Below are 144,179 nucleotides of genomic sequence, written 5' to 3' on the forward strand. Positions count from 1 at the left end.
ATATAAACAAATTATTTTGATGCCTATAAAGAAGCTTGGTGAAAGTCTCTTTACTTTGGATAGCAGTATGATAGAGAATCAATTGGCCATTTTGGTGACTAAATCAAAATACTTACATTAATGGTGTGACTGGCAGAAGAATGGTGCTGGATTACTCATATATTCCTCCAAATGCTGTTGTAATGCAGTGTAAGTGCAGCCAATCAACAATGGATTCAGTTTGCAGTCACTTCAGGATGTGTACCATTTCATACCAAGGACTTCCAAAGAGTGATGACACAGCAGACCACATTAAAGTAAAAGCCTTGTAGTTGATTGGAGCAGTTAGTAATCACCTGACTACAGTTGTGTCATCAAACATAAGCAAGTTACATGTTGAAACAGCTAAATTATTTTGTGTTAATGTTGATGTAGATATGATCAATGGACTACACACTGCACCTAGATGCAATTTGTGGCTACTTACACGCTAGAAAGTTCACATTACTCTGTAATGTTGCAGCACTCCGTGTTATTGTTGCTGGTTGTCCATAGGAAAGGGGCTGAAATTTGGATTTGGACATCAATCTATACATAACTTCCTTCATACTGGCATATGCAGCTATTTGTTTAAAGTTGTGGCAGTTCTGTGTGTGAGTCTGAAATTACAATAGCAACTAGCAAATAGAAATTAAAGGCAGTGGCGAGTTTACCTGCCTACGTTAGAGGTGGAATATAAAATCACCTGCAGGTGTGAAATTACTTACTGTCTACTTACTCTGAAAAGTAAGACTTATTTATTTTGAGACTACTCCATTGCCAAATAAAGGAGGAAGGAACATCTCCACCCAAATTTCCGATGTTCAGGATTATGATGGGCGGCATCATGAATTGGTGGTGCAGCCCCATGACCTCATTCCTTTCATTATTCTGCCTGTTTTTCACACAGCCAGCAATCAAACAGAATTTTAGTGGGCAAGGTGGCACATTCTATTTGAAGTGAAAATAGGACAACAAACAAAAATAACCCTCGGAAAATGACACAAAATTAGAAGCTAAAATGAACAAGAAATAAATTACTTGCCAATCATGGCCCAAGGACATCCCAAGTGCTTCATAGGCAAGATAATAAAGTGTGAAGCTGGATGAACACAGCAGGCCAAGCAGCATCTCAGAAGCACAAAAGCTGACATTTCGGGCCTAGACCCTTCATCAGAGAGGGGGATGGGGTGAGGGTTTTGGAATAAATAGGGAGAGAGGGGAAGACGGATCAAAGATGGAGAGAAAAGAAGATAGGTGGAGAGGAGAGTATAGGTGGGGAGGTAGGGAGGGGATATGTCAGTCCAGGGAAGATGGACAGGTCAAGGAGGTGTGATGAGGTTAGTAGGTAGGAAATGGAGGAGCGGTTTGGGGTGGGAGGAAGGGATGGGTGGAAGCCCATATTCCAATCTACTTAGCCTGGTCACAAGGTGCTTTAGCTGTGGGGTGGACAATTTCCAAACATTTTCTTCCCAACATTGGTGGGGAGAGTTAGACATGGATGTGGGGGACTTGGCGAGGGCTGTGGGACTGAGCTTTCTGCCTCCCTATACTTGTCTGCTCAGTTGTTTGATCATGATTTTGTGGAATCTCTAACACAATGATTCGTACAAATTTTCCTCTTTGAATTGATATGTGTGATTTAAATAGATTTTAGTGTTCTCATTCAATTTTCAAGAAAACAACCTATTAAATTGTTTAGAGAATTAATTGAATGTCCTGTATTTGTAAGTTTACCACGATAACCATTAAAAGGCACTTTAGAATTGCACGCTAGTTTAGAGTTTCATAGAATTGTCAGTTCCTTAATTGGAATTATAATAAAACCGAATCACTAGTAAGGTTATCAGATTAGGTGAAAAACAAAGGCTTAACATGTAACTGAATCAATCAGAAAACATAGGTCATTTACTGGCTGTGGTTAATTGATGAAAAAAGTACCACGGGTGATGGAAAAATTAAACATTCAATTGTTCATAAGAGCACTTCTGAATATGTAAAAAAAGGAAAGAATAATTTGAAACAGTATTCCAGTCTCTCATGAAAGATCTATCATTAGATGATTTGTATATTGTTTTGTTTAATATATGAACATTGTTTCACTCAACATTCTTAATTTGAACATTATTGAAACCTATACTTCTGTTCAATTGAAGCAGCTATCTGAAACTCCCATTGTGTAACAAGTGAGTGTCAAAGCGTACTCATCACAATACATTGAACAGATATGACAAAAAGCACTGCTTACCTTAACATTTTTCAATGTTTAGACACCTAAGCAAAAGCAATGTTTGAGGAAGGATTTATCCATTTTCAACACTGCAAAGACACTGTAACATAAAATCTGCCTTCTCTAATAAAATATTTCAGCTTGTACAATTCTTATTGCATTGAATATTTCGTACACCCCACAGAGAACAAAATGATTTGAATGGCCAATTTCAGATCCAAGTGATTAAAGAAACTATCATGTTAGCTCCAGCATGGAGGTCAACAGGCTTACTAGTACTTGGAAATGAAAGTGAGTCATTCCATTGGGAGAAGCCACGTTTTGATGTTCAAAATGGCATCAGACTCAAAGCACAATTTTTTTTAATATCAATAGACACATTGTTTCCCTGGAACTTGTTGAAAGATATCAAAGCCTCGATATTCACTGGCTTTCAATACTAACATGCAAGCCAATTTACATTTTAGAGGAGGCATTAATCCAGTTAATCTAAATATATGAATACTTCCATTCATTTAGTGGATAGACAATTTAAATATTTGGCCACTGAAATGACAAACAATATTTTTAATGCTCATGACTATTCAGAATGAATTATTGAAAATTGGCTTTAATACTGTACAATTCTCCTTATGTCCTAAGTATAGATTTTCTGTTAGCTGCTACTTTAACCAAATTAGCTTCAGTGAGGATGCTGCAGTTTGATAACCTTCCTTCCCACTTTGCTTTGAGTATCCTATGGAGACACAAAAATGGAAATTCTCCAGTGCCTAATGGTGCCTTACCACGTGGCCCCAGTCTCACAGTTATATCGAAGTGTGATAGCAACAACAGCATTGTAGAATAAAGCCTTTGTCCTTTTAAGGAGATTTGTGCTGTCAAAGACCCATTTGCACAACTTTTGAAAACCATTTGGTACAGGCAATTCTGCTGGACCTCTGTTTTGATGGTGATCAAAATACTACTGGTAAAGCAAATCAGAAAAATAAGCGACTTCTGTATGTCCAGCAGGTGTGTCCACCATGTGGTCAGTAAACTTTAGATTAACATCACTCATGTAGCCTCCTTTTAAGAATTCGAGTTAAAGCAGACCAGCAATTACAATTTTAAGTTACTTAAAGGTTAATTTATTACAATTTGCTGTTAAATATTAGTTGTGGTTAAAAATAAGAAAGTTATTGACAAGGAATTATAACTGCCAGCATAGAAAGTAGTATTAATAAGACAGAAGAATGCTTATAGGAAGAAAGTTCCAATTATGTTTGAGCATATTGCCGGGGCTTGAAGATTGAGCCAATGATGAAAAATTGTCTGAGCTAGAGTTATTTTCCTCAAATAGAGAAGACTGAGAGTGCTGTAGAGAGATATTTAAACTAATTAGAGGGGGATGGTTTGGGACAGGGAAAATTCAGATATACAAAGCAAAAGGATATGGCAGCACTGCAAGGCAGCTATTTGATTAACTATACCCAGAATGGGACAGGAAGGGACAGATTCTACAAGCATAGAAAAATAGCAGTAAATAAGATATCAGAAAATATTAAAAAGGCAAAGTTGGTTGCTCTTTACTTGAAGGAGAGTAGTAATCGGAAAAATAAATAGATGAATTATCCGCACAAATACAGGTAAACAGATATGTTAAGCCATTGCATTATATAGTTACAAAGAGATGGAAGTAGGGAATTAAAAATTCAGGGGTATTTGACTTTTCAAGGGGTCAGGCAGCAAAGAAAGGGTGGTAGAGCAACATTTTTGGTGCTGAATGGACTAAGTATGACAGGAAGAAATGATTTTAAATTAGAAGATTTAAAATCCATGTGGGTGGAGGTAAGAAATCAAGTAATAGGAAAGAAGAACAAAAACAAAGTTGTTGGGAAAGCTTAGCACGGCTGGCAGCATCTGTAAAGGAGAAAACAGAATTAACGTTTTGGGTCCGGTGACCCTTCCTCAGAACACTATTCTGAGGAAGGGTCACCGGACCCTAAACGTAAACCCTGTTTTCTCCTTTACGGATGCTGCCAGACTTGCTGAGCTTTTCCAGCAACTTTGTTTTTGTTCCTGATTTACAGCATCTGCAGTTCTTTTGTTTTATTTTTAATAGGAAAGAAGACACTGGTAGGAGTAGTCTAAAGGCCTTCTAACTAGCTATACAATGGGAGATAGAATAAATCATAAGATAAAGAAGGCCATTAACAGAGGCAGTACGTTAATCACAAGTGACTTTAATCTTCACGTAAATCGGGATCGTCTGCTTGGCAGAGGAAGCCAAAGGAACAATTCATAGAACACATTTAGGATAGTTTCTGAGAACAATGTGTTGCAGATGCAATCATGGATCAGGCTATTTCGGATCTGGTGGTACCAAAAGGCAGGTTTAAAAATAAAGTCAGAGTAAAAGAACTCCAAGGAAGCAGTTATCATAACATGGTAGAATTTAGCATTCATTTTGAGTGGGAAGAACTTGGGTCAGAAACAACTGTGCTAAAATTAAATAAGGGCAATTACAAAGGAATGAAGGCAGAACTTCATTGAGTGGACTGTAAAATGAGTTTAGCTGCAAAGATAGTTGAAGAACAATGGCAGGTGCTTAAGAAAACAGTTTATGTCTTGCAAAAAGACTTGTTTCAGTGAGGAAAAAGTATTCTAGGAAGGCAAAAGCTAACCATGCTTAATTAGGGAAGTTAGGGATAGCATCAATTGAAAGAAAGTAAAGGCACATCATACGGCAAACTTTCATGGTAAAGAAGGGTATTGGAATTTTTTTTAAAAGAAAAGTCAAAACAAAGAGGTAGACAATAAACTTTGAGTGTGCATTTGCAAGCATTATTGAGCCAGACAGCAAGGGATTCGCTAAAAATACATAAAGAAAGAGACAAGCCTACATAAATTCAGGTCTATTAGATAATGAGATATGGAAACAATAATGGGGAACCAGTAAATGGCAGAAGGGTTAAATAAATACTTTGCATCAGTCTTCATAGTGGAAGGCATGAATAGCATTCCAAAATTGCTGAATATTCAAGGGGCTAACAGAGGATTTGAATCAATACAATAACTACCACTAGAGAAAATATGCTAGATAAATTAATGTGACGAAGGGCCAATGTGCCCTTTTGACCTGGTGCAATGTTTCTTGGATATTGTATAAAGTAAATGCAGAGTAATGGATGCATACATAGTAAGCTTCCAAGAATCCTTAGATTCTGGAAAATCCCAGAGGATTGCAAAATGTCAATGCAACATTTATTTAAAAAGGCAAGGAGACAAAAAGTACAGGTACCTACAGACCAATTAAATTTACTGTTTTTTTATCTGCTTATCTGTGAATGGGAAAATGTCAGAGTCCATTATAAAAGGTGTAACAGCATTTAGAAATGCATAATATTTTTAAGCAGATTCAGCATGCGTCATAGAACATAGAACATTACAGCACAGTACAGGCCCTTCGGCCCTCGATGTTGTGCCAACCTGTCATACCGATCTCAAGCCCATCTAACATACACTATTCCATGTGCGTCCATGAGGAGAAATATTGCCTGAGAAATTTACTACAAGTTATTGAGGAGTAAAGAAGCAGGAGAAATAAAGGGGAAGCAGTAAACGTAGTACATCTAGATTTTCAGAAGGTGTTTGAAAAAATATCACACATTCCTTAATAAGATAACAGCCATGGTATTTGTGGTAGAATATTATCATGGCTACAGGATTAGCTAACTAACAGATAACAGACAGTTGCAATAAAGGGGGTGGTTTTTTTTCGCAGGCAATCTATAACTAGTGGAATGTCACAGGAATCAATACTGGGGCTACACCTATTTACAGTATATATAATGACTTACATGAGTGAAATGAAAGCACCATCACCAAGTTTGTGAATGACACAAAAAGTGGTGGGAAGGCAAATTGTGAGGCTGACACAAAGAGGCTGCGGAGTGATATAAGCAAGTTAAGCATTGGGACAAGGCTGGGTAAATGGAATATAACGCAGGAAAATGTGAAGTTATGCAATTGGCAGGAAGAATGGAGGAGCTGAATAGGATTTAAGTGGTGATTGAATTTCCAATTTCAAAATAAGTACATTTATAACTGAGATAAGGAGGAATGTCTTCTCTCAGAGGGTAAAAAAATCTATGTATTTTTTGTGTAGAGGGCTGATGAGGCTGGTTTGCTAAATATACTCAAAGTTGATATTGACAGATTTTTAACACATTAAGGAAAGCAAGTTTTCTGGGGTAAAGGTGGGGAAGTGGAGTGGAGGATTTCTGATTAGCCATTATCTAATTTGAATGCCAGAGCCAAATCAATGGGCTGAATGAACTACTGCTGCTCCTGTCTTACTGTCTTATGGTTTTTGATGATTTAATTGAAATCTATAAAATTATGACTTACCTGCATTGAATAGACAAGAAAGACCTGTTTTGTCTCACGGTGAGTGCAATGACCTGGAGGCATGGGTTTACGATGATCGGGAGAAAGATTAGAGGGGACATGAGGAAAAATCTTTTTGCCCAGAGATTGATGGGTGTCTGTAATTCACTGCTCAATTTTGAGGCAGAGGTAAATACTCTTAGTTCATAGAAAATGGACCTAGATCTGCACCTGAAGAGCTGTAGCCTACAAGACTACAGATTAGGTGCTGAAAGGTGGGATTAACATAAAACGGCTAGATTTTGTCTCTCAGCAGGCGTCTACATGATGCATTGAACAGTCTGTTTCTGTGCCAAAACTTTTCCATGATTCTATTTATGTCTGTTTAATTTAACAGATGAATGATAATTTGAAAAAAAATTACATGAATGATATAAATTTATAATTTACAACATACCATTCATAGTAACTACCTACACAATATTACTGAGAACATGCATTTAAAGAAACAACAAATTGTGTTCGATTTGATGGTTATGCGTTGCTAAATGTTTTATGGTTAAGAAGCCCATTGTCTCACTTATAGCCTTGCTGCTTTCCAATTTTTAAAAAAGCCATATCTCACATTTAGTTTGTCAGCAGTTGTAAAGGAGCAAGCATTAATAAGCTAAAAATAGTTATTGAGAAGAAGTTACTCCCTGCAATATTGAGGCAAATGAAGATTGTCACTAAACAGACTTGCTGTGGAATTGGGCTTAAAGGTGGAGGAATACTTGTTTTTAGGAAAGAAATCCTTCTGCATCTGGCAGACCGTTATGAGTTGAATAGACATTAATTTAACAGCATCGGTGCACAAAGTATAAGAAGAGGTGGATTTCCGTAGACAGTGCTGGTTGGCCAACTTGATTTTGGACAAAGCTGATTCATATAAACACTTGCTGTGCATTGCCTAAAGAAGTCTTAGGCTTGAAGAGTCTCAAAATATTGTCGCTAAAACACTAAAGCTACTTTTCAACGTAAACCACGTACAACTGTGCTACTGACGAGAGGTGGTAGGTTAAGTATTATGCGTCTGAAACAAAGTATGCCATTTCAAACAGCAAACATTCCTATGTTGTGTATTGAGAACATGAATGCAGTACAATTGAAGATTTTCTTCCTGCATTGTTCTCAATTGCTTCCAAGTTTTTGGTGAGATTTGCACACTTACGCTCTTTGTTATGCAATAATTTGACATCCTGGTCATCAACCTGCATGCTTAAGTTATTTTCAGAATTAAGACATAGGACGAAAATACTATATTTGGATATGATCTTGAATACTGGGAATGTGCCATTAGACTAATAGAGTGCAATCTTCATACTCAAGATGCAAATTTGCATATTAAATATATATTTGCAAATAATTCCTGCCTGAAATTAGTAATATTTAAAAACCCTTACAGTTCCCACAGAATGCAAGGTGCTGTGGAGTGACCCAAATTATATCATGAATGCAGCTGATGGTCTTTTCTTTGCTGTGAGTGCCGCCATGTAACAACTGTGTGGAATATAATGATGCTGCTGTTGCTGCCCCATGCCAATAGCGATTGGTCCTACTGAATAATGCATCTGTGGTCTCCTTAATACATTTGTGGGCAGCAAACTGGCTGACATTCAGATGTCCCCGGTGGCTGCCCTGGAATGAACCAATGTATAAAAATTGAGAGTCACACTGACTTTGACAGACATCATTGATAGCACTGTATAGATGTTACATGATATTTGTAATCTCTATATTGGTGATGGCACAGCGAGCAATCAGGAAGGCAAATGATATGTTAATCTTTATTGCAAGTGGCTGGTGTGTGAGAGTAAGGAAATCTTGCTGCAATGAGGCAGAGCTTTGGTGAGAACACACCTGGAAAACTGAGCATAATTTTGTTCTCTTTACCTAGGATAGGATATATATGCCCCAAAACAAATGCAGTGAAGGCTCACTGGATTGATTCCTGGGATAAGAGGAATGTGTGATGGTAGAATTATTCTATATTTCCTGGAGTTTCAGAAAAATGAAGGGTGATCTTGTTGAAGTGTGCAGGGACCAGCTATTTAAATTGAGATAAGCTGACATTCCTTTACTTAGAAGGCTGTGAACATTTAGAAATGTCTGCTTAGATGGCTATGAATCACATATTGATAATTGCATCCAAAACTGAAATTGACAGATTTTGGGAAACTAAGGAAACAGAGGTTTATGGTGATAGGATGAGATAACAAAGTAAATGTAGTTGAGTCTTGATTACTTTCAATGGCATAGCAGGTTCCATTGCTGTCTCATACAACTTAGGCTTCTTTCTGTCTTATCGCATTGTTGTAGCACTATTTCTATTATATCTTAGCCGTGTTAATAAATAATTCTTAATTGCACTTAGAACCATAAACAAATCAAATATTCACTGCCTGTTCAAGAGTCATATTATAACATGATGGTAGTTTCTTAGGCACATTGATTACCTGTTGCATCAATGTGAGATGATATCCATGCAGATGCCCAAACTCTTTATAGAAGGATACATGGGAAAGCAAACAATTTTATTGACAGAAATAAAGCTTGCGTGACCAGCCCTCTTAAAGTTTCAGATTTTTTTATGTTTGGAGAAAGCCCATACAAAAACTGATATATCTTGGACCTTTCCATGACTCCTATGCGAACCCAGCATTTTTTTTAAAGTACGTTGCCCTGTTTTTCTCCAAAATATGATTTTTTTGCATATCTATGACGAGCTTTTGTCTCAACTTCCTCCCTCTCTTTATTTAGTTATGTTTTTTTTTAAATAGTTGTCCCAGTTCACTGTGCCACTCTATCCTTTTGGGCTGGGTTCGCTTAGATACAATAATGCCATCTAACTCCCCACCTTTCACATAGTTCTTCCTTCCACAGCATTTCACGTTCCCACTTTCTCTGTTTTTTGTTCAGGTCTACCTCAAACCCCATTCCCTATCCCCCAATTCAACTTTGCACTTGTTTCCCTATACAACACAGTTCAAATTGGTGCCCTTGTTTCATTCACTCCAGCTTAGACTTGTATTTGTTCTTGATAACCTGTATCCTGCTCCAATCTAAAATGTCGGGATTTTGTGAATCTATGGAAATATTCCTAACTTCTCCTGCACCTCTTTATGAGTTTTCCAACTACCCTTCATTTTCAATAAATTATGTTCACCCAACACAATTTGTTAAGAGCTCTTCCTGTTTCAACTTAATAAATAACGATTATTTCCGTTCTTCAGACATCTTGGTAATGCCCTCATTATGGACTATAGATGGGCCACAATTTCCAAACTATGGATTGGCATGCCTCCAATATCTAAATATATTAAACTACATGGATACGCTAGATCTTAATGGAATGGGATGTAGCCCTCTCCAATCCACTCTCTCAAAACAATTGCCTTGTAATTGTGTTGGTGTTGAGGATTATGTAATTTATGTGTTAAAGTAGAATTCTCAGAAATAGCAGAGAGCCAGTGGAATGATGCCTCAGGAAATAAAAGCATTCTTGCATTTATGGAGTACCTTTCATGACCTCAGGTTGTCCCAGTTGCATTGTATCAATGATAAGAGATAATGGGAACTGCAGATGCTGGAGAATCCAAGATAATAAAGTGTGAAGCTGGATGAACACAGCAGGCCAAGCAGCATCTCAGGAGCACAAAAGCTGACGTTTCGGGCCTAGACCCTTCATCAGAGAGGGGGATGGGGTGAGGGTTCTGGAATAAATAGGGAGAGAGGGGGAGGCGAACTGAAGATGGAAAGAAAAGAAGATAGGTGGAGAGGAGAGTATAGGTGGAGAGGTAGGGAGGGGATATGTCAGTCCAGGGAAGATGGACAGGTCAAGGAGGTGGGATGAGGTTAGTAGGTAGGAAATGGAGGTGCGGCTTGGGATGGGAGGAAGGGATGAGTGAGAGGAAGAACAGGTTAGGGAGGCAGAGACAGGCTGGGCTGGTTTTGGGATGCAGTGGGTGGAGGGGATGAGCTGGGCTGGTTGTGTGATGCAGTGGGGGGAGAGGACGAACTGGGCTGGTCTTGGGATGCGGTGGGGGAAGGGGAGATTTTGAAGCTGGTGAAGCCCACATTGATACCATTGGCCTGCAGGGTTCCCAAGCGGAATATGAGTTGTTGTTCCTGCAACCTTTGGGTGTAGTCAATGAAGTACTTTTAAAGCACAGCTGTATTTTCCCATGAGGCTCCATTGTTTCAAACTAAAGTTGGAACAGAACACAGGAATTCCAAAGAATCACATCCCTGGCACTCCCACCTCCCCACACCCCCATCTTTAACTTATTGTTTCACCATTTTGTCACAAATATTTCCTTCATTTTTTTTCTAGTCTGAGTTACATTCTATTCTTTAATTACTAGAAGGCTCTTTTACAAAGGTAATGTTATATATTTCAGTCTAATATTCTAAATTATACAAGCTACTTATTTCTGTAGGTATAAAGCATTTTATTCACAAATTCCTGAAGCCTTCTCAATTTTCTATCTATATATATATAAGAACGGTAAATTATATCTGTTTCACTACATAATCTTTCTCGCCAATCATTGGTGCTAGCATTTAATCAACATAATAGTAGTGACCATAAATCATGTAGCATCATATTTTTTTTCTATATTTCAACCTTGGGATTAACTTTATACTTACAATCTACAATTGACTATCGCCCGAATGATTGATATCAATGTGTGTAATTATTAGATTTTCCCTAGGCTCTTTTAGCATGCAGTCAATGCTCTGTGCAACATCATTCACATTATTGCAAAACTGAGTGATTCATTTTATTCCTTTAACACATGTCTCTGTCCACATACCTAATGATGAATCTCTTAACACAATAACTGCAATTTATTTGCCACCCTTGATATGCTTTTCCTCCCCTTATCATCATCCAATATCTTAAATCTATTCACTATTTACAGTTCTTTAAATGGTTCCTCGTTATTTTCTCCTCTATGTGCTGTTTTTCATATAACCCTTAGCAACCTTTCAAAATTAATCATCTTAAATGTTCATTCTTCACGAGCATAACATATATAGTTATCGATCTAATAATTTGCTATTCTTCTGCCCTTACTTTCCTAAAAATAGTCTGATACTAAGCGATTATCTTTTTTTATTAAATTTACATAAATGTTGTACTTTTCCATATTCTCCAAACACAAAAAAATTATACTTTTACCTAGACATAAATCCTATAATTCTTTTTATATCCCTAACTGATGATCCAATCATTCTGTTTGTATCTAGTAAATGAAGTCTGATTAATGTAAATACAATACTGCAGTTCAAACTACTTTGTATTTGTTAAATTTTGTCTTGTATCTGCTGGTTCTGCCAAATCTCATTTGTATTGAATTCCAGAGGTGACGTCAATTGGAATTTCCCCTGCTTAGACTTCATTGAATTGCCCATCTTTCAAGCTGAAAGGATGGCAGTTAACCTGTTCCCAGGGATCTGAGATGTTGCACTCTTTTTAACTGCCAAGAGGCATATTGGACTGATATGGACTGGCTTACTTTCTATATTTCCTTCTCACTCTGCAAATAAATGGTTGATTTCCACTTTACATCCTCCCGCTTGCTCACTCCACCCCACTTTGAGATCCTAGCTAAGATTTGAAATATATTCTGTGGAGAAATGCAGAACCAACTTTTCTGTGATGCACCACATTAGTATACCAATGAGCTGTGGTGTTGACCGATTGTTCAATTCTTCGGTTCTAAATAATTTGTCTACAATACGGTGACAAAATGTCAGTAGAAGACCCTCATAATAGTAGTTTTGCCTGATATGAAATACATGTTTTAATGAGAAGCATACGTGTATTTCTTATCATTTTTGTTTTCTGTATTAGTGAACCATAAACAAATGCATATTATATCAGAATGTCACAATGAAGGGCCATAGTATAATGAATACCTATACATGTACATGGCAGAAATCAATAATTCATTTACAATTTCTTGTGCCTGTTATCCAAACTGTCACCCTTAAATATTATAACAAATACCTATAGGATGTTGATACATCGAGGCATCATTCATTGATTGCCTGTCATGAATAACAAAGAAGACATAACAATTGGTTAAGATTCGTTTTCAAATTAATGATGATCGTCATTTACTGCCAACATTTGGATGACAGATGCAAGCACTATTTACAAAAAGTTATCCTTTTGACCTATTTAGGCTTCTGCAATAAGTCAAAACTGTCAATTTATACAAAAAGCTTTTAAAAAAAGTTTTACCTTTTCAGTTGGCTTTGAAAGGCAATTACATTGATAAAACTTTGAAAAAAATGCTCACAAAATTGGACAGGATGTGCAGATGGTACAGGGATACATTTGCATTCTCAGCTATTTTAACTGATCGTAGCACATCATTGAGTTGATGTGTGACTGAGTAGGGGTGCAAACATGTGACAGTTTAGTAACTTAAAACTAGCCTGTGCTACTTAAAGCTTTTCTGCATTTTTTCATGAGGGCGTTCACTGTGGCTGAAATAGATGTTTTTTTGGAACAAATACTGCCTTAGAAAAGCAGGAGAATGACAAAACATGCCATAACTTTCTGACCCTGCAACGGACGTTTTGGTGCAGGAACTGGTGAGGAAGAGAGATACCACCTATCCGAATAGGAGTAGGATGCTTTCTAGAAAAACTTTGCACAGAAGGTGTGACTAAATGCCATGGTGGTCAATACCAGTAGGTTAGTTCCAAAGACCTAATGCAATGTCTCAAAGTGTTAATTGAACTCGCATGATTGGGCGAGGTTGGCGAACGCAACTTCAACTCCTGGATCAAATTAACTGTGCCTTTACCCTTATGTCCTTCAAAATACAAATTGCACCCCTCGTCCAACAATCTCTTTTGCTAACAACATAAAGGTTACATCCACAGCTTCACCTCACTTTCACATACTTGGCACTGTTGCAAGATTCACACCTGCATCTCTTAACCTTGCCAGCTATTTAATCATGGTAGCTGCATCCTTAAAACAAATTCCATCACATGCAGACTGACATTACTTCATCACCTTTGCATAACAGCATTCTGCAGAACAGGAGGCAGCAGCTTTCAACAAGTTCATAAGATGTAGGAGCAAAAGTAGTTTATGCAGTCCATTGAGATTTCTCTGCCATTCAATGAGATCATGGAGGATCTGACAATCCTCAACATTATTTTTTCTGCTTTTTGCCTATTACCTTTGATTCTCTTACAGATTATAAGCCTCTCTACCTCAGCCTTGAATACACAATCTAGCCTCAGCAGATCTCTGCAGGAAAGAATTCCGTAGATTCACTATGCTCTGAGAGAAGAAATTCCCCCTTAACTAAGTCTTAAATTTTCTGCCCTATGTTCTGAGATTATGGTGTTTGGTCCTAGACTCTCACATTAGGGGATATAGCCTTTTTGCATAAAGTCCCCAAAGATTCTTGTAGATTTAATAAGGTCTGCTCTCATTCTTCTAAATTCCAATGAATATTCAACCACTCCCACAAGCTGGCCATACCAAGTATCAGCCCAGTGAACCTTCTCTGGACTGCCAATATATATTTCCTTGGATAAGTAGTCCAAAATTGTATACAGTGTTCTATCCCAACTTATATACTCTATTCCTTTTGTAACAAAGTTCAACATTCCATTGACATCCCCTCTGACCTGCTGAACGTGGATGCTAGGCTTTTGTGGTTCATGAATGAGTACTTCCAACATATGGGATAGTGGGACGGTTGGGTGAAGGTTGAAATGGGGAGAACATATACAGTTGCATGTCCAAATAGCAGTGGAGGAGGCAGTCCTTGCATTCATTGGAGTGATCACTTCTGAGGTAATAATAAGAGGTTGGACTGAAAACATCAAAGATGACAGAATACTATATCCAATCTTCCCCTCACATAAAATTATTCTCCACCCCATAATCTTTTTTACAATTTGCAGATCACAAAAATACCTTTGTATACTAAATAGTAGCTTTTGCTTGTCACACTTTCTCATTGTCACCACCTTGGCCTGATGTGTTCCCCTTTTAAGATATCTGGAAACTGAAACCTGGCCAAGTAGTAGTGAAAAAGCAACTGGTTGCAAATCAGGAAGCTGGTGATGAAGAAGAAACACCAATATTCATATTCATCCTCACAGACAGTAGCTCAGATGCTAACAGCATAGATACATAAAAGGATAGTTCCAAAGTACGATCTGAACACTGTGAAACAGAAGGTACATATAGTCTGCAGCCAAAGCAAGGGGCAAGAAAATCACAATTCTGCAGGAGAAATCCTATAGGTATGCCAATAAAATGCTGGCATCAACAAGCCTGGTAGTGAACCTAAGATCAAAGACAGAAAGTAGGGAAGAGTCCACAGCCAAGGTTTTGTGCAGAGCTTGGAGTCTGTCTTCAACGGCTTGAAAGTAACAATGTAGTCCATTAGCATACTTGTTGATCCAACCTTCATGCAGCATTTGGTCAGCCAACACTAAGCTCCTAACGCCACAAGCAAAAGCAACCCAACATTTGTGTCCTGCATTGGAAGTTTGGATTGAAGACATGCAAAGTGTGATTACTACCATGCAATCTCAGATTGTTGCCATCATAATCCAAAGTGTTTTGCAAAGAATCACAAAAATTCAACCATCTGCTGTTGAGTAGATTACTTGGGTTGCTGCAGCGCCTCAAAGAATGTTGGTGGTACAATGGAGGATAAAGCCACTAACCTCTCTTATGTTAACATCTTTTGTTCTCCCACCACCGCAACTTGTGGTTGCCTGTCAGCCAGCTAGCCCGGGCTGTTCCTGCCCAAACCAATATTTTGCATTTTAAAGCCCGGACTCTTGAGGTCAGTGCTATTTGGAAGCATATTACTGAATCTTAAAAAATGCAGAAGCTTTCAACCAATCATATTTTAGCATTTTTTTTCCTTTCCTCATTCACAGGATGAGGGTGTCGCTGGCTAGGCAGCATTTATTGTCCATCCCTAATTGCCCAGAAGGCAGTTAAGAGTCAACCACATTGCTGCAGGTTTGGAGTCACATGTAATGAACCAGATGGGTTTTTCCCAACAATCGGCAACAGTTTTACCAATACCATTAGCTTCTTATTTCTACATATTTATTGAATTCAAATTCTACCATCTACCATGGCAGGATTTGAACGTGAATCCTAGAACATTACCTGGGTCTCTGGGTTAACAGTCTAGCGATAATACCACTAGGCCGTCACCTAACAATTTGTCACAACATTACTGGGAACAGTGAATTGATAATTGTGCCATTCTGCTCCACAAGCTGTCCCAAATCTATGACAGCCAACCGGACCACCAAAGTGACCAATTTAAAAGCCAAAAGAACTATGGATGCTGTAAATCAGGAACAAAAACAGAAGGTGCTGGAAAATCTCAGCAAATCTGACAGCATCTGTGAAGAAAAAAATCAGAGTTAACTTTTGGGTCTGGTGCCCCTTCCTCAGCACTGGAAGTGCATGTGTTCTGAGGAAGGGTCAATGGACCTGAAATGCTAACTCTGATTTTTTCTTCACAGTTGCTGCCAGGCCTGCTGAGCTTTTCCAGCAACTTCCATTTTCGAAAGTGACCAGTTTGCTTGACTAACTGCTATTCAGGACAAAAGCAAGTCCTACCAGGTTTTGTTGTTTGGGATGTTTCAGGGTGTTCTTGCAGCATTTTCTTTGTACTATGAGCGATCACCTACCATGGCAGAGCTTGGAGTAGAGCACTTGCGTAAGGAGTTCTGTGTCATGCATGCAGATAAATGTGTCCCAAAGTGAATGACCCGGGCCTCAATACTAGGGATATTAGGCTGGGTGAGGCCATTCACATTGGTATACCTATCCTGCCATGAAATGCACAGTATTTCATGAAGATAACATTAGTGATGCCTCTCCAGCAATTTGAGATGGCTGCTGTATATGATCCATGTTTCTGCATGCAGGAGGGTGGTGATTGTGGCTTTTGTAGACCATGAGCTTGGTACTGAGTTTGAGATCTCAGATATTGAATTCACTGTTCCTCAGGCATATGAAGGCTACTCTGGCACACTGAATTTGATCGTGGATTTCATTGTCAATCTGCTTGCACCAAGTGGAGGTTCCCAAGGCACAGGAATGAGTCACATTTTCCAGGGCCTCACTGTGGATTTTGATGAGTGGGGTGCAGTGTTGTATGGTAGGATCAGAATCTGTGGTATTCATTGCTACAGAAGACTGTGAAAGCAAGTTATTGACAAGACAGATAAAGAGATTCTTGATATTTAAGGAGATCAAAGATTAGAGGAGAATGTAGTAGAGTGGGATTGAGATACCAATCAGGCATGATCAAATGGTGGATGGAACCTGAAAGATTGAAAAGCATAATTCAGCTCCTATGTATTATGACCCATTGGTTATATGGTGGAAAGCTTCATAATTTCCATTATATGGCGCACTAAAGCTCACTTTCAGCGGTTCACATTTTAAATGCAATAAAACCACTATCAAAGTAATGCATAAGGGAGAACTGTTGACATTTATATGCAACATGGCATGAATTGATTTAAAAATTTGTTTTGAAATTCTTATTTTGAGGTAGTTTCTATTTCTGCATCTTGGCCAAGCAAACATTGTGATGGCCAGTTAAGGAAGAATGGGAAGACTTGGGACTGTTGGCAAATTGAGAATTGGGATTGTAGTTCATGGTATAGTAGTCAATGTGTCAATATCATGGGCGTCTGGATGCCCTAAGCAGCGGTGATCATTTCCTAACATCTTCCAACTCCTTAGCTTCCTGCATCTCCTCCTCATTCTCCCACCTATGTTGCTCTTCCTCATCTGGTTGCAGTACAGTTTTTGGCAAGGGTTGTGACTTTAAGGTAGTGAGGTGCCACAGTCTGCACTGGCAAGGATCCTCCAAAGCAGTCCAGACAATGGAAGCCTTGTTTAAACACCTCAGTAGTCTGCTCACTCATCTTTTCTGTCACAGCACTATATTTATGCTGCTGACATGTGCATAGGTTGTGCACCAGACTCATTAGCCATCACATCAAAGGACTACCCTTATCACTCAGTTGCCATTGTCTAGATTTTCATGTCTGTCCAATAGTCCAACACAACATGAGGCATATGCCTGTTGCCAGGGCAGGATGCATTGAGCTGCATGACATAATGTATAAGAATACACACAACTGGACATTCAGTGGGTGGAATCCTTTTCAGCTGTGGGAGCTTTCATAGTTTCCATGCCTCAACAACATAGCAATGTGCATGTAGTCAATAGCATTTTGTACCTTGCTGATCTTGCCCTGTATTTAGATTGCAGTTGTGGTTGCAGCAGATGGCAAATTTCAGCAAGGATTGCATCCACTCAAGGATGAATGAGACACTACTTTCCTAAAGTTAGTTACAAAGGTACATTTTCTTCCTGAACACCCTAGGTGGATATGTCTGCCAGCTGAGAATCTTTTTCTCCTTCCTCTCTCAGTAGGTTGTCCAGCTTTGCATCATCTTTCTTTGCTCTCCATGTTGTGCTGTAGTCCGAGGGTAATATATACGACTGTACCCATGTCTTGAAGGAGCATATGCCACTCCACTCCCTATAGATTTCAGTAACTTTGAACAACTCTTGAAACCACTACATACTTCTACAATTGCAGCAAAAGTCAGTAAAAATCAATTAGAAGCTAAACTAGAAGTAGTTAATAATGCTTCTAAGTGTTGTCAATAGGGGTAGAAGTTCATCCTGCTGTTTAATTCATATAAAGTATGAGGTTAAGTGAGGGTGTTTGTTGATAATTTTAGCTCCAAAATGGTAGCAATAACATCAGATCACATCTAGACAATGATTAAAGTCACAATCTACTGACCCTGTATATTTCTGGTGGACACTCCTGTGTGCTTATATCTGGCCTGCCTGACAACATAGCCTAGCTAACATGTGTCATGGATGTCAATTTGAAGGCAAAATGCTACACATACGAAAGAAATACCTTTCCATTGAACAACTTTTACTTCATTGACAAATACACAACACACCTCACAGTAAACGTAGGCTTTAAGAAATTACTATTTAGACTTATTTTCAGTAATTTGTAAATCTAATCCAGATAGGGACACAAAGAGGATATTATCTGTTTGAGAAAATGATCTTTACTACATGAATGGGTGATACATTTTGTATTATTTCTCCAAGATAAAGTATTATTTTGAAATATATACTCACTCACTAAAGAGCTTCACTTTCAGAGTGAAGTTACAAAACTAGCTTTGTCGAATTCACTGCTTCTCTAAAATGTGAAGCAGCACTTGAGATAACAGCAGTCTTTCTTCATAATTGACAGAATACCAAGAATACCATTATTTTCCAAGTGTGTATTGTGAGTTCATTGTAAATGATATATTGAAATTAAGGGACATTATATCATACAATTGAAAGCGTAATTGCTGGGGGAGTGTTTTGCTTTAGCATTCATGAAAGACTCCTATTCTTTCTTGTCAAACATGTGATAAGCATTACAGAAAACTATTTAAATTTGATCCAAACACTTTTATTGTGAATCTATGCTGTTAAGATGAGGAATGATGATTCCAGGGAATAAAATTTTTCTTTACTTTGTACCCAGTGATACCAGCAAATATTTTTTCACTTCATATATTGTTTCATGTATTATGCCTGAACACACAGAACGTCTAGTGCCTATTATTTACAAGGTGCTTTTGCATTTTGGGATCTTGATCCTTGGCAATGGCATTTGAATTGTCCAAACACATTTTGTTTGGGACCCTTAACAGTGACAGAAAATTGCCATCTTAACTACTTAAATTGAAATTCCAACCACATCGGAAGTGTGGACAGGCAATTGTGCCAATATAATTAGCCTTGTTTATGAAGATCCAGATTAAAAGTATTGTCAAGTATAAAGTTAATACTTAGAAATACTATGCAAAAATCAATACAGATACTAAGGATATGTCCTTCAGACAGATTTGATGACCATTTTACAGAAAAGGCCAAAGCTAAATTACTTTGAATATTTTTACCTTTTATTTTGAAGCCCAAACTATTGCTGTAAGTCTATGTGTGTTATACACAATAATCCAAGCAACTACATGATGAGAGCTGTCAGACTATAACTAATACCCTCTTGTATTACACTTACAGTCTTGACGATATTTGGAAGAGCAGAAGTGAGGAATGCTGAGTAATTTTATTCACTCATGTGTTACAACAATGGGGATTAGCTGCAAGTTCTTAGGGCTGTGTGCATGGTGAGTTAATTGCGCATTCACACACACACACACACACACACACACACACACACACACACACACACACACACTTCAGTATCGCTGTTCCAATTTGCCTTGAACAGAAACAGCCAAAAGAGGAGCCAGACAGGACAGCTTATTCTATTGCATTAGAACAAGACAAAATTACTGTTTAAGAACCAGTTCATGACTTTCTCCCATGGTTTATCCTTTCCTTTCTGGAAGATAGCAACTCTCGCTACCATCTGATCCAGGCAAAGGAATAAGTGTTAGCTTCTTTTAATGTATAAGATAACGAAAATACAGCAAATTCTGTGGCAGTTGGGTAGGTTGACTTTTATCAATGACTGAAGAAACCAATCCATGTCAGCTATGAGGTGATCATCAGATATTGTAGTGGGTTGCTGCTTCAGTGTGGGTACTTATTATCAAGCTACTATTGTTACTGATTGTTACAGTGGCAGTACTAGCCCACAGGCAGTGTCACAATCTCCCCTATTGTTAGTTCAGGGACAAGAAACATTGTTTAGAGTCATTGTATAACATCCTTGAAGTGGAGCTTTGAGCCTCCAACTGGTCTTCTACCACTAGCTATTTCTCCATCCATAAAAAGCTTGGGATTGCTTCTGTGTTCCATCTTGTGAACAGACAAAAGCCGCTAAAGTCAGCCATGCTCAATGAGTGTGCGCATACCTGGGAGATATATCTTTAACTGTGGCATTTGTGATTTTGTTCTTTCACGAATCGTCAAGTAAGTGCCATACGTAGTGAGTGTAAGAGCTTCGTGTGTAGATAGCTGTAAGCCATTCTTGCTTTACAGTCATAAGACAAGGTGGTAAGATCACAGGTGTCAAAAATTGGTATTTTGCTCCTTACAGTTAGTTTGATACTTTTCCATTCACATTTTGTGAATTAGCCTCGCTTATCACCCCATTAACCTAATTAACCCCATGAATCCAACGCATCATTCTCCACCACTTCTGCCACCTGCAAGCTGACCCCACTATGAAGGATATATTTCCCTCCCCACCCTTATCTGCCTTCCGGAGGGACCGCTCTCTCCACGGCTCCCTCATCCATTCCACACCCCCTACTAGCCCCATCACCTTTCCTTGCAACCACAGGAGGTGCTACACTTGTCCCTATACTCCCCCATCACCTCCACCCCATGCCCCAAAAAAACTTTCCACATTAAACAGATATTCACCTGCACATCTGCTAATCTGGCCTATTGTATCTGCTGTTCCCAATGTGGCCTCCTCTACATCAGGGAGACCGCTTTGTGGAGCACCTACGCTTGGTTCACGACAAATGACAACACCTCCCAGTTGCGAACCCTGCAACTGCCCCTCCCACTCCTGGAATGACATGTCCATCCTGGGCCTCCTCCAGTGTCACAACCATGCCACCCAGAAACTGAAAGAACAGCACTTCATATTCCACCTTGGAATCCTACAACCCAATGGTCTCAATGTGGACTTTACTAGCTTCAAAATATCCCTAACCCCAAACTCATCCCAAGACAAGCCCCCCCGCCTCATTCCTGCCTCCTTGACCTGTCCGTCTTCCCTCCCACCTATTCACTCTTCCCACCTCACTGACCAATCCCCATCCCCACTTCCTACCTACACTCATCTTTAATAGATTCACCCCCGCCTCCATGTCCTGTCCATCTTCTCTCCCACCTATCTGCTCCACTATCTACCTGATATCACCCCCACCCCCCTCTCTATTTACTTCAGAGCATCCTTCCCCTCTCACATTTCTGAAGAATGGTCCCGACCCGAAACATCAGCTTTCCTGCTCCTCTCATGCTGCCTGGCCTGCTGTGTTCCTCCAGCTCCACACCTTGTTATCTCAGACTCCAGCATTGGCAGTTCCTACCATTACCTTGAGAATCAGCCTAATGCTTTCCTGTACTGTATGGAATTAGGCATCAAGAAACAGATTGACAGTAACTGAGAACCCGACATAACAGGACTGCCAGCCGTTTTCTCTTGTGTTGAAGGGCAGAGATAATGGTAGAGAGGGTGTTGTGCCAGGGCAAGGAGGTTGCAGATTGTGTTGGAATGTGATTCTGCTGCTGATGATGGTCAATGCCATTATCATCGATGTCTATTTTCAGTTCCTAGATCTAGTCAAAGTCTATCTTATTTAGCACATGATAGTGCCACAAAACACAATAGAAGGTTCTCAATGTGAGGATTGGGCTTTGTTTCTACAAGGATTGCACGGTTGTTATTCTTAGCAATAATGGACAGATGCATTTGCAACAGCCAGATCATTAAGGATGAGGTTAAGTTTGTTTTTCTCTCTTGTTTGTTCCCTCACCAGTTACTGATGAGTGAGTCTAGCAGATATGCCCATGGTCAGCCATGGTTTGGTGGAGCCACTCATGGTGGGCATTGAGGTCCCCCACCCAGTGTGCAATCTGCACCCTTGTTACATTCAGTACTAGTTCTGTGTGGTGGTCAACATGAGTCCTTAGCCAAGGGGGCAGTATATGGTCGTTAATAGGAGTTTTCTTTGCCTGTATTTAATCTGGTGCCGTGAGATTTCATGGGGACCAAAAGCAGTGCAATTGATGTCTAAGTTGCTCAATGATCTTGTCAATCTCTATCTTAACCTTTAAGAAAGAAAAAGGAAATGACATGGGAACAAAAAACTGAAAAAAGGTTTTCTTTTATTCCTCTCAGTTGTTAATTAAATATTTGGCCATGTTGTGAGAGAATTCATTTGGTTCTTCTTTGAATAATAGTACTTAATATTTTACATCGGCCTTAATGGACTTCCAAAATTTTGATTTACCTCCCATTCAAAAAACCAGCCCTCCAAATTGGCAGGACAAACTTAGGCTTGCAGAGGAGTACCAAAATAGATACTGTGCTCATTAGACTCAAATTTCTGTTTTTTTTAACACCTGTTCAAATATCCAAACAAATTAGCACTCAGAAAACATGTTACACCCTCACCTTTCAAATGTGAATATCTTCCATATACATTTCTTCATGGGGTCTCTCCATATTACAAAGAATGAGAAAACTATTTTTGTGGTATTTGAATTCCAAATTTTTCAGTGTTTTGAAGAATTTTTGCTTTCACCAAAACCTGTTCTGACTTCCTTTTAATAAATATTTGAGGTGACGCATTATTGACATCAGAAAATGAAAAGCTTCCTGATTGCTGTTCTTTAATATTCTGTGTAGGGATGATGGTTCAATGATTCGAAAGCCAAAATAAAAATTGCAATTGACTAACTACTCTGGCCAGCAGGGACTTCATCATTCAGTGTTCTCAGTGTAGCAGAAACCCAACCAGCAGCCAATCAGCTGCTTAATTGCTGGAAGGCCCAGTAGGATTTCTAACTTTACTCTGCAGTGAGTTTCTGTCCTGAAAAGGATCTTGCTTTCAGACATGTTCCAAAAATGGATGGATTCTGGTCATAGCTTAGGATTTCAATCACACAGAGGTCAGACTAGTGAGCGGTGTAAGAATGTTTTTCCTGAATAATAATGAAGCAGTTTCATTTTTATATAAAATCCATCAGCCTTCTTTCTAAAAGGTCCTAGCTCACAAATTATAAAATTTATTAAAGCAAATTTCACAATTTGTTGTTTCAGGATTTGAACTCACTGTGCTGAGGTTCTTTTTTCCTACTTCTTTGGGTACAGAGTGGGACTTGTGTTTACAGCTCTAATCCTACCATGAACCTAATCCTGATATGTATGGCAGGGGCCGTTAAACATTCATTGCAGGTTTGTGACCAGCAAATAGAAGCTTGCCCAAAGTTTACAAAAATCCAAGGCAGTATTACTTGTAATTGCTACTGCAGCATTAGAAGAGGCAATATTCATTTAAGGGAGACAGGAAAGCCCTGAATGTATTAACTGATGCCCTACTAAAGTGTCAGCCCTGGAACTTAAGTAGCTAAACTCTATGAATTGCCTCAAGTCCAGTTTTGTCATTCGGCAGCACTAGGAACTCCCGATTGTTAACTCAATGTCTATCACTTGCAATGGCCATCAGCATGGAACAGTGAGGTATTTGAGATTCATGCAGCAATGCATTATCCAGTTCCTTTGCATTTAACATCGAGAACACATCTCCAAGGACATCTGCTCCCATTATCTCTGGACTACCATCTGGAGGACTTTCTGCTCCCCTTCAGATGTGGGACACCTCTTCTTTGCACATTCTTCATTAAGATCTGTGGTGTGCACTTTTTGGAATGGTCAGACATTGCTGATTTTGCATAGAACAATTCCAAATGATATCAGCATTTCCAAAGAACGTAAAATATCTGCTTTCAAGATGTACAGGCTAGCTTTTAAAACTACAAACTATAAAGAATATTCACAAGTGACAGCATTACGTCCTCTATTGATCATTTTGGCCAATGAATAGTGCAGTCAGCATTGGCTACATACAGGAATCAGCATTCATAACATGTGTGGCATACAAATAGTTTTAGAAACCCTGTACCCATTATTGGGGCTGTCCTCTTTAGTGCTCAATTGTTCTGTCTGTTATATCACTAATATTAATTTAGCTTTAGCGATTGTTACTTTATATGTCATTTGTTGTGTAATCCTAAAATAACAGTGCATGTCACTCAAGATCATGTTAGATTTTATATAAATTGAGGACATACAGCATAGTAGTACAAAAAGATAAATTATTTGTCAATGCTACTTTTCTGCATTTTGTAGTCAGTGACAGGTTCTGATGATCAGCAATACAAACTTACACATCTTGAGCATGAACTGTCAGCAGCAAACACTCTAGTATCAAGTGTAGCACAAACAGATGCAAAATAAAGTTTCCTCTACTTTTACCAAACATTATAGTAGACACCTATTGTAAATGTTTCAGAGATAATGGGAACTGCAGATGCTCGAGAATCCGAGATAACAAAGTGTGGAGCTGGATGAACACAGCAGGCCAAGCAGCATCTTAGGAGCACAAAAGCTGACATTTTGAGCCTGAACCCTAAATGTTTGATGGTTTTCATATCAACCATTCAGTGGTGTCTGAGTGATACTGTTGATTGAGAACAATTGAACAGCACACATTATGAAACAGGTTAACGTTGCCTAAACCAATTCATCATTGGGCCCTTCTACCAATTTTGGGCTTGTTTCAATTCCAGGTCCCATAGGGGATGAGAACAAAATGCCAGGGGAATAGGAGGAGAAATTAAGGCCCACTTTGGTGACGAGGTCTACATTCTCTTTGTGGCAGTTTCACTGGAGAAGCCGATGAAATATGTTGCCGCATAGGGAGGTACTAATACAGGACAATATGTTTCTACTATTGCCCAAGTTTCAGTCAAAACCATAGGCCCAAATATTTATAAAGTGCGAGAAAAAATACAAGATAGCGGGTTATCAGTTGGAAAACTCTGGAAAGCTTATTTGATTGAATGCTTGATTGATGTCACGTACTGAGATACAGTGAAAAGTGTTGTTTTTGAGTGCTATAGAGGCTGATTGAACCATATAAAGTACATCGACAGAATATAATATTACAGTCACAGACAAGGTGCAGAAAGAGAGAGAGAAAGAGATTAGGATTAACTTTTGAGATGTCCTACCAAAAGTCTGAGAACAGTAGGGAAGAAGCAGTTCTTGAATCTGTTTGTACATGTATTCAAACTTTTATATCTTTTGCTTGACGGAAGAGGATGGAAGAGAGTATTGCCAAGATGGGAGGGGTCTTTGATTATGTTGGTTACTTTCCCAAAGTGCAGGAAGTACGGATGAAACCAATGGATAGAAGGCTGATTTGCTTGAACGAACTGGGCTTGGTTTATGGCTCTCTGCAATTTCTTGAGTAAAGCACTTGCCGAACCATGCTCTGATGCATCTTGGTAGGATGCTTTCGGTGGTGTATCCTTAAAAATTGTTAAGAGTCCTTGTGGCATGTTGAATTTCGTCAGCCTCCTGAGAAAGTAGAGATGTTGTTGTACTTTCTTGACTGTAGCATTGATGGAACCAGGCCAGATTGTTGGAGTTCATCACTTGTTGCTCTTGACCATCCCCACCTCAACACCATTGATGCAGGCAGGGGCGTGCCTCCACTTCCTGAAAGAAGCCTCTGCTTCCTGCTTGGCTGTTGGAGACCTGTTAATCTGAATGAATCTCATTAGAATATAATAAAAGCAGAAGTTGCTGGAAATGCTCAGCATCTATGAAGAGAAATCAGAGTTAATGTTTCAGGTCCAGTGACCCTTACTTAGAATTGCCAGACCTGCTGAGCTTTTCCAGCAGCTCCTGTTTTTTTTTCTGATTTACAGCAGCTACGGTTCTTTCGGTTCTTAGAAAATAGTTGGGTCTGAAGAGCAAAGAAGCAGGGTATTATTTAAATGAAAAAAAATCACAGAATGTTAATGTGCAAGGAGGTCTAGGTATCCTAGATCATAAGTCACAAGAGGTTAATACGTGGATGTAGCAATTGATAAGAAGACTCGTGGTATGTTCTCTATTATTAGGAGAGCAATTGAATACAAAAGTGAAGATTTTATGCTTCATTTATACAGGGCATTATGAGTTGACAGTTGAACACTGTGTGCAGTTTTGGTCTCCTTTCAAAGGAAGGATGCTAATGTGTTGGTGGTGATTCAGAAAAGACTTAAAACATAGTTACTTAGAATGAATGGGTTGTCTTATGAGAAAAGTTTGGACAGGCTGGGTTTGGTTCCATTCGAGTTTTAAAGAGTGAGAATGATTTAACTGAATTTATAAGATCCTGAATGGGGTTGAAGAGGTGGATGTGGGAAGGACGTCTTCTTATTTTTTCCCTTTTTTCCTGCAAGAGGGGAACAATTTAAAATTGGGGTGACCTTTCAGGATAGACAAGAGGGGAAATCGTTTCTCCAGATTGTTGTGCAGCTTTGGAAATCTGCCTCAGAATGTTTTTAAGGTAGAGGTAGATAGGTTCCTGTTAGGCCAGAGAAACAAATGTTATTGGCAGTGGAATTCAGAACACAGTAGTCAGCCTTAATTTCAGTAAATGGCGGAGCATGCCTGAAGGCCGGAAATCTACTCCTGCTCCTATGTTGTATGTTTATACGCATCTGCAGCATTCCACTTAGCAACAGATCCAATGGGCTGCCTGGAGGAAAAGTTGGAAACAGAAGGCTGCAGCCAGGGTTTCATGGAGCCAGTCCACAGGATTTGGAAAGCATCCTAAGCTCCAGGCTCATGATCAGTGTTGAGTGTTGGAGGGAAACTACAGAATGGTTAACACACTAGATTCATGGTCAACTGAGTGAATAGGAAAGCTCAAAATCAAAGGGGAGGAGTTAGACTTCAGACCTATGTTCGGCTATGGATAACTATCATCCATTCTACGGTGGTTGCCCAAATAAATGACTAGTTCCTGCTCACCCAGAGTGTTTCTATCTTGGGGTGAAAAGCCAAGTGAAAATCCGAGCTAATATCTTTCCACTAGAGCTCAGTTTCAAGGTAGGTCATGGAACCTGAACCTTCATGTCCTTTTACAGTATGTCTGAGCAAGCAGACAGCTAGAACGGTAAACTATCTAGGCAACACCGTAGAGTACCATGTTTCTCACATATTAACTTTTGGAAGTACCAACAAGGCTAACAAACGTCCCAGGATATTCAGGCAATTTGATTGAGGAATTGGTACAGGGTGTGTTAAAAATCCCAATTGAGAAATAGTTCCAGAGTAGGAACACCAACTTACAAGCATCTGTATTTTAGGAAAGGTATCAGTCCTCTGATTATGGTACTGGATGCTAACAGTCTCTTTCCAATTGTGGGTAGAGATTCTTACCAGCTCCATGCTGACCCCATGGACTCAGCGTTCCTTGATAACTGGCGGGCTCTGTAGCATAGTACTGGGTGATTGCAATCTAGCTGTGATTTCTGTCAATCACCCTGGCATGTCCACTTTCAAATTTTACCACTTCACCCATGAAACTTCCATGTGAGTGGTTTTAAACCTATCCGATCATTAATTATAACCTTATAATGATTGTCACATAGGATTAATGCCTGCTCTTTTATTTCCTGTTGCTCCCAGAGCTCCTCTGAAAATTTATATTTCAATCATCCCTTGCTACAGTTTTTCTTTTAGCCCTAATGAAAACTGTTAAATGCTTCAATTAAGGTCAACATTAGGGAATACTTTGCAAGGCTTTCAGCTTTCATTTAAATACACGTAATCTCTAAATGTTTAGGAAAGAACACAAAATAGAGGGCGTCTAAGGGAAAAGTAAAGACAACACAGTGGTGCAGAGTAAAATTGATGAACTTACATGAAAAGATGTCAAATCTTTAAAGAGCTTTACCACAGAGGGAGCTTTGCTTTTGCTTGCTCCCAATAGGTAGTCAGAATGTGCAAAACAAGTCTATCTAGGAAATTGCACTGTGCCTCACTGATCATAAGTTAGAAAGAGTTTTATTTAATTTGGGAAGAGATGTTAATTAAGAAACTATTCATATAAAACATTTATACTTCTTGCTTTTTGACTTTGAGCTCTTACCAATGGGATGCTGAGATTGAGACTTTGAAATAAAATCATCAAACCATACCAGTCCAGAAGGAGTCCATTCAGCCCATTACATCCATCCTGACTCTCCACAATTACTGAGCTAGTTCCATTCTTAGATAGCAGGAATTGCTGATGCTGGAATCTGAGATAGCAAGATGTGGAGCTGGAAGAACACAGCAGGCCAGGAAGCATCAGAGGGCAGGAAAGCTAACGTTTCGGGAATGGGCCCTTCAGAATGGAGCAGACCTGAAACATCAGCTTTCTTGCTCCTCTGATGCTGCCTGGCCCTGCTGTGTTCCTCCAGCTCCACACCTTGTTATCGCTTTATTTAGTTCTATTCTTGATCCTTTGTTCTTTGCCCTGCAAATTTTTTAACAGATGCTTATCTGATTCTCATTTGAAAATCATGATTGCATCTGCTCATCCCAAATGCTCACGTTGAAAATTCCAGGTAATAAACTCTCTCTGCATAAGCAAAAGTGATTTTTTTTCCCCTTGAGTGACTTTGTTTTTTTTCCACTCAACTTACTATCACTTCTTGATATTTCCACCATTAATAATATATTCACCTTGTCCACACAATCCAGACACTTCATGATTTTGAACAGCTCTATCAAATCTCCTTCTAACCTTCTTCTCCCTGAGGATAACAGCCCCAACTTTTCCAATGAATCCATGCAGTTTAAGTTCCACTGAAATCTTTCTTTTAAATCTTTGTGCACCTTGTTTAAAGCCTTCACATGTGAATGATGTGCATAGTCTTGGATATAATACTCTAGTTGAAGTCAAAGCATTGTTTTACAATGGTTCAACATGACAATTCTACTTTTGATTCTACACTGCAAATTCTAAGAAGTAAAATACTGTAGTATTAACATAATTTAAATGTTATTAGAAGAAATATGGTTGTAATAAAGTTTAAAAACTTGAAGAGACTTTAAAGAAAATATAGCATTAAAATACTGCAAGATTAAAAGCCAGCAATTTACAAATAACATTGAGTTACTACAGATTTTAAACATTTATGAGATAATAGAATTAAGGAGAAATGGCAGGATAATAATCTTGCCATCAATACCTAATGTCAATGATGGGCTAAACCCAGGATCAGACAGCTTGAGTAGCACAATGCTTAAGATATAGAATTGATTTAAAGTAAAATACTAAATCTCAGGCTGAACAAGCAAATACCGTACTCTATTCAGTAGGTCATACAGCTGATGATGTTATAAATCACTAAAATGTCATAGAATGCATAGGTACTTTTATTGAAGTTCTAATAGCTTTTTTGTTAATTAATTCAATCTAGAACAAATACAATTCTATTAAGGGTAAGATTTTTTTTAAAAAAAGTGCTCAGGATCCACAAGAATCCATAGAAAATTTAATTTATGTCCTGTACAGAGTAGTGGAAAGCTATCAACACAGATCTTTGGGAGCAGCCTTCATAAGAGCCTGTTGTTGGAATTATAGATGAATTATTGTCAGATTTGCTCAAAACCAAAGGAGATTCGATTTTGGTGAAAACAATTTAAATTGTGCTGGAAACAGAAATCCAGAAGACTCAAGCAAATCTTGAGAGGAAAAGGCAAACCTCACCACAGGAGCCACATAGAACCTACCCACTTTAATGTAAACACGATACAAACAGATGTAAGAAACTAAGACTAAGTGTAGGCCAAACAGCAAATAGTGCCAGCACCATCTAGCAAGAAAACTCACAAACACAACCAGAGCCAGCTATAACAAAATAAACTATCTAAATATGAAACTATTGGTCATTTCTAGAATATGCGCAGAAGTATTCATTTTCAGAGCAGCAAAATTCTATTGTTTACATATATAAAGCAATTAGCAATGTAGAACCTCCTCGTTTAGAAAGGATTTCCAAATTATATACTAGACTTCTATTAGAAAAGAAACCAAAAGCTTTCCTGGAGAATTCAGTTATCCAACCAATTTAAGTTTAACAAAATTTGTGTACATCAAAGGGTAACCTATTAATTTTAAGCTTGATACATTTGTAAGTGTCACTGTCCTATCAGATAAAATACTGTAGCTGAAGAAATAGAAGCCACAGCCTATAGAGATTAAATTATGTGGCCAGTGTAAAATAACTCCTGAGAGCAAACGTATGCTATAAGTAACACTGCAACAAATTTAGCACTAGCAGATTGGAACTGTTTCTATAATTTGCAATCAATATTTCCTAGTTTTGAGTCCAAGTTCATGCCTTAACCTCAGCATCCTAAAAATGGCAAAAAATTTAATCAGTTCCAAGATAACAATTGGTCCAGGAATAATCTACTATTAGCCAACTAGTCAACTTCCAGCATTACAAAATTTCATTTTTATTTTCCAGACTCAAAAAGAAGAAATAATTTGCTGAGATTACTTATTTTGATACAAGATCCCTGTTTCATGCTGTCAGCAGAAGTTAGTTACAGACTTTACAGGAGTTGAGGAAATGATTGGTACTCCTATTGTCATCAAAGAATCTTTAACTAACAAAAATCAGCAATATTCACCAGAAGAAGACAATACTGAAAACAGAATGAGCTGCCCAACGCACTTGAGGCCACTGAAAAATGTGTACCTGAAGTTTTTCAGACAGTAGAACAGACCATTCAACAAACTGATACAGCAGACTTGGCTTGCGAAAATTACAGGCCACCCGAATTTATGGGATAAAGTCTTAATGGAGATGGGATTGTGGTAAACATAATACTGTTTTGTACCTGAGCATATAAATATTAATTATGAAACATTTGTTGTGGCTGGGAAGGTGTGGAGTAGATGTTGTTTGAGGTAATAGTTTTGAAAGAGTACTTTGTTGAAGCCACATTAAGCTCAACCAATTGGATGATGCTAAACAATTTTTGGGTATAGACGCAGCAGTCTAACATAAGGTTCTGATGGACGTAGATGTGTCATTTCTGGTTGTTAGTAGTCTTAATTACAACATTTAACTAGTTAAGATAACTTGTATCCATTACATGTAATAAACTCCATCTGTGTTAGACAAGAGCCTGTTCTTGTTAATAACGAATGGCATTTCATCCTTTATGACTTCTAATTAGACAGGCCATGAGGTTATGATTAGAAACGAATATTTTGGCAGCACTCTGTTCCAAACAAAGCAACCTGCGGTAGGTGTGGCAAAACACAACATGCACCAAATCTAGATCAGCAGTACATTATAAATTAAAGCATTGTTCTTAGTAATGATCCCTGGGTGACATAATTTTGTCTCTTTCTCCAGTCTGAAAAAAATGAGCCTTCACAATGCTCATATCTATTCTGTCACTCAGTCAACGTCATAGCCATGCTGCCACTATCAATTTTATTTTGTGGGATTTAATACTGCCCACAAGCTTACTATGTGGCGACATCTATAACAAACTTGTTTTCAGAAAGGTTATGAAACGAGCAGTGCAGTGGACATTGTCTACATGGATTTATAAAGGCATTTGACAAGGCCCCACATAGCGCACAATGGAAACATTTGCTGGGTAATTGATCATATGGCACGTAGCAGTTGAATGCAGGATGATGTCAATGGTTTGGTTAAGTTGACTGAAAAGTGGTAAACTGAGTTCAATCCAGAAAGTGCAAGATTTTGCATTTGAAGAGGACAAAACTAGAGAAAACTAATTAACAGGAAGGTATTAAGAAAGTTAAAGGAAGTGAAAAACCTCAGAGAGGATGTCCACAGGGCTCTGAAGATGGCAGGATGGTGCCATAAGTTGGAAGCGAAGGCATATAGAATGCATTTCTTCATTGGATGTGGTATCGCATACAAGAGCAGAGATGTAGTGCTGATAATATACAGGACAGATCAGGCCAAAGCCAGAAGTGTGTGGGCTGTTTGTGTTATCACAAAGCAGGAAGGACATGATTGCCGGAGAGAGAATATAGAAGAGACTTGCAAGTTACTAGGACTTGAAAATTATGAAGTACAGAGGGCTCTGGGTGCAACTTAATTAAGGTGTACAAAATGTTGAGAAACTTGGATAACCTGGACAAGGAAGGTTGTTTCCACTGCTCTTGAGGATAATTACCAGGGACTACTGATTTAAGATGATTGGTGGAAGAGTTAAAGAGGTCATAAACCTATTCATCCAGAGCATGGAGGGTGTCTGAAATTTGTGGTTCATTTTGGTGATTGAAATAAAAATCGTTAATGCAATTGAAAGGAACCTGGATCTACTTCTGAAACACAGTGACTAGCAAAGCTACAGTTCTCTAAAATAAGATTAAAATGAATGCTAGTTTCTTTAGCCAAAGCAACCATGATGGCTGAATGGTTTCTTTCTGTCCTAGAACAGTTCTATGATTTTATTTATACATAGGTGTGAACATAAAAAAGAAATGTTTGTCTGGAATTATAAAAAGGAGAAATTAGTCAGAGAAAGAGAAAAAAGATAATAGTCAAGGCAAGCAGCACGAAATAAGGAATCTAGTGGATCAGTTGTAAATAAACATAATCAGCAGATAATCCATTCAATTTATTTCTATGGTTCCTGTTTGCTCCCCAGTGTGACAAGAACAGAACATAGGGCCTAACTAGCAAAGATAACTGTGTGTTGTAGCTAGCCTGCAGCTCTTTAAGAAAGTTCCTCTTAAATGAATGCTACATTGAATCAGAGGAGGTTGCTCTTAGATGTCATTGCTGCAAATGGAAAGAATTAAAATGCAATTTACAAATGTAGCACTGAAGATCTTTGTCATGGAGATGACAAGGATCACAGACATCACTTTTCTTCCACAGGGGGCCAGGGTGCAGAAAATCAGCTTATTCTGGTTCTTGTTCCTGTTGCCTTTTATTTCATAAAGAACCATTGAAAATATGACACACTATAATTAAAGTGTTTCTGAGTAATCTTCCCATAATTCATTTGGAATCACATAGCATTATGGTTTCAGTGAGTCTGCTGGTCCAATAATCATTGCAAAAAAGAAGCTTGCGCTAATTGTCCACTAAAACAAGGTCGAGGCTCTTCTATTTACTGATATACATTTAGAATTCCTTGGGAAGATTATGGTGTAGTCATTGTGCAGCTTGTGGTACCAAGCAGCACAGAAAGAAACAGAAAAATTCAAGGCATGTTTCAAAAAATACTTATATTTTAGAGATTAATTATGGTGATGGTACAGAAATCTGCAGGCATTTTTATTCTGACAGACAAGTCCCAGACATGGTTGTGTTAAAATGTGTTTTGAGCAAAAAAGCAATTTAATTCTCAATTGAATCCATTTCTGGGTGGCTAGAATGTTCAATGTTTATTGTTGTCCAATACATTTGCTATGCACTACATAGTGGTTAACCTGCTACAGAGATGAGTGTGGATGTCATTAGACAGTTATTTGTTATCATCGCTAATTAAGCAAGGAAAGATCAACCACGTTGTGGTTAGACAGAACTCAAATGCCAATCAGATAGTATTGATCAGAATATAAAAGAAAAATGGTGCAGCCACTGCAAATCTAGGTGTTAAAACAAAATATTACAGAAAGTTGACCATGGACCAGTGGTCTATTAAGTGTCCAACTACTGTCTTCAGAAATGGTAGGTAACAGACAATAAACAAGGCTACAGTTAAAGCACAGAAGGCAATACATCAAGATTTGTTTATTCTTCCCTGTCCTTAAGACTCTTAACATATCAATTCTGATAAAATAGAAACTGTTTTGAGGAAATATATTTTGTTTTAAATGCACTGGAGTACATTGTCAAAAACTGAACAGATAACAGATTGTCACCACTTCTGAGCATGTAAAGCAAGTTTACTTTGTGGAACAGTTGAATTACCAAACCCTTTTAAAACTTTTCTCTTGGCTCTGGCAGTGAGTCTATCAATCTTGACTGGGGATGACTTAAATCCTCAAACCTATTTTCAAAACTTTACAGACGTTTTCATTAGTATTGTTCAAACTGTCTATCATGTGATGAATATGGTAATCTGATTGCTACCAGTTTGTTGAGCATCAAAATCCTATTAGCTAGTACTGCTGTGGGTATGTCTGTATTTATCTGTAGGTGTATTAATTGTAGCCAGTATGTGATGTGGAAACAGAATCAGAACATGCTGGAAATAACTTGCATATCAAGGAATATTTGAAAAAAGAACAAATATGTGTTTTTTCAGATATAAATTCTTTATCATAATTGCAAGATATTAGAGCGAAAGATCATTCTTAAAAATGAATAAAGAAAAGGTAAAAGATAATAAATTCATCGAGGCCACACCACATGTAGAAAATAAATGGCATGTCCTTTAAATTGCTTAATGTTGGAAACTGGAAACAGTAAAATGGCAGAAGTGATATTTGCAGGAGTCAAAAGAAGATGAGATCAGAGAAAACAAAAAAAGGCTGATCCATATGAGAGACAGATTGTGTGAATAGTTACAGGGGAAATAAGCAGTGATAAAGGGATGCATGACAAACTAGTCAGGCTGAACAAGCATCTTTGATGATGACAACTAGTGGAAGAAAAAAGCAATTTGATAAAAGAAAACTCCTTTCAGCTAGGTTGGTGCTTGGTCATGTGTTTGCATGGTTGTATGGCTGTATTGCAATCCAGGCTAAACCAAACCACATGCAACAAACAAACTGTATACAACAAAGAAAAATATTACAGATATTATTGCTTCATCTTAACTCTGAATGACGCAGACCTGAATATATCTGATGGACAGATAGTTAGCTGTTCATCATCATACCTGCCAGGGCCACATGGAGGATTTTAAAAAATTCTCATTACGTTCCTAGGAATCAAAGAAATCCAATGCCTCCTGTCTTCTACCGCAAACCATTGTTTTAAAACCACTCCCCCCTGTCTCTATCAGCATGGAGTATTTTCAGATAATATCTCTGCTGGCATGATATCTGTTGTGATCTACTTGAGTACTGGATTCTTTGTAACCAATCCTTCTTACGGGTACTAGTCTAAGCTACTGATACCCTCTAGGGAAGGACAGCTGCACAATGCCTTCAGCAGAAGTGAGACATGGTCCTCCAAAAGAGAATATGCTTCTGAAACACTTCTTAAGGGCTAGTTACTTTATATAAGAGTTCCTTATATACATACATTACTATTAGCCACAAAGCTCAACACTTGAAGTCATGCCAGACTTGAAATTTTAACTTTGTTTTTCTCCCCACAGATGCTGCCAGACCTGTTGAGTTTCTCCAGCATTAGAATATCGAACATAGAACTGTACGGCACAGGAACGGACCCTTTGGCCCACGCTGTTGTGCCGAACATGAAGCCAAATGGAAATAATCCCTTCCACCTGCTATTGGTCCATATCCCTCCATTCCTTTCATATTCATGTGCTTATCTTAAAGTCCCTGAAATGCCTCTTCTGTATCTGCCTTCCCCACCACCACCCCGGCAGTGCGTTCCAGACTCCTACCACTCTCAGTGTAAAGCCTTCTCCTCATTTCTCCTTTGAACTATCTCCCTCTAACCTTAAATGCATGACCCCTACTTTTAGACATTTCAACTCTGGGAAAAATGTTCTCTATGTTAATTTCAGATTTCCAGCATCCATACTGTTTAGCTTTTATAGGCTTAGCATGTAAGTGGAATTGAGCTGGTACATACTAGTTAGCTGCTCCCAGGAACAGTTCTGAAATTCTGATGGACAAAGCTTATCTTGTGATGTCAATTAACACTTGCAAGGTCTTATATAACAATTTCCCCCAAGCTTTCAACTGGTTATTTAATTATTTATTCAATTGTTTGAAAGAAGTAAAGTAAGTTCATCAAGGTTCTAACTTAATATATTCTGTAGAGACAGTTTTGACCATCCTTCCTGATTAGACTGGAAGTATTGATTTATTGATCATTTGAGGTTAGCTGATTTGGATATTGGGGTCGTGTTAGAGTTGATTGTGGCTTATCAGATTCTTATTCATTAGGTTCATTCCCTTGAATTTGTAATTGGTTATGATTCTTTTGTGAGATAAGGTACCCACAATGTGGACACACTGCTCCTTCTGGTGTGTGATTCATGTGTGGCCATTGTTGATTTGATATGTGTTGTGTGACAGCACCATTCCTGTTGAGATCTGTGAAGTGTACTGGTTGATCTTGTTCCAGATTTGGCAAGGTTTTGATGTGAATGCATTCGGTGTAGTTATTTGCTTCTAACTGATAGAAGTTCTTTCTGACAAACATTTTTTTTTAAATCCATGGACATCATATGTGAAATTAATAGTTTCAGAAGGGTAGGGGGCTGAGATTTTAAGTTTTCTCCCCATTGGTGATTCTGACAGTGAGAAACCGCATTGAAGTTCAATCAAGCAGTAATGTAATAGTGCTGCAAAGAAGTTTATGTTCTTCTTGAAGTGGCCTTTAATTATTCGGACTCCTTGTTCAGCTTTTCTGTTTGACTGAAGGTATATTGATGAACTAATGACATGCTGAAATCTTTAAATGATTGCAAATTTCTCAAACATCTCATTGGCAAATTGTGGTCCACTATTGGATATAATTGTATTCGGCGTTCTACGAGTGACAAATATTTCATCTAGAACCTTGATGACTGCAAATGTGGTGTGGAGCACTATTTCTTTATTCTGATCTATTGGAGAAGTTGTAAACTATTACTCAAGAGAGTTTTGAAACACAAATAAGTCACACATTGTCATAGCCTGGTGTTCAGGGTCTGTGTCCATGCACTCCCCTTCACCTGAACTGTTGCATTCAACTTTGCTTTGTTTTTTGCTTTGTTTCTCATTTCTGTTTTTGTCCAAGTTCACCTTTTCTTTCTTGTGCAGCTAAGGTGGAGGAAGGCAATTGTGAGTGCCTGCTGAAGCAGCAGCAGCGTAGTGGAACTGGATTGTATTCCTCGTGGACATAGTGGCCGCGACTTCATCGATGGCTTCACTGTCGGTGGGTCTGGTCAATTCTCCCTGGTGGCAGTATGGCGGTTTCAGTGGTGGCTGTAGTGGTGGTGGCATGGTGGTTCCAGTTTGTTAATCATGGCTTTGCTGGCAATATGGCGGCTTCAGGCAGCGACTGAAGTGGTGATGACTTGAGTGATAGCTTCAGCGTCGGTAACTTTGTGGGTCCATTCTGTCCCTCCTTTGAATGGCGGCGATGCAGTGGCTTTGGTCTCAGCTTCAGCAGTGGCAGTGTGGTGGGTCCAGTTTGAAAATCCTCACTTTGGTGGCGTCGGGGATGGTTTTGGTGGGGGCCTCTAACCACACCATGAACCCAGATTGCTATCCAGGAAACAAAAGATGAACTATGTCCTAATTTTGAATCAATTATTTCTTTTTGTAATTTCGATAACTAAAATGGCACTGAATTGTGGTGACTTTTAGACATTCCATTGTCGGAGACACAAATGGCAATAAATTGCGATTGTATTCTATTCACGAACTTCTAACCATTTAGTGATTCCGGGCCATCATACCAAAGCCTTAGATTTATTTAGACCATACGACCATAAGACATAGGCACAGAAATTGGGCCATTCGGCCCATCAAGTCTGCTTCACCACATCAATCATTGCTTTTAAGTTTCTCGACTCTATTCTCCTGCTTTCACCTTGCAACATTTGATCGCCTTGACAATCAAGAACCTACCTAACTCTGGCCTCCATAGCCTTCTGTGACAATGAATTCCATAGATTCATCACTCTGTGGCTGATGATGTTTCTTCTCAAGTCTGTTCTAAAGGGTCTTCCCTTTACTCTAAAGCTGTGCCCTTGGCTCCTAGACTCTCCTGCTAATGGGAAATATCTTCCCAATGCCCACTCTGTCCAGGCCGTTTAACATTCTGTAAGTTTCAATTAGATCCCCTCTCATTCTTCTAAATTCCACCCAGTATAGTCCCAGAGTCCTCAAACATTCCTCATATGTCAAGCATATCATTTCTGCAATCATTCTTGTGAACCTTCTCTGGACCCACTCCAGGGCCAGTATGAGGTTTGGGGCCCAAAATTGCTCAAAATACTCTAAATATGTTCTGACTAGAGCCTTCTAAAGCCTCAGAAGCACATCCCTGCTTTTATGTTCCAATACTCTCATAATAAATGCCAGCATTGCATTTTCCTTCCTAACTGCTGACTCAAGCTGTAAACTTACCTTAAGAGAATCCTGGATTAGGACTCCCAAGTTCCTTTGCACTTCAGATTTCTGAATTTTTCCCCATTTAGAAAAGAGTCTATGCCTCTGTTCTTCATACCAAAATGCATGACCTCACACTTTCCCACATTGTATTCCATCTGCCATTTTTATGCCCACTCTCCTAACTGTCTGAAGCATTCAGCAGCTTCCTCACCTCCTCAACACTACCTGTCCTACTTATCTTTGTATCACCTGAAAACTTAACAGAATGCTCTCAGCTCCTTCATCTACAAGATATCCATCATTCAAAATACTTTGGACCAGTTCCTATTCATATCAAGTCTCAGATTTCCACATTTTCACTCATCCGCAAATTCCATTGGCTTACATGTGCCATTTTCAAATTCAAAGTTCTTGCCCTCATCTTCAAATTTCTCCATCATCTCACACTTCCTGCTTTAGTAGATTTTTCTCCCTCTGCCTTGTAGTTCTGTGCTCAGCTGTGACTCGTCTAAATGTAAGATTTCTCATCACCCCTCATCATGTCACCACTGCCCTTTGGAATTCAACATCCTGTTTTATCTATCTGTCTACCTCCCTCCTTATTTTTCAAATGCTTTGTAAACAGGATTGCAGTGAACAGAAGGCGATGCCTACAACACTTGTGGCCTGTGTCTAAGGAGTGTTTGGAAGTAAGCATAAATTCTTTGTCCATTGGTTTGGCTCCTCACCACAACCTTTCCATTTGCTTAACCTTTTGCTATCTTTAGTCTCAACTATACTATTTATCTTGTTACTGAAAAATTCTCTGCGGCATCTTTTGGATTCTGAGGAGCATTGTTTAATGCAAGTTGTGGCTCTTACGCTCTTTGTCATTTTTTGCCCTTATTTTGAACTGAAGTTAAGATGGCAGAATTTTAACAATAAGCAGCATTGCAAATGCTCATTTAAATTCAATTCTTGTGCAGAAAGCAGAGAGCTCAAAGTAGGTGTAGGCAGCGTAGAATCATCACAGCCCCTGACAACACATATTAATGGAAGTAAGTCAACTACTACAGCATTAACTATCTTTAGTTGACTAGAGAGCTTCATAGTCAATGCCAGTGATTAGCTAAGGAGATGGTTATTGAACTGTACAAACTTAAAGGGATAATTCATTATGAAAACACTTTTCTGTGGCTCTTTAAAACTCTGATTTTTTTAAATGTTTCTGAATTATTCTTGAGTTGATGTACAACAATGTATCTAGTTTCACTGATCTATGCAAATATATGCACTTCTGTTAGGCTAAGGCTTGCACTGCGGTCCAAAGGAGATGATATGAGGGAATCAAGGCACCTTTTAGATAGGCAAATAACCAAGTTTGCATAGCGTTATTAATTGTATACATGCATATTTGAATGTCCTGCAATAATATAAAAGTAAGACATTAGTGTAACGATGCGTAGCTAATGGCCCTGATATTCTGATTTCCATTAGAATAGACCATATTAGTGATTTTTTTCTCTAGCTAATATAATGAGTCTGGCCTATCCCAAATGTGTCTTTTGGCTATCAACCAGGAGACGTCCACTCAGAGCTTGAATAGTTATGCAGACCAAATATAACACTTCTTGCCGCATTTTGGGATTTAAAGGTCTCAAAGGCATTTTGAGATGACTGAGGACAGATAAGTGCACAAATTTAGGGAGTAGGGTGCCAAATGTATGAGTAAGGGGTTAGTATTGTCAGGTAGGTAGAGTGCCAATGGGTGTATGAGGTTGATTGGGGAGGGTGAGATAGATGCTGGGTTAGGTCAGGTTGCATTGGGTGGGGTGGAGGTGGCATGGTTGGGGTGTTGGGTAGTGCACCACCTGTCAGTTCAGACTTGCTCAGGTGAGTGAGTGGCTTTCAAGTGCCAGCAGTGGTGAGTTAGGGTGGGTATCGGCTCCAACTAGACCAGGGATAATGGCTGCAGTCACCGTGAGCAGCACCAGGCCTGAATGGGTGCAGTCTCCAGCAGGTAAGGATGAAATTGAATTGTCAGTTCAAGCAGAGACAGGCCAGAAGGGAGGTGGCAGTCATCTCCAGTGGGGCTGGGTTGCTGGGGTGTCAGGCCAGGCTGTGGGTGAAGGTATTGGTATTAGCCAGGGATCAAATTAGGTGATCTAGAATGTCACCTTTTGTTGGTATCTAACACTGGGGAGGTGTTTGTGGGTGTGGGGGGCTGGTGTGGGGTTTGGGGCAGTAATGAATTGACAGTCAGTTTAATAGTTTAGCGGCTTTTTAATCCTCTAACGTTTTCTGGATAACTGTTATGTCTGAGTGAGTCAGAAACCTCTGAGTTCCATGGCCTTAAAGGATTATTTTAGAAGTGTCCAGACTCAGGGATATTCCCTGTTGCCAAGTTAAAAGTCCCAGATATTTCCTACAGATTCTGGTGTGTTATGGATTCCTCATGTTCCAACATATAACTCCAGTTTATGCTGCTCCACTGATGTGCTGATCATAGATAGGCCTGGACCAAAAAACATTGTCAACCTGAGCATTCACTATCTGAAGTTATGTCCAAAATAGTGACACTGTACCATATTACATATAATGCCATAAACAATAGTGGCATTAATGCGCAGTTAAAAACAGGAACCTTCAGGTGTGGCTTTGTGGAAGAGGCACTTTTGACATGCATTCAGAGCACAATTGCTTCATATTTCTGTCGCCATTGAAATATTGAATGGGCAATGATGTTTTTGATTCTTTGCTTCTCCTTTGCAGTACTTCTAGTTCTCCTCAGTCCATAAAATGGCATGACTTCCTCACTTAAACTGAGGATCTGCAAACTGCGTCCGAGCAAATGTACAGCATTCCTGTAATCCAGCTCTGATCTTAGTTTCAACATTGTTATGTGCATGAAGCCCATCATCCCGGTGATCAAAAAGTCACTACATAGCAATCTATCTGAGCTCAAAAAAAAGCAGTGTCCCATTGAGTATTGAGATGGCAAAAAACTGTAGAATTATTATAATGTGAAGGTCAGTGCCACATAACTCTGTAAAAATATGGAGGGAGACAAAATCTCCACTAGGGCCTTAAGAAAATGTGTGTTTTAAATATGGTGCAAATAATAAGTTTTAAGGAAGGCCTCAAAAAACATATTTGGGAGACTAAAACTAGTAATATTTCTACATGCACAATAAAGCATGATGACAGATTTAAATGGAGCACCAAGGCAATTAAAACTAACACTTGAGTCAGAGACTGACAATAACCCACCAAAGCAGCAGGCAATTGGTCAAACACAGCTATAGTCAAAGGAGCAGCTCCTGGGCACAAGTGAAGCATGGAGGCTAATCTTCAACTCCCAGACCCATTCCAGGTACCAGACTCAGGGATTGGAGATTTGGAGAAAATGATTTGTGGGGTATAGAACAGCTTCAAGTTTAGAAAAAAAAAGGCAGAAGGACCAGACCAATCCATTAGTGTTATACAATTGGGCCATTTTCAATGCTTAATTGTAAGTCAATGCATCAATGAAAATATTGCATTATATAAAGACATATTTACTTCAGTGTGTGGAAGAATGTAATAAAGAATATACAAATTTACACAGAGAAAACAGGATAGCAAAAAGTATGGATTAATTAATAAAACTTTGCTGGATAGTAGAAAATTGTGCATAAGAGCAGATGAAGGCAGAACTAATTTGTGATCACATGTGCAGAGTCTCAGCTGAGGCCTTGTAAAGTCAGAGAGGATTTGACACTAGGAAAAACATTACAGATTTCTAGACAAGCAGAACTTCAGAGGCTGAACATGGTATCTGTGCAATGGAGGAAACCCAGTGAGATGATTCCATTCTTTCGTCACAGGGAAATAAGTGCCTATTAAGTGCTGCCTGCCAAAATGGTGAGAACTGTACCAACTGCCATCTTGAAGTGTCTAAATATGGAGGGAACAAACCAATAAGGGATAGGATTTGCCATGAGGGAAGCACCATGTCACAACTGTGGAGAGTGATACAGTTTAGAAAAGTTTGCAGTACTCCAGTAGAGAATACAGTTCACAAACAGAGAACATCTATGAAATAAAAGCAGGTTCAAAAATTGGTAGCATCACAAAATCAGAGAAAGAAGACAAACAACTAGAGGGCATAGGTTTAAGGTGAGAGGGGAAAGATTCAAAAGGAACCTAAGGGACAACTTTCACACAGAAGGTGGTACCTGAATGGAATGAGCTCCCAGAGAAAGTGATGGAAGTGGGTACAATTACAACATTTAAAAGGCATCCAGATGCGTATATGAGTGGGAACGGTTTAGAAGGATCTAGGCCAAATGCTGGCAAATGGGACTAGATTAATTTAGGGTATTTGGTTGGCATGGACAAGATGAATCGACGGTTTTGTTTCCATGCTGTACATCTCTATGACTCTATAACAATGCTGAGAGAAACCACTGAATATGTGAATGAATTCTGGGAATGAATGAAATTGAGTGTGAATCTGCAAGCGAATGGACATGCAACCGATTTTAAACTCAATAGATACTGGGGCACATGCCGCTGTACTATCAGGCCAGCTAAACTTAAAAAGATTAAATTGCAACCATTCTTCAATGAAATAACAGCAGTGGAACATCATTGAGTGTAGAAGGCCAATTCACAGTAGAACCCTTATATAAGTCAAGAAAACTCATAGAATCCCTTTTTATCATCGAGAATCAGGAATGTTCTCTATTAAGCAGGAATGTATTGTTTAAAGCTGATGTTAATTCACTAGATATACCAATGAATTATTTTACAAAAGAAACTCCCAAAATATTTTACAGATTTGGGCAAATTAAAGGTGGAATGCCATATTAACCTCAGGGATAATGCAAAGTCATTGGTTATATAATAGAATCCATGGAAAGCGTTGCATAAATTCTTGAATAAGGAAGAAATAAGTACCATGCTCAGATACGCAACAAATTAAATAGTTATTGTATCAACGACATGGTTGCAATACCAAGCCAAATGGCTTAATAAAAATCTGTGTGGATCTAACTCAGTTGCAAAAGCAGAGGAAATTGAGATTCATTCAGAGGCTTCAGTGCATGAAATTCTAGCAAAACTAGCTGAGGGTATCCTTTTCACTTATATGGATGCAAACAGTGAATTCTGATTATTGCCTCTGGATGATGACTCCAGAAAGCCGACTATGTTTATTACATTTTGCAGCATTATTGTGTTGGCTATTTATTCTTTTGAATAGGATCCACATCAACATTTTTTCTAAGAACAACGTCAAATACATTGAAAGGCATTGATGGGGCAAAAGGTCACATGGACAACACATTGAATCATGAAGAAGAACATGCCCAAAGAGTTTGAGTAGTTATGGAAATTTTCAGAATGTGGGTCTAACTTTATGTGAGAAATGTAATTTTGCACAACCAAAGTAAAATTTCTTGTAATCACAACTACTGGCGTTGCAGTAGACGGCAGGAAATCAATCCCATTATTGATTTTTTACCTCCAAAAAAACATCTTAGGGCTTCAATGATTACTTAGGATGTTGACCTATTTAGAAGATTATTCCTTAATGTAGCAGATATAAGTAAGCTGATGAGACATCTTTTATACCAAGGCTACCAATGGTGCTAGAATATCAGCCAGGAAAATCTGTCCAGCAAATTAAGCAACCACTGATCTCAGCAATCCTAATATACTGATTGACAAATGCTGACTGCGATAGCTGCTTATCCATATCCAATAGCTTTGGGGAAAGAGAGATAATGGGAACTGCAGATGCTGGAGAATCCAAGACAATAAAGTGTGAAGCTGGATGAACACAGCAGGCCAAGCAGCATCTCAGGAGCACAAAAGCTGACGTTTCGGGCCTAGACCCTTCATCAGAGAGGGGGATGGGGTGAGGGTTCTGGAATAAATAGGGAGAGAGGGGGAGGCGGACCGAAGATGGAGAGAAAAGAAGGTAGGTGGAGAGGAGAATATAGGTGGGGAGATAGGGAGGGGATAGGTCAGTCCAGGGAAGACAGACAGGTCAAGGAGGTGGGATGAGGTTAGTAGGTAGGAGATGGAGGTGTGGCTTGGGGTGGGAGGAAGGGATGGGTGAGAGGAAGAACAGGTTAGGGAGGCAGAGACAGGCTGGGCTGGTTTTGGGATGCAGTGGGTGGAGGGGACGAACTGGGCTGGTTTTGGGATGCATTGAGGGAAGGGGAGATTTTGAAGCTTGTGAAGTCCACATTGATACCATTGGGCTGCAGGGTTCCCAAGCGGAATATGAGTTGCTGTTCCTGCAACCTTCGGGTGGCATCATTGTGGCACTGCAGGAGGCCCATGATGGACATGTCATCTAAAAAATGGGAGGGGGAGTGGAAATGGTTTGCGACTGGGAGGTGCAGTTGTTTATTGCGAACCGAGTGGAGGTGTTCTGCAAAGTGGTCCCCAAGCCTCCGCTTGGTTTCCCCAATGTAGAGGAAGCCACACCGGATACAATGGATGCAGTATACCACATTGGCAGATGTGCAAGTGAACCTCTGCTTAATATGGAAAGTCATCTTGGGGCCTGGGCTAGGGGTGAGGGAGGAGGTGTGGGGGCAAGTGTAGCATTTCCTGTGGTTGCAGGGGAAGGTGCCGGGTGTGGTGGGGTTGGAGGGCAGTGTGGAGCAAACAAGGGAGTCTCGGAGAGAGTGGTCTCTCCGGAAAGCAGACAAGGGTGGGGATGGAAAAATGTGTTGGGTGGTGGGGTCGGATTGTAGATGGCGGAAGTGTCGGAGGATGATGCATTGTATCCGGAGGTTGGCGGGGTGGTGTGTGAGAACAAGGGGGATCCTCTTTGGGCAGTTGTGGCGGGGGCGGTGTGTGAGGGATGTGTTGCGGGAAATGCGGGAGACACGGTCAAGGGCGTTCTCGACCACTGCCAGGGGAAAGTTGCGGTCGTTGAAGAACTTGGACATCTGGGATGTGCGGGAGTGGAATGCCTCATCGTGGGAGCAGATGCGGCAGAGGCGGAGGAATTGGGAATAGGGGATGGAATTTTTGCAGGAGGGTGGGTAGGAGGAGGTGTATTCTAGGTAGCTGTGGGAGCTTTGGGAAAGAACTCTCTTAGGTGCAAAATTTTGGAAAGAGTAGACCTATGTACTATGCTTTTCCATCATTCACTAAGGAGGAACAGTGGGGTGCAATTGTTGAGAAGGAGGCTTTTGCAGTCATGTCAGCTGGTGAACATTTTTTCTGATTATTTTATGAGCAAACAATCTAAAATAAATACAAGCCATAAAGTTTATCCATATGAATACAAAATAAATTGCTAAGGTGCCACACAGGACACTGAGTTTGATTGAGGATAATAACATATGACTAAATAATTGAATATGTTCAGGGAAACTACTGGGCAACAGCAGACGCACACAGCCGAGGATACCAATGTGTGCAGCAGAGCAAGCAGATATAGACTTCATAGAAGAGATTAAGCCTACTTGTCAAAATTTACAAAGCTGTTTTTTTTTAAATTAATTTACAGGATGAGGGCATCACTGGCTCAGCTAGCATTTATAGTCTATCCCGAATTGCCCGGAGGACAGTTAAGAGTCAACCACATTGCTGTGGATTTGGAGTCACATGCAGGCCAAGCCAGTAAGGATTACAGTTTCCTTTTCTAATGGGTATTAATGAACCAGATGGGCTTTTGCAACATTTGACAATGGATTCATAGGCATTAAACCCTCAATTCCAGATTTTTAGTGAATTCAAATTCCACCAGCTGTCGTCGCAGTCATCAAACCTAAGTTCCGTGAAAATTACACGGATTTCTGAAATGACAGTTCAGTGATAATACCTCTAGGCCATGAACTCCCATTTTCCAGCCTACAAAGCAAAAAAGAATGAAATTCAAGACGACAGAAGTACAATGCAGAATATATCCAGACGAGTGAATACTGTTTTGAAGCTACCTGGGAATTGTAATGAATAATTCCATGCTGTGGAGAGCTTGAAAGAACTCTGGCCTTAGCCACTACATAGCATCTGAGAGAATGTAAATGGCTGTATCCATTTCAAGTTTAAATCTTGTCCAGTGTCTGTTAACAAAGGATTCTGTTCGCCAGAAATCTTCCTGCATCTGAGCTTCTTTCAGAGGAAAGGCTCTTCAAATAGCCTGGAGTCTGTTTCCAGTGTGCTAGCACATGTCTGATAGGGGTCTGTGTCAGAGGGAAAGCTTCTTGTTGTGGCACACTACCTGAAATGACCTCTTCTTCTGTAGAGACAACAGAACATGGTGATAGTGAGGCATATTTTGTACTCATAGGCTCCTTTTGGCAATACATCTAGATCAAGAGAAATCCTGCTGTGGTGCCTCCTTCTGGCCATGGTTGTGTTTTAGTGGGAAAGTTGAAGCCCTTCAGCAAGCTGAAGGCAACTGTACCTCCTCCATAAACTGGTCAGAGAAACCTCATTCTCATCTAATTAGGTTCTTTTTCTGTTTTCACACCTTCCAATGTCTAGTTAGCTGCATTGCTCTTGACAGCATAAGGACATCTCTGGACTGCAAGGTGTCTGAAATAGGACAACGAGTCATGATATTCCTTCTAATATCAAAATACTTTGCAGGAACATTCAGTAGCTGGTTGTATGTTGCTGAGTCCTCAGCAATTCCTTGTTTTGTCAATAAATCATTGATATGAAGGTGATTCTAGGGGCTTCATGATCACAGTTACCTAACCTAGGTAATGATGATTTATAGCAATTTTTTGACAGATTCTTGAGAAGCAGCCGTTTAGATGTGGTACATTGGTCAATTAAGCAAAGAAAGGAAATAAACAACCTATGAGAGATGAGAATGCTTTACCGATCCCAGACCCATTCTGTAGAATGGACGAATAGAGGCAGCACATCCCAATGTCCCAGTGGTCCTTTTGTGGTGGTCCCTGGTTGTCTTTGCTGGTTTTGATACCAACAATATTCCTTCTTCCCTCTGGTTGATGTCAGGGAAAATCTAGTCCACCCCAGGGAGATTGTGAACTTTCCTCCTTGGATCTTTTTATCCCTCCCTCTCCTCCAGTCCCTGTTAACATGTACTATTTTAGTGGCTGCCTCTCAATCCTCATTCAATCATTTGTCAATGCTTTTGGCCATTGAACATAGCTCAGCTAGTCTTGAGTCAGATGATCATTGCCCCTTATCTACTTCTGTTCGAAGTTTAGTTTGCATTCCTCCTAAGAATAAAACCCCATTTTTCCTAAAACAAAACACTGATAACAGAGTACAGCTAAACAATTGACGCTAGTTCAATGCACATTGGGACATCTGTGTCTTGTGTACGTAGATTTCTTTGCATATGCACAGGTTAGTTACAAATGTAAAACAGTTAGATGAGGTTTCATGCTACATGAGAAATATCAAATATGGAATTCTGAATTTCTACATGTTTAAGGAAGCCCCCAATTCTCAACAACAGCTACCTACTGACTGTACGAACCTATGTTCTCTGTGTGACTTGTGAAAGAGGCCCGAGACAATGCTGAAACATTGGAACTCACAGTGTCACTTGCTCTCTTACGTGATCTAGTCTTGATGATTCATATGATGAACCAATTCAGGTGGTGGAAGGAAGGTCTCAAATATGATGTAATCTTACAGTTTATGGTGTTGTGAGTTGGGTTAAACTTGCTTCCACCTGCCTCTCATTCGATGTGGAATGGTTTATCAAGACTTATGTTGCTTTTACTTGTTGCCAGACTCAGCCTATGTCATTGTCTGCTGATTGCTCTTGCTGCTGAGTATGTCTGCTCATGCTTTGCCAGCTCTCATGGCATCCTGCCAGTCTAACTTATCACTGGAATACAACTGCTTCAGGGTTTCACTTACGCTGGAGTCTGTCCACTCCACATTTGCCATTTCCTTCCTGGAATTTGCTGGTCTTCATCCGAGACTGCTTTGGCCTCTTTTGTTCATCATGTAGCATTTGTAGCTTTCCTTTCCTGTATTGCTGTATTGTTGCTTTGTTCTGCCATCCCACTTCAGCATTGGAACCTTCCTGCTGGTACTGTTCACCTTTGTTTCAAATGTTTAGGTCAGTTTGGGTAGCACCAGGTGCCGAATGTTGACAGGTGCCAATTCTTTCCTCCAGATACAGTTTCTTTTGGTTTTACAGTTGCCACCATTTTGTAAGTATACTTTGACACAGGCATGGTGCAGGTCTCGGCAACCAGAACTGCCTTAAAGACTCAATCAGAAATGGTGCTGATTAGTCAATCTAGGTGATTGACATTGAAATTCCCTCATCCAGAAAACATGTCATGCCCAAACTATCCTCAGACCTTTGTTTAAGTGTTTTTCAACTGCGGCAATGGGAATCAAGTATGTGCTGATCATTGGGTGGTTTCCTTACTCGTTTTTGACTAGATACCTTAAAACTTGATATGGTCCCAAGTTAATGTTGGGTGACTCCCAAGGACACTCCCTTCTGACCGTACCACTGTTTGGGGTTAGTTAGCTCAGTTGATGGATGGCTGGCTTGTAATGCCATAGTTTGTAATGCCATAGTCTCAATCTCACCCTTTGCATGAGACGTGTTGATACTCAGGTTAAACTTTCAATTGAGTGAGCATCCCCATGGTAGTCTGGCACTGCCTGGTACTTTACCTTATACTGCTGAACCGTCAGCTCAGGTGAATCTGTCCAGCCACTGAGACAGTAATGGTGGCGAAAATGTTTGGAACACTGGACATAAGGTGTGACTGTCTATGACAAAGACAGTAGCAGTTCAAAAACATCTTTACAAGGATGATCAGGAATGGAAAATACATGATGGCCTAACTGTTGGCTGTCCATATTCTGTGAATAAACAAAACAAAACTGCCAGACTGTTACCTGACAAATCTATGGGACAGCTCTTCCAATTTTGGCACAAGTGCCTAGTTTTTCAGCCTTTGCAGTGTGAAACTGGCCTACACGTACCTTTGCTTTGTCATGTCTCAGTGGCTTGCCTGTTTTACATCCTGTTAAACTTAAATATAGTGGTCGGATCACCATGTATCAGGACAGTTAAGCATTGACCAAGATGATTCGGGCCTGCAGTTTGTGTTCAGATTTCCTTCTCAACCATGCAGTGACTCATTGTATTTTGAGCTATTACTGATGTTAGTTCTTCTTTTTTACTCCATATTTACTTAGATGACTGAATTTAAGTTACCTAGCTGGTGAGGTGGAATTTGAACTCCTGTCTCTAAACTTTCAGTCCAAATCTCTGGATTATAAATCCAATAACATAAACAATACATTGACATATCCTTTACAAATTCTTGTCACACTTTTTTGACTGATTAGATTTGAAAAGGAAAATGCAAAGTCTATCATTTTCTTGATGGCAAAATGTGAGTAGTTTTGATGGTGGAATAAACCGTATTCCATTTTGGGGATAATGACTAATTACCTCATATAGGCAGTTGAACATCCATAAGGAGTTTTCAGATAATTTATGAAGTTTGTTCAAAAACAATAGTTTATATTTTTGATGAAAGAAACAATCTATGACAGTTGATAGTTCATTGATAACAGTGGACAGACAGGCAGTTGGTACAGAGTGTATCCATCTCATTCAAGTTGTGAAGACAGAAAAAACAGAAATTGCTGGAAAAGCTCAGTAATTCTGGCAGCATCTGTAGAGTGAAAGCAGTGTGAGCATTTCAGGTCCAGTGGCCCTTAGCTAGGAAAAGGTGGTCCATAGGCTGAAGAAAGGGGTTGGGGGTTAAAAGTACACAATCTGTGAAGTTGGAGCACAGAGAGAGAGAATGACAGTTGGGCAGGAAAAGAGAGAGATAATGGTGAGCGAGGAAAAAAGAAAAGTAGTTGGCTGCGATGAATGCAGCGCATGTTAAGATAGGACCAGAGGTGTTGGTTTTGTAAAGGATGTGGAAGAAGGCACTCAGGCCCTAAAATTATTGAAGTCAATATTGAGTCCTGAAGCCCCATTCTCCCCAGCGGAAAGTGAGATGCTGTTATTCCAGCCTCCACTGAGCCAAGGCTTTTCCGCAAAAATGCTAGGGAGAATTTCCCATTGGTCTTTTTCCTCTGTCCTTAGTGCTTCTTCATCAGAAGGAAGCTGCTGCCTGACACCCACTGCCACCTGCTGAGGACAGCCAAACTACTCATGGATATATGTTATTTTTGGGGTGGACAATGAGTGCCAATGACTTATCTGAATTTTTTTTAGCCTAGAGGATGAGATTCTACTCATGATATCAGAATAACCATCTTCCCTTGACCACCTTCCTCCGTAGGTTAGTTTTAATTTTTTTGCAACAATTTTTTTTTACTTTCTTGAACATTGCATTTTGAAGCAAAATTATCCTAAACATTACATTAATAATAAGGTATATATGGTGCCAGACAATTATTGATGTCAACTTATGGAAAATCGTTGTTTCTGTGGTATTTGTTGATATCTTACTTTGCTTATTTTTTAGATATTGCTTAATTTTGAGGAATGTATGTAATAACATATATAGGAGATCTAAAGCCTCACAGGAAATACAAATAAAAAATCAATTTTAAAGGGGGTCCAAATTTCCAATGGCTCATCCAAAGCTGACTCTTACATGTTTAGGATAACAAAGTGTGAAGCTGGATGAACACAGCAGGCCAAGCAGCATCTCAGGAGCACAAAAGCTGACGTTTCGAGCCTAGACCCTTCATCAGAAGGGTCTAGGCCTGAAACGTCAGCTTTTGTGCTCCTGAGATGCTGCTTGGCTTGCTGTGTTCATCCAGCTTCACACTTTGTTATCTTGGATTCTCCAGCATCTGCAGTTCCCATTATCTCTCTTATAAGTTTAGGGCCTGCCTTAGGTGCATTCCTGGACATGGCTGGTCATTTTCATAAACAACCTAAACATCCAATGGCCATAGGCGTGCTCATGTAGCTCAGTCATTAACACAGCATTGCAACAATGAGGCCTGGGTTTTACAGCATCAAAAACAGGGGTGGGGATAGTGATGTACACCTAGGCCTCACTTGTTATTTGTGATTTCGGCAATGCACAAATGTTGAGCTGTTGAATCATTCCAATGACTGCAACATCCAACCACTGGTATCTTTACTATTGATTAACTGAACTCATCCTCAATGGACGATCTTGAATGGCTATCAGTTAAATTTGACCCATCATGCTTAAAATTAGCTTGAATCTCTTAAAGTGAAAATAAATTGTGGCTGGAGCATATGCTGACAGTTGCACAGGATGTGTCTCTAAATTGAAAAATATTGATGAATGAGAGAATATGTTCCATTGTTTACAGGCACTACCCTGGAGGCCTTGGAATAGATGGTGGAAAGGATGAGAGATATCTTATACTTACAGCAGGCGTTCCAGACAATACTCAGAAGGAGGAGGAACAAGTAGTGTCGAGATCAATGCTGAGAACTTCGATGTAGTATTCTACAAACTCACAAGATGGTCAAAGTCTTGACAACGGCCTCAGATATCATGCTGTGTTTTACAGGTGTTAACAATCACTATCAATATTTATTCTTCAAGTTAACACAAAGAAAATAGACAATGTTGTCATTTATCTCCTTTGCTGTTAGCAGGAATTTGTAGAGCACAAATTAGTTGTGTTTCTTGCAATAAACAGTATTTCATTGCAGTTTTAGATAACACAGTGTGGAGCTGGAGGAACACAAAAGGCCAAGCAGCATCAGAGGAGCAGAAAAGCTTATGTTTTGGGTCGGGACCAGAAAATGTAGTTGTCATTGCAGTTCTGTAGTTCCAAAATAATTTGCAGGCATTCTCCAGCATGATAAAAAAAATGCTTCATATATTTATTCAGTTTCTTAATGATGTTTCAGTCTCTATCTTATTTCATATGTATGGGTATTTAACCCTGTGTAATGATATTTGATAATAATTAGTTCATTAGGTATCAATCAAGATTCATATGTAATATTCATACATACCATCTCAGCCTCACACACTTAGCATTGATGCAAGCCTCATGATCACTTCTCACAGCTTGATCTCACTGTCAGCTATTCAACAACAGCAGTTGTATCAACTAAATCTACACTCAATCCCTTCTTTTTGCCATTGCAATTTGGCTTACAACTGGAAGCAGCAGGAGCTAACCAATGCTTTTTCATATTCTGACCGTGGAGAAGGTAATGTGGCAAAGGCTGAGATACACATTGCTAAGGCCAAAGTCAGCTCTGGACAGAAATCATTCATCAATCTTCATAAGTATTCACCTCCCCACATTCCAGCTCTCCTCAAATGGTACAAACTTGTGCCATATATTTTATCCTCTCCTGCCCTCACAACCTTACCTTGTGTTTTTTCCCTTGTTACATGCAGGTATCTTAAGCATTGTTGCTTCCTGGGGATACAGGTGAATTCCCCTTAAACACAACAAATGGAAATTGCCTTCTCCTGAAAACTCTCCTAATCCTTTCATTTCCAACAGCTTCTTCTGCTCTTCTGTCCAAACCTGTTTATTGTCCAAAAGATGTTCACTCACATCTTGGAACATCTGGTTTGTACAAAGGCTTTGTAGCCAAGAATAAATTTTTCAGTCCTTGACACACCACTGTGGCAATGAATTCCACAGATGAACCACATTTTGCTGAAGAAATTCCTCCTCATCTCAATTTTAAAAAGTCATCCCTTCACTCTAATGTGGTGCCCTCGGGTCTTAGCCTGTCCTGCTACTGGAAATATCCACACATCCTCTCTATTCAGACCTCTCAGTATTCTGTAAGTTCCAAAGAGACGCCCCTCATCCTTCTAAATTCCATTGAGTACGGATCCAGAGTCCTCAAATGTTCCTTATAAGACAAACTCTTCATCCCATGTGCCGCAGTCATCAATGGTAGTGGACAATTGAGCAATTTGCAGGCATAGGCTCTACATGATGCAGGAGAGAATGACATCAAAACAAAAGACAAAAGTGAAACATTTAAGAGGTTAGAATGCTGAATGGATTAGCCATCTTGGCCTAATCTGCAGGTCCCTAGCATGCCAGTTTTCAGCAAAATAATTCACATGTTACATTAAGAAAATGCTGAAGTCATTGTATTCTGCAATTTCAGTGATCCCCTGACTTGCAGCGCAGGTAGGATCAGCCCTGACTGATGAGTGACTGGATCCTTGACTGATCTCTGTGTAGCTCCCTAACTGACTTACCACTGATCCCCTATCTGATTGGACTGAACCTACAGAACTGAATATGAGCACATTCCTCAGACTGTAATGTTATGAAATCCATGAACCTATCTACACTAAGTGCCCGACTAATGTCCAAGCTCCTGAACCAATATCAGATGCCGCGCTTGACTTACTATGGCAGTATCTCATGACTGATGACAGTCTTGACAAAAGATTGCTCCTCTTAGACTTTGAGACATGACCATTTGGTTGAAACATATGAGGTATATTTGCCACATAATCTGCTGCCATATGCTGTGACATTGATGTAGCATGGTGCCTCACTGCATTGTATTCAATCCCTTTACTGATCATTGCTGACAGCCATGACCTAGCTTTGTGGCTGGGTTAAAAGGCAGAACAAGACAGAAGCATGGTTACCCTGTAAGTTCTCAAAGAGGTAGTGAATCACAAAAAAGAATGGGCACAAACGCTGTGAACCTTGAAATAAGTAGAAAGTGAGTGAGTGCTAAGGCAGCAAGCTAGGAACCCCTGAGATGAGCCTTGCTCCAATTTGTGAGATGGATGCCTGTCTTCATCTGGATATGGCCTGGCAGCAGCATTACAATACAAGGTGTTGGTCCAAACTGCAGTATTGAAGCAGGGACCTGTATTCAAGTGAGTGGGAGATATGCCACGATGATATGGTGAGGCTGGCGCATTTCTGATGTTAATATTTGAGGACAGAAGTTGCAAGAAGCAGCTGCCTGGAACATGCTCTGAGATGTTGGGGACTGCTGGCCAAGATGGAGGCCCAGAGGAGTGAATGATGAACTGGAGCTACGAGGTATTTGTTCTAACTTTCACACCGAAAATTATCATCTCTTGCTTTTCCATGTTAAATGAAAGAATAGTCAACCTAATAAAATTGAGGGGAGAATAGCCATTTGCAACTCTCTAGTGCGATTGTTAGGTGTGATTCTCACAATGTTGAGAGCTTGTTTTGCCAATCTCACCATATTTTCCCAACTAAGTCATCTTTGCCCACATTGTCTGGGGCTGGGAAAATTCTGCCTTATATTCTTCCTCAGGTAAAGAGACCAAAACTGTACATAACACTTCAGAGGAAATTCCACCAGTGCTTCATACACATAGCAAGCCATTTTTAACTCTGTTGAAATAAAGGTCAAGAAGCCATATGAATTCTTAATTTCTTGCTGCAGCTGCATGTTAGCTTTCAGAGAATTATGCACAAGGGCATTTAGGACTCTTTGGATATCAACACTTCCCAATCTCTCACTGTTTATTAAGTACTGTGCATTTCTGTTTTTCTTATCAATGTGGACAACATCACATTTTTGCACGTTATATTCCATCTGCAATGTTCTTGCCCACACACTTTAGCTTTTCTAAATCCCCTTGAACACTCTTTATGTCCTCTTCACAACCCACATTTGCATCTAATATTTTTGCCATCAGCAAACTTTGATATACTTGTTTCATAATATTAATGATAATGGCATAATATTAATGTCACTTGACTAGTAATCCAGAGCCCAAAGTTCATGATTCTTTTTATTTACTTCTTCACGGGATGAATGCATCTCTGGTCATGCCTGCATTTATTACCTATCACAGGGGGCAGTTAAGAGTCAACCACTTTGCTGTGGGTCTGGAGTCACATGTAGGTCAGACCAGGTAAGGATAGCAGCTTCCTTCCCTAAAGGGCATAATGGAATAGATGGGTCTTTTTGACAATCGACCATGGATTCATGACCATCATTAGACTCTTAACTCCAGACGCTTAAATTCAAATTCTACCATCAGCCACGGTGAGATTAAAACCTGAGTCCCCAGAACATTACCTGGGTCTCTGGATTAACTATCCAGTGACAATACCACTAGGCCATTACCAGGACAATTATAAATTGGTCCATCAAATCTACACTGACATAACTTCCATTAAAAGTGTGCTAATCCCAATTTCCTGCACTTGTCCCATATTTTTAAATGTTATGATATTGAAGATAAAGATTATAAGGTTTCTAGTCTCCACTGCCTTCCCAGGCAGTACATTCCAGACTCCCACCACCTGATGAGTGAAAGCATTTTCGCCCAAATCCCCTGTGAATCTCTTGGCTCTTACCCTAAAATTATGCCCTCTCACAATTGACCCCAATTGTAGCCTGATCAGTGGTGCACATTTCATTTCTGTAAAGTGTTCTGTTCTATGTCATAAACCTCTGCTCTTTATAACCAGTTTAGAAACCAGACACTTTTATGTCAATCATTAGCACTATTAAAGCATGACATAGGTGCCAAATAATCCACATGGTGATTGGCCATTTTATAACAATTAACATCAATGGCAGAGGAATAAAAATTAATATCCAGTGGAGGGCATGGGCCAAAATAAGATTATGTCAGCTGTCACTAGTTTATTTCATTATTTGTAATGTTCCTATCCATCCTGCCTGAAATCGATAATTTAACCCTTGGTTTTGCAATGTTCCATTCAATTGATATTATGAATGGGCTTAGAGACTTCAGGGAGTCATTCGAGAAAAGTCAGCCAGCAGTTTCCAAACATAAACCACAGTAATGGAGGCAATTTAGGCTGACAAAAGTGTCATTACCTGGCTTTGCAATATTCAAAACCTACATGCTAAGCCAACAGAATACAGCTGCATTTTAAATATTTATGTGGTGACAGATAAGTATTTAACTATGACCAAATTAACCGGCCTTTCTTTTTACATAAATACAGTTGATAACTTTAAAAGTATTAATTCAGTTAGAATGATTAATGAACTTGTAGGATTAAACTGCCCGAGGGTGAAAGACTTTATACACTATCTCTATACTTCTACTCTTTTCTGTCAGATAAGTATCAGGTTTGAATAATAAATATGAGTAATATTTTTACTCAGTGTCACAACCACAGTAGGAGTGCGATGATTTGTGAATTCTGGTTAAGGAGATCCTGTCATGTTTTATCTTCACAAAATGAAAACAAAAAGGAAAGGCGGGGTGCTGGGTGCAGCAGTAAGATTTCTTCTCTTTCAGAGATTCTCCTGATGACAAGTTCTTGGCTGCACAACAGTAACACCTGCTACTAATGCACAGTGATATTAGTCTGTGGAATGGTTTCATTCTCATCTCACACCTCAGAGATCCTGAGGTGAACCCTGAGCTTCCCTTGTGTGTTTAAATCAGCTTAGTGTCTCTTGCTGTTCAGTGATTTTCAGTGCTCTGTTACCTCCGTGATTACCCAGTGCCTTTAGGATTAAACGGGGCAGCATACTTTTACTGTCAGCATTGCACCACCTTCCTTTGTAGTCACTAAAAGACTAACGAGAAAAGAATTAGCTGATCTGGGAATCAATTTGCAGCAAGCCTCCCCACAGTTCTCTCAATTCTGAGCATCATATGTCATTTGCAATTGTAACCTGTAGAATGGAGGTCTGTACATTCACATGCTTTTCAAATCCAAGTGACTTGAAACAGTAGCAGTATATCATTTGTTTTTCTTTGCAAAAGACAAAGGGAAAGTTATATTCTAAAATTTAATTCTCTGATCTTGTGAAATCAGTTATACATAATCCTTGCAATAATTCACCTATTGGCAAAAGATTTGATTAACAAATCATATTTATATTGTTTAATGAGTTATATGCTTGGACCATCACCGAACACTATCTCCTAACACTGGTTGACCAAATCATAATGTTTCCCCTTGGAGTCTGCCTATTCTTTTGTGACTGAACATAACCGTAGGCATTACTCAACTTGGAAAAAAACAAATCTGAAATTTTACTTTAACAAAGTGGATTTAAGAATAAGTAGAAAACTCTGCATGAACTAAAAACATCTACGTACACAAGACACAGATGTCCCAATGTGCATTGAACTAGCGTCAATTGATTATTTTATACAAGTATAAATAAATTTGTTTTTTCTGTTCTCTTGACATCTTTCGATCAAGCTGAGTGATACTGCCCTGCTCATTATTTTTCTAGTCAGGAAAAAAGCAGTGTTCTCTGCACACATACTAATGCATGCACAGAATTCTGCTCACCAGACTTCACCAAAGTGTCTGAATTTTTTCATAAAATCCCAACAGTGTGGAATCAGGCCATTTGGCCCATCTAGAGCACACCAGCCCAATGAAGAGTATCCCACCCAGATCAAGCCACTCCTTATCCCTGTAGCCCTGCCTGCATTTCCCATGACTAATCACCCAGCCTGCACATCCCTGGACAACATGGGCAATTTAGCATGACCAATCTACTTAAACTGAAAATCTTTGGACTGTGGGAGGAAACCAGAGCACCTGAAGGAAACTAACAGCTATAGAACCACTTACAGGCGGTTGCAGCATTTTGTGTAGCAATTACTTTCCATTTTTTAAAATTCATTCACTGATGAGAGCTCGCTGGCCTTGTCTTTATAACCCAGAGGGCAGTTAAGAGTCAACTACATTGCAGTGGTAATGGAGATAATGGGAACTGCACCTCCCAGTCGCAAACCATTTCCACTCCCCCTCCCATTCTCTTGATGACATGTCCATCATGGGCCTCCTGCACTGCCACAATGATGCCACCCGAAGGTTGCAGGAACAGCAACTCATATTCCGCCTGGGAACCCTGCAGCCATATGGTATCAATGTGGACTTCACCAGTTTCAAAATCTCCCCTTCCCCCACTGCATCCCTAAACCAGCCCAGTTCATCCCCTCCCCCCACTGCACCACACAACCAGCCCAGCTCTTCCCCCCCACCCACTGCATCCCAAAACCAGTCCAACCTGTCTCTGCCTCCCTAACCGGTTCTTCCTCTCACCCATCCCTTCCTCCCACCCCAAGCCGCACCCCCAGCTACCTACTAACCTCATCCCACCTCCTTGACCTGTCCGTCTTCCCTGGACTGACCTATCCCCTCCCTACCTCCCCACCTACACCCTCTCCACCTATCTTCTTTACTCTCCATCTTCGGTCCGCCTCCCCCTCTCTCCCTATTTATTCCAGTTCCCTCCCCCCATCCCCCTCTCTGATGAAGGGTCTAGGCCCGAAACGTCAGCTTTTGTGCTCCTGAGATGCTGCTTGGCCTGCTGTGTTCATCCAGCCTCACATTTTATTACATTGCTGTGGGTCTGGAGCCACGTATTGGCCAGACCAGGTAAGCATGGCAGTTTCACCTCCCTGAAGGATATTAAGGAAGCAGATGGGATTTTCCCAACAATTGACAACAGATTCATGGCCATATTTAGACTCCTACCTCAAATTTTTTTTATTGAATTCAAATTCCCCACCATTTGCTGTGGCATGATTCCAATCTGGGTCTCCAGAACATTACCTGGGTCTCTGGATTAAGAGCCCAGTGGGAATACCACCAGGGCATTATCTCCCCATTTTAATGACTTAATATATTAATTCTTTGCAGTACACGTGCAGAATTGACACTGGTACTATTCTAACACAGTGGCCCAACCAGAGCATTTAGAAAGGCAGGGTGGTGCACTTAACTGGGTGTGTGACAAAAAAGTGCATTTCCAAATGGTGGACTAAAGTCTTGTTCTTAATTCCTGAGAACTTCTCAGCCTTGCCAATCTTCATGGTAAGGAAGTTCTTTTGCAACCATTAGCATTCTGTAAATGCAGACTGACCCCCCAGCCCACTGGAATTATGTCCATGGTTACAAACATATTAAGCAAAAATGGGAAGTGTTTGTTTACAAGCAAACTACTATATGTCTGTCTAAACAAGGGAGGCACACTGGGTGGCCACCAACAGATAAACAATGTTTAACTTAAAAGGTGGTTCAACTCAAAAGGGCAGAAAATACATGGGAACATAATCAACTGAAACTTCCACTTTAAGGCACACACCATCCTGACTCGGAACTATGTTGTCACTGCTTTATTGTCTCTTGGTTAAAATTGCAGAACTCCCTTCTTAAAAGAACTGTGAGTGTTCCTAAATCCCACACTGGGTCAGTTCAAGAAGGTAGCTTACCATACCCTTCTCGAGCAATGAAGGATAGACATTAAATGCTCAGCCATTTAGCTGCATCCGGTAGACAACTGTTTATAAAAGTGTACTTTGGTAGAATGAACTGGTGGAGGTTGGTACAGAAAGGGTGTGGTTAGCAGACATACAGGAAAGATCTGGGGAATGGAGCAAGGAAACTAAGATGCTGAGGGGAAAATTGCAGTGATGGCAGCAAAAGATATAAGAAGAGTGGAAGTTGCATATTAAGGGTGGGATTCACAATGGGGTGATTAGATGCGTTGGGCAGGGAGAGAGAGCAGGTATATCAGTTAAGAGTTGGTGTAAGAGTGAGGTTGTCCATAGGGTTCCTTTATTCATTCACAGGGTGAGGGCGTTGCTCGTTAGGCAGCATTTATTATCCATTCCTAATTGCGTACAGGACAGTTAAGAGTCAACCACATTGCTGTGGGTCTAGGGTCACACATAGACCAGACCAGGTAAGGATGGCAATATCATTCCCTAAAGGATATTAGTGAAGCAGATGGGTTTTTCCAACAATCGACAACGGATTCATGGTCATCAGATTCTTAATTCTGGATATTTATTGAATTCAAATTCCACCATCTACAATGGTTGGATGCAAACTCAGGTCCGCAGAATGTTATCTGGGTCCCAGGATTAACAGTCCGGTGATAATACCACGAAGCCATCACCTTCACCCATGTGAATCTGAGTAGGATTGGAGGAAGAGGTGGACTATCAAGGGAAATCATGAAAAACCAACCATTACAGGCTAGGATTAAAAGAACAGATGGAGGGAAATACAGGGAAACAAAGGCTATCCGCAATGATCGTGGAGTTGATGATAATATGTGTGTGGAGGGTGGCTAGTCTTAGTAGATAGAGGGTGAATGAATCAAATGAAAAATTTACAACCCATCCTTACCTAAATAATTTTGCAAAGGAAGGGCTTATGCCATAAAAGTGCCGAACAATCCCAAAGAAAAACATAGCCATCACCTCTTGATTTTCAATAGCATTAACCATCACTGAATCTCCCACTACCAACATTCGAGAAGTTAACATCGGCTCAAAACTGAACCAGGCCAACTATGTGAAAACTGTAGCCACAAGAACAGATCAAAGACTGGGATCATGCTGAAAGTTATCTCCTGTGTCCCCAATGCCTGTCAGCCACAGGTTCAATCAACAGTTTGATGGAATGTTCCCAACATGTCTAAGTGGATGCAGCTCCAACAATGCTCAAGAATCTTGACACCATCTGAGTCGAAGCCGCTTGCTTGTTTGGAATGGCAGCAACCACCCCCAACATTCACTCCCTTCATAACTGATGCTCAGGAGCAGCAGGATGTACCATCTGCAAGATGCATTGCAACTATATGCCAACTTGCCTTTAACAGCACCTTCCAAACCTATGACCTCTACCAGTTAGATGGACAAAGGCAGCAGACAAATGGAAACATTATCTTTTGCAAGTTCTCAGCTGAATCACAGGGCATACTGACATTGAACTAAATTGCTGTGCCTTTACTGCTGCTGGGTAAAAATCCTGGAAATCCTGGCTAAACAGTCAACAGCTCTGTGGGCGGCACTACACCCCAAGGGCTACTGCAGTTCATAAATGCAACACACCATCACCTTCTTAAGGGCAATAGAGATGTGGAATAAATGCTGTCTAAGCCAGGGGTGACCATATTCTATGTAAGAATAATTAAAAGAAAAGGAATTCAGGGATGGGGCCTGAAGTGAGGCCAAGATCCCTCAGGGAAGATAATGGCCTACTGGTATTGTTGCTGGACTGTTAATCCAGAGACCCAGGTAATGTCCTGGGGAATTCCAAGATAATAAAATGTGAGGCTGGATGAACACAGCAGGCCCAGCAGCATCTCAGGAGCACAAAAGCTGACGTTTCGGGCCTAGACCCTTCATCAGAGAGGGGGATGGGGGGAGGGAACTGGAATAAATAGGGAGAGAGGGGGAGGCGGACCGAAGATGGAGAGTAAAGAAGATAGGTGGAGAGGGTGTAGGTGGGGAGGTAGGGAGGGGATAGGTCAGTCCAGGGAAGACGGACAGGTCAAGGAGGTGGGATGAGGTTAGTAGGTAGCTGGGGGTGCGGCTTGGGGTGGGAGGAAGGGATGGGTGAGAGGTTTCAGAGAGGGGGATGGGTGAAGCTTTTGTGCTCTTGAGATGCTGCTGGGCCTGCTGTGTTCATCCAGCCTCACATTTTATTATCTTGGAATTCTCCAGCATCTGCAGTTCCCATTATCTCTAATGTCCTGGGGACCTGGGTTTGAATCCCACCATGGCAGATGGTGGAATTAAGAATCTAATGATGACCATGAATCCATTGCTGATTGTTGGAAAAAACTCATTTGGTTCACGAATGTCCTTTAGGGAAGGAAACTGCTATCCTTACCTGGCCTGGCCTACATGTGACTCCAGACCCATAGCAATGTGGTTGACTCTGAACTGCCCTCTGGGATGGGCAATGAATGTTGCCTGGCCAGCGATGTCCTTATTCCAAGAATGAACAAAGGAATCCCCTTTGAGGTAGAGAATGAATGCGCCAAGGCTCGAGCTATGGAATGAGATCTATGGACATGCATACTTGTCAGATATGTCTGTTCTGTTAGACCTGATTCTCCATAATATTTACCAACCAGTTCATGCAAGCACATTCCAGAGCTATGACAAGTTTCACTGCCTTACACTCCAGACTGTGCGGATCTCCAGCACCCACCAGACATTCCTCTGATTGTCCCTGCATCACCATCAGCTCATTAATGGCCAAGTCCAGAGCCCATCAATTATATGTGCTCAACAGAAGCCTTATTCTCCAGCAGTCCTCCGAGTGTCGGAGACACTAGCTATTTCTTCCTCCTTGACCTCTGACCCATTATCATTTCTGTACTCATTACGATGTGATCCTAAGCCTATCCTAGATACATGATCCACTGACGTGTATATTTCTACATTGCTGAAGGTGGGGAGGAGGAAGGTCTTGATGGTTCATCTATGGAGGCTTGGATGGTATGGTTTAAGAGGCTGGTATAGAGGGTTTAGGCGCCTCTGCATTTCTTTCTTATCTTCTGGCTTACTAGCTGAGACCCTGAGATTGCAAAGAGGAGTATAAAATTTTGCAGTGTCATTAGCCACTGCCCTTACCAAAGGTTTCATTCAGATGCTGGTGTAAAAGCAATGTACTGCATACGCTAAAGATCCAAAATAAAAACAGAAAGTGCTGGAGAAACACAATTGGGCTGGAAACATTTGAGGTGGGAGAAAAAGAGTCTTGTTCGGAACCAGACCAGTCATTCTGGACTCAAAGTGTTAACTCTGTTTTTATCTTCACCGATGCTACTGGACCAACTAAGTTTCTCCAGCTCTTTCTGTTTGTAATTAAGATGTTGGTGCTTGAAGTGCAGTTGGGGCTAGCAAATTGAAGGATTTCTCACTAGATGGCTGTAAAGGCCCAACCTCCCCATCAGCACAGGTACATTTCATAATCTCCTGCCACTTGGTAGTCTGGTCCCCGAGAAAGTTCAGGAGTTTCATGACCATTATCCAATCCTTCACAAATCCCAGTGTCTGAGCATGAATGTGCTTATGTACAGAAACACAGAAGCATTAAGAGGCATAACCATGGGTACATGACCATTTTCCCTGCCTTGATAGATAAAAATAGAGATGTCAACACCCCAAACTATGATTGCCCGTATGCATTATGAGTAAGAAGAATGGGTACTTGGGGATGGTTAGTTGCTAAAGCATTCTGAATGATAGATATTTCAGTATCAACAAAAAGCCACAGTTGAAGAAAACTCAATAAATCTTTACATGATGTGCATGGCAGAGATACCTGTGAGACATTTATCCTGAAGCCACTTTTGAGGGTGCATTCTTGACCTATGCAAATCTTTAGTGAAAAATTATTAAGTGTGTGAGCTGTCCTCGTTGGGAAAATGGGTCTATGAGTTGCAAATATGTGAGTCCATGAATTCTCAGCTCCTTTTGTGCTTTAAGAGTGAACCTTGCAGCTATTTGAGTGGCCATTCCATGTGGTGCCTGCAGTGCTACATTGGTACCAGCGCTCAAGTACAGACATTAATTGCACTTGAAGCATTTCATGAAGACGCTTAGCACACAGCATTCTGGATGGCAATCCTAACTTACAATGCAAACTCACAATCGTAGGGGCAAGGAACAATGATGCACACCCTTGTGGAAAGTGGCAGATCATTCAGCTTCTTGTGGCACCAAAGCCTGATTCTCTTAAGCTGCCCGTGGGAGGTGACCTCCACAACCACCTCTGTCTCGGATGCATTTGTCAGTTGAGATGGCTCCTTGTTTCCATCCAAGCGTAAAAAAACTTCCATTCTCTCCTGGATAGACTTCAAGAGAAATTGTAGAGAGGTGTTTCTAAAGCATAACTCTACTTTTTGCCCAATTTCCATCTCCAGAGATGTTTGGGGATGATGAACAGAGGTTGAGTGATGCTCCTGGGTTGCAGAGAGTCAAATGCTGCCCAGGTGCCTTTTAAATATGATACCCAGAAGCTGGGCCCCAGAAACTACAAACAGGGGTTATAATCTGCTGCCTGCCTGCCCATAAAATTTAGAATTTTATCTGTGTTCATATGTAATGAGCTGAGACGATTGTCAATATACAAAGAAACCCGACCCAACGTCAAGTGCAGGACCATCTGCTTTGAGACTGCCCTTCAGAATTTTGATTGGTTTGGATTGGATGTTTACTGGAAAAAATAGCTAAGGTTGTTCAAACATTTTGCTGGGACTGAGGGTGTCTATGAAATAGGGGATCTAGGAGGTTCGGATACACATTTCAATTTTTCTCTTACTTAGAGCTTGATGAGAAAACTTTGCAAAGATACATGTGCAACAGAAAGCATGTGTTTCTGAAAAACAAAATCCAAAGCAATAAGTCAACAAGTGGGATTATAAGAGTTAGGTGGTTATTTTTGATCAGTGCAAACATGATGAGCTGAAAGTCCTTTTTTTGCTGTGTTGTCGATCTCCATGACCCTAATTAGATGAATGCCTAATTAATAAAAATGATCTCTAAAAAGTGTCCAGCTGAACTAACTAACCTTTTTGTCTTACATTCTCATTATTAAGTAGCACTACAGACAGACAAACTAGATCCTTTTTCCCGATCACCAGGAAAGGGTAGGGGATTAGGGCCAAGCTAAAAAAATTGAGTTTAATCAACATAGATCCCACAGTCACGACTGGTGGCTCACGTTCTGAGCTGGCCATCATGGAAATCATAAGAAAGTGGGGTCAAAAGTGGTTTATTTTTCAGCCTTGGTTTTTCTTCTCTCTTTGCCGCTTTATGGACAAGTTTTTGAAGAGGGAGAAGGAGGAGGAGAACAGTGAGTGTATGCGTTGCTTTCCATCTCTCAGTCTCAGCTTCAAATTCTCTGCCTCTCAATCCCTCCCTTGCTTTCACATTCCTTTCATTCACTCTCCATCTCTCACACATACATTCCCCCTCTCTCTCTTTGCCAATTTCCTTCTCTCTCTATTATCCTTTCTTCCTCCCTCGACCAGTGCCTACTTCTCTTGCTTACCTACATTTCCTATTCTCTCTTATTCCTTTTATCTTCTTTCTGAACCATTTTTGCTCTATCTCTTATCTCTCATTTCCCAATTTATCTCTCATATTTTGACCCCTTTAACTGCATGAAAATGATCCATGAGTTTTGGCCTTGAACACATTTCCACCACTATCTGTACCATTGTTCTACCTGCAAACATTTCATGTTGAAATTTTTTTTGTCAGAGAGACTTAAATGCACTTCAGTAAAATAAATCCCCATTTCGCTCATCAAAGCATTGAGATTAAATAGCCAACTTGTCTGCTTTAAGACTATTTGGCCAGGGTAGTGAAAAGCTGTTCAGCACCAACTATACTTCAAAAGAAGAAGTGTGGGCACCCCATTCCACCATCTCTTTAAGTGAGCAGCACCCACATAGAGTGTCATCTTCTCTTCTCAACTAAAAGACTCTTTCTCCTGCAAATGCTCAGAGCCTCTTTTCCCCGCATAGAATCCCTACACTGTGGAAGCAGGCCATTTAGTCTAATGAGTCCATACTGCACTGCCAAAGATCATTCCATCCAGACCACCTCACTACCCTACTGCTATAATATTGTACTTCCCATGGCTAAACCCCTAGCCTGCACATCTCTATGGTACTATGGACAAGATAGCACAGTTAATCCAACTAACCTGCTCACCTTTGGTCTGTGGGAGGAAACCCATGCAGACACAAGGAGAACAAACTCCACAAATTCACCCAAGGTTGGAATTGAACCCAGGTCCCTGGTGTTGTGAGGTATTAGTGCTAACCTTACCACTGTTAATGTCACAGCATAAAAGGAGGCCAGCTGGTGCAGCATACCTGCACTAATTCTTTTACCTAGCACCAATCTCCTACATTTTTCCCATATCCTTGCACACCAATTCTATCCAAATAATCATTCAATTCATTCTTAAATGTTTCAATTGAAATTGTTTTCGCTGCATTTGTAGGCAATGCATTTCTTACCCTAGCTATCTTTTATGTGAAAAGGTCTTTTTCTCGTGCCACGTTTGCTTCTTTTGTACACCATTTTAAATCTATGCCCTCTCATTTCTTTTTCCTTTGAAACGTGTGAACAGTTTCCCCCATTTGTCCTCTCTATCAGATCTCCTTCTCTCCAAGGTGAATAGCCCTAATATCTTCAATCTATCTTCATAACTGAAATTCCTCATTGTTGGAACCATTCTTAAAAGATAGCTTCTGCATTCTCTCCAATGTATTCACATCTCTTTCATAATATGAAACCCAAAACTACACACAATATTCCAGCTGAGGTATAACAAGTGTCTTGCAAAGCTCATCGTAATGGTGGCATGGTGGCTCAGTGGTTCGCACTACTGCCTCACAGCACTAGGGGCCCAGGTTCCATTCCACCCTTGGGGGACTGTCTGTGTGGAGTTTGCACATTCCCCTTGTGTCTGTGTTGGTTTCCTCTGGCTCCAGTTTCCCCCACACAGTCCGAAGATGTGCAGGCTCGGTGGATTGGCCATGCTAAATTGCCCATAGTGTTCAGAGATGTGTAAATTAGGTGGCTGAGAGGGGGATAGGGCCTGGATGGGATTCTCCAAGGTTTGGTGTGGATTCGTTGGGCTGAAGGGCCTGTACCCCTATGGTAGGGGTTCTAGGATGATCATCTACTTGCACTTTGTGTCCCTATTAATGAATCTGAGAACACTGTATGCTTTAATTATCTGAATTCCCCACCTCTAATATCACCTTCATTGACCTGTGCACATATACACTCATTCCCCCCTTTAGAATTGTATACCCTTTGTAATACTGTCTTCCAGTGTTCTTCCAACCAAAGTGCATCATCTCACACATTCTGCGTTGAGCCCTATCTGCCCAATCCACCAACTTGTCAATATCCTTTGGAGTTCCTCACAGTTTACAATTCTTCCAAGTGCCGTGTCATCTGCAAACTTTGAATTTGCCCCTTGCATACAGGATCCAGATAATTGATATTGATATCAGGAAAAACAAACATGTCAATCCCAACTCCTGGGGAACTCCTTTACAGACCTTCTTCCAGCACCCCCCCCAAAGAAAAACTCCATTAACCATTGCCCTCCATTTCTTATCATTAAGCCAGTCTTGTTTCGATATTGCTCTTGTCCCTTTTATACCATGACCTATAAATTTCTTCACAAGCCTGTTGTGAGGCATGGCACCAAATGCCTTTTGCACATGCATGCATGTCACATCAGTAGTGTTGTCCACTTTAATCCTTTCTGTTATCTCTTCAAAACATCCAGTAAGTTAGATAAACATGAACTCCCTATTGAAATCCATGCTAGCTCTTCCTAATCAACCCACCTTTTTCCATGTGATTACTAAACCTATCAGTTTGTCAGGTCAGGGCCTGAGGTTATGAGGGTTCTAGGGATGGCATAGTTGGGGATGTGTGAAGTAGGTAAGGGATCAGTCAAAACTTTGGAGTTACAGTATGTATTTCATCATCTAACTTTTCAGAAGTAACTAATTATTGAACAACAATAGAACCATCCAAATTCTTCACTTTAAATGTGTGCTTTCAGAGGGCTCAGGAGTAAGAGAATTTCCCTGAAGGCTGTTTTATTTCCCATGTAATTAACTCAAGGGTTTGCTACAATTGAGATTTTGTAGGATCCCGGTGCACAACTGCTATCCATCTTTCAAATATGATTACCTAGCCATTGGAAAATCCAGGCCAGAATATTGTGCATGAATAAACAAATTCACAAGTGATGAAGGTGTGAATGGCACGGCTTTATTGCATTCTCATATTGAGCTCAAGGTTCCACAGTAATCTGAAAATGGTTTTTGAAAAAATGTCGCAGCGCATTGGCTTGGGCGATGCCCAAAAGTAACTGATCAGAATGTGACCTTAACTCAACTGAGACAATTAATTTTGACTTCAGCTTCAGGTCTCCAAGCTTTAAAACATGCATGGTGCTTTAAAACATGCATGGTGCACATCTGCATAATGCAATCTCCCTTGTATTTAAAGGAGAAATGCACGTATGGAAATTAGAGGCATTCATTAGAGAAAGGGCAACACGCAGATTGTTATAAGTATAACCAGGTACAGTCAGCAGGAAGGGGGGGTTGACTAAATCACAACAATATGCAAACAAAACCTATGTTTCTCACTAAGAATCTGTGCCAATGGCAGCTGAGGACTTTAACAGTAGGATTATTGTTCTCTAGGCTAGGATGCAATGTTAGTGGGTTTTGAGAAGATTTGTAGCTCAGATTGAGGTTCTAGATATAAGTTTGCTCACTGAGCTGGAAGGTTAATTTTCAGACGTTTCGTCACCATTCTAGGCAACATCATCAGTGAGCCTCCAGTGAAGCGCTGGTGTTATATTCCGCTTTCTATTTATGTGTTTAGGTTTCCTTGGCTGGTGATGTCATTTCCTGTGTTGATGTCATTTCCTGTGTTGGTGATGTCATTTCCCGTTCTTTTTCTCAGAGGGTGGTAGATGGGCTCCAAATCAATGTGTTTGTTGATGGAGTTCCGGTTGGAATGCCATGCTTCTAGGAATTCTCATGCGTGTCTCTGTTTAGCTTGTCCGAGGATGGATTTGTTGTCCCAATCAAAGTGGTGTCCTTCCTAATCTGTACGTAAGGATACTAGTGATAGTGGGTCATGTCTTTTTGTGGCTAGTTGATGTTCATGTATCCTGGTCGCTAGCTTTCTGCCTGTTTGTCAGGTGTAGTGTTTGTCACAGTTCTTGCAAGGCACTTGCAACGAACGTCATTTACAAAATACCTTGCAAGAACTGTGACAAACACTACATTGGACAAACAGGCAGAAAGCTAGCGACCAGGATACATGAAGATCAACTAGCCACAAAAAGACATGACCCTCTGAAAAAAATCAGGAAATGACATCACCAACACAGGAAATGACATCAACACAGGAAATGACATCATCAACCCAAGGGAACCTATACACATAAATAGAAAGCAGAACATAACACCAGTGCTTCACTGGAGGCTCACTGATGATGTTACCTGGAATGGTGACGAAACATCTGGGGACAAACCTTACAGCTCAGTGAACCAGCTTACATCCGGAACAAAATAAAGACCCACTCTCTTGTGGACTGAGAGGACGAGAGTGCTGTCTTGGAGGTGAAAGGAGGACGTCGGGTTGGCTGTGCACCCTTGCAACCAGTGGATCTTAATGCTGGCTTCGGCCTAACGCTGGTTCAGGGGAGCAGCCAACCTGCAATGATGGCTGCGGCAAGTGCTCGTGCCCCAGGTCAGGGGGTCCGGAACACCATCCGTGTTTCTGTAAAGAAGATGGATGAAGGTGCACCTGTGGACCGCACCTTCTTCGTGAAGAGGGTCCTGTTGGACTGTTGCGGGTTCGCTGCTGCAGACATTTACTGCCTGCAGGATTTCCCCGGAGGGGGTTTTTACGATGTGACCTTCCGGAGTGCCAAGCTTTGCGAGCGCTTCCTGGAGGTTTTCAAGGAGAAAGGAGGTGAGGGCCCCCTCTCTGTTTTGACCGCTGTCCCACTGTTTGTGATGCCAGCACAGAGGAGCCGTATGGTGACTGTACACATGTACAACCCGCATGTGCCAGCAGTTGATGTCCTGGCCTTCCTCAGAAGGTATGTGAAGGTGGAAGGGGACCTAACTGACATGGTGGACCCCTTTGGCATCTGGACGAGTAAGAGGCAGGTCAAGGTGACGCTGAGGATGGGCGCAGACGGGAATGTCGCACACCCACCGTCCAGCTTCGCGATCGGCGGGAGCAGGGGCTACCTGACCTATGCAGGGCAACCTAAAGTCTGCCATGCCTGTGGTAGGTCAGGTCACATGGCGGCCGACTGCAAAGTCACCATCTGCAGGGAGGAGGGACACCTTGCAAAGGATTGCCCACGAGAGAGAAGCTGCAACCTTTGCGGGGAAGCGGGCCACTTCTATAGGGCATGCCCGCGGCGGGGTACCACCTACGCCCAGGTCGCCGGCAGGGGAAATGCGGGGCCAGCCCCCCCGGAGGAGAGGAAGGCACCAGGGCCCAGCAAGGACCCCACTAATGTGCAGGAGGGCCAGGCCGTGCAGGAGGGCCCAGCCCTGCAGGATGGGCCCGAGGCCAGCAAAGCACCCCTGCAGGCTCCGATCCCCCCCGACAACCCGGAGCCAATGGAGGCGGCGACAGGCGACCCAGGGGAGTGGACTACAGTCCGGAAAGCGAGGAGGAAGGTGCGTCGACGGACCCAGGAACCGCAACAATCAGGAGGGAAGAGACAGCTACAGGGGGGCTATAAGAGCTTCTCTGACGAGGAGGATTCGGAGAGGGCCCACCCGAAGCAGAAGCTAAAGGCCTCGAGGGGGAAGAAAAGCAGCACCCCGCTTCCAGGTGACGGGAGGCGTCCTGAGGCTCACTCCGACACCCAGTCAAGTGCCGCTGGAGCACTGGAGGGCCCCCCGGAACTTCCAGGCGGGAAGGAGGAAACAGCACGTCCCCAGCCTGATCCGGAGCCGGACCCTCCTGCCTCCGCACCCCTGACGGGGGGATGCCACCCGGAAGGCAGCACAGACGGTTTCCTGAGCCCAGAGAGCGTCCAGCAGTTAGCCCGGGCAATGGGCATGAAGGGACAGATGGAGGGGCTGGACCTTGGACCTGGGGAGGGTACTGCGGTCACTGCCCACAATGGGGGTACGAATTGCGAGCATTAATGTGCGCAGCGTCAAGTCAACCGCGAGATGTGTGTCCACATTGGCCTACCTGACCACCATCAAGGCGGACCTCCTGTTTCTGCAGGAGTGCGGGATACCGCACCTCGGCAGGTACGGGAAATGGTCCGGCGCCTGGACCTGTGGGCCTTCGATCTGGTCGGGGGGTAACGACTGTCGCTCCTCGGGACTGGCTATTCTGCTGCGGGGGCACAACTTCACCATCTCTCAAGTTCAGGAGGTGGTGGGGGGGCGCCTCCTAGTGGCTGACATCACCTACAGGAATGCTCCCCTGAGGCTGATCAACGTGTACGCCCCAGCGGTACCGAGTGAGCGGTTGGACGTCCTGCAGCGGCTTCCACCCCTGCTGGCTACGTCCAGGCCGGTCATCCTAGGCGGAGACTTCAACTGCATCATTGATGCAGATGGAAGATCCAGCGTGGGGACAGCGGGTGGGGGGATTCAACTGGACGTCACGTCCAGATTCCTGATGGGCACGGTGAAGGACGCCAAGCTGCTCGACGTCTTCAGCACCCCTGCAGACGGAGCGCAGCAGAGGTACACCTGGTCGCGGCCAGACGGGTCTATCCGCTCAAGGATAGACTTCCTGTTTGTGTCACGGACGTTCTCGGTCAGATCCACTGGTGTCGAGCCGGTGTTCTTCTCTGACCACTGCCTCCTGTTGGCCGACTGTCACTTACAGGACGACCAGCCGGCCGGCAAGGGGACGTGGAAGCTCAACACGACTCTGTTGACCCCAGAGAACGTCGAGGAGCTTCAGAGGGAGTACGCCGGTTGGAGAACCGTGAAACCCTTCTTTGAGTCTCCAGGCGACTGGTGGGAGACGGTGAAGGAGAACATCAAGAGGTTCTTTGTCCTCAAGGGTGTTCGGAAGGCAAGAGAGAGGCGGGGAAAGCTGTCGCGACTCCGGAAAAGGGTGCAGAACCTGCTCCTTCTGCGGTTGATGGGGGTCGATGTCACGGAGGACCTCCGCGAGGTGAGGGGCCAGCAAGCCTCGCTCTTCGCCGCGGAGGCCTCCAGGATAATCTTCCGGTCCAGGGTCCGCTCTGTGGAGCAGGACGAGACGTGCTCGCGTTTCTTCTTTTAGAAGGTGCACAAAGAGAGCTCTGTGCTTAGCCGGCTGAAGGGGGACGACGGCTCGATGACGTCGTCTCGGCCCGACGTTTTGAGGATCAGCAGATCCTTCTATGCCGGACTGTACGACACGAAGCCCACGGACAGCACGGCCTCCGAGTCGTTCCTGTCGTCTATCACGGAGGTCTTAGACGACGGCACGAGGGAGTGGCTGGACCGGCCGATATCCCTGGACGAGCTGGCCAGAGCCCTCAAGTCCTTGCAGAGGAATAGGACTCCCGGAAGTGATGGCTTACCGGTCGAGCTGTATTCTGCTCTGTGGGGCCTGGTCGGCCAGGACCTGCTGGAGGTGTACGATAGTGCGCTTCGGGCAGGGAAAATGTGCAAGTCCATGAGGAAGGGCATCATCACCCTGATTTACAAGAGGAAGGGGGAGAGGGAAGAAATTAAGAATTGGCGTCCCATTTCACTTTTGAACGTGGACTACAAAATCCTGGCCAAGGTCATAGCCAACCGGGTCAGGTCTGTCCTGGAGTCGGTGATTCACCCTGACCAAACCTGTGCTGTGCCGGGCAGGAAGATCGCTGAGAGCCTCGCGCTCATCAGGGATACGATCGCCTACGTACAGGACAGGCGGGTGGACACCTGCCTCGTCAGCCTGGACCAGGAGAAGGCCTTCGACAGGGTCTCTCATGCTTACATGAGGGACGTCCTCTCCAAATTGGGGTTCGGGGAGGGCATCCGCAATTGGATCCGGCTGCTCTACGCCAACATCGTTAGCGCAGTCTCGATCAACGGGTGGGAATCAGACAGTTTTCCTGTTAGATCTGGAGTCAGGCAGGGCTGCCCGCTCTCTCCTGCCTTGTTCGTGTGCTGTGTGGAGCCCTTCGCCGCCTCCATCAGGAAGGACGTGAGCCTGAAGGGCGTGACTATCCCAGGCAGCGGAGGCCTTCAGGTCAAGACCTCCCTGTACATGGATGATGTCGCCGTCTTCTGCACCGATCGTCGGTCGGTGAGTAGGCTGTTGGACATCTGCGGCCAGTTTGAACTGGCCTCGGGTGCCAAAGTCAATAGGGATAAGAGCGAGGTCATGTTCTTTGGGAACTGGGACGACAGCTCCTTCATCCCCTTCACCGTCAGGACAGACTACCTGAAGGTGCTGGGTGTTTGGTTTGGTGGAGCTGGGGCGTGCACTAAGACTTGGGAGGAGCGTATCTCCAAATTTAAGCAGAAGCTGGGCAGGTGGACGCTCCGGTCCCCCTCCATCGCGGGTAAGAACCTGGTTGTCAGGTGCGAGGGGCTTTCGGTACTGTTGTATGTGGCGCAGGCCTGGCCTATTACCTGGACCTGCGCCGCTGCGGTCACCCGGGCCATCTTCCACTTCATTTGGGGGTCGAGGATGGACCGGGTCCGCAGAGATACCATGTACAAAGACCTGGGAAATGGGGGAAAGGGCATACCGAACGCCACCCTCACCCTGACGGCTACCTTTGTGTGTGGCTGCATCAAGCTGTGCGTAGATCCTCAGTACGCAAACATCAAGTGTCACTACTTACTGAGGTTCTACCTGTCCCCGGTGTTGCGAAGGATGGGCCTGGCCTCGTTGCCGCGGAACGCTCCGAGTAGTTGGACCGTTCCGTACCACCTGTCCTTCGTGGAGAAATTTTTGAAAGGGAACACCTTTGACCACAAGGCCGTCAGGCAGTGGTCAGCACGTAGTATCCTCGAGACCCTTCGGGAAAAGGAGAGGGTGGATTCCGTCGTGTGGTTCCCCACGCAGACTGCCAAAGTCGTTTGGCAGAATGCCTCATCGCCAGAACTTTCAAACAAGCACAAGGACATTGCTTGGCTGGCGGTGAGAGGGGCTCTGCCAGTGAGATCCTTTATGCATGCCCGGAATCTCTGCACCACCGCACGCTGCCCTCAAGGTGGCTGCGGGGGGGACGAGACTGTCGATCACCTCCTACTGGAGTGTGCCTATGCGCAGGAGGTCTGGAGGGGGATGCAGTGGTATTTGTCGAGGTTCGTCCCGAGCAGCTCCGTGACGCAGGACTACGTGCTCTACGGGCTGTTTCCGGGGACGCACACCGAGACCAACATCAACTGCGCCTGGAGGACCATCAATGCGGTGAAAGACGCTCTTTGGTCTGCCCGCAACTTGCTGGTCTGCCAGCTGAAAGAACTGACCCCGACCGAGTGTTGCAGACTGGCGCAATCGAAGGTCCAGGGCTACGTGCTGAAGGACGCGCTAAAGCTTGGGGCAGCCGCCGCCAAGGCGCGGTGGGGAAAGACCACCGCATGAGCCCCCTCGTCCAGAAAAGGGAAAAGAATCCTATCTGGTAACTGGGCCCAGCTGGCGCCTTCCCCAACTGGTCAGGGGGCAAACTGGGACTGTGCGGGGTGACGACTGCCGGGGCGGTTTCTTTGCTTGGTTTCTTTTTTCTCTGTTTTGTTTTTTTTTCCCTTTAGTTGGTGTACGTACCCCCAGGTAACCCGGAGTGGCTTGCATGACTGGGTAGGTGTATAAATGTTTTATTTTTTGTACATTCTATGAATAAAGTATATTTTTTCAAATAAAAAAAAGGTGACAAAACATCTGGGAGCAAACCAGCAAGCTCAGTGAACTAGCTTACATCTCGAACGCAATAAAGACCCACTCTCTTGTGGACCGAGAGGAGGAGAGTGCTATCTTGGAGGTGAAAGGAGGACGTCGGGTTGGCTGTGCACCCTTGTGACCAGTGGATCTTAATGCTGGCTTCGGCCTAACACTGGTTCAGGAGAGCAGCCAACCTGCAACAATGGCTGTGGCAAGTGCTCGTGCCCCAGGTCAGGGGATCTGGAACACCATCCGTGTTTGTGTAAGGAAGGTGGATGAAGGTGCACCTGTGGACCGCACCTTCTTCGTGAAGAGGGTCCTGTTGGACTGTTGTGGGTTCGCTGCTGCGGACATTTCCTGCCTGCAGGATTTCCCTGGAGGAGGTTTTTACGACGTGGCCTTCAGGAGTGCCAAGCTTTGCGAGCGCTTCCTGGAGGTTTTCAAGGAGAAAGGAGGTGAGGGCCCCCTCTCTGTATTGACCGCTGTCCCACTGTTTGTGATGCCAGCGCAGAGGAGCCGTATGGTGACTGTACACATGTACAACCCGCATGTGCCAGCAGTTGATGTCCTGGCCTTCCTCAGAAGGTATGTGAAGGTGGAAGGGGACCTAACTGACATCATGGATCCCTTTGGCATCTGGACGAGTAAGAGGCAGGTCAAGGTGACGCTGAAGATGGGCGCAGACGGGAATGTCGCACACCCACCGTCCAGCTTCGCGATCGGCGGGAGCAGGGGCTACCTGACTTATGCAGGGCAACCTAAAGTCTGCCATGCCTGTGGTAGGTCAGGTCACATGGCGGCCGACTGCAAAGCCACCATTTGCAGGAACTGCAGGGAGGAGGGACACCTTGCAAAGGATTGCCCACGAGAGAGAAGCTGCAACCTTTGCGGGGAAGCGGGCCACTTCTATAGGGCATGCCCGCGGCCGGGTACCACCTACGCCCAGGTTACCAGCACGGGCAATGCGGGGCCAGCCCCCCCGGAGGAGAGGAAGGCACCAGGGCCCAGCAAGGACCCCACTAATGTGCAGGAGGGCCAGGCTGTGCAGGAGGGCCAAGCCCTGCAGGATGGGCCCGAGGCCAGCAAAGCACCCCTGCAGGCTCCAGTCCCCCCGACAACCCGGAGCCAATGGAGGCGGCGACAGGCGACCCAGGGGAGTGGACGACGGTCCGGAAAGCGAGGAGGAAGGTGTGTCGACGGGCCCAGGAACCGCAACCATCAGGCGGGAAGAGGCAGCTACAGGGGGGCTATAAGAGCTTCTCTGACGAGGAGGATTCAGAGAGGGCCCACCCGAAGCAGAAGTTAAAGGTCTCAAGGGGGAAGGAAAGCAGCACCCCGCTTCCAGGTGACGGGAGGCGTCCTGAGGCTCCCTCCGACACCCAGTCAAGTGCGGCTGGAGCACTGGAGGGCCCCCCGGAACTTCCAGGCGGGAAGGAGGAAACAGCGCGTCCCCAGCCTGACCTGGTCCGGACCCTCCTGCCTCCGCACCCCTGACGGGGGGATGCCACCCGGAAGGCAGCACGGACGGTTTCCTGAGCCCAGAGAGCGTCCAGCGGTTAGCCTGGGCAATGGGCATGAAGGGACAGATGGAGGGGCTGGACCTTGGGCTTGGGGAGGGTACTGCGGTCACTGCCCACAATGGGGATACGAGTTGCGAGCATTAATGTGCGCAGCGTCAAGTCAACCGCAAGATGTGTGTCCACGTTGGCCTACCTGACCACCATCAAGGCAGACCTCCTGTCTCTGCAGGAGTGCGGGATACCGCACCTCGGCGGGTACGGGAAATGGTCCGGCGCCTGGACCTGTGGGCCTTCGATCTGGTCGGGGGGTAACGACTGTCGCTCCTCGGGCCTGGCTATTCTGCTGTGGGGGCGCGACTTCACCATCTCTCAAGTTCAGGAGGTGGTGTGGGGTCGCTTCCTAGTGCCTGACATCACCTACAGGAACGCTCCCCTGAGGCTGATCAACGTGTACGCCCCAGCGGTACGGAGTGAGCGGTTGGCCGTCCTGCAGCGGCTTCCACCCCTGCTGGCTACGTCCAGGCCGGTCATCCTAGGCGGAGACTTCAACTGCATCGCTGATGCAGATGGAAGATCCGGCGTGGGGACAGCGGGTGGGGGGAGTCAACTGGACGTTACGTCCAGATTCCTGATGGGCATGGTGAAGGACGCCAAGCTGCTCGACGTCTTTAGCACCCCTGCAGACGGAGCGCAGCAGAGATACACCTGGTCGCGGCCAGATGGGTCTATCCGCTCAAGGATAGACTTCCTGTTTGTGTCACGGACGTTCTCGGTCAGATCCACTGGTGTCGAGCCGGTGTTCTTCTCTGACCACTGCCTCCTGTTGGCCGACTGTCACTTACAGGACGACCAGCCGGCCGGCAAGGGGACGTGGAAGCTCAACACGACTCTGTTGACCCCAGAGAACGTCGAGGAGCTTAAGAGGGAGTACGCCGGTTGGAGAACCGTGAAACCCCTCTTCGAGTCTCCAGGTGACTGGTGGGAGACGGTGAAGGAGAACATCAAGAGGTTCTTTGTCCTCAAGGGTGTTCAGAAGGCAAGAGAGAGGCGGGGAAAGCTGTCGCGACTCCGGAAAAGGGTGCAGAACCTGCTCCTTCTGCAGTTGATGGGGGTCGATGTCACGGAGGACCTCCGCGAGGTGAGGGGCCAGGATCCCTCGCTCTTCACCGCGGAGGCCTCCAGGATAATCTCCCGGTCCATGGTCCACTCCGTGGAGCAGGACGAGACGTGCTCGCATTTCTTCTTTCAGAAGGTGCACAAAGAGCGCTCTGTGCTTAGCCGGCTGAAGGAGGACGACGGCTCGGTGACGTCGTCTCGGCCTGGCATTTTGAGGATCAGCAGATCCTTCTATGCCGGACTGTACGACACAAAGTCCACGGACAGCACGGCCTCCGAGTTGTTCCTGTCGTCTATCACGGAGGTCTTAGACGACGGCACGAGGGAGTGGCTGGACCGGCCGATATCCCTGGACGAACTGGCCAGAGCCCTCAAATCCTTGCAAAGGAATAGGACTCCCGGAACCGACGGCTTACCGGTCGAGCTGTATTCCGCTCTGTGGGACCTGGTCGGCCAAAACCTGCTGGAGGTGTACGATAGTGCGCTTCGGGCAGGAGAAATGTGCAAGTCCATGAGGAAGGGCATCATCACCCTGATTTACAAGAGGAAGGGGGAGAGGGAAGAAATTAAGAATTGGCGTCCCATTTCACTTTTGAACGTGGACTACAAAATCCTGGCCAAGGTCATTGCCAACCGGGTCAGGTCTGTCCTTGAGTCAGTGATTCACCCTGACCAAACCTGTGCTGTGCCGGGCAGGAAGATCGCTGAGAGCCTCGCGCTCATCAGGGATACGATCGCCTACGTACAGGACAGGCGGGTGGACACCTGCCTCGTCAGCCTTGACCAGGAGAAGGCCTTCGACAGGGTCTCTCATGCTTACATGAGGGACGTCCTCTCCAAATTGGGGTTCGGGGAGGGCATCCGCAATTGGATCCGGTTGCTCTACGCCAACATCGTTCGCGCAGTCTCGATCAACGGGTGGGAATCAGACAGTTTTCCTGTTAGATCTGGAGTCAGGCAGGGCTGCCCACTCTCTCCTGCCTTGTTCGTGTGCTGTGTGGAGCCCTTCGCCGCATCCATCAGGAAGGACGTGAGCCTGAAGGTCGTGACTATCCCAGGCAGTGGAGGCCTTCAGGTCACGACCTCCCTGTACATGGACGATGTCGCCGTCTTCTGCACCGATCGTCAGTCGGTGAGTAGGCTGTTGGACATCTGCGGCCGGTTTGAACTGGCCTCGGGTGCCAAAGTCAATAGGGGTAAGAGCGAGGTCATGTTCTTCGGGAACTGGGACGACCGCTCCTTCGTCCCCTTCACCATCAAGACAGACTACCTGAAGGTACTGGGTGTTTGGTTTGGTGGAGCTGGGGCGTGCACTAAGACTTGGGAGGAGAGTATCGCCAAATTGAAGCAGAAACTGGGCAGGTGGACGCTCGGGTCCCTCTCCATCGCGGGTAAGAACCTGGTTGTCAGGTGCGAGGGGCTTTCGGTACTGTTGTATGTGGCGCAGGCCTGGCCTATTACCTGGACCTGCGCCACTGCGGTCACCCGGGCCATCTTCCACTTCATTTGGGGGTCGAGGATGGACCAGGTCCGCAGAGACACCATGTACAAAGACCTCGGAAATGGGGGAAAGGGCGTACCGAACGCCACCCTCGCCCTGACGGCTACCTTTGTGTGTGGCTGCATCACGCTGTGCGTAGATCCTCAGTACGCAAACACCAAGTGTCACTACTTACTGAGGTTCTACCTGTCCCCGGTGTTGCGAAGGATGGGCCTGGCCTAGTTGCCGTGGAACGCTCCGAGTAGTTGGACCGTTCCGTACCACCTGTCCTTCGTGGAGAAATTTTTGAAAGGAAACACCTTTGACCACAAGGCCGTCAGCCAGTGGTCAGCACATAGTATCCTCAGGACCCTTCGGGAAAAGGAGAGGGTGGATCCCGTCGTGTGGTTCCCCACGCAGACTGCCAAAGTCGTTTGGCAGAATGCCTCATCACCAGACCTTTCAAACAAGCACAAGGACATTGCTTGGCTGGCGGTGAGAGGGGCTCTGCCAGTGAGATCCTTTATGCATGCCTGGAATCTCTGCGCCACCGCACGCTGCCCTCGAGGTGGCTGCGGGGGGGACGAGACTGTCGATCACCTCCTTCTGGAGTGTGCCTATGCGCAGGAGGTCTGGAGGGGGATGCAGTGGTATTTGTCGAGGTTCGTCCCGAGCAGCTCCGTGACACGGGACTCCGTGCTCTACGGGCTGTTTCTGGGGACGCACACCGAGACCAACATCAACTGCGCCTGGAGGACCATCGATGCGGTGAAAGACGTTCTTTGGTCTGCCCTCAACTTGCTGGTCTGCCAGCTGAAAGAACTGACCCCGACCGAGTGTTGCAGCCTGGCGCACTCCAAGGTCCAGGACTACGTGCTGAGGGACGCGCTAAAGCTTGGGACAGCCGCCGCCAAGGTGCGGTGGGGAAAGACCACCGTATGAAACCCCTTGCCCAGAATAGAAAAAAGAGCCCTATCTGGTAACTGGGCCCAGCTGGCGCCTTCCCCAACTGGTCAGGGGGCCACCTGGGACTGTGCGGGGTGACGACTGCCGGGGTGTTTTCTTTGCTTTGTTTTTTTTTCCTTCTTTGTTTTTTTCCTTTAGTTGGTGTATGTACCCCCTGGGTAACCCGGAGCGGCTTGCATGACTGGGTAGGTGTGTAAATGTGTTTTATTTTGTACATCTTACGAATAAAGTATATTTTTTCAAATAAAAAAAAAAGTGACGAAACGTCTGAAAATGAACCTTCCAGCTCAGTGAGCAAACGTACATCTAGGATACAATGTACTTGCAAATAGTAGCAGTTCAATTTTGACCTAACCCGGTCAGGAAGTATGAGTACATTTGCTGTTCAACTATATCAAGTGCAATAACCCGCTGTGATCTCTCACTTTGTCTGTGTGAGTGCTTTTCATCATATTGTTCCTCACACCCTTTCAACTTTCAGTAATATTCAGCCTTTACTTTCTTCACTTTCCTATCTATCCATCCACTCTAATATATTCAAATGTAATATTTAATGTGATGTATGCAATATTATTGAATATGATACACGATTCTCATAATTTCTCACGCCAAATGTATTATATTCATTGGGCGACTATCGATCTTCTTTCACTTGTGGGCTTTTTTTCACAAAGCAGACAAGACTGAAGTTGGGATGCCATGGCTGGCCAAGTTAACTGATTTAGGGGAAGATGCCAGGCTAAAAGTCGAGCTGTTGCATTTCTCTCAGTCAGTGATGGTTAGTCTCAGGATGTGCACAGATGGCTGATGTGGAATTACAAATATCTCTTACACATTAATATGCTGTAGCTGAATTTTGTGAAGTCTTAGAATAATGTTTATCAAGATCGAGATTTTGTCTTGGCCAAATCATATGATTATTATTTGTCTTCCAGAGTCCAACCATGCGCAACAAATGAAGTAGGCCATCATTGAGGATGATTCCACATGGGGCCTCATTCCTTCTGAGGATGCACCATCACAAGATGTACTAGAATGTGAAAAATAGGCGTTCACACTTCCATGAATCCAGTTAGTTAGTTAACTGAGTTTTCACTTGATGATTCGCAACTCCAAAATAGCCTGAACACACACTAGTGACACATACATCTGTGGGAAGCTCACATCAGAGGCTGCAATCCTCACTAAGCTCTACTCAGTTGCACATAGATGCTAAATCTAGATACCATCACTAAAGAGAATAGAAAGTCCATTCGCAACTTAGCCAGGTACTTAAAGACTTACCACAGACACTTTGCACAATGCAGGTGAGGATGAATTAGTTCAATTCAATCAGTAGAAGGTTAATGGAAAGGGGAATTTGTAAGAAAATGTGTCATGGAATGATAAAGTGCATATATGGAGCATCACACATAGCTCTCAAATGAGAGTATATAAATCATGTGCACTGCAAAGCAGGAAATGGATGCTACTTTCAACTGTTTGGCAGATTCTGTACTCAAGGTCTTACCAGAAGATCTCTAACAAGCTATTTTTGCAAAGTAGCGGTAGGAGTGATGTGATACTGAGCCAGGGAAGGGATGATGGCAAAAGGTGACATGAAGTATCAAACTGCATTCAAAGAGCTGACAACACTCCTAAATCACAGTTTGTACCAAATTTATTACTTCAGTCTTGATGGTCTAGTGTGGTGTTGCTTAGGTAAAAGTTGAGCCGTGTGGTGAACCACAAGGACTGCCAAAAACAGACAATATTTGCTTAGGTATTCTAACAGTCAAGGCAGAGATATGAAAAACCAGATTCAAATTCCACTGAAACCATCTAAATGCATTATGCAGAAGTGGGAAAAAATGTAAATTTAAATAATATGTATAGTTTCCTTCATCTAAAATACCACACAAAATTCATTATTAGTCATTCAATAGTACAGAGCTTGGTAATTATGAGAAACAAAACATGCTTTTTTTTTGTTTTGGACTTATCAGAATAAATGCAAGAATACCAAATTGCAAAGGAAGAAACTGTATATACTGCATCAGAAAAGGCTAAACTTTTGGACTCATATTTGTTGAAGTGTTGCCAAGGAGGATACACCACAGATCAGTTGTTCCCCAAACATTTGCTCAAATTCCAAAAATGCACATCAATTATGATTGGTCAAGTTGTTGTCATTGGTAGCATCATGCATGGCAGCACCATGGCCTATCATATGACACATCAATCAATTCGCACTGTTTGCTCATTCAGAATAAATTGATGTTTCCTTTAAAATTTGATATTTCTGCATCTATCCTGATGAGTGCACGACAAAATTCATTCATCGACCTTCCTTGCAATGTTCACAGGTGTTTGTAAGTCATATTTGAAAGAGTTATCCCACATTTTTGATAAATGAGCACTAGATTCCAGAATACGATAGCTAAACTTACACTGGTCGGTTCTAGTGTAGTAACATAACCCTTGTATCTTACTTGGAGGAAAACCTTTCTTTTCATCTAAACTGTGGAATTGTTGTTAGATGCCTTAATATCTGTGTATGTGTCAGAGATACTCTTTACATTTGGATTCCTTATCTATTGATGAAACAGCTGAACATTCTAGTCTTTTTTCGCCATAAGGAAACTTACAGAAGTATTCCTTTTGGCAAGACTTCTGCTATTTGTTTAATGATTAGTATTCTGAAGTTCAGACGCGGTGAATGACATTGTTAGCCTAGAAAGACCTGTTGATTCAATGTAGATTATCCGCAGTTTTAAAGAATTTTAAAGTGAAGATGAGATAGGGACAGCGAGAAGGACACTACTTCCAATAGTTGATGGGTATTGAAAGAAAGGCGTCAACTCAAAATTAAGTATAACAGGTTTAGAACAATGACCATACAAACGTGTTTACTGTGGAATTGTGAGAATCTGGAGGTACTTCCAAATTCAGTAGATGAGGCAGTCAACATTGAAGGTCTTGGTGAACGAGGGAAAAAGGATTTGAAAATAAGAAATGGGAGGCTACCTGTAATTAGGAGCAGATGCTTGCATGAGTGCTGTTGAGCACAAGGACTGAACTGCCTGAACAATCTCCTTGTATAATTCCTCAACAATTTTATGAAAACTGTATGCTTGGTAATCTTAAAAATAGAAAACATAATTGTTCTTGTGATTGTTTTTCTTTGGAAGTTTGTATTGAGTAAATACTTTAAATTCATGTCAATTAATCCACAGGGGCTAAAGATGGAGTCAGCGAGTCATTTTAGCAAATCCCAAATAAATGTGGCTATGCCTGAAAACTTAACCCCTTTACTGGTGCATGTTGTATATATGCCAGATACTGAGGGATACAAGCAATATTCTGTACTCCCTACTCCACAACCTGAACTTAGTTCTGCACCTGTCACTGAAAATCTGATTAAATCACTAAATTGTGCCAAATGCTTTTGTCAATGAAGTAGCTCCAGTTTACCATGGCAAAGTGTGTCTGCAACCCAGTTATACAGGGCAAAAAAAAGAAAATTATGCTGTGAAGATAATGCAGGTGCAGTGAGATGAAAGTAAACTGTCACTTACATCTTTTAGGACTGTGTAAATGCTCTCAAATTCACTGCAGTTCCTGTTTTTGAGCAGCAAGAAAAGAATAACTGATTAAAATTTTTGAAAGATATTGTTTTGGATCCCTGCTTTGCCTTCGAAAGTGAGCAAACATTTTAAGTTGCTGTTGTAGGGTCAGGTCAATGCACAGTGGTATTTAAGCTGCTGCTCATGATGAAGGTTGTTGCTACCATCCTCTTTACATTAGGAAAACGCAGGGCCTGTGTGGTCCAGCATGGTAGCACCTCCTGGTTTAATGGGGAAAGTGTCATGGAGTTAATAAGTTATAGTTTATTGCATGGTAGCTGCTAGTTATATGTAATAGTGATAATGATTGATGCAGAGATTTTGAGGAGGCCTTAATGTAAGGTCTTACTCTTTTGAAAACATAAGCTATACTGCCTACTAATGTGGCTGACATTGCTATATCAAATAATGCATATGCCACTACTCAGCATGAACCTTTTCAAACCCATATACAGGAGTTGTGATATTTGACAATTGTGAATTGGGCTTAAGAGATATAATCTTCTGTCTAATTGAATGTGTGGGTACGGTCTTAAAAATGACCCCTTGTGGAAATTCTCCAATATTCCACCTCCTCTACTCATAGTGATAAGAATAACTATTTTTAAAATGTATCAGTTATAGTCCTAGTATTACCTGAAATAGTGCTTGATATGACTTGGACCAGGCAAGCAGATAAACTTCAGGAAAGACACAATGTGTAATTGATGTACATGAGGTGCTTTGCAGTTCCCTGCTTTCAGCAAAGACATGTTATTGAAAAAAAATTTTGCATGATGCAAAAATAAATATTAAAAAAAGAAAAATAATTCTGCTGACCTTGAAGTAAGCTGAAGCACTTGAAGAATTGCAACTAGAAAGGATGTTTTGCTGATTTGCCTATCAAATGTTGCAGTTTCATAGAACAAAACTACAAATACATTTATTCTGGTTGTTGCAGTCTCAATGCCCCTAATATATGCCTCAAGTTTGAAGTTTGTGTTGTTGTGATTTTTCCAGATAAGTCTGCCAAAAACAACAGTGGTTGTTTTTTTTGCATATAGCTTTTATTATCTCCTTGCAAAAACTTTCATTCCTGAATTTGCTTCATTTAGAATTTGCTGATGGTTTCAGCAAGCTGTGGGTGAATCGCGCACTCAGCATTACTGTATTGTAATCAATAATTAAATTTAGCGCTGACATGCATTTTGTTCTGGCAGCAATCTCTGACAATCAAATCTAGGGAAATAAATCCATTTTTTTTGCTCGTTTGATACCAATTTTAACAGTAAAATTATATGAATAATGATTGTTATAGGAACAGCTTGCTTGGTTTTACATAATCGTGAATTTTTCACACCTTTGCTAGTAAATGAACTGTCAAATTTTAAAATAAATTTCTCCTGTTTTAAGATAGTTACTGGTGTTGAAGGCAAGAAAACACTTAACCTAGTTACCTTAACCAATCGTCATTTTAACTTTATGCTGATGACTTAATGTTTGCTCACTGAAAACAACAAACTACAAATAATATACATCACAAAAATAATAGGATGTTGAGGCTAATTTATTTGAAATGAATTTTCAGGCAGCAATCTGATTCTCATGTACTTTTAAATGTAACACTCATTGTTTAAGCATTCATCAAATAAAAACCAGAAAGGTCCAAATTTTAATCTTTTGTCCATTTTGCACTGAAAACTTTGATTCTTCTATTTTTTTCTTACCCTTTACAATACAAGCCTTGATTAAAAGTTAGTTTGGAAGTTGAATATAGCTGAAAGAAAACTCTTTTTAGTGCCTTATATCCGGCACACATCAGAACAATTCACAAGAATACCAATTCAAGGACTTTTTTATTTTAACAATTATACCATATGAAAGGAGAATGCTAATTGCTTGTCAAGAAGACTCTAATTAGCGGAGGTATTGCCATGAAGAATGTATCAGTTAATGAAGATTGACACTTAACTGCCAGATTTTGTTTAAATCTTAAACAGGCAGGTTGACTCTGATCAGTCAAGGTGTTGCCCTGAGATCTGAGCCAACAAATAACTATCATCTATTTTGTTGCATTAAAATGGCATTCTTAAAAATTGTCTTGAGTGTAAGATAAAAAGCTTCAGCAAGTGTATCTTTCTTAGCAATAAAAAATTAAAAACTTGAATCAATAAAAATATCAGTAACCTAAAGTGTATTTGTAAAGGATGCAGAAACCACTATTCTGAATTTCGCGATAGGTTGACACTTAATCTGCCACCATTGATCATGACAAGTATTGATCTTTCATTGGCTGTTATGCAAGAACATAAAGATTTTCAAGCAAAGAAGCAAGCCATTATGGTAAATAGCTCCATTATTTTGTCATAACAACCTTATTTACCCATTTTCCTATCAGATCCTCAGCTTATTTACTCTCTTCAAATACATTAATTAACATCTTTGACTGCTCCCTTGTAAGTAGGCCACAAGTCTGGTATTATTTGTGTGAAGAAAGTTCCCTGAATTTCTGGATCTGGAGTCATAGACAAGTACAGATATACAGCATTGAAACAGACACTCTGGTCCAACTTGTCCATGCCCGGGTATCCTAAATCAGTCTCATTTGCCAGCATTTGGTCCATATCCCTCTAAACCCTTCCTATTCAAATACCCATTGTTCTGATGTGTGCAGGATATAAGGCTCTAAAAAGAGTTTTCTTTCAGCTATATTCAACTTCCAAACTAAATTTTAAATTTTGTAATGGTGCCAGCCTGCGCCACTTCATCTCACAGTTCATCCCATACACACACCAGCCTCTGTGTGAAAAAAATGCTCGTTAGGTCCCTTTTAAATCCCTCTCCTCTCACCTTAAACCTATGCCCTGTAGTTTGGACTCCCCTACACTACAGAATAGACCTTGAATATTCAGACTATTCAAGATGGAGGATGGGAGAAAATCGTGGCTTTTGAGGTCTTTTTCAATGTTGGAACTTATTTGCTTGATTGCTTGGCACAGTAATTACTGTTATAATAGCTGTTGCATTGTTCTGGAACTTTGGAAGAAAAAGGTCAAAACGATGGCACTTTAAAGCAGGAGGAAAGAAAGAGAGCAGGTATCCCACAGGAGGTAAAAAAGAAACGGAGAATCTGCACAGTTCACTGATCAGGCAGTGAACTTTCACAATTGACGGCCTGTGCAGTGTTGTTACAAGCATCTCTGGACATTGGAGTTCGATCTAAGAAACATGAAAGAAATCTATGCCACCCTTTTCACTCCAGTATTTTGGACAATTTTCCGTAATGAATAAAGATGGTTCCTTCATGGGATTGCTCTACCAATTCCAAAAAAGAAAGGTATAAATTATCATGTAGTACCATTTAAGTATACTTACTTTCAAGCAATCATTAAACACCCTAGATGCTGCCAAAGGATAAATTTGGAGTTTAGACTGCTTTCACTTTCCTGGCTGCAGTAGGATTGAAATATTAATGTGGTAAGAGGAGCCATTGAGGAGCTTGCAAAAAGAATTTATTGGAGAATCAAGTTTTCTATATGTATATAAAAGTTAACTGATACTTCAGATGCTGATATAAAACGAAAGATACGCAAGCTGATCACCAGCATATGCTCCACAAATGGAACATCCCTGAGATGTATCATTACAGCTGTGATGTTTTATGATGTTCTAAATGATGAATTAAAGAAATTAGGGGTACAATTTCAAGGTTTGTACTGGTGATGAGATATTTTACCTGCCAACAACATGTATTATGAGATCCTGGGCAATGCACTTATAATACTACAGAATGAACCGATAGTTGCTGATGTACCTCACCGCTGATGAATGCTTTGTGAAAATAATGGTTGAAATCTTATGTGAAACTGAATGACATGAGCTACGGCTACGGAAATCTGAGTGAGTACCTGGTGGGACAACTTGACATCTTTTTCCAAACACTTTCTTCATGTTGTCAATCATCAATCTGCTGAGCAGTGCTTGACCCACAAGCACCAGCAACACACAAACTTTCACCATGTGCACTGGCACTGGTTTTCGGGGGGCCATCATCATCATCCTGATTCCTGGCATTAATGCATTTTCCTAGCATTGCGCCCTATAATCCCACATGTGAAACAGGTCAAACCTGCATATGGCTATATTGGTTACAGTTGGCTTGCAGGGGCAAACACCCAGCCTGCGGGTCTGAATCAGGCTGCCAGCCATGGCTGCTCTCTTTCTATCTAAGTGTGCATTTACTTTTCACCTACTGGCATACCTGTAGTAGGCAAACATTGACCTGCTGTGTCTTGTACTGGCCATTGGCACTGTCATACAACCAGGCAGCTGGCTATCCCGTACAGCCATGCTCGGCAGGGGGCACCTATATCTTTTTGTACATCAATGAGCAACATCAGACTACCACCTGTATCAGTTGGCAACAAAAGTTGCACCAAACTGAAAGCATCTGCGACAAGCAGTGAGACAGTCTAAAAGTCTTTCAGAAGCGGTCAGCACACAAATACATGGAGTGAGAGTGTAGTATGAGTCAAGGGTGTCCAGAGAAATTAGTCAAGAGTAGCTGCCCATACCAAAAGCGGTAGCCCAAGGACAGTAGTCCAGTTGGGGTATCTTCGCACAGTCATCATAGACTTATTAGACCATAGGGCTGCTCTTTCATTCGAGGCAGATGACGGGTAATTGTTTAATATTCTGGTCACCACACCTCAGGAAAAGGTTGAGAAGGAGAATCCTTCATGACAGCCTCAACCAGTGTGTGAATTGAACCCCGTGCTATTCAGCCATCCAACCAACTGTGCCATCCAATCCCTGAAAGTCAGAGGAAGGCAAAGGCCTAGTGGTATCATTGCTGGACTGTTAAAATTTAAATTCAATAAGAAAAATATGGAGTTATAGATCTAGTGATGACCATGAATCAGTTGCTGATTGTCGGAAAAATCCATCTGTTTGACTAGTGTCCTTGTGTGTCTCCTCCTCTGGCGGGATGCCCCCTGGTATTACCCTGTTTTCATGTGAGAATGGGGCATCTGGACCCTGGCCAAGGAAACCCATACCCCTCTCACCTGGTTTCAGTCCTAAGGAGCAATGCCTGGGGCATTGGAATGAAGGTGTGCATGACTCTGCAGCATCTCCTGAGTAGACTCGGTCTTTCTATTCCAACCATCAACCTGTTGATGGAACCAACCAAACTCTCAGCAAGGAGAGCTACAACATTCTGAATGACTACCTGCTGATCCTTCTCATCTCTGAACATGTCAGCAAAGTCCCTGATTGTTCACAGTCTTCTCCTGCTGTGTCTTCTCTCCAACAGAATGTACCAATGACCTGGGGCATTTCTCCCTCATTTATCTACACCACTATTGGTGTGATATCCTCAGCAGCCTCCTCTCCCACATTCTCTTCTTGGGCCCACTGTTGTTTCAACGTCACTGCTGGTGGGAGGTGGAAAGTGGTTCAGTGTCAATGAATGCTTCAGGCTTTGAATTGTCTCTTCTTCTGAAGTTGAGGAATTGTCTGCCAGAGAAATGGCTGCCTCTCAGCTGATGTCTTTGGCACATTGGCTGCAGATGTAAGGCTCAAAATGCAGAAGAATACGGACATCTCTACATCCTTGCAGGACCTGTTGCCAATCATTTCTAGCCAGGCCAGGATTTTCTCCTCATGAGGGTGATTGAATCTGAAATCTGAAACACCTCATCACCTAGCCCCTGTGCTGATCCAGCTTCACTCTGCCCTGTTGTGGGATGTCTTCTCCAGTAATAACATAAAGGGACAAATAGGTAGACACAAGTGAATGGCACAGTTATTAATGCTGGTGTGTGTGGAAGAAAAGTGTTGAGGTATTCAGGGAAAGTGAGGACGCAGTGAACTGGATGATGATCTCTGGTTATTATGCAGTGATGCAGCCTCCACTGTGTATTTTCAGGAATGGACCCAACCTCCTGTATGTCATCCATTCAACCAGGACCTCCAAGTTGTCCTGACAGAGAGGTGTAAACTTGCCAGGGTCAGCCATAGAGTGATACAACACAGAAGCAGACCCTTCATACCAACTCATCCATGCCAATCAAGTTTCCCAGAATAAACTAGTCCCATTTGCCTGCATTTGGCCCATATCCCACTAACCTTTCCCGTTCATGTATCTATTGAAATGTCTTTTCAATGTTGTAACTGTGCCTGCATCTACCGCTTCCTCTGGAAGTGCATTTCACACATGGATCACAATCCATGTGACAAAGTTGTGACCTTCTCTATTCACCTTATCAATGCCCATTGTGATTTTATAAACCTCTATAAAGTCACCCCCCCAACCTCTTACCCTCCATGGAAAAATGTCCAAGCCTATCCAGCCTCTCTTAATAACTCAAAATCTCCATTCCTGGCAACATTCTTGTAAACCTTTTCTGAACCCTCTCCAATATAATAATATCCTTCCTATCACAGAGTGAATAGAACTGTACACAGGAGTCCAAAAGTAGCCTCACCAACGTCCTGTAAAACCTTAACATAATGTTCCAACTCCTTTACTCAGTGGTCTCAGCAATGAAAGCAAATGTGCTAAACACCTTCTGAACCACCCTGTCTACCTGTGATGCAACTTTCAAAGAACAATGGCCATCTCTGTCCTGCCACTAGTCAGAGTGTTATCAGATGCCAATGACACTCCAGGTACACTTCAGGCTTTTAAAAATGGCATGACTATAAGGGATGCTGGTCTTGCGGCAGAAAACTGTTGAGTGGCGAGTTCCTCTGGATCCAGCACTTAGCACTTTACTTATGATACTTTATTTAAGGCTCTTAAATAAATTTAAGATAATCAAGCAGTCAACTTTGCTTTGTGAATGAGAAATCATGTTTAACCAATTTATTAGAGTTCTTTGAAGAAGTAACATGTACTTGCAGAACCAGTAATGTAGAATTCATGTAGAATTCCACAAAGCTTTCAATATGATGTCAGTCCAAAGGTCAGTGAGGAAAGTAAATGCTCATGTTGGAGGAGGTAGCATATTGGAATGGATACAACATTGCCTTTCTAACAGGAAAAGAAATGAGTAGACATAAATCGTTACTTTCTGACAGGCAGGTGGTGACGCCTCGCACTTTATGGTATAAATGAATGATTTGGATTAGGGGATGAATGTTTTGTTGTTAGATTTGCTGATGATACACGTTGGAAACTAAATAGTGAAGAGGACACAAGGAAGTTATGAAAGAGTGTAAGCAAGTTAGACAAATTGGAAATGATCCAGCAAATGGAATGCAATAAGAAAAATGTGAGAATGTCCATGTTGGCAGCAAGAATTGATAAAAAGCATATGATGTAAATGGTGAGAGATTGCTCCAAGACACTGAGTTCCTAGTGTCCTTGACTATAAATCGCAGAAAGTTATTATGAGCAAGTAATTAGAAGAGCTATTAGAAATGCTGTTGCATATTGTGAAGGGAATCAAATTGAATGCTAAAAGTAGAGAGGTTATACTTCAGTTTGTATAAGACATTAATGAGATCAAATCTAGGATATTATGTACAGTATTGGCCTCTTTATTTATGGAAAGAAGCAAATGCATTGAAAGTCATTCGGAGGTTTGCTAGACTAATAGCTAGCATGGGCTGATTGTCTTATGATGAAAGGTTGGACAGGCCAGGCTTACATCCATTTGAGTTTAAAAGAGAAAGAGATGACTTGATTAAAATATACACATTTCAGAGTGGAAGTGACAGGGTGAATATGGAAAAGATTTTTTGCTTTGGTGGACAAATCTGGAACCAGAGGTTGGAACGTAGAACATAGAACATAGAACAAAACTGCACAGAGCAGGCCCTTCAGCCCTCGATGTTGCAACAACCTGTGAACTAATCTAAGCCCCTCCCCCTACACTATCCCATCATTATCCATATGCTTATCCAAGGACTGTTTAAATGCCCCTAATGTGGCTGAGTTAACTACATAGGCAGGCAGGGTGTTCCACACCCTTACCACTCACTGAGTAAAGAACCTGCCTCTGACATCTGTCTTAAATCTATCACCCCTCAATTTGTGGCTATGCCCCATTGTACAAGCTGAAGTCATCATCCTCGGAAAATGACTCTCACTGCCCACCCTATCTAATCCTCTGATCATCTTGTATGTCTCTATTAAATCCCCTCTTAGCCTCCTTCTCTCCAAAAAGAACAGACCCAAGTCCCTCAGCCTTTTTTCATAGGCCCTGAACTCTAGACCAGGCAACATCCTGGTAAATCTCCTCTGCACCTTTTCCAATGCTTCCACATCCTTCCTGTAATGGGGCGAGTAGAACTGCACTCAATATTCCAAATGGGGCCGCACTAGCGTTTTGTACTTTAAAGCAACTTTTAAAAAATTGGAGTTGCCCATTTAAGACAGACATAAGTTGATTTTTTTCCGCATTGAGAGTAATGAATCTTTAGAACTTTATTTCAATAGAAGGCAAATGAGGCACAATCATTCAATGTTTTCAAGGCAGATATAGATGGATTCTTGATTAGCAGAAGGATGCAAGGTCATCAGTCAGAGAAGTGGAGTTGAGGTTAAAATGAGATCAGGCCTGATCTTAGCAAATGGTAGAGCAGGCTTCTGCTTTATGTATTTGTCTGCACATTGGTATTCTTGTAACTATCCTGATGAGTTCAGTACAAGAATCTTCAATAAAATGTGTTTGTCTTCAGCAATACTCAGGTTCGGGATGACTGCATGCCTAACAGTAAGGTAGATTGAAAGAAATCCAATTAAACTACTGTTTTACCTGGAGGGAGATTTTGGGGAATTTGACCAGTGAGGGGAGAGGAGCTAAAGGGATTATGTCAGGTGCTGCTAACTACTATTTCCGCATGCCCATTTTCTGCTCCATTGTAAACAAGAGATTGTCATAAGTTTCAGAATTTCTCTTATTCCATAAGACTATTAGACCATAAGACAGAGGAGCAGAATTTGGCCATTCAGCCCATTGAATCTGCTCTGCCATTTGGTCATAGCCGATATGTTTCTCAACACCATTCTCCTGACTTCTCACCATAACCTTGGATCCCCTTACTAATCTACCTATCTCTGTCTTAATTACACTCAATGACTTGGCTTCCACAACCCACTGCAGCAATGTGTTCCACAGATTAACCAACCTCTGGCTTAAGATATTCTGCACCTTTGAGTTCTAAAGGGTTGTCCTTCATCAAGTCCCTTCACCCCAGGTCCTAGTCTCCACTACTAGTGGAGACATCTTCTCCACATCCAGTCTGCCCGGGCATTTCAGGACCTAATCTGTAGATTGGTGTTCCAGGTAGCGAGACTATGGGTCTGAGGGGGGTTCCTGTTTTGTGAATTTTTGGTACTCCGTAGAAGCGTGGTGTGTTGGATCCCTCGGGTTTCATTTTTTGGAAGTCTCTCGTGTTTAGTTCTCCAGATTTTTGAAGTTTTTCGAGTAAAGCTGTGATTCGGTTCTCTAGTTGTGGGGTCGGGTCTATCGCCATCTGTTGGTAAGTGTCAGTATCTGCAAGCAGTGCGTTCGCTTTCTCAATGTAGTCTGTTCGGTTTAAAATGACTGTCAATTTGAGCCCCCCTCAGACCCATAGTCTCGCTACCTGGAACACCAACCTATAGATTAGCCAAGGAACTACACCAAAGACTAAAACACCTAGTAGAAGACTCACGCCACTTCATTCGCTCCACCCAAGAATTCCTGAACACCATCAAAGACACCAAGATAGAAGTGGATGAAACAATGGTCTCCTTTGATGTAACAGCCCTGTTCACATCCCTCAACATCAACCTGGCCAAAGAAACACTGACTACACTATTAGAAGAACCAAAGACACATACACCAAACACCACCAACCTCATCAGCAAGGACAACATCATCAAGCTCATGGACCTATGCCTTACCACCCACTTCACTTTCAATAACAAAACCCACAGACAAACCAACGGTACACCCATGGGATCTCCGATATCAGGGTTCTTAGCAGAGGCAGTAATGCAGAGACCCGAACGTACAGCTCTGCCAATCATCCAACCCAAACTTTGGGTCCACTACGTGGATGACACCTTTATCATCATGAAACAAAACAAATTAGAGGAAACCTTCAAGACCATCAATAATACCCTTTACTGGCATAACATTCACAAAAGAGGAGGAAAACAACAACAAACTGCCATTCCTAGATGTCACAGTAGAACGAACAGTCAATGGGGAACTTCAAACCAGCGTCTACAGGAAAACAACACATACGGACCAAATACTGAACTACAGAAGCAACCATCCCAACACCCACAAACAAAGCTGCACTAGAACATTATTCCAACGAGCCACCAAAAGTTGCAGCACTGAAGAACTACGAAGAGCAGAAGAAAATCACTTATACAGCGTATTCAAAAAGAACGGGTACTCTATGAACACAGTCCGCCGATTTCTCAGCAACAAACCCAAACACACAGACAAAACGGGCCCAGAAACCATAACCACTCTCCCGTACATCAAAGACATTTCCGAAATGACTGCCAGACTACTCGGACCTCTTGGCATCAGGGTAACCCACAAACCCACCAACACACTAAAACAGCAGCTAATGAACTTAAAAGACCCTAGACAGGCAACAAGGAAAATGAACGTCATTTACAAAATACCTTGCAAGAACTGTGACAAACACTATACTGGACAAACAGGCAGAAAGCTAGCCACCAGGATACATGAACATCAACTAGCCACAAAACAACATGACCCACTATCACTAGTATTCTTACGTACAAATGAGGAAGGACACCAGTTTGATTGGGACAACACATCCATCCTAGGACGAGCCAAACAGAGTCATGCACGACAATTCCCAGAAGCATGGCGTTCCAACCGGAACTCCGTCAACAAACACATTGATTTGGAGCCAATCTACCATCCCCTGAGAAAAAGAACAGGAAATGACATCACCAATGCAGGAAATGACATCACCAACACAAGGAAACCCAAACAGATAAATAGAAAGCGGGACATAACACCAGTGCTTCGTTGGAGGCTCACTGAAGACGGTACCTAGAATGGTGACGAAACCTCTGGGAACAAACCTTCAAGCTCAGTGAACCAGCTTACATCTGGAACAAAATAAAGACCCACTCTCTTCTGGACCGAGAGGAGGAGAGTGCTGTGTTGGAGGTGAAAGGAAGACGTCGGGTTGGCTGTGCACCCTTGCAACCAGTGGATCTTAATGCTGGCTTCGGCCTAACGCTGGTTCAGGAGAGCAGCCAACCTGCAACGATGGCTGCGGCGAGTGCTCGTGCCACAGGTCAGGGGGTCCGGAACACCATCCGTGTTTCTGTAAGGAAGGTGGATGAAGGTGCACCTGTGGACCGCACCTTCTTCGTGAAGAGGGTGCTGTTGGACTGTTGTGGGTTCGCTGCTGCGGACATTTCCTGCCTGCAGGATTTCCCCGGAGGAGGGTTTTACGACGTGGCCTTCAGGAGTGCCAAGCTTTGCGAGTGTTTCCTGAAGGTTATCAAGGAGAAAGGAGGTGAGGGCCCCCTCTCTGTATTGACCGCTGTCCCGCTGTTTGTGATGCCAGCGCAGAGGAGCCGTATGGTGACTGTACACATGTACAACCCGCATGTGCCAGCAGTTGATGTCCTGACCTTCCTTGGAAGGTACGTGAAGGTGGAAGGGGGCCTAAATGACATCATGGACCCCTTTGGCTTCTGGACCAGTAAGAGGCAGGTCAAGGTGACGCTGAGGATGGGCGAGGGCGGGAACGTCGTACACCCACCGTCTAGCTTCGCGATCGGCGGGAGCAAGGGCTACCTGACCTTTGCAGGGCAACCTAAAGTCTGCCATGCCTGTGGTAGGTCAGGTCATGTGGCGGCCGACTGCAAAGCCACCATCTGCAGGAACTGCAGGGAGGAGGGACACCTTGCAAAGGAATGCCCAAAAGAAAAAAACTGCAACTTTTGTGGGGAAGCAGGCCACCTCTATAAGGCATGCCCGCAGCGGGAGACCACCTACGCCCAGGTCGCCGGCAGGAGCAATGCGGGGCCAGCCCCCCCCCCACCCCCCCCCCCCCCCCACCCCCCCCCCCCCCCCCCCGGAGGAGTGGAAGGCACCAGGACCCAGCAAGGACCCCAATAATGTGCAGGAGGGCCAGGTTGTGCAGGAGGGCCCAGCCTCGCAGGACGGACCTGAGGCCAGCAAAGCGCCCCTGCAGGCTCCGGTCCCCCCCGACAACCTGGAGTCGATGGAGGCGGCGACAGGCGACCCAGGGGAGTGGACAACGGCCTGGAAAGCGAGGAGGAAGGTGCATCGGCGGGCCCAGAAACCGCAATCATCAGGTGGGAAGAGGCAGCTACAGGGGGGCTATTAGAGCTCCTCTGACAAGAGGGATTTGGAGAGGGCCCGCCTGAAGCAGACGTTAAAGATCTCAAGGGAGAAGGAAAGCAGCACCACGCTTCCAGGTGAAGGGAGGCATCCTGAGGCTCCCTCCGACACCCAATCACGTGCCGCTGGGGCACTGGAGGGCCCCCTGGAACTTCCAGGCGGGAAGGAGGAAACAGCGCGTCCCCAGCCTGACCCAGAGCCGGACTCTCCTGCCTCCGTACCCCCAACGGGGGGATGCCACCCGGAAGGCGACACGGACGGTTTCCTCAGCCCGAAGAGCGTCCAGTAGTTAGCCCGGGCAATGGGCATGAAGGGACAGATGGAGGGGCTGGACTTTGGACTTGGGGAGGGTACTGCGGTCACTGCCCACAATAGGGGTACGAGTTGCGAGCATTAATGTGCGCAGTGTCAAGTCCACCGCAAGATGTGTATCCACGTTGGCCTACCTGACCACCATCAAAGCGGACCTCCTGTTTCTGCAGGAGTGCGGGATACCGCACCTCGGCAGGTACGGGAAATGGTCCAGCACCTGGACCTGTGGGCCTTCGATCTGGTCGTTGGGTAACAACTGTCGCTCCTCGGGCCTAGCTATTCTGCTGCGGGGGCGCGACTTCACCATCTCTCAAGTTCAGGAGGTGGTGTGGCGGCGCCTCCTAGTGGCTGACGTCACCTACAGGAACGCTCCCCTGAGGCTGATCAACGTGTACGCCCCAGCGGTACGGAATGAGCAGTTGGCCGTCCTGCAGTGGGTTCCACCCCTGCTGGCTACGTCCAGGCCAGTCATCCTAGGCGGAGACATCAACTGCATCATTGATGCAGATGGAAGATCCAGCACGGGAACAGAGCGTGGGGGCAGTCAACTGGACGTCACGTCCAGATTCCTGATGGGCACGGTGAAGGACGCCAAGCTGCTCGATGTCTTCAGCACGCCTGCAAACAGAGCGCAGCGGAGGTACACCTGGTCCCGGTCAGACAGGTCTATTCGTTCAAGGATAGACTTCCTGTTTGTGTCACGGGCGTTCTCGGTCAGGTCCACCGGCGTCGAGCCGGTGTTCTTCTCTGACCACTGCCTCCTGCTGGCCGACTGTCACTTACAGGACGACCAGGCACCCGGCAAGGGGACGTGGAAGCTCAACACGACTCTGTTGACCCCAGAGAACGTCGAGGAGCTTAAGAGGGAGTACGCCGGTTGGAGAACCGTGAAACCCCTCTTCGAGTCTCCAGGCGACTGGTGGGAGACGGTGAAGGAGAACATCAAGAGGTTCTTTGTCCTCAAGAGTGTTCGGAAGGCGAGAGAGAGATGGGGAAAGCTATCGCGACTCCAGAAAAGGGTGCAGAACCTGCTCCTTCTGCAGTTGATGGGGTCGATGTCACGGAGGAGGGGCCAGCAAGCCTCGCTCTTCGCCGCGGAGGCTTCCAGGATAATCTTCCGGTCCAGGGTCCACTCCGTGGAGCAGGACGAGACATGCTCGCGTTTCTTCTTTTAGAAGGTGCACAAAGAGAGCTCTGTGCTTAGCCGGCTGAAGGAGGAGGACGGCTCGGTGACGTCGTCTCGGCCCGACATTTTGAGGATCAGCAGATCCTTCTATGCCGGACTGTACGACACGAAGCCCACGGACAGCACGGCCTCCGAGTCGTTCCTGTCATCTATCACGGAGGTCTTAGACGACGGCACGAGGGATTGGCTGGACCGGCCGATATCCCTGGACGAGCTGACCAGAGCCCTCAAATCCTTGCAGAGGAATAGGACTCCCGGGAGTGACGGCTTACCGGTCGAGCTGTATTCTGCTCTGTGGGACCTGGTCGGCCAGGACCTGCTAGAGGTGTACGATAGTGCGCTTCGGGCAGGGGAAACGTGCAAGTCCATGAGGAAGGGCATCATCACCCTCATTTACAAGAGGAAGGGGGAGAGGGAAGAAATTAAGAATTGGCGTCCCATTTCACTTTTGAACGTGGACTACAAAATCCTGGCCAAGGTCATAGCCAACCGGGTCAGGTCTGTCCTGGAGTCGGTGATTCACCCTGACCAAACCTGTGCTGTGCCGGGCAGGAAGATCGCTAAGAGCCTCGCGCTCATCAGGGATACGATCGCCTACGTGCAGGACAGGCGGGTGGACACCTGCCTCGTCAGCCTTGACCAGGAGAAGGCCTTCGACAGGGTCTCTCATGCTTACATGAGGGACGTCCTCTCCAAATTGGGGTTCGGGGAGGGCATCTGCAGTTGGATCCGGCTGCTCTACACCATCATCGTTAGCGCAGCCTCGATCAACGGGTGGGAATCGGCCAGTTTTCCTGTCAGATCTGGAGTCAGGCAGGGCTGCCCACTCTCTCCTGCCTTGTTCGTGTGTTGTGTGGAGCCCTTCGCCGCCTCCATCAGGAAGGACGTGAGCCTGAAGGGCGTGACTATCCCAGGCAGCGGAGGCCTTCAGGTCACGACCTCCCTGTACATGGACGATGTCGCCGTCTTCTGCACCGATCGTCGGTCGGTGAGTAGACTATTGGACATCTGCGGCCAGTTTGAACTGGCCTCGGGTGCCAAAGCCAATAGGGGTAAGAGCGAGGTCATGTTCTTTGGGAACTGGGACGACCGCTCCTTCATCCCCTTCACCATCAGGACAGACTACCTGAAGGTGCTGGGTGTTTGGTTTGGTCGAGCTGGGGCGTGCACTAAGACTTGGGAGGAGCGTATCACCAAATTGAAGCAGAAGCTGGGCAGGTGGACGCTCGGGTCCCTCTCCATCGCGGGTAAGAACCTGGTTATCAGGTGCGAGGGGCTTTCGGTACTGTTGTATGTGGCGCAGGCCTGGCCTATTCCCTGGGCCTACGCCGCTGCGGTCACCCGGGCCATCTTCTACTTCATTTGGGGGTCGAGGATGGACCAGGTCCGGAGGGACGCCATGTACAAAGACCTGGAAAATGGGGGAAAGGGCGTACTGAACGCCACCCTCGCCCTGACGGCTACCTTTTGTGTGCGGCTGCATCACGCTGTGTGTAGATCCTCAGTACGCAAACACCAAGTGTCACTACTTACTGAGGTTCAACTTGTCCCTGGTGTTGCGAAGGATGGGCCTGGCCTTGTTGCCACAGAACGCTCTGAGTAGTTGGACCGTTCCGTATCACCTGTCGTTCGTGGAGAAATTTTTGAAAGGAAACACCTTTGACCACAAGGCCATCAGGCAGTGGTCAGCACATAGTATCCTCGAGACCCTTCGGGAAAATGGAGAGGGTGGATCCCGTGTGGTTCCCCACGCAGACTGCCAAAGTCGTTTGGCAGAATGCCTCATCACCAGACCTTTCAAACAAGCACAAGGACATTGCTTGGCTGGTGGTGAGAGGGGCTCTGCCAGTGAGATCCTTTATGCATGCCTGGAATCTCTGCGCCACCGCACGCTGCCCTCGAGGTGGCTGCGGGGGGGACGAGACTGTCGATCACCTCCTTCTGGAGTGTGCCTATGCGCAGGAGGTCTGGAGGGGGATGCAGTGGTATTTGTTGAGGTTCGTCCCGAGCAGCTCCGTGACGCGGGACTCCGTGCTCTACAGGCTGTTTCCCGGGGCGCACACTGAGACCAACATCAACTGCGCCTGGAGGACCATCAATGTGGTGAAAGACGCTCTTTGGTCTGCCCGCAACTTGCCGGTCTGCCAGCTGAAAGAACTGACCCCGACCGAGTGTTGCAGACTGGCGCACTCCAAGGTCCAGGGCTACGTGCTGAGGGACGCGCTAAAGCTTGGGGCAGCCGCCACCAAGGCGCGGTGGGGAAAGACCACCGTGTGAGCCCCCTCGTCCAGAAAAGGGAAAAGAACCCTATCTGGTAACTGGGCCCAGCTGGCGCCTTCCCCAACTGGTCAGGGGGCCACCTGGGACTGTGCGGGGTGGCGACTGCCGGGGTGTTTTCTTCGCTTTTTTTTCCTTCTTTGTTTTTTTCCTTTAGTTGGTGTATGTACCCCCTGGGTAACCCGGAGCGGCTTGCATGACTGGGTAGGTGTGTAAATATGTTTTATTTTTTGTACATCTTACGAATAAAGTATATTTTTTCAAATAAAAAAAAAGGTGACGAAACCTCTGAAAACTAACCTTCCAGCTCAGCGAGCAAACTCACATCCAGATACCTCAACTCTACTCACAGATTCTATACCTTCCAATTCTATAACACTTCTTGCTATCGATTTAATTTCGTTTCTTATCAACAAGACAATCTCACCTCCCCCCGCCCCCCCGCCCATCTGCCTATCTTTTTGATAGGGTGTGTGTCCTTGGGTATTTAGTCCACAGCCCTGATTCCCACAGCCACCTCTCTGTGAAACCCACAACATCATACCCACCAATCTTTCAGTGCTACAATCTAATTTACCTTGTTTCATATATGATATCATTTAAGTATAACATCCTCAGTCCTGCACTGACTGTCCCCCTTCTCATTGTTGTCCCTTATCTATTGTGCCTGATGTTAGGTTGCTGATCCTTTCCATATTCTTTGACCTATTACCTGTTCAGGAAACTTTAACCACTGTTTAGCCCTGCTCCCCTTAACACTTTCCATACTTTGCCATGCAACTGAAGCCACCTCCCACTATTTAGTTTAAAGCCCTCTCTGTGGCCCTAGTCATGCAATTTGCAAGTACTCTGGTCCCAGCGTGATTCAAATCCCATCCCTTAGGAAAATCTCCCCCCTCTTCAGGGGTGATATCATTGATCTTGTCCAAATGCTTTAGTAGGTCGCTATACATTTTGGGTCAATGATCCCACTTTGAACTTTGAGAGCTGATTTTGCTGTGTATGATGACATCTGAGTCATTTGCATTGCTAGAGCCTTCTCTCTTTTCATTGCTTTACAAACTTCTTTAAAACTCAGCTCCTGAGCAATACTGGTGGAGTCTGTTGCTGATTCCTGCATCTTTGGTTCAGTATCTATTTCCTTCCACACTTCTGTGAAGTGCATTTCCTGGAGTTACAGTGTTCTATAAATACAAATTATTATTGCAGATACTTGGCACAGTATAGCTAAAGATTGATATTAGAGGCTACTGGCCTCCAATGAGATGGTAACTTAATCCAGTTGAATCAATGTCATTAGCTATCATTGAATTAATTCTGTGGGAGGAGTGGGGGGTTGGGTTGTGAGTGTTCCTGCTTTAGAACGTCTAATCAATTTCCTAACTCATTCTTCATTTTATGATTTTATTTCCGCTTTTGTGTATCAATGTAGTCATTGAGATTTTTGCCTGAGTGTTATCTTTCATTCTCAGTGTTACAGATACTTTTATTCCTGTTTGGAGAATTTGTTTCAGGAAAAACACAAGCCAAAGGTAGTCAGAATGCCAAAAAGCTCTGTGCTGTACTGACACTTTTAGTTTCAAAACTACTTAAGCAAGGAACAGCAAGCATTGTGACATTATCATGTCCTCACAAAAAAAGGCTACTTGTGATTTATTTAAAGTAGATTGAAAAGTGCTTTTATTGTGCAAATGAAATTATGAAAATGAATTAATGCTGGGACATAGACATTGGAGAATTTTTCATAGTTTAAACTTCTGTAATTTGGTGCCCCAAATTTTCCTGAACAGATCTTCAAAGGCAAGAGCAAAGTAATGAAATTGAATAAAATAATGATTCTTTTCAAGATGAATTACTCTCTGAATGATGCTGAATTTTCCATTTATTAAGTGTTTAACTAAGTGTTTAACCGTAATAAAATCAAAGAGGATCTTCGTTGATATTTCCCATAAAGCATTTTAGAAGCTACATGGTCCCACGGACTTCAAGGGGCAATAGCCCCTTTCAATATCCAGGATTTGGAGTTGTTGACACAGAGGTGAACTGTTGCTCAGTACTGTCAGAGTGAGCAAAAATCTCTGTCATTTAGAATACTGGACGAAAATCCCTGGGTTTTTAACAGAATTTTTAAAACCAAAAAAAAGGCAGCTGGGCAATGCTCTGGAATACACAATCATGGGGATAACTGTCTGGAACCGTAGCTCAGTTAGAAATCCTCTTCACACCTTAGCCCTAAACAAACAATGAACCAGGAGTAAGACAACATCTTCAGACATCGTGGACTTTTCAGAGGTACCACGGCATTCAACTTCAATTAATATTCATTCACAGAAATACAGGATATTCCACTTAATCAAAACACATTTACACCTACTCTAAACTATCAGGAAGCCAATTCACCACAAAGGGGACAGCTGAAGTGCAATGGGTACCACAAATTTGGTGATAATCGAACGCACAGTTTGTATAACTGCTCGCCCTGATCTGGGAGAAAGCAAGAGAACCACTCCACAAGCCACCAGCCAATGAGGGATCCCAGACAGCTACTCTGCCCAAGAGCTAACTGCACATCTATCTCCCTGAAACTTACTGTACCAGGGGAACCAATGGCAACTGACCATGACCAGCAGATGTGACGACCGATGGCCTCCAAAAGCCACCGTCATAACTAAGAAGGCCCCAGACACATTCTGAGGTGAAAAAAATGATCACAAAACCACCACAAAGTAAGAAAAACCCGAGTTCTCAAACCAGAATGAAGGCCTGCACTGTCCAAAGTCTTCAATGAAGCACCAGCTACAGGAAGTGAGAACAGCCAACTGTATTTCAAAATTGTAGATAACAAAGTGTAGAGCTGGATAAACACAGCAGGTCAAGCAGCATCGCAGGAGCACAGAAGCTGACGTTTCTGGCCTAGACCCTTCATCAGAGAGGGGGATGGGGAGAGGGAACTGGAATAAATAGGGAGAGAAAACAAGATAGGTAGAGAGGAGAGTATAGGTGAGGAGGTAGGGAGAGGATAGGTCAGTCCAGGGAAGATGGACAGGTCAAGGAGGCGGAATGAGGTGGTAGGTAGGAAATGGAGGTGCGGCTTGAGGTGGGAGGAAGGGATGGGTGAGAGGAAGAACAGGTTAGGGAAGCAGAGACAGGCTGGGCTGGTTTTGGGATGCAGTGGGTGGAGGGGAAGAGCTGGGCTGGTTTTGGGATGCGTTGGGGGAAGGGGAGATTTTGAAGCTTGTGAAGTCCACATTGATACCATTGGGCTGCAGGGTTCCCAAGCAGAATATGAGTTGCTGTTCCTGCAACCTTCGGGTGGCATCATTGTGGCACTGCAGGAGGCCCATGATGGACATGTCGTCTGAGGAATGGGTGGGTGAGTTGAAATGGGTCGCAACTGAGAGGTGCAGTTGTTTGTTGCAAACCGAGCGGAGGTGTTCTGCAAAGCGGTCCCCAAGCCTCCGCTTGGTTTCCCCAACGTAGAGGAAGCCACACCGGGTGCAATGGATACAATATACCACATTGGTAGATGTGCAGGTGAACGTCTGCTTAATATGGAAGGTCATCTTGGGGCCTGGGATAGGGGTGAGGGAGGTGGTGTGGGGGCATGTGTAGCATTTCCTGCAGTTGCAGGGGAAGGTGCCGGGTGTGGTGGGGTTGGAGGGGAGGGTGGAGCGGACAAGGGAGTCTCGGAGAGAGTGGTCTCTCCGGAAGGCAGACAAGGGTGGGGATGGAAAAATGTCTTGGGTGGTGGGGTCGGATTGTAGATGGCAGAAGTGTCGGAGGATGATGCATTGTATCTGGAGGTTGGTGGGGTGGTGTGTGAGAACGAGGGGGATCCTCTTTGGGCGGTTGTGGCGGGGGCGGGGTGTGAGGGATGTGTTGCGGGAAATGCGGGAGAGGCGGTCAAGGGCGTTCTCGACCACTGCGGGAGGAATGTTGCGGTCCTTGAAGAACTTGGACATCTGGGATGTGCAGGAGTGGAATGCCTCATCCTGGGAGCAGATGCGGCGGAGGCGGAGGAATTGGGAATAGAGGATGGAATTTTTGCAGGAGGGTGGGTGGGAGGAGGTGTATTCTAGGTAGCTGTGGGAGTCAGTGGGCTTGAAATGGACATCAGTTTCTAGCTGGTTACATGAGATGGAGTTGTGTTTATTTTAGTGGTGAGCCTATTTCCTTGAGACCCAAAAGTATGCAACCTAGCTAGCAGGGAGGGGAAAGTAGCAGTGACAGTGCAGGACATCCCAAGGTCAGGAAGTCTGATTAACATGTCTGTATTTGGAACAACTGTTTAGTTTCTAATAGTAATTAGCCTGTGTTAAGTTAATAACTGAGTATCAGTTTCAGTATTTTGAATTTGTCTTTTTATCTCTTGTATTTTATTTACCTTTTGTGTTATTTCCCTGTTTATTACTTTTACCTTTTTATTTCATGTGATATGCTCACCTTTGCATTTAATAAATGCAGAGACTCTTTGCCCTGAAACACCTGTCTACTGCCTTCTTCACTTCACATTCCTAAATTAAGTCCAGTATCAGAACCAGGGACTGCCTGAGAGTTCCAGCAGGCTTACTGATTGCACAGACTAGAACTCCCGACAACACCAAATTTCCTCTACCCACTCACTCCATCCAATAGACATCTTTTTGTGTTTCATACATTCAGTTAATTAATAGGCTGTTGAATTGGAAACTATTTGCCGGCTTTGCCAGAGTCAATTAATTAAGCAACTTTTTCAGGCAGCCTCAACTTGGCCTGCACACAGAATTATAGCCATTGGATTCTCCCAGCTAAAACTGGGTGAAAAGGACATAAAACTAATAGTGAACAACCTGGGAAGTGTACTGCACTTATAGTTTTCTTGTGCTTTTTTCAGACATCTGGAACGTTTAAAATACATCTGAGTTCTTCAATGCAAAAAACGTGTTGACACATAGGGCAGAATCTCATATCGGCAATAGGAGTCTTGAGCATTGGCTGCAGTGACAACCACATGTCTTCTCTTTGGGAAGACCCATTATGCCATTCATATATGAACAAATAGTGGATATTCCCATAGGATTAAGCACATAGCAGTCAAAGACCTGCTTGTCAAAAGTCGTCAATAAAGACTGACATAAAACAAAAACTACGGATGCGGGAAGTCTGAAACATGAACAGAAATTGCTGGAGAAATTCAGCAGGTGTGGCAGAATCTGCGAAAAGAAAGCAGAGTTAATGTTTTGAGTCCAGTGACCCTTCTCCAGAACAAATGCTGAGAGCACCAATGTACTTAGTGGCCACGTGGAGGAAGTGATGGCTGGCTGCAGCTGGTACTACACTCAGCTAAGGCCTCAGATTGAAGGATGATCTAGGTGCAGCCAAGTGATGGCAGGAATAAAGTTGTGGAAAGGATTATCATGAAGCAGATGGTTTAGAACATGGGCAGGGGAGTAAGAGTCTCTCAGTTGCTTCTCCTCCCTGCCTCAGCTCCCAATGCTGGGTTTCTTATTAAGGTGCCGATTGCCTCTTGGATTAGATTAGATTACCTACAGTATGAAAGCAGGCCCTTCGGACCAACAAGTCCACACCGCTCCTTGAAGAATCTCACGCAGACCCATCCCCCTATAACCCACGCACCCCTGAACACTACAGGCAATTTAGCATGGCCAATCCACCTAGCCTGCACATCTTTGGACTGTGGGAGGAAGCCGGAGCATCCGGAGGAAACCCACGCAGACACAGGGAGAATGTGCAAACTCCACAGAGACAGTCACCCGAGGCTGGAATTGAACCCGGGTCCCTGGCGCTGTGAGGCTGCAGTGCTAACCACTGAGCCACCGTGCCGCCCTTTGATACAAGGCCGTCCGGAGAACATGCAGAGAAACATGCCAGGGTTTGCTTGTTATGCTATGTGGCAAGACCTTTCCCACAACTTGGTTAATACCAGTGGAAGTGGGATAAGGGACCTCAATTAGCAGTGAGGTGGAAAGGCCATCCACAAGCTGACCACATACTTCATTGTGTGAGGGTGGGAAGGGTGTAAAGTCCCATCCACCAACCTCCTGCCTCTTTAAAAGTCCCCCTGACATCAAAATAACGACTGGAAAAGATACAAGATTCTGCAACTGCAACTAAATCTGCTTCTGACCCATTGGCATTTTAATTTTGGGTTATTCTACTGTATACGTATGTGCTCAAGAATGTAAGGAATGTAAGATCTATTAAGAAAGTCACAAATACCTACTAAAATGGAGCAGAGATCAAAGGCAAAGTCTGAAATTTTAAAAATAATCATAATTGCTTTAGTGCATCAGAGTGGATGAGATATATCTTCTTTCTGCTAAATGTAATAGAGTTAATGCCAATTCGCACTCCCAATGTTGCTGTCACTTCTCTCCCAATTACTATCAGTCTTATCCTTTAGCACATATGGAATACTAGGCATTCATTTCTTGCAGGGTGCTATATATATCAATGATGTCACCTATAATGACCCATCTGAAATATTATACACACATTAGTGTGTAATAGTTGAAGGTCAAAACAAATTGCCTGAAAAAGAATAACTTGTTTTTCATCTGTAGTTACTTCAGCAACTCATATTTGCATGCATGAAATAGGAATGAAAGAAGTTGTGATTTAAAAGAAATATTTTATTATATGTACAACTGGTAAATCAGGTTTACATCTTGTAGTAGCGATCTTCCCGACCCCAACAACATCAGTACACTAGCAGAAGTAACTTATTCATCTGGTGATTATTACTTAGTTCTGTGGAAATCATGGGTACATTGTTCATATGATTATCGCCATCCAAGCTTGCTTATTTACATAGCAATTTAGATGTTTTAAGTTGAAAATCATTGCTCTCCCAAAGTATACAACAAAATGATATATCATTTCCATGGCATTGCTGCTGTGAATTGTTGCATTAGGTCTCAAGATTTTATGCTTGGAATTCATTGAACTGTTAAAAATCATAAGATTTATCTCCTGCTTTTTGTGAATATGATTCAAACAGCTGAGTTCCAACTGGGTGATTTACGCTCATAAACAGTTCATCTCCCTCTGCTACAGAGAACAAACATCAATCTTTCCTCTTGGAATGGGTCACAGGAGCAACCCCACTATTTGCAAATATGCCCAGGTGCTTTCAAAGTACGGCTAGTGAAGTGTCTGCCATTGACAAAAAATCAGTAAACCTCCGAATCATCCTAAAATTCTGCCATGGTCGCCTATGGTGGTTCTTAGTGCACACGTCTCAGCGCCACAGCTGTGATGCAACCCACTGTGGATTTTTGGAGCCAATTGAAATAATGTTATTCCTACTGGGAAACTGACTTCGGTGAAAAGCAAACTCTGACAGGGTATAAAATAATGAACTATCCAATGTCATGGGTCCTCCGTGATTTGATTCAGTTTAAAATGGCCTACTCTATATCTAGAGTAATACTGACAACAAAACATTTAGGAGCAAATTCTAGCAGATGCTAGAATCTGTACTGAAAACAAAAAGTGCTGGAAATCACAGCAGGCCATGGAGGGGGATCCATGGAGAGGGATCAAACTAATGTTTTGCATCTCGATGGCTCTTCATCACAGCTGACCAGCATTTTTGCTTTAGTAAAAAGTTAATTGTTGCAATACCTAATCAATGGAATGTATTTGGTTGAAGTTACCATTGAGAATTGTCCTTCTCAACCTCTTCCCTCGTCTGGGGCATGGTGACCCTCAGGTTAAACCACCAGCAATCACCTCTCTCTAATGAAAAAGCAGTCCTATGGTCCTGTGGGTCTATGGCAACTTTACCTTTACCTTTACTTATGATACAATGCAGGAGGACTGTAGCATTTGGAAATGTTTTTTCAAAATAAAATTTGTTCCATTTCTGTCAAAGATTTGACTTTAGCTTTTTTATCTCTGTGCAATTAAACTGCATGATTTAAATGTGAAGCTGGTATTATTATAAACTACTTTCAAGAGCAGTGTGGGTGTTTGTTCTAATAGTAAATTATACACAGATTACTCATCACACAACTAAAAAAGATGCTTCGAAAAGTGATGTTTTCCAGTGCCATGGTCTATAATAACTTTGTCCCTCATTGCCTGAATGAACTGCAGTCTATGAAGATAGCTTCAGTAAATGGACAAGCATAAAAATGGTGAATTGATGAATAATTATAAAGCTGGCAAAAAACTGGATTCCTCAGGCTCTTAATTTCCAATCAGGCTTTTAGGTGTCCTTGGAAAATATTTCTATGGCAGGAAGGTTTTGACAGTTATAAGATCACAATAAGAAGTGTATTTACAAATTTGCACAAAAATCAGGGAGAGCGGCTGGTGGACCATTCAATCAAAGTGGCTAAGTGGGTTGGGAAGGCTGTAAAGGTAAAAATTCTCAGACCTATCTCCAGCATGCATATAACTTCTGGGCTTAACAGATGTGTGCTTTGGAGGCTGACGGGTAATTTCTTCTCCAGAGGAGGGTTGATCTTTATCAAATGCTAAAGTCTGCATTTTAAAGTGTTTCAACTGGGATTTGAGCTTAACAGGCCCCATATGTTTTTTTGCCTCTCATAGAGCTCTGGTATCTATGAAACATCTATGAAATGGAGACATAATCGAACAGCACTCTGAGAAGTTGTTTAAAGTTCTGAGTACCTGCTTTAAAAACTCAGTGCTTACTTTGATTTTTCAGTTCCCTCCTGCAAATATTCTGGAGGGAGCTGCTGTGATCATAAGTATATTTGAGAAGGGTGGATGCTTTCAAACGGGATATACCTGGCTGGTGGTGGTGGGGAGGTGGCGGGGTGGGGAGGGGGGTGCGTGGTTGCAGTTGCTGTTTGATAATATGTTGAATAAAGAAGGTAATCATTAATTATGGTGAAAATAATGCACAAGTGAGAGGTGAAATCTGAACAAAACAGGTCTGGCTGATTTGTCCTAGGCCTCATTTCCTCCTTTGTGGCAGCTCCACATAGCTCTCAATTTCTCAATATTTCAATTTTAAATAATGTTTAAATAATGTCAGTGATGTAGCGTTCACAAGCCTCTGGCGTTGCAGAGATTAGCAATCACTAAGAGTATGATTGTCCATCTAGGAAATTCACTTGAAAAAAAACCTGGAATGATAATGATAACCATGAATCCATCACTGACTGCCAGAAAAACCCAAATGGTTCACTGAAGTCATTTAGGGAAGGAAACTGACATCCTCACCTGGTCGGGCCTGCATATGACTCCAGACCATAGCAATGTGGTTGACTCTTAACTGTCAACTGGGCAACTAGGGATGAGAAATAAATTCTGGCCCAGCCAGTGATACTAATTTTCTGTGAACAAATTTTAAAAATGATGTGAGCAGTGAATTTTACTAGATAAAGCAGCCACTCTTGACAACCAGTGGAAACATTAAGAGAAGAATAACTGAGAAGCGGCATGACGTCCAATCACAAGAATTGTCTCAGAAACCACTGAGCTGCCTTCCCAGTCTTTCCTTCTGAAGTAGCTGAAAGAGGCCGGTAACCCATGTTATGAAGGAATGTTTGACACCTTTCTGATAATTAAAATTAAACCCCTCAGAGAAGCTTGCCTCACCTCGTAATCTGTGAAAGGAAATGTGAAAAGTGGTATAAGAACTACTAGAAGTTCTGAGGAAGTGTAACCAGACCCGAAACATTAACTCTGTTTTCTCCTCCAAAGGTGTTGCCAGACCTGCTGAGGTTTTCCAGCAACTTTGTTTTTGTTCCTGATTTACAGCATCCACAGTTCTTTTGGCATTTATTTTGAAAATGGTATATCTGCCTCTCAACTCCCAATCTGTTATAAAGGAGAGGTTAAATAAAATGAACCCCTGACAATCACTCTACAATCAACAAGTAACAATTTTATTTATCTAAGTCTAACAGTAAGCAAATTAAACAAACAACAGGTAAACAAATTAACTTAACTACTAACAAACTGAACAATTCCACCTTAACTACTAACTACTCATGAATAAAACAAAAATATAACGGCATTCTGTTCCAATAAAAGTAACCCCACTTACATAAACCAAATTAATAATTTTTAAAAATTAAAGCTTAATCTCTTAAAATTATATCCAGGATAGGTCTACTGGAATGTCCTTTGCCTCCTCTGCTGTCTTCCATTCAGGAATGCCTTCCTCTGTTGAATTCATGTGTCAGGAATATTAGCTAAGAGTGCTGTAGCGCTTTTATTTAGATGGTGCTTACCTGAGATCTTAGATCTCTGTAAGAGCCAGTGATTTTCTCTTTCTTTAGAGCTGATGGCTGTTGAGAGCTTTTCTCTTAACAAATGGCAGTTTGATCTCATAACCTCTTCTTTTATACCCTTTATGACCTATCAATTTCTTATAATATAATTGGTCTGACATTGTCAAAACCATCAGATTTAAATTTAATTGGGCTTTGGTATCTAGGGCCTGGTTTAAATTGTTTTGTTAAATTCAAAAACCTGTTGTCTTGTTAAAAATGCTGTGTTGCCTGCTAACAATATAGCGTTTTGATACAATATTTCAATTTCAAGTACTCTCTGTGCATCGGCTGCTGCCTACAGAATTTTTTTAAATCTCCAAGCCTTAAAAAAACACACACATTTTAAAGGGACCACACATTCTTCCTCCCTATAATTTGACAAACAAATTCTAACATCCTACCTTCCAATCCACAAATTCTATACCAACTTCATCAAGCCATCCTTTATTTACATGTAGAGAGTCCTTGATACTAATCTAGCTCCTCCTCCAATGAACAGGCTGCCAGACACTCCAGTTCTTACCTATCAGCCAGGGCTTCATGATTATCAGCCCCAATCTGGGAACTCATATTCTGTGGGTCCACCTGGCTCATCTCATTGCAATCACTGCACCCTCTGACCATGCTTATCCCTGTCCGTATGTGTGTGTAAAGCAGAGTTTATAAAGAGGTTGGAGTTATAATTAATAGAATTAGATGCTGATGGTTCACAACTGTTTAAGTATAGTTAAAGTCTAACCAATTGTAATAAATAATGCATTTTGTTAAGTACAAAATCTTGGTCTTTGCTTCCTGTCAACCTTGACTATAGATAGGGGAACTTAATCATATTTTTAAATATCTTTTAACCTTTGTGATGACTCTGAGAATTATGGGGCTTAATTTCCAACATACTAACTTAGTGAGGCATGACACTAAGCTTGAATTAATGCCAACAAGTGTCTCATTTACTTAAGCATAGAGAAACTGCAATGCAGCTGTATTTTGTTGGTTATATTCACAAATTAACAGTAAAAGTAAAGTCTTTCTGACAATATTATATACCCATTTCCCATATTTAAATTCAATACGCTGAATGTTAGTAATAACTATTCACACATGATGATTGTTTCCTGGCACAATGCATGCAATTAGAAAACTTATGATGTGTACAGTTTAAGGCACAAGTGTCAATCAAAATCTGTGTGATACTAAGTAGGTGAGTAAAAATAAATGCAAACTGCATAGATTTACCAAACAAATTTGTTTTCCATTATTGCTCATCACTAGAAAATTATATAAAATGCATGTGTCGGGGAGTTGATTTTCCACAGAGGGTTCCTGATTTTTCTTGTGACTTGAATGCAAGATTGATGCAGAAACCCTCATGAGACAGTGGTATCTGGCATCTTTAGCAGCGTTATTGCTCTGATTTTCTGTAATCAAAAGAACACCAGGAGATTTATACAACAATAAACTGACTCAGAACTGGCTCTGTAACACAAATACACTGTATTCAGTAAAGACAACTGAATCCAGATGGATCTTAATATGACAGGGATACCAAAGTTTCCCAAAATCCAAGGACAAAAAGGCTCTGTGCAACATTTGCTGACAACCAAAACATATACGTTTTCTCCAGTCAACACAACTCGAAGACTTGACACCAAAAGGGTAATGTTCATGAGGCTCTCTGACTCTCCTCGAAGAGTGGTGAATTTTCAGAAATCCTGGAAAAATTACACAATGAACTCTTTCTAACACTTAATGGCATTGCTCTAAGAATTCTGCTATAAAGATATACTGGAGGATAGGAAGACCACTCAGGAAACTTCAAATGCAGAAGTCTCAATGTGCTCCCTGATGAGTGAAAACTGCAGTATTATATTACGCAATGAACCGTCACAGAATTTTTTTTAAAAATTCACTATATGACAACATTGCTCATTCAGTCAGCATTTATTGCCCATTCCTAATTGACCAAAGGGCAGGAAAGAGTCAACCACATTGATGTCTGGAATCACATGTAGGCCAGACTAGGTAAGGATGGCAGCTTCCTTCCCTAAAGGACATCAATGAATCACTTCAGTTTTTCTGACAAGCGGCAATGGTTTCATGATCATCATTAGACTCTTCATTCCAGAAGTTCTATTGAATTCAAATTCCACCATCAGACATGGAGAGATTTGAACCCATGTGTCTATGAATTAACAGCCCAGTGATAATGCCATTAACTCTGTTTCTTTCCTAAGAAATACTGAAAGACCTCCTAAGTACATTGAGCATTATCTTTTCTGTGTCCAAATCTCTTGGCAATTCAATGCTATGGCTGATTTTTGTCATCCTCAGGTCAGGAGTGGAGAGTGGATGTTTCCTGGCTCTGCAAACTTGGCCCCAGGACAATATGCCTGCAAGAATTCACTTTTGTTGCACAACTGAGAAGGCAATTGAAGAAAGCAGCCTTCACTCTTCACACCCTATCATAACTCACACACTACCCGTAGCGTTCCTTTGATAACAAATGTCACTTTATGCCCTGAAACCTTCCCACCACACCCAGCATGTTCCTATATGCAACCATCATAACCTCTCATGTTTAAAGCTAGTCAATGCACATCTACTCACCCCAATGGATCTTCATTCATTCCTGTTAACTTATGCCTTTTTCTGATCTCCTACCTTCTCTCACACTCTCCATGCCCATTTATGTACCTTCATCCACCCACAAAGCCTTTGAGAACCCTATGCCAAACCAGTATCCATGGATTGGACCCATGCTGAGATTAAATAGAATAAATTTCTAAGTGCCTACTCCCAATTTTAGTTGTAAAAATAAAATGTCCAAAAAATACAAAGCCATTACATCTAACATCCTTCAGCTACATGATCCTTTATGACCACAAAGATTTCACTCAAGCATGCATTTATGCATAATTCCTTATAACAATAAGCATAAGAACATAGATAGTCCTACTTCAAAATACCTATTGCCACTTGGAGGGGGAAATAAAGCTGTTAATTGGCAGGGAGCCCCATTGTTAAATTTTAGGTTGTGAAATCAGTCATGCAGTATTAATCCAGCAGAGATAGCCCTTAGGTTTATGTCAACAGGCAGAATAGAATAACAGGTGCATCTGAGAGCAACTAAGATGTTTTTACCAGACGTAAATGGTAGGAGTTTTAAATTACTTAGGACAGTTGCTTTTCACATTTTTAACAGTTTGTGTTGGTAGTTTCTCCAGACATGTTTTTTGACAGATTCTCTCAACAGTTCCAATTACTTTATAGACTTCTAACGCACATTTATTTCAATGTTTTAAACATATGAAAGGACACCCTATCACTGCCAAAGTGCACCTTACTTCTATTACATGCAGTTGACCTCCGAGATGAATTTCCATGCACTCATGCCTGTTTTACTTATAAACAGACTTTACAGCCTCTTTATGTTTTCTTGAAATGTATCCGGGTGAGTTTTTTTGCATCAATAATCAATAAAAGTTTCAACAAGGGATGGTGGATCTGGTTCCTAAGAAAGTAGGCAGACAAGTGTTTCACATGGCAGAGGATGCACATTTAGGTGATAGCGACCACAACACAATCCAGTTCAAATTTGTTCTGGACTAAAGATGGCCTGAAAAGATGGATTTGAGGAAAGGCAGATTTTATTTTACAAAAGTAGGTTCTGGTATCAGTAGAGTGTGAACTGATCCTTGCGGTAAGCCTACGTTGAAGCAATGAGGGGCAATCAAAAATGACCTGTGGAGAATACAATTCCAACATATACCCTTTAGAAGTAAATATAGGAGCAATAGGTTCAGAGAACGCTGCATGTCTAGGACAATTCAGAACTTGATAAAGTAAAGGGGTAGGGCTGTTAGCAAGTGCAAGGGAGCAATTCAGCTGAGACCCTATAGAGGAACAGGAAGGGCAAAAAAGAACTTAAGAAAGCAATTAGAAGAGCAAAAAGGGAAATGACAATGGGCTTGCGTACAGGATTGGGAAAAATCTTAATGTATTTTATAACGACATTAAAGGGGAAAAGTTAACCAGGGAAACTGTAGGGCCCATCCGGGCCCAAGGGGGCAATCTGTGTGTGGAGCCCAAGGATTGAAAGTGTATCAAATGAATACTCCTCTTCGGTTTTCACTCTGGAAAAGGAGAACATATGTATGGAATTCAGGAAAAGGGATTGTAAGGAACTTGCACGGTTTGACACAGGAATTTTTTTGTAAATGCAATAAAGTGTGTGAATGAGGGAAGTCAGTTGATGTAGCTTAATGGATTTTAGTAAAGCTTTTGAGAAGTTTCAACTTGAGAGACTAAGAAGGTTAAAGCACATGGAATTGAGGGAAATTTGGTGAGATGGATCAGAAACTGGCTTAGTTATAGGACACAAAGGGTAGTGGTAGAAGATTGTTTGAGTGACTGGAGGCTGGTTCAATGAGTTGGATGGATGCGCAGACCAATGACATGGTATTTAACCATGAAAAATGTAAGTTGATGCACTTTGGAAGCAGAAACAAGATGAAAGAGTATTTAATGAATGGCAGGGCACAGGGTAACACAAGGAACAGTGAGATTTTCAGGTATTTATTCACAAATCCTTGAAGTCATCAGAGCATGTGAATAGGATAATTAAGAAATCACATGGGACATTTACTTTCGTTAGTCTTACCATAGAGTAAGAGCAAGGAGGAAATGTTGGAGTTGTACAGAGTGTTAGTCTGGGCACAACTGGAGTACAATGTGCAGTCCTGGCCACCTCACTACAGGAAGGATGTGATAGCACGAGAGGAGGCACACAAGAGATTCACCAGGATTTTGCCTGGGTTGGAGAAATTAGGCTATAAGGAGAAACTTGATAGGCTTGGATTGTTTTTAAAGAGCAGAAAAGACTGAGAGGGGATATGATTAAGGTGTAAAAGATTACTTGGGGTATGGACAGGATGAAGGAAAGCAATTGTTCCCCTTTGTTGAGGGAGACAATCATGAGAGGACAAAGTTTTAGAGTAAGGGCCGGGAGACTCAGAGGGGATTCAGGAAAAAAATTCTTTTTAATTCAGTGAATGGTTGAAATCTGGAACGTACTGTCTGGGAAGGTTAGTGGAGGCTGGAAAGCTTACAACCTTTGAAAACTACTTGGATGAATTCTTCAAATATCATAGTATTCAAGGATATGGGACAAATGCAGGAAATTGAGATTAGTGCACTTTTAGCGATGGTTATGTTGGGGCAGACTCAATTAGCCGAAGGGCCTTTCTGTGCTGTATGAATCTATGAATCAATGATAAGGGAGGACATGAATATTGAATATGCAAATTTTCCAATTTGAGGCCTTTGAGTGAAGTAACACTAAGATGTTTTCCCTACAAGGTATTACTTATTCACCAAGGTTTATAAAGGACTTACTTTGATCTCCCTGCCTGTCAGTACATCAAAGCCTGTGTTTTCTGCCAAAGGTTAGTTCACTGTTACATCTGCTGTTAGTTGAAGTATTGCTTCCCATTTCTACCAGAATTGTCTGTCAAAGTTAAAGGTACCAATGCCTTACGTGCCATTGTTATTGAACCTTTTCAGGCAACATTTGGTGACTTAAGCTACATTAGTCAGAACACTGCTCACTTTTGGCTAGGAATTTTCATAGAGTTGCTTTTGTTCTGTCACTGCAAGTTCACCAAAAGAACTGCTCCTTATCACTTTTAATGACTCCTTCTGATAGTATCAGTGAACAAGTCAGATCCCTGACTGAATTCTGACTTGATGGGTCCTATTTTGTGCTCTTGGTTTCACTCTTCTGCTGAAACACATAGATAAGGTGTAGGAGCAGAATTAGGCCATCTGGCCTATTGGGCCTGCTCCGTCAGTTGATCATGGTGGCATTTAAATATTTCAATACAATTGGTTAAAAATACAAGCTCATTAATCCCAGCAGCATCCGTACCAAAGAGTATTCTTTTCTAAACCCAATAGGCTTTGACTTCCATTCGTAGTTTTGAGAATCAGACAGCCTTTTCCTGAACCTTCATACAACTGTGTTTAGACTTTCTCAGCTTCAAATTACCATTTTCAGTGCTTCAACCAAAAAAACCTCTGGCTTAGAACTTTTGATTAATATCCTTATAATGAAGTAACCTCTTTCTTAACAGTTCTAAAACTGTCTCACTTTCTCAGTATTTTACATATTTACCTTCAGGTGACACTTCTGAAAACAGTCCCAAACTGAATGCAGAAAAATTTCCTTTCCAAGCTTTTTGTGCTCTTCCAATCAAAAGAAAGTTCAATCCCTGAACTTCTAAACTGAATGTAAAGTACAACTAAAAGCCGAAAGTATTGCGGCTGCTGCAAATCAGGAACATAAACAAAATTGCTGGAAAACCTCAGCAGGTCTGGCAGCATCCGTGAAGGAGAAAATAGAGTTAATATTTCAGGTCCGATGGCCCTTCCTCAGAACTGATGGTGTTTGGGAAAACGTCAGCTTACATGCAGAAAATAGGGAGGTGGGTGGGGAAAGGAATAAACAATAGGATAGAGCACAGAGAGAGAGAAAGACAGTTGGACCGACAAATGATCAGAGATAATGGGAACTGCAGATGCTGGAAGATCAAAGATAACAAAGTGTGGGGCTGGATGAACACAGCAGGCCAAGCAGCATCTCAGGAGTGCTCCTGACAGACAAATGAGTTGCTAATGATCAGGCTGGGAGGGTGAATAGTTGTTAATGAGGACTGTTAGTAAGTAACAGGGGATGTGTAATGGCAGGCTATGTGGTAACAAAGCCTGGTGTGTGCGGTGGGGAGCTGGGACATGGGAGAGTTTAGGTCCAAAAGTTATAGAATTCAATATTGAGTCCAGAGGGCTATAGGCTCCCCAAGATGAAAATGAGGTGTTGTTTCTCCAGCTTGCATTGGGCTTCACTGGAACACTGCAGCAAGCCAGAGACAGAGATATTGGCCAGGGAGCAGGGTGGTGTGTTAAAGGGGCAGGCAACAGGTAGCTCAGGGTCCTTTTTTGCGAGCAGAACGTAGATGTTCTGTGAAGTGGCTGCTAAGGCTGTGCTTTCTTTCCCCAGTGTAGAGGAGACCACATTGTGAGTAGTAAATGCAGTAGGCTAGATTCTGGAAAGTGCAGGTGAAGTGTTGCTTCACCTGGAAAGTATGTTTGGGCCCTTGGATACTAGGAGAGGGAGAAGGTGAATGGAGAGGCGTTATACCTTTGCCACTTAAAGGAGAAGGTGCTGTAGGGCTGGTGAGAGGTGTTAGAGATGAAGGAAGTGTGGACCAGGGTGTCCCAGAGGGAACAGTCCCTGCGGAAGGCAGACAAGGAACGGGAGGGGAATATGTGTCTGGTGGTAGCATCTCGCTGGAGGTGGCGGAAATGGCACCTGATGATCTTCTGGATGTGGATGCTGGTGGGACGGTAGGTGAGGGTAAGGGGAACCCTATCACTGTTACGGGAGGGAAGAGAAGGGGTGAGGGCAGAAGTGTGGGAGATGAGTTGGACAAGTCTGGAAATAGCAGCGCTTTATTGTCAGTGTGCTATCCCAGTGAAGTGTATTATCACTCATCAAGAGGGCTGTCTGTTCTTCTGTACCCTCACTCCTCCTTTCAAGTGATTATCAACATGGCAAAATACTGATTCATCAGCTGATGGAATTCAGTGGGATGGAAATAACTGGAGATTTCCTTGTCCATGTTTGACTGATGCCATTTTGGATTATTGAGGCCACTCCTTTTGATCTATATATCACTGTGCTGCCACTTTTGGTGGTCAGTCCTGCTACTAGGACAGAACATACCCAGGGATGTCAAATTATTGGCCGTAAAAGTTGGCAGGTTGTTGATTGACAAATCTATAGGGAAACACTCGCAGATTTTGTCCAAGTCCACAATTGTTAACAGGAGGTCATTTGCAGGGTCAATTGTGCTTGTGCGCCTTTATCATGTCTGATCTCTAAGATGATAAAGTTCACTTCTCTTCTCAGTTTAGTTTTTGTGTGGGTTTGTTATCATAGTGGCTTGCCGGATCATTTCAGAAGACAATTGAACATCATCTATTTTTATGCCTGCAGTCATATCTGGGCCAGACTGAGCAAAACCAAAAGATTTTCTTCCTTACAGGACATCATGATTTGTTTCTTTGCTAGCTTTATGGCTACCATCACTGAAGTTAGCTTTCTATTTCAGCATTATCTAAATAAATGAGTTTAATTCCCCAGTTGTAGCAATAGGATGTGAATTTATGTCTCTGGTTAAGTTGTCTATATTAGCAATCTGGTAACCTGACCTCTAATCATGATCACTTGTTTCTCCAAATAAGATAAGCAAAATAAAATAAATGGTAGAAATATAATTTAATTAACTCTAGGTGCCAACAAACAAATGCAAAATAAATCTGGTGGTGCTGCTGGATTTCTCACTGAGTGACATGTGAAAGCTAATGTAACCTTTACATTAAAATAAAGTGTTAAAACCCGAATGTTCGCACAAGTAAATCAAACTAACAAATCATGGTGCCAGATGTCCTATTGGAGCAAAATGTATCCATTATCTTTGTCAATTGCCATAGACTCTAGAAACAGGGGTGTAGTTCGAGTTACAAAATAAAAGGTTTCATATTGTGTATGTACTGTTTTAGTTGAGAGTGATGACCGAAAGATGTGGTCCATCTCTGAAGTAGCAAAGGCAGACTTAGGGAGAAATCAATTGATACTTGAGAGAGCGATTGATTGGAAAAAATTGTTGGGCTACAGGAAAGGACAGCAGAGTGTGACGTATTGCTTTTCTCCAACAGAGATGTGGAATGGCCATGTATGGCTGAATGGCCTCCTTTTGAGCTTTAAAGATTCTTTGATGTTATGATCCAGTAATAAAGAAAAACAGTGCTTTGCATAAACCAGATGGACTGCAGAGTGTTTTCAGTTCTTGTGCTTTAATATGTTTATAATTGTTAAATATTTTGACAGAGAATACATTTATTTATAACAAACTCACACTAAATGGCTGATTGTAGTACTACTGAAATAATATGTGGGAGATCTTATTAAAATTCCTGGAGATTCTCACGGGATCTCAATAGACTTTTGGATGCAATAATGTGGAATCTTATCAAACAATTAAAAAGAGCTAAGGGGCTTTCAAGGATTATAGTTATTTTCATTAACTTTGGGCTCTACCTAATGCTGATTTACTCAGCTTTAGGTGATGTCGTAACAAATTTGAGAAGGAAGAAATTTTGAGGAATATCCATAATGAAATGCTTCCTTTAATGTGAGTGCTATTTTAATGAAACTCCTCTGATGGATTACTAATGTATAACTTTTTTTATGTTGTGGGACAAAGCTGTCTGTTCTGTTGATTGACATGGGCCGACATTATGATGTGGTTTTGGAAATGAGCCCACTGTGGCTCTTCTGAGGCAGGTTTCTGAATTAGTGCTGCCCTCCAAGTGCAGTGGAGCCTTTTTAACCCCACTCATTGGTATTCTAGTGTACTGTTACTGAATGACTTTTTAATGGCTTTGGCATCTCAGCTGGTACCCCTGACACATTACTCAGCAGAAGAATTCAAATGAGATTCTGAAAATAAGCAGCACTGAATACAGAAATTAGAGCAAGGCAACACAATTAATGAGCATACTGTTAATTCTGATATATCATGTGGTGTTATCCCAACTTACAGATTTAAAAGTGGTAAATACACGCATACACAGCCAAAATCTTACTATAATATTAACATCGAACAAGATTTTCAACACTTGTACAGGGAGCTATGAAGTCCTACCTTTAAATTTTAAGAGCATCATGAATAAAGTCAAATTATTTCTTCAGATCAAACAAGATTCAAATTCAAGAGCAGAATATGCCGGACTGTTGCTGTGACAAAACCTGTGTCACCACTTCTGAAGTTTTGATGCTGGATGGAACCAAAATGTACAAAAGCCAGAGGATTAAATCTGAGCAGCAGCATTCTAAATTCTAGTGTGATTCATGACTCCATTTACACATGAGGTCTAATTCACTCAGATCACAGCTTCAAACTGAATTTGATTTCCCCAGTGTTTTTGTTACACCTGTGTTCCATACTACAACATGGGTTTGATGGTATCAAATGAATGATGAATGTATTTGCCATTCAATGCTGTAGATACCCTTGGATTTTAACAAACTGTTACTCACCAACATGTTTCAAACCAATGTGATTCTGAATCTGCTTTAAACTGATATAAAATGTTATAGTATTTTTAACCTCTAGATCCATAATTTTAAGTTGGATAGAACATAGGGAAGATGCAATGCTCATTAGACAGATGAGAACCAGGTCATCTTAATTCTTGGGCTTTACTTAAATGCATCAGAAATGACTGCATAAACAGATGTTGTTGACACCAAGCTGATGGTGAGTTGGGGGGAGATTTTTTTTGATGATTAGTTTAACACAGAATCAACAAGTGATTTGCTTCACCTCATTCTTTGAAAATAGACAATGGCAATGTTACAGTAAACAAGCACACTCGCATTTGTTTTGCCATTATCAGTTAGTGCATTATTAGTGAGATGCATTGAAATATGGCATGTGGGCACAATGCCAAAATAATTCAGACTTGCCTCTGCCATTTTGCCCAAAATCTGGTCTCCAAGTCACAGAGATATACAGCACAGAAAAAGGCCCCTCAGTCTAATTCATCCATGTCAACCAGATATCGGAAGTAAATCTAGCCCCATTTGCCAACATGTGGATCAAATCCCTCTAAACCCATCCTATTTACATACCCATCCAGATGCCTGTTAAGTGTTGTAATTGTACTAGCATCTAGCAATTCCTTTGGCAGGGCATGGTGCACTCACCATCTCCTGTATGAAAAAGTCGCCCCATAGTCCCTTTTAAATCTTTCCCCTCTCACCTTAAACCTATGCCCACTAGTTTTGGACTCCAACACCCCGGGGAGAAGACCTTGCCTATTCAACCTATCCACACCCCCATCAACGTCTATAAGGTCACCCCTCAGCTTCCAACATTCCAGGAAAAATAGCCCCAGCCTATTCAGCCTCACCTAGTCAGCCAGGCACTCCAACCCTGGCAACAACCTATAAATATTTTCTAAATCCTTTCAAGTTTCAGAACATCCTATAGTAGGGATAGCAGAGTTGTACACACCATTCCAAAAGTGGTCTAACCAATGTCCTGTACGGCCGCAACTCCTGCACTCAATGCACTGATCAATAAAGGCAAGCATGCCAAACACCTTCTTCACTTTCCTGTCTACTCACACCTCCACTTTCAAGGAACAATGAGATAGTGGCAATGGCCTAATGGTATTATTGCTGGACTGTTAATCCAGAGACCCAGGTAATGTTCTGGGGACCTGGGTTTGAATGTTGTCATGACAAATGGTGGAATTTGAATTCAATAAATATCAGTCATTAAGAGTCAAATGATGACCATGAATCTATTGGTGATTTTTGGAAAAACCCAGTTGGTTCACTAATGTCCTTTAGGTAAGGAAACTGCTGTCCTTACCTGGTCTGGCCTATATGTGACTCCACACCCGTAGCAATGTGGTTGACTCATAACTGCCCTTTGGGCAATTAGGGACAGGCAATGAATGCTGGCCTAGCCAGTGACACCCCTGTCCAGTGAATGAATAAAGAAAAAAAATGAATAAAGAAATCAGGGAAACAAGAGTGGTTTGCATCAATGCCCAGCCAGGATTTCTCCATCATGCCACTCTCAGGACTGCTGCCAGAATATCCTCTATTATTACATCAGAGTCAGGCATCCAATACTTGGCTAAAACACTTCAAATTCTCTGATTGATAACTACAGCAGTTTGATCTGTGGCGCCAATTTCACAACATTCATTTACCTAAGGTTAAGACCTTACAATTACTTGCAGTTTCTGATTTTGATATTTTAAGCTTTAGGCTGATACATATATGGCTTGTAGTTTCTTCACATAAGTGAAAACTACTGGATGTTTTATTTTAAAAAAGTCCTTTTTATTATCCACGAGAAGGTCATTATTGGGTATATTGCTCACATAATTGCTTGTGGCCCTGCAAACCACACACCATCATGATTTGAAATTATATATCTGTTTCTGCATTCCACTGACTCAATATCCAGGAACTGTCTCCCCAGGAGCACTAGAGGTATACGTACATCACACAGTCTGCAGCAAGCCAAGAAGGCAGCTCATCGCCAACTTCTAAAGGGAAAATAGGAATGGGGAAGAAATGCTGGCCCAACCAGCAACATACAGGATCACATGAATTAATAACAGCAAAAGTAAGGCACAAAACAAAATATAACATGGAAGAAGCTTTTCTGTTAGCTTGAAAGTTCAATGGAAGACCTTTCTAGTAACTTACAACAATGTTGTCCAATAAATTGTCTCAGAGATAGTATGAACTGCCGATGCTGGAGTCAGAGATGACACAGTGTGGAGCTGGAGGAATACAGCAGGCCAGGCAGCATCATAGGAGCAAGAGAGTTGATGTTTCAGGTCAGGGCCTTCTGAAGAAGAGTCCTGACCTGAAACCTGAATTCTCCAGCTTCCCTGATGCTGCCTGGCCTGCTATGCTCCTCCAGCTCCACACCGTCCAATAAATTGTGTTGCATTTACTCAGTTTATTATGGCAACTGTCTCAAAACATGAAATTATTTTACATGATCCAATGAACTATTGGGAATTTGAATATATTTCCAAACGTTTACAGGGACTGAACAATGTCAAATTCTATCTTCACCCCCTCTCCTTGTCCATCCATTCCACTTGTCCATCTTTGTCTTGTTGCAGTCAACCAGAATCAAATTCATTCTTCTAAGGTTTTATTATTAGGCAATTTTGAGATTTTATTCTGAATTCCTATGTCTAAGTCACAGTCAAATTATATCTCAAAAAAATTGGTACTAGCTCTGACCTTTGGGGAATTCCATTGTCACTTATTCATCAACCATTAACCATGGCTCACTGCTTTCTGCTCTATTCTCAGTCCATGTGAGAATTCAGTTCTTTGCTTTCTTGCACTGTAGTGCCATTATTTCTAAAATTTGAGATACTTGTTGGCCTTATTTTTAGCTTTATTGGCCTGCATTAACTTGGAGGACTCAATCAAAGCCGAGTAAAATAAATATTACTGACATGATAGAAATTTCTTGACGGAGACACCAAAATGAGCATTAGCAAGATGTTCAGGCAGTCAGTGGTAGGTCTCCTGTAGTGCAGTTAACAAATTTTGAGAAACATTCCCTTTGTGTACAAGGGTGCTACTTGGCTTCATGAACAAGAATTATGTGCAGTGTGTGAACCTGTTGATTGTTGTCTTATGCCATTAGTTTTTGAGCTCTGTCACCCATATTGACTGTATTGACTGTTTGTTCTTGGCCTTTGTGTGCACAGGGACGCACAGCATGTGTTAATATGTGTTACAGTCTATTTATATTCTGTGTTACGTATGAGAAAGGGAAGTTGTTAATTTGACAAAGTGGTTTACCAGCATGGTGCATTACTGCTACCTGCTATTAGCAGATCTTGGCATTAGTGTCATCCCAAAGATTAGTGTACTTCACGCGTTTACTATGTGGAGATTTATGGATATCTAGGTTCAAGCCTTAGTGTAGGAAATTTAAGTTTGTTATGATGCTGCGGCTGTAAGCTGCTTGTTATTTTAGGGATCAGTACATGATTTGATCCTGTGGTGGACTCCAGCTATTTATTGTGCCCTGTGTGGGGTTTGTTGTAAATGCTCCATGTCACTTGTGAGTGAAACAGTATAAACAATGGAAATAGTGGAGTTCTGAGAAAGAGTCACTCGACCCAAAACATTAACTCTGATTTCTCCCCACAGATGCTGCCAGACCTGCTGAGCTTTTCCAGCAATTTTTGTTTTTGTTCCTGACTTTCAGCATTTACAGAAAAGATGCTATTTAAGCTGAGAGCAGCAGATGATATGAAAGCCAGTAGAAGATACAAAGAGATGGAATGGTGGAAATGGCAGTGAGAGAAACAACAGTGTTCGCAGAGCTAAATAAAGAGTTAGAGATTGTGGAATCCTTGGGGACACGAGGCTTTGCCAACAGATGAAAGCAAATGCAGTGAGGAGAAAACAGTGTCAAATGTGCAGAATGGGAGATCAGGCAAGTTAAACGGCTCTAAGGATCAGCAGATTGGATGGGAACAAGACAGTTAAAATATGATAACAAAAAAAATGTTTTGTTAAGATGCGTGTTAGCCACTACAATGCTTAATGCGATGATGGAATCTAAGAGTGCAGCACTGTTTCTGTACACACAGCATCTTTTGAACAAACTGAAACCTCTATTCTGTGTTCCTTCTTGGTTTGTGAAATAGCTGTACAAATGCTGCCATAGCACTGAAAAGATTAATGTAACAGTGTCCTTGGTTTGATAGTGAAGCACTCACTGCTCAATGCACACAGGAGAAACTTTTCATACCTGACCAATTATTTCTTAATCTGAAAGTCCTAAAGCAATTATCTATTCAACACAGTTACAGTAAAGGTTCAATCATATTGATAAGTTCTCGCTTCACAGTTTAAAATGTTGAATTAGATTGTGTCATTAATGATGGATTAATCAATTATTAGACCAATGAAAAAAATACATAAAAGAAAATGTATAAATATTTGTGTTTTTGAAGTTCATTCCTCATCTTTTCTCTGCTATTGTCCTAAATACATTAACCTTTTTTTTTAAAGGATATGGGTTCAGATTATTATGCACCTCTCCCATGTTGTTATTCTTGAAGTGTGAGCCTAGACTGTTGAGTATTGAAAGGCCATCTGAAAGTGGAACCATTACAATTGACCCTGAATGCTGTTTTAATATCCACAGTGTTGTTGCTGGCATAAGTCACTGAACATGACCAGAATTTCAAATCTTGGCTATATTTTCTCTTCTCTCAAAAAGGAAGTTGACGATAATAGTAACATTCCTCTATTCCTGCTACCATCCCTGAGATTGTACATGTAAGCACATTTGAGATCAAGCTCAGTGCCAAAGGATCGGGGATCACCTTGCATTTGCTTTCTGGACAATTCATGGAACAACATGAAATACACTCACTTTTTCAAAATCAGTCTTTTGCAGCTGATCTACTGATCTGCTACATAATGCGTTACATGTATCTGCCTGCAATTACACGTTTGTCAAATAATTTATATATGTGCAGTATTAATTCCAAAAAAAGCAGATTATGATTAAGATTTATGAAAAGTCAATAAAGCTTTGCAAGGAGTCACTCTGAAATAAAAAGCTGAGCGTGCATAATGAACTTCTGCCATGAAAATATTCCATTATTATAACGTGCTCTAGGATTGATTATCTGTGGTAACATCATACATACAAGGACATTAAGAAAAATTATTCCTTAGTCACTTTGCTCACCTTTGAAATGGTGATAGAGTTTGTACAGTGTTAATTCAAACTAAGCTGACCCTTGTAAACCTCCTGCCAGGAAAGAAATGGGAAGTTTATACAACTGGGAACAATGCTTTTAGGTTCATCATTGGGTTTTATTTTCTTTTCCAGAAATATACTGATTATGGCTGGGAACGTCTTCTCCTGAGAATAATTTGGATGGATAAATGTGAGATTATTCACTTTGGAAGCAAAAACAAGAAGGCAGATTATTAACTGAATCATTGCAAAGTGGGAGAGGGGTGCGTGTAGCACGATCTGGGCATTTTTGTACACCAGTCACTGAAGGTAAGCATGAAGGTGGAGCAGGCAGTAAAGAAGGCAAATGGTATTTTGGCCTTTGTTGCGAGACGTTTTAAGTACAGGAGCAGGGATATGTTGTTGCAGTTGTACAGGGCCTTGGTGAGACAACACCTAGAATAGTGCGTGCAGTTTTGGTCCCTTTTTCTGAGGAAGGATGCTCTTGCTCTCAATAGACTGTAGCTGATTCCAAGGATGTGGGTCTGACATATGAGGATAGATTGACTAGGTTGGAATTTTCTTCACTGCAGTTCAGATGAATGATGAGGTTCTCATAGAGACTTATAAAATTCTAACAGAATTAGACAGGGTAGATATAGGGAGGATGTTTCCAATGGTGGCTATGTTCAGAAACAGGTGTCACAGTATGAGGATTAGTGTGAACAATTTAGGATAGAGGTGAGGAAACATTTCTTCACTCAAAGTGTGGTGAGTCTGTGGAATTCATTAGCACAGGAAATAGTTGATGCCAAAACATTGAATGCATTCAAGAGGTGACTAGATATAGCACTTGCAGCGAATGGGATGAAAGGTTACAGGGAGAAAGCAGGGTTAGGCTACTGCATTGGACAATCAGCCATGATCATGAAGATTGGTGGAGTAAGCTGAAAGGGCTGAATGGCCTCCCCCTGCTCCTATCTTTAAAGTGTCTATAAAAAAATGGTGGGAAAGGTGGCAGGTAATATAAATATATTTGGGGATGGGGAATGATTTAACTCCAGGGAGATAGACACCTTCTCCCCATCACCATTTTTATGGAATGGCTGGTGATTGACTTTTCAAACTCACCACCAGTTACAGCATTTTAGGAGAAAATCAAGCACCACCTAAGGGCCTCATCCACTCTTTGTTCAATTGAAGTTGTTCCCTGCAGGTAAGAAATGTGGCAGGTCTCTCGACTAATAAAATAGAAAGGTTCTGTCCCTACTGCTCAGCAGGGAAGGGGGAAGAGGAGCAGAGCATTAGTCATTGGGGACTCCATAGTGAGGGGGACAGATAGGAGGTTCTGTGGGGACGAGAGAGACTCACGGTTGGTGTGTTGCTCCCAGGTGCCAGGGTGCGTGATGTCTCTGATCGTGTTTTTGGGATCCTTAAGGGGGAGGGGGAGCAGCCCCAAGTCGTGGTCCACATTGGCACCAACGATGGAAGAGACACAGGGATTTAAGGCAGAAATTCAGGGAGCTAGGATGGAAGCTGAGAGCTAGGATGAACAGAGTTGTTGTCTCTGGTTTGTTGCCCGTGACACGTGCTAGTGAGGCGAGGAATAGGGAGAGAGAGGAGTGGAACACGTGGCTACAGGGATAGTGCAGGAGGGAGGGTTTTGGATTCTTGGATAATTGGGGCTCTTTCTGGGGTAGGTGGGACCTCTACAAGCAAGATGGTCTTCACCTGAAGCAGAGGGGTACCGATATCCTGGGGGGGAAATTTGCTAAGGCTATTCGGGTGGGTTTAAACTAATTCAGCAGGGGATGGGCACCAAAATTGTAGTTCGAGTATAGAAAATGTTGAGAGTAGGGTGGTCCGAAATAAAGTTTCAGGGAAGCAAGATGGCACCAGCAAGCAAGAAGTTGGATGGAAGTGTGTATACTTCAATGCCAGGAGCGTCCGGAATAAGGTGGGTGAACTTGCAGCATGGGTTAGTACCTGGGACTTCGATGTTGTGGCCATTTCGGAGACATGGATAGAGCAGGGACACGAATGGTTGTTGCAGATTCCGGGATTTAGATGTTTCAGTAAGAACAGAGAAGATGGTAAAAGGGGCAGAGGTGTGGCATTGTTGGTCAAGGTTACAGTTGCAGAAAGGATGTTTGGGGACTCGTCAACTGAGGTAGTATGGGCTGAGGTTAGAAACAGGAAAGGAGAGGTCACCCTGTTGGGAGTTTTCTATAGGCCTCTGAATAGTTCCAGAGATGTAGAGGAAAGGATAGCAAAGATGATTCTCGATAGGAGTGAGAGAGACAGGGTAGTTGTCATGGGGGACTTCAACTTTCCAGATATTGACTGGGAACACTATAGTTTGAGTACAATAGATGGGTCAGTTTTTGTCCAGAGTGTGCAGGAGGGCTTCCTGACACAGTATGTAGATAGGCCAACAAGGGGCGAAGCCACATTAGATTTGGTACTGGGTAATGAGCCCAGCCAGGTGTTAGATGGGAAGTAGGTGAGCACTTTGGTGATAGCGATCACAATTCTGTTGTGTTTACTTTAGTGATGGAAAGGGATAGGTGTATACCACTGGGCAAGAGTTATAGCCGGGGGGAAAGTCAATTATGATGAGATTAGGCAAGATTTAGGGAGTATAGAATGGGGAAGGAAACTGCAGGGGATGGGCACATTAGAAATGTGGAGCTCATTCAAGGAAAAGCTCCTGTGTGTCCTAGGTAAGTATGTACCTGTCAGGCAGGGAGGAAGCTGTAGAGTGCGGGAGTCGTGGTTTACGAAGGAGGTGGAATCTCTGGTCAAGAGGAAGAAGAAGGCTTATGTTAGGATGAGATGTGAAGGCTCAGTTAGGGCACTTGAGGGCTACGAGGTAGCCTGGAAAGACCTAAAGAGAGAGCTCAGAAGAGCCAGGAGGAGACATGAGAAGTTGTTGGTGGATAGGATCAGGGTAAAACCTAAGGCTTTCTATAGGTATTTAAGGAATAAAAGAATGACGAAAGTAAGATTAGGCCCAATCAAGGATAGCAGTGGTAAGTTGTGTGTGGAGTCAGATGAGATAGGGGTTGCGCTAAATGAATATTTTTCAACAGTATTCACTCTAGAAAACGACAATGTTGTCGAGGAGGATACTGAGATACAGGCTACTGGACTAGGTGGGATTGAGATTCACACAGAAGAGGTATTAGAAATCCTTCAGAAGGTGAAGATAGATAAGTCCCCTGGGCCGGATGGGATTTATCCTCGGACCCTCTGGAAAGCCAGGGAGGAGATTGCCGGGCCTTTGGCATTGATCTTTAACTCGTCATTGTCTACAGGAATAGTGCCAGATGACTGGAGGATAGCAAATGTGGTTCCCTGTTCAAGAAGGGGAGTAGAGACAACCCTGGTAATTATAGACCAGTGAGCCTTACCTCAGTTGTTGGTAAAGTGTTGGAAAAGGTAGAAAGGATAGGATTTATAATCATCTAGAAAAGAATAAATTGATTAGGGATAGTCAGCACAGTTTTGTGAAGGGAAGGTCGTGCCTCACAATCCGTCTTGAGTTCTTTGAGAAGGTGACCAAACAGGTAGATGAGAGTAACCGGTTGATGTGGTGTATATGGATTTCAGCAAGGTGTTTGATAAGGTTCTCCACAATAGGCTATTGTACAAAATGCGGGGGAGTGGAATTGTGGGAGATATAGCAGTTTGGATCGGAAATTGGCTTGCTGAAAGAAGACGGAGGGTGGTAGTTGATGGGAAATGTTCATCCTGGAGACCAGTTACTAGTGGTGTACCGCAAGGGTCAGTGTTGGGTCCACTGCTGTTTGTCATCTTTATAAATGACTTCGATGAGGGCGTAGAAGGATGGGTTAGTAAATTTGCAGACGACACTAAGGTCAGTGGAGCTATGGATAGTGACGAAGGATGCTGTAGGTTGCAGAGAGACATAGATAAGCTGCAGAGCTGGGCTGAGAGGTGGCAAATGGAGTTTAATGCAGACAAGTGTGAGGTGATGCACTTTGGTAGGAGTAACCAGAAGGCAAAGTACAGGGCTAATGGTAAGATTCTTGGTAGTGTAGATGAGCAGAGAGATCTCGGTGTCCATGTACACAGATCCTTGAAAGTTGCCACCCAGGTTGACAGGGCTGTTAAGAAGGCATACAGTGATTTAGTTTTTATTATTAGAGGGATCGAGTTCCAGAACCAAGAGGTTATGGTGAAGCTGTACAAAACTCTGGTGCGGCCGCACTTGGAGTATTGTGTACAGTTCTGGTCACCGCATTATAAGAAGGATATGGAAGCTTTGGAAAGGGTGCAGAGGAGATTTACTAGGATGTTGCCTGGTATGGAGGGAAAGTCTTATGAGGAAAGGCTGAGGGACTTGAGGCTGTTTTCATTAGAGAGAAGAAGGTTGAGAGGTGACTTAATTGAAACATATAAAATAATCAGAGGGTTAGATAAGGTGGATAGGGAGAACCTTTTTCCTAGGATGGTGACGGCAAGCACAAGGGGGAATAGCTTTAAATTGAGGGGTGAAAGATATAGGACAGATGTCAGAGGTAGTTTCTTTACTCAGAGAGTAGTAAGGGAATGGAACGCTTTGCCTGCAATGGTAGTAGATTCGCCAACTTTAGGTACATTTAAGTCGTCATTGGACAAGCATATGGACATATATGGAATAGTGTAGGTTAGATGGGCTTGAGATCGGTATGGCAGGTCAGCACAACATTGAGTTCCGAAGGGCCTGTCCTGTGCTGTAATGTTCTATGTTCTATGTTCAATACCTGGTGTATTATGTTCAATTTTGATCGCCACTTCTAAGGAAGGATGTTCTAACAATGGAATGAGTGCATAAAAGGTTTACAGATCTGAAATATGAACAGTGATTCAATCAATGAGGTTATATTTTCCTGGAGATCAGACAAATGAGGGATGATCTCATAGAAACTTATAAAATTCTAACAGAACTAGACAGGGTAGATGTGGGAAGAATGTTCCTGATAGTATAGAAATCCAGAAACAAGATATAAGAAAACCATTTAGGACTGAGGTGAGGAGAACTTTCTTCACCCAGTCAGTGGCGAGCCTATGGAATTCACCAGAAAGTAGTAAGGTCAAAATATTGTTGATTTCAAGAAGGATTGGAAGTAGCACTTGAGGCTAAAGGAATCATAGAATATGGGTGAAAGCAGGAACAGGCTGTTGGGTGATCAACCATGATCATAATGAACGGTGGAGCAGGTTTGAAGGGCTGAACAACCTACTCCTGCTACTATTTTCTGTGTTTCTACATTTGGCCGCTGCTCTTGGAATTTGGCATTACGTTGCAGCCAGAATCTCCAGTCTTTGAAGTGGCATCTGTGCTCATAGTCACTGCCAGCCTCTGATTGGCAGTAGTTACAAACAGGAAAAACAGTTTCAAATCTCACTGTCTCAGGAGGTGATTCACTGAGGAGCCTGTTTGATGACCTTGTAGCAACCTTATAAGGTCAACCTGGTCTGGCAGGCTTTCTCATTTGTGCAGTTGGGGCTCTGTTTTCACTCTTGCCTCAAACCTAAGCAGAAATAAACAGAAAATCTTAGCCTATTTGTGACTGCAAATCTGTCACATTTTATGGATAGCTGGAACTGCAGATGCTGGATAATCTGAGTCAACAAGATGTAGAGCTGGATGAACACAGCAGGCCAATCAACATCAGAGCAGCAGGAAGGCTGACATTCTGGGTCTAGACCCTTCTTCAGAAATGGAGGAGGAAAAGGGGGTTCTGAAATAAATAGGGAGACAGAGGGAGGTGGATCGAGGATGAATAGAGAAGATAAATGGAGAAGGGACAGACAGGTCAAAGAGGTAGGGATGGAGCCATTAGAGGTAAGTGTAGGTGGGGAGGTAGGAAGAAGATAGGCCAGTCTAGGAAGGACAGACAGGTCAAGGAGAGAAAATGAGATTAGTAGGTAGGAGATGGTGGTGGGGCTTGGGGTGGGAGGAGGGGATTGGTGGGGGGAAGGGCAGGTTAGGGAGGTGGGGATGAGCTGGGCTGGTTTTGGGATGCAATGGGGGGTTGGGGAGATTTTGAAGCCATCCCCTATTCCCAATTCCTTTACATCCGCCACATCTGCTCCCAGGATGAGGCATTTCACTGCCGTATATCTCAGATGTCCTCATTTTTCAAGGACCACAACCTCCCCCTCTCAGTGGTCGAGAACACCCTCGACCGTGTCTCCTGCATTTCCCACAACTCATCGCTCACACCCGCTCCCCGCAATAACAACCAAAACAAGATCTCCCTCATCCTCGTGCATCACCCCACCAACCTCTGGATCCAACACATCATCCTCCAACACTTCCACCATCTGCGATCCGACCCCACCACCAAAGACATTTTTCCCTCCACATCTTTATCTGCTTTCTGGAGGGACCACTCTCTACAGGACTCCCTTGTCCGCTCCACACTCCCCTCCATCCCCACCACACCGGGCATGTTTCCCTGCAACTGCAGGAGGTGCTAATCCTGCCCCCACACGTCTCCTCCCTCACCCCATCCCGGGCCCCAAGAAGACTTTCCACATCAAGCAGATGTTCACCTGCACATCTGCCAATGTGGTATACTACATCCACTGTACCCGTTGTAGCCTCCTCTGCATCGCGGAAACCAAGTGGAGGATTGGGGACCACTTTGCAGAATGCCTACACTCGGTTCGCACTAAACAACTACACCGCCTAATCACGAACCATTTCAACTCCCCCTCCCATTCCTTAGAGGGCATGTCCATCCTGGGCCTCCTGCAGTGCCACAACGATGCAACCTGAAGGTTGTAGGAACAGCAACTTATATTCCACTTTGGAACGCTGCAGCCCAATGGTATCAATGTGGACTTCACAAGCTTCAAAATCTTCCCTCTCCCTGTGGCATCCCAAAACCAGCTATTCTCGTCCACACTCCCCGAACTGTCCTTCCTCCCACTTATCCCCTCCTCCCACCTGAAGCCCCACCCCCATCTCCTACTTACTAACCTCATCCCGTCTCCTTGACCTGTCTGTCCTCCCTGAACTGGCCTATCTCCTCCCTACCTCACAACCTACACTCATTCTACTGGCTCCATCCCTGCCTGTTAGATCTGTCTGTCTCTTCTCCACCTGTCTTCAACTCTATCCATCTTCCATCCACCTCCTTGTCTCTCCCTGTTTAGTTCAGAACCCCCTTCCCCTCCCCCATTTCTGAAGAAATGTCCAGGCCTGAAACGTCAGCCTTCCTGCTCCTCTGATGCTGCTTGGCCTGCTGTGTTCATCCAACTCTACACCTTGTTATCTCTATATCACATTTTATGACTTGTAACTACCGTGTAAATTGTCAGTGCTGGTATTGAATAACTCGTTGAAGCAGAACATTAAAATGTTAGTCACATGATCTCTGAATAAAATTTTGTGGAATATTTTACAGAATAACTAATATGAATAATTCTATAAAAATAGCATGCACATTAATCTTCATATTCACACAATGTACCATACATAGATAAATGTACCATTAAATGATGAAGCTAAATGGTTTACTTTGATTACAACACAAAGTAATTCAACTGCAGTTAGCCTCCTCTCACATCAAAATGTCATGTCTCAAGTTCCAGGCTCTTTATTATTTTGGCGGCCATTTGACTGCAAGTCTGAATGATGTAAGAATCAATAATCTCATCACATGTATGCTAGCATAACTCATGACACCAGCACATAGCTCACAAATTTTACTTCCTGTTTGGTGACTCCAAAGTAACTCTTGGTGTGAATATGTTTACAGTTTGACAGTAGGCTGAGCCTCAATACCTACATTCTTTCCAATTGTTTGAAAGCCGTTTTCTTCAATCAAAGCAATCATAAGATTATAAAATTACAGTGAACAGGCAGCTCGGCCCAACAAGTCTATACTGGCCATAGTGGAGCGACTGGGCTTCTATACACTTGAGTTTAGAAAGATGAGAGGGGATCTGATTGAGACGTATAAGATTAAGGGATTGGTCAGTCTGGAGGCAGGAAGCTTGTTTCCGCTGATGGGTGAGTCCAGAACCAGAGGACACAGTTTAAAAATAAGGGGTAGGCCATTTAGAACAGAGTTGAGGAAAATCTTCTTCACCCAGAGAGTGGTGGTATATGGAATGCTCTGCTCCAGAAGGCAGTGGAGGCCAAGCCTCTGGATACTTTCAAGAAAGAGATGGATAGAGCTCTTAAAGATAGTGGAATCAAGGGTTATGGGGATAGGGCAGGAACAGGATACTGATTGTGGATGATCAACCATGGTCATAATAAATGGTGGTGCTGGCTCATAGGGCCAATTGTCCTACTCCTGCGCCTATTGTCATCCCACATAACACACTTACTCTACACATCCCTGAACACTATTGGAAATTTAGCATGGCCAATCCACCTAGCCTGCACAGCTTTGGACTAAGGGAGGAAACCAGAGCACCCAGAGGAAACCCATGCAAACTCCTCACAGACAGTTGCCCAAGGCTGGAATTGAACCAGGGTCCCTGGCGCTGTGAGGCAGCAGTGCTAACCATTGAACCACAGTGCTGCACAAATTCTACCATTGTGGGATTTAAACCTGGGTCCCAAGACCATTAACTGATTCTCTGGATTAATAATCCAGCAATAATACCACTCGGCCATCACCTCCTCAACTGAACTTGAATAGCAAAGTAAAAGTCAAATTTCTGTGTTTTTTAATCCCAAATACCACAAATGGAGAGATTATAGGAGCCTCACAAACTTTATAGCTAAGTCTATCTCAACAATTATAATGAGGCATAAAACATTTTTGCATCTCACCATCTCTAAATTTTTGTTATGTAAATCTGAAAATTTGGGTCTGACCTGAATACAGAGTTTAATTGAGTGATGTATTACCGTTGAGATAGGTTAGGAATGCGTGAGGCCAATTAAGAATTTAGAAGGTGAGGCAGAATCTCAATTAAGAATGGGTCAGGTGAATCAATAACATCTGCTTTCTGCAATGCCTAAGATCCTGGATTGGCCATTAATCTCAGGCAGGTGCATGGTTAAAGGAAATTCTAAAAAATAATGTTGGCATTTGTGAAACATTTAGTATGCAGGTTAGCATTGCTCAAGAATAAAATGAGTACTGTGAACTGGGAAACTTTACAACAACTTCAGCTATGCAATTACAAGTTGGTCAGGGCTCCTGAGCAGATTCAACACCAGAATGAGTCAACAGTGTTTGTGTCATTGTCCAGTGAAATGTGGTGATCGCAAACCATATGTTTGCAGATGATCTCCAGAAGGCAAATGCTGTCCCTAATTTTGAATGGGCAATGTTATAGTAACCTCTTTCACATCTGGGATGCATACGTGGACAGATCTGTAAAGTTCGTCAAATAGAAATTGATAAAACATTACATTTACATATTAATGTCTACAGTTGCTGTCAAAACACAATCTGCAACGTAAAGGTTGTCTCTTGTGGTAGAAGATACTTTGTCATGATGACCTATATCACTTTGAATGGCTGACTTCCAGAACTAAGAGTTATCACTTTCAGGTTATTTCCATGAGACCTGTGGAAGCCCATGAATAGAGGGATAGGACATTTTCTCTGCTGTAGGTTAAAATCACTCACTGCAGTCCAAAATGCAGCAGAAATACTCATTAAGTTCCACAATTGTCATTTCTTGTACATTCATTTAGAAGTAATGCACATTTCTCTTTGCAGTGATAAAACAGTCTGCATTCATTTATGGCAGACCCTCAGGAGTGTTTTAAGTATAAACCCTCACATTGAACATATTCAAGGTATCTAAAGGCTTGCATTGCTGTAATCATGCAGTTATATCAAGACAATTGAGTACCATTTACAACCTTGCCACAACCACTTTAAAATAACATTACTGTAAATTTCTGAGTGCCCTTCAACATGATGACAACTTCCTCAAAATCCAACAAAAAGTAGCAGTTTAAAACATAGGCTTCTTTATAATTGCCACAATTTTTATTCATTTCTCGACTGGGAGGATTGGCGGTAACATTCACTTTTTTTCTCTTGCTTGCTCATATGTCATAGAGTGCCCCACTTAGTGGTCAAACTAAGAACTGGTGAAATATATCCCAACCACCGAGCTCAGTAATCATTAACCATGTAGTAGAAATTGCAGCCATTTGTTAGGTGGCCAGCATAGGTGTCCCAGACAATGACACACGTTAACTTCTTCAACAAAGAATAAATTTCACAATCTTTTGTGATCCTGCTGCAGGGTCCAGTAGAAATACAGTTTCCATAACTTTGCATTTAGATTTGAAAATATCTTTATCTCAAAAGTTCACAGTTTGATGACCTCCCCTGTCAGCCATGCACTATGATATAACTGGATTTGAAAAGTAAATGCTATGAATAGGCTTCTTTACATTCTGCCCATCTCACTGTTCAACTAGTTGTGGAAGGCTAAAATTGACTCATGACGTAGAGACTAGCATTTAAAAAGCATTATAGAAGGTTGAATGTGAAGTAAAATCCAAAAATTAAACCCTCAAAATTACAGAATGAACAGGATGCTGCAGGAATTGATTGTGTCAACTATCTGGAATAAATGCAGAATTTATTTTCGTTGGACCATTACTAATTTGATAGACAATTTTTGAAATTGGGACCATGAACATTCAATTTCACATGATTGTGCCCTGTCTTCTGCATGCTTTGCTGCAAACTGTGAACTGAATCATGCAATTTTTTGGCAAAGTCCAATTTGCCTAACTTTTTTTTGAGGGCTGCCCTACATATGGTGAGTATACAGGCAGCCCTTCCTCTTCCCCCAGGACTGTCAGTGAATGCCACAATACGAGAATCTGCCATCCTGTTCCACATTTGGCACTTGCCTCAGCTAGTTGGTGGAATGAAGAAGGTCAACAATCTTCTGCCTGGGCACCCTCCAACATGGAGGACTCAACATTGAGTTCTCCAATTTTAAGTAAACTTCCCAGCCATCTTCCAGCTCCTTTTCCAGCCCCACCTCCTCTCTTCCATTCCACCTTCTGACCCTTCCTTCCATCCACCAACTGGATTCATACCTCTCATCGACCAACCAGGTCGTATCTACTACCGGTGTCTACCAATCACTGCCATTCCACTTCCAACGCTCCCCTGTCCTTATCTGCAGGCCCCTCTACCTCCACATCCAGTCCTAAAGAGGGGTATTACCCAAAAAGTTGACTACTCCTTTCCTCCAGATGCTACCTGGCTTGCTGTGTTCTTCCAGCCTACCGTGTGTCTACCCTGAATTCCAGCATCTGCAGTTTTCTTGTCTCTAACCAAGGTTAACAATCTGTTCTATTCTGCCAGGTTAAGTGACACCGTCTTTTCTCTATTGTCTCACACTCACTCTACTTCTGTTATTGTACCTATTTCCCGAAAAGGCTCATGTTCAAACACTCTCACTATTGCTCACAAGATCTTCCAGTCTGACTGTAACCCATTTCAAATCCATGGCACTGCTAACCCTGCATGTCCTTTGCGCTGCCTCATTACTCACTCACGACCTCTCTCCACTGATAACAAGATTAATAGCCATGCCACCCACTTTCATCTCCCGTTGTACCTGCCTCTCTCTCATTCCAGGACACAAAATTTCCACAGCAGGGCAGAAACAGTCAAGATGGGTGATGTGCTACCTACCATTTGACTCCTTACCACTTATGAGGAGAGAACCCTGGCTGTGACTAGTACAAGCAAGCCCATGACTGCTATCAGAGGCTGTCATTGACTTTCTGCAGCAGGAACCCGTGAGCAGATGATATTCCTCTTGACTTGACTGAGGCCTGCTGACAATTATGCAAATCGTTCTGGCTTTGAATCTGCACTGGTTGGCAAAGCAAGATAGAAATAATACAGTGATAATGGGAACTGCAGATGCTGGAGAATCCAAGATAACAAAGTGTGGAGCTGGATGAACACAGCAGGCCAAGCAGCATCTCAGGAGCACAAAAGCTGATGTTTCGGGCCTAGACCATTCATCAGAGAGCATCAGACCCTCTCTGATGAAGGGTCTAGGCGCAAAACGTCAGCTTTTGTGCTCCTGAGATGCTGCTTGGCCTGCTGTGTTCATCCAGCTCCACGCTTTGTTATCTATACAGATAATACAAGCTGAATATCCCTGGCTGAGGTGATAAAGTGCAGAAAGCCAATGCAGAAATGCTCTGAGCACCCAGGTATGCTCAGAGTGAGTGAGTGCTAAGACAGCAAGTGAAAATCTCAGGGTCACAACATTGTCTAGCCCATGAGTTAGGTCCATGTCCCGGACTGCACCATGGCCTTGCTGCAGATAGTTGCTGACACATCCTGAGGTGCAGCATTCAGATGCAGAAGTGTCCTATAAGTGGATTGGAAATATGCGTCGGGGGTTCTCAGAGGCTGGTGAATGCCAGTGTCTGGATGTGGGGTGTGTGTGGCCAGTGCCCATGGATGTTATTGCCCAGGGTTTGATGTGGAGTTCGTTCAGGGAAAATGAATCTCTGAGTCCACGAGATAGTTGTTCTAGTTTCCTTGTTGAGTTTTACCCATGCCATCATGTTTGCCGAGTTAATGGGAGCATTAAAATTACTGAGGGAAGCTGGGCTTCTAAAAGATATTTATGAAGCAGTAATGATAATTAATTGGAAACTTGCTGTTGCCTAGCAAGAATCTCACCATATTGCTTATGAAAAGGATAAAAGATGGAGCAAGGTTATCTCAACATTTCAATCGGCCTTGTGTTATCTGATTCAGCCGGACATCTCATCATAGACCACATTGTTCAGACCACTATAAGATTCAGCCCTGAGTGTATCACTTTAATTCAGAAATGTAAACACAAATTCACAAAGCACATTCCTTATCCCACTAATCATAAATTAGGAAATAGTGAGGAATTGTTGGTTTTAATTTGTAATGTAAATATCACCTATTTTTTGTGCATCCTGAATTGCCCTTGTGAAGATGATGGTGTTTTACCTTCTTGAACCGTTGCAATCTATGTAGTGTGGGTACTCTTGTACATGATTGTGACTTTCCACTTCAGAGTCCAAGGCTAGATACTGCCTGGGTCTTGTTGCATATGGACACAGGCTGCTTCAATTTCTGTTGTTACAAGTGGTGCTGAATTTCATGTAATCATCAGTGAACATCCCCAATTCTGCCCTTAAGTTTGAAGGAGAATCCATTGATGAAGCAACTGCAGATGGTTAGACCTAAAACATGACCATGAAGAAGTCCTGCAATGATATGCTGGAACTGAAATAATTGACCTCCAACAATCCATAACCATTTAACTTTGTGCTAGTTATGCTTCAAACAAGTGGCAAGTTATCTTCTCGAATCCCTTTGATTCAAGTTTTGATAGAGCTCCTTGATGTTGTATTCAGTCAAAAGAGGCTTTGATATCAAGAGCAGTCATTGTCACCTCATGAGCCATTTCCCTTCAAAATGGACACCTACATATGAATGCAGCCACTCCAATGTTCTATGCAAGGTAATTGGTAATATGCCAAGTTAATCATGGCATTGACTTTCAGTTCCAGAGGTCACTGCCAAGCACAGCCCTCAGAGACCTGGTCGGCCAGTGAAAAAATTAGAGGGAATGCTACTCTCATGTTCAGTTCTGTTCTCAGTGTTTTGATGAAGGCTGCAATGAATAGTTTTAATGGAACCCAAACTGTGTCTCAGCATGCAGGTTATTGCATTGCAACTGACACTTAGCAACTTTGTCACATTCATTGCTGAAAATTGACAGCTAACTCATAGCATGGTATTTGGCTGAATTGATTTGTCCTGTCTTTTGTGAATGGGATATATGTCAGCAATTTTTCACACTTCGGGTAGATCCTAGTATTATAGCTGCACTGGAACAGCTTGTCCAGGGGAATGGCAAGTTCTAGAGAACAAATTTTCAATACTGTTGCCAGCATATTGTCAGGGCCCTAGGCCTTTTTTAAGTATCTAATTACTTCAGCCAGTTCTTTGAATCACTTGGAGAGTGTCAACTTGGCAGAAGACTGGTGCTTGCATTACTGAGGACTTGTAGAGGAGTCTGAGATGGATTATCCACTTGGCATTCCTGGCTGAGATAATTGAAATGATTCATTCTTGTCTTTTGTAGTAATGTGCTGCGTTCCTTCATTAGTGAGGATGGAAATATTTGTGGACCCCCCTCTTTCTGTAAGATGCTTAATTGTCCACCACCATTCATGATTGGATGTGGCTGCCTTGAAGAACATTTTCCTTAACCATTGATAGTAGGCTCACTTAGCCTTGGTTCTCACTTGCTGCTTATGGTATTTGACGTGCAAGTAGTCCTGTGTGTTAGCTTCACTGGAATCACACCTCACTTTTAGGTAACAAGATGTAGAGCTGGATGAACACAGCAGGCCAGGCAGCTTCAGAGGAGCAGGAAAGCTGCCATTTCATGTCTGGACCCTTTCCTGCTCCTCTGATCCTGACTGCCCTGCAGTGTTCATCCAGCTCTACACCTTGTTATCTCAGACTCCAGCACTGGCAGACCCTACTATCTCTGAGTCACTTTTAGGTAAGCCTGGTACTATTACTGCCATGCCCTCCTGCACTATTCATCAAACCAAAATCCGTTGGTCTCTGAGGAAGGCCTGCAACACTAGAGCTGGGCAAAAAATATGAGTGCAGGGTCTTGTTGAGTGGGATAATGAGGTCCAGTTGAGATGGTGTCAGTGAGGATGGAATTTAGGAATCTGGAGTAGAAAGAGATTTGTGGTGGTACAATAATACTCTGGGTTGGGGCTCCAATTTACAAAGGGGTCATTAAAATGTAGCATATTACCTTGTGCTCAGCTGATCACATGGCAATGGACGTCCCTGCCACAGAAGAAAATGGCAGTGGAAATGAATAGGGCTCAGTTAGAACTGCATTATCATGATGCCAAATGTAGGCGCTCTGCACCTCTTATTCCAATGCCAGGATCTGTAAAATTCCATAATTGGAATTATTTTTAACAGAAAATGCTCTCTGTTTAGTAACTAAATATATTCAATGAGATTGAAAGAATTTTGAACTCTCTGGAATAAGTAGAATTTGGAATCAATTGGAAAAGTGGAGTTGAGATTAAAAATCAGCCACAACATTAATTGGTGGTCAGAATTAAGGAATCGAATTGCCTACTCCTGCATCTTTTCTTTTATGTTGCTCTTATACTTCCAAGTCATGGATCACCCATAAAGTACTGATATACAAATAAATGCAGCTCAGCAGTAACAATTCAAGGCCTCTTTCTTGGTGTTTATAAATTCCAGTTTCACCTCACATCCACCTACCATGTGCAAATAAATTAATGTTTCTATGTGTTATTGACTACACTAATGAGGAAAATCTGCAATTATCAAAGAACAATGTAATTTGCTCCTAGAGGTAAATATTACTGATTATTTTTGGCAAACAAAAACTTGTAAATAAAGCAAAAATACCTCCAGAAAAAGTTGTCAAAATTTGTGGACCTATTATATGAAATATACTTAATCAACTGATAAATTACAACTCCATTATTTGAACTCAGTATGACTTTATATTTGCAAAAAGCTGCTGCAAAGGTGGAAGGGAAAAACATCACAACATAGGATAATAGCAGCTTGCATTTATATGGGAACGTTAAAGTAATAAAACTTTCCAAGGCATTTCTCAGGAGAGTAACCTAACAATTATTTGACACCGAGCTACTTAGGCAAATATTAGGCAAGGTGACTAAGCGTTTGGTAAAGGAGGTAGGTTCAAAAGACTTAAGAGATGTCAGTTAATTCTTCAAACTACAGAATTTGTTTTGAATGATGTATCTGTGGATCCGTTTAAATGGATGTACGACTGATAACTGTACAAAAATCTCAGGACACACTGTTATTTTTCAGAGAAAAAATAATTTAATATACTTGTCAGGAAATCAGAAGCAATAATGTTGAGAGGTAAAATAAACCAACCAATATATTTTATTTCATCAGCTGTGGAGCGCTTTGGGATGTCCTGAGGTTGTGGAATGCAGTATAGAGATTTCTTTCTTTTTTTATTTGTGCATGTTGGAACACATGCTTTAAGTTGTCATTTTATGGCTTTCTCGTATGGAAGTAACTGTATTAACTCTCGTGGAGTAAGCAAAGCATTCAGTGAATAATTTGAATTTTCTCCAATATGAATTATTGACCTATTTGTAAATTTTGAGTTGTTATAAAGTGACAATGGATCTTGTTTTGACTTAAGTAAGAAAAGCACTAAATTAGTGGATTGCTGCAAATCTGAATGCATAAAGGAATAAAGCAACTTGCCTTTCATATTAAGACAATAAAGTACCTTGGAAGATATATTGTCAGTTACATCAAATGGATAAATGAATGATAGATGTATGAAAATCTTAGGAAACATTTTCTGTAGAAAAATAAGTTATTATGTAGCATTTTATTTGTGAATGCAGATTCTTTTTTCTCACACAGTCAGAGCATATTGTGTTTTTGTTACACACTGTATTTATTATCCACCGAATATTATTATTGCAATAGTAGCAGTGAGCCAACTTCCTAAATATGACAGAATAGCTTCTTACATCATTTCAATGGACATGAGTCAACAAGATTGGGTTGAAAGTTGCCAAGAGGCCAGAATAAAGAATAATGGCAGATTTCTTTCATCAAAGAACTCTCTTGAACCAGATCAGTTTTTATGAAATTTCAATAGTTCCATGGTGACAATCCTAGGTATTATCCTTTTATTCCAGATTTAAAATGCTTTAATTAATTATATGTAAATTCTCGAGCTGTCATGGTGAGATTTGAATGCTCAAGATCATATTAGTCACATAATATATTTCTAGAAGGCCTTTGACAAGGTGCCACACAGGAGGCCTAAGTAAGATTAGAACCATGGTGTTAGGGGCAAGGTACTGGCATAGGTAGAGGATCAGCTGACTGGCAGAAGGCAGAGAATAGGTATAAAGGAGCCTTTTTCAGCATGGCATCTGATGACTAGTGGAGTTCTACAGGGGCCAGTGTTGGTAACACAACTATTCATGTCATACATTAACTATCTGGAGGAGGAATTTCTTCACCCAGAGGGTGGCGAATCTGTAGAACACATTTCCACAGAGGTTTGTGGAGGCCATGTCACTGAGTGTATTTAAGTTAGAGATAGATAGTTTCTTGGCTCGTAAGAGGATCAAGTATAACAGGGAGAAGGCAGGAGAATGAAGTTAAGAAACATATCGGCCATGATAGAAAGGCAGAACGGACTCAATGGGCTGAATGGCCAAATTTTGTTCCTTGTCTTATGATTTTATGGTCTTATAACCACTATGTTACCATACCCCTGTAGTTTAGCTATATGGAAACAGCTTGCTTTCTTAAAATACTACAACTTTGATTGTGAATAAATTGATCATTGCTGTGTGTTAATTCACTTAGAAATGTTGATAAACAAAACTATTTTTAACTCAGTAACTTTGTTTTTAATGAATAATAATCCACTCATAATGAGATATATGGCTTTAATCAAATCAAAAACCTTAAACTAAACCAAAAAATGCAAAATTATAACATAAATGTGTTATTAGGGTTTCTAAGATGTTTCAGCCCTTAAAATTTTCACAGCTAACAACTATATTATATTTTCTATTTTTGCAATCTTCATTTGGTTTTAATAATAACATTTCTAATAATTTCGTGCCTCCATGATTTGCTACATTATGGAATTCATACAGTCCACATTAACTCCCTCATTGCTAGCTTCCAAAGGTTAGAAATTTCCTTAAAGCTGCTGTCACTCCACTGCTGTAACTTTGCCTGCAATGTGACAGAAATGCCAATTTCATTCCTAATAAAGTTACAACAGCAGGCCAGGAACAGCTCTGAGAAAATTCCTGGCCAATATCATTACTGCTTCATTAATGTGAGCTGTATTTTGACTGTCCTTAAAGTACTGCAGTGATTTCTGGAGGCAAGATAGGGTCTCCTCATTGATTTTTCTCCATTTAAGAATGAGCTTTCTCCCATTGTAAGGTGTTCGATGTAATAGCCTGGTTGAAAAGTGATGAACTTATACATTTTCCACCATCTCTGAATGTCAGTTAAAGGGATTTGACCTATGTTCTTAACATCACAATAGGTATTTAATTAGCTTGCTTGTGATGTGCACATTTCTATGGTTAAAAATGTCATATGCATACACATGTTGTGAAGACAAATTCCTTTCACTAATAGTATGAGCATGGAGTCTATCAATAATCTATTTGAGGGCACTAAGTAAATAAATACAATTTTCTACCTACATTCTGACTTTATAACAACAATGTATATTCTTATGTTATTGGCACTAGAATGTTGAACGGTAATATTCTAGCAGTATGTTACTGGGTTATTATTATGTTACAGGCTGCTTTTTTTCTGAGGAAATGTTACTGCATTTACATTTATACAAATTATTTTCTCAAGCATTCTATAAATCCATATTCAATCTGGATTTCAAAGCCCGACTTAAAGATCCAGAAAAGCTTTCAGAACTGTACGCTTTGTCAGAACACTACTTTAAATTAAGATATCATGTGAACAATCACACAAGCAGTGATAGTTGATTTCAAGTTAATGTTATCTTCTATTTAAATGAAGAATTGCACAGCCTTGATTCCACATAATATGTATAGTGCACATATTGGTTATTAAAAACTCAATAACGACAAGGACCATTGATCACTGCAGGTTTCTATATCCTGCATTTAGGCTATCAACCACATAACTAGAGACTATATGTGTTGTAAGTGTATTGCACACACAATCAGAACAATTGTTTCCAGTCCTCTCTGCTGGAGCTGAACTAAAATCTGGAAGTAATCAGTGACCAATGAACATAAGAAATTTACCAGAAAACACTTGAGCACAGTTGGTGTCTTTCTGGTACTCCTGCTAGTACGTAGGTACATAATCCCATCCCCCATCCTCCTTGTTTGGCAGCAGCAGTCTGCTGTATGCAACCACAAGCCTCAGGGTGTTGATGGTTGCAAAGAAGCTGTGGCGTCTGACACCTGCTGGGATCCAGAAATATAGAACTATGGCTTCCATTGTTAGCTCACTCCTTCCTAACTCTCTACTCTTCTTCCAGTCTCATCATTGTGAAAGCT

Source organism: Stegostoma tigrinum, chromosome 7 (assembly GCF_030684315.1).
Source record: "Stegostoma tigrinum isolate sSteTig4 chromosome 7, sSteTig4.hap1, whole genome shotgun sequence".
Lineage (NCBI taxonomy): Eukaryota > Metazoa > Chordata > Chondrichthyes > Orectolobiformes > Stegostomatidae > Stegostoma > Stegostoma tigrinum.